Here is a 130,228-nt window from a genome sequence, read left to right as displayed (position 1 = left end):
GCAGGTTAGAATAATCCAATGAGCTGGTAAAATTTATGCTGAGGTCCTACCACCAGCCAATGAAGTCCAAATGCCATGAGTTGACATCACTATAGAACAAGTTAAGCTAATAAATTCAAATGGACTGAGATGGAAAAAAGCATGGGGTGGGTGGGGAACTATCATTGCATTGAAAATGTCATGTTAAATTCATGGCTGGGGGTTTGTGAATTAGAGATACAAGGAGATAGTACTACAGTCAGCTTTTAGCATCAATGAGTGGGAGGTTAAGTGGAGGGAGTAATGGATAATGAAACAAATGTAGGGTCACTGGTTTTCTATTTCCTAAGAAGATGGTTATAAAACCCTGAGCCCCGCCCAGCTGGTGTGGCTCAGTGGTTGAACATTGGCCTATGAACCAGGAGGTCACTGTTTGATTCTAGTCAGGGTACATGCCAGGGTTGTGGGCTCGATCCCCAACAGGGGGCATGCAGGAGCAGCCGATCAATGATTCTCTCTCATCATTGAGGTTTCTGTCTCTCCCTCTCCCTTCCTCTCTGAAATCAATAAAAAAATATATTTTTTGAAAAATCCTGAGCCCCAAATTCAAGATAAAAATACTGAGATGTATTTCAAAATAATAATTCTCAAAATTAATCCCACTGAGCACAGATAGTTTGCAAAAATAAGAACACAAAACTAATAGAATTAGAAAAAGAGTATCATAAAGATGGACGCAGGCATCACCATTTTTTAAAGGCTTCCCAAGAGATCCCAATGGGAGGACAGGATTGAGATTTATTGCCTCATCTCTTTCCTTTTAATCCAGTCTTACTTCCCTGCACACCCCCACTTCACTATTTGGCGTCTGACACATAGAACGTGCCTGTGATTTATGTTATTTCCAGACAAGAAAATGACACTTAGCTCTACAGAAGGGATGCTGTGTTCGAGCCAGTTTGACATGGTTTCTGTAGAGGATGCTGTTTGGAGAAGCAGAAGCTGAGAATACTGCCTCTAAGTCCCACCATTTCATTCAGCTCAGTTCCCTGAGCAGACAAACCAGTTTAGTCATACAGACAAAGCTTAATTTAGCTTACTTTGCAAGATTAACTTGATGTGGGTAATTTCTTGTTATGCCTCTGGAAATATATGCATAACTTGAACTGTTTCCCAGGGTTAATATGAAGTAACAATCTGAAAATTCTAGTATCATAACCAATCACTGTGAAGAATAAACAGTCACAGCTTTCTCACTAGATAAGCTGCTTTATAAGAATATACCCCTGAGTCTCATTCCATGATTTGGTTTGAGTGCTCAGTGCTCCCGGTTTGCACTGTCTTTTGGTGTGTGCAGAATAAACTTTTACTAGTTATTACTTCGGTGATTCATTGGTTTTACTTCTATTATTTCTGAACTTTTGAATACATATTATATGTTATGTTATATATTATACATTATACATTATACATTATACGCTATACGCTATACACTATACGCTATATACTATATACTATATGCTATATGCTATATGCTATATACTATATACTATATACTATATACTATATACTATGTATTATGTATTATATATTACTCGAGGCCCAGTGCATGGATTCATACACCAGTGGGGTCCCTTGGCCAGGCCTGTGGGGATTGGGCAGAAACCAGCTCTCCAACATCCCCTGAGGGGTCCTGGATTGGGAGAGGGCACAGGCCAGGCCGAGGGACCCCACCAGTGCACTATTGGGCCGGGGAGGGACTGCAGGAGGGCTCTGGGGCATGTCTGGCCAGTCTCCCCCAGTCCTGATCGACGGACCCCAGCAGCAAGCTAACCTACTGGTCACCCCCTGGTAGTCAGTGCGCATCATAGCGACTGGTCTAATGGTCGAACTAATGGTAGGACACTTAGCATATTATGCTTTTATTATATAGGATATGATATATGATACATGTTGTAATATCTATAATAATTAAAGCATAATATGCTAATTAGACCGGGCATCCTTCTGGACAACCTTTAGGTTGAAGCTGGGGATGTGAGGGAAGCCCAGGTCCTGGGTGCCGAAGGGAAGCCAGTGCCGGCAGCAGGGGGAAGGAAGGCCTACTCTTGCATAAATTTCGTGCATCGGGCCTGTAGTATATAATATATACCAATAATATAAAGGATAATGCATGCAATTTTCTGCATATGAACTAAGGTGGAATACTTTCCATTCATGTAACTGAAATAAACATTAACAATGAATTTCAATACTTCCTTTTAACCCAAAGGGTAGGGCATGCTTTTGGATAATTTCAGCTGAGCTCGCACAATGCAGAATTGATCATGAAGCCATCGTTGTCATACTGTCATTCCTTCAAGGCCTGCTAACCAGCCCTCTCTCCCCTCCCAGGCCCCCAAAGGGAGATTCCCCACCCCTGGCTTGGCGTCTGGCTTTCTTGGGAGGTTTCCTCTCCCCGCCCTGGTGGAAGCTGACCTTGTTTTGTTGCAGTTGCCATAGGAGCAGCCCTTGTTGTATGGGTGGCTCCATCACTAAAACAAATACAAGCGAAGAGCTGAGAAGCAGATTTCAATATTTCAGACACCAAGGAATGAAAACAATCTGTGCTATTTAAATAGAATAAATCCCAATACTCCCAAGGAAAGTGGGCGTTTATTTTTAGGCTGTGAGCACCACCACTCAGGCTTACGGAATGACAGACTGAACCTCCTGAGCGGCGTGTGCGTGTGTCCGCTGCACTGCTGGCTTAGGGGCCTGAGCTGGGCCTGGGCAGCGTGAAAAGCAAATCAGCCCCATCGGGTGCGCCCGGGCCACCGGCTCCTGCACCCAGTAGGCAAGGTCGCCATTCGCACAGAAGGGCCATCCCGGTGCCCATGCACAGCGCACGGCGTGCTGGTAATAAGCGGGGCTGGCAGGCATGTGGAGCCGGAACTGTGGCGTGCGCGGGTGGGCGGGGTGTCCACGGTGATCACCCATCTCGTGGAAGATACACGCGTTAGGACGCTGGAACTGCCGCGGTGGCCCGCGCCCAGGTGGGAAGCAGAGGGATCCAGGCGGTCGGTGGAGGGCGCGCGAGGGGAGCGCTCGCCGAGGCCGCGCAGGCGGACGAGGGCGCCCCAGGTTCGCGCCAGCTCCGGGAGAGTGAGGGCCTGGATGGGTTCCAGGAAGGCTGTGCAAACCAGATAGCGAAGAGAACCTTCCTTGCGCCTAACCTTGTAAAACATGGCCTAGGAGCACCATAGTCCTGCTTGGTTTTGAAATGCTAGTTTGTAATCGTATGTCATTACTAGCCTTTTATTATTACATATAAATATTTTAAACCGGCATTAAGTCATTAAAAGTTAATAGACTTTTTAAAGGGCAGCTTTAGTTTTACCGAAAAATTAAGTAGAAAGTACAGAGAATTCCCATATGAATGTGCCACTTCTCCCCTCCCCACAGTTTCCCTATTAACATCTTGCTTTGGTCGTGCATTTGTTACAACTGATCAATCAGCACAGCTACGTTATCATTAACTGAGCCCATAGTTTTCCTTAAGGTTGACTCTTTGTACTGTACTCTGGGGCTTTTTTTTTTTTTTTTTTTTTAATGAAAGGGGGCACAGAAGGAAGACTTGAACTACAGATTCTCCCCCCTCCCCCATATGTTTTTATTATTATTGATTTTAGAGAGAGAGGAAAGGAGTGGGATAGAGAGAAACATCAATGAGAGAGAAATATCCATTAACTACCTCCTGCAACCCCCCACCCCCAACCCTCTACTGGGAATCAAGCCCGCAACCCCTGCATGTGCCCTGACCGGAAATCCAACTGGTGAGCTCTTGGTTCATGATTGATGTTCAACCACTGAGCCACACCAGCCAGACTGTTCTGTGGGTTTTGACAAATGCATGTCATGTATTGATCATTAGAGCATCTTACTACCCTAAAAATCCCCTGTGCTCCCGAAATTCATCCCTCCCTCCTTCACTCCTCCCCTCACCCCTGGCCAGCACTGATCTTTTTACTGACACTAGTTTTGCCCTCTCCAGAATGTCATTAAGTTGGAATCATACAATATGTAGTCTTTTCAGATTGGCTTCTTTCCCTTATACACTTAAGGTTCCTCCATGTCTTTTCATGGCCTGATAGGTCTTTTTGTTTTAATCACTAAATAATAAATATTGTATGGGTGTTCTATCCTTTGTTTATCCATTCTCCTATGGAAGGGTATCTTACTTCCAATTTTTGGCAGTTAGTTACTGGCCCTTTTGATGCATCTGTAAATAAGAGATTACAAATCAGAAATAATCTTGATACTAGTGTTTAGTAACCAAACATGGTTATTAAGACTTTCTGCATCCAACACACTGAGCACTTTGCAGTCACTCCCACATTGTCTAACCACTTCTGCATTCTCTCCATATGCAGATCAGGTCCAGGGCATAATGTTTTCACAAGTTTAATTATTATAAAAATGATACCCACTTCAGGTGAACATTTCTTCAAATATGGAATATATAAAATGAGAAGTAAAAATCACACCAGTCCCCAGCCCTATTCCCTCCCCAGAGGTAGCCACATTTGATATGTATCCTACTAGCTACTTCCTCTTCGTAAATGAGCCTATACGAATATTATCTTCTTTTAGTAACAAAAAAATATATACTTCTAGGTGGGACAAAAGTAGGTTTACAGTTGTGAGTACATGCAACAGTTTATTCTTGTGTTATTTATTAATGGTTGCATTATTTTCCATACAACTGTAAACCTACTTTTGCCCCACCCTGTATACATTCTGGAATATATGTGTGTAAATAATTTATTTTAAAAGGTGTCCAGCTTTTGTTTGTAAGAAAGTGCTTTTTGAAAACAAAGTCAAATGGAACACTTATTTTAAATTCTCCTTTTGGCATCTTGGATGAGAGAGAGCCTTTGGTTACTTTTCTCCCAAATGTCACCCAGTTCCACGGGCCCTGGAGCTACACTAAATGAGCAGCACTCCTGAGCAGTAGGGTGTTTGGAAGGGGGCTTAATTAATTTCACCTCCAGCTGTGAATTCTTAGATCAGCCATTACTTGTGTTCTCATTTTCACTATATTCTTGGTAATGTCACCTCTTCCCCAGAAAGTGACTTTTCTCTTCCCTGGTAACCAAAGTTCCACCCAGGGTTTCCCATAGAGCTCTAGCAGAACAAACTCTTTTTGGGGGAGTGGGGTACCCTTTAACATGTTTGTGTACTAATAGCATAAAGACTTTAGAAAAGCCTACGTGCTTCCCTCGGATATATGTCCTGCCAAGCACATCTGCAATTTTTTGGAAAACGGGAATAGGAAATAATACAAGTTCCTAAACTCCATTAGGGGAAATAATAGCCATAGTAGGGGTCCAAAGGGTAACCAATGTTCATCATTTCCTTCTAGAACATCCAGTCACAAAAAGCACTCCTTACACTCTGGCTGGGTTGGCTCGGTGGATAAAGCGTCGGCCTGCAGACTGAAGGGTCCCAGGTTTGATTACAGTCAAGGGTACATGCCCAGGTTGTAGGCTCGATCCTCAGTAGGGGGCCTCCAGGAGGCAGCTGATAAATGATTCTCATCATTGATGTTTCTATCTCTCTCTCCCTCTCCCTTCCTCTCTGAAATCAATAAAAATATATATATTTTTTTTAAAAAGCACTCCTTACAAACCACAGCTTTTGCAGTGATCATTTATAATTTAAAATATTTGTTTTTTCTCTTTTTTTCAATTGAAAATCTTTTTATAGGATGAACTATTAGTCTTTTTACATTGGTTCATTGAACCTCTAGGAGGAATTCTTTCTTTTGAAAGCCACCTTGATTACTCAAATAACCACTGTATTATTAGATTATTTGGGGAAGAGATCTACCCCCTTGGACTCCACCTTAGACTTCATGCTCCACAGAGGGCTGCCACTGACCAACAGCAAGAGCATCCTGGACCCCTGCCCACCTCAGTACAAATTCTCAATGGACTTCCTACCTTTGGCCTGGGACCCATTCAGCTTGATGCCCTGGTGGCATATCACCTGGGGGCTCTTTTCATCTGGGGAGTTCTGTGGTTTAGTGGGGCCTCTGATAGGACCAGGCTTCCCTGGACACTGCAGATTGAGAGCAAGATCCCGGGGAGGCCCAGGCCCTCAGCGTAGATGTGCCCCTGGCTGAGCTCCTCCAGGCTAAGAACAGGCACTGCGCCCCAGAGCGGGAGGTGGAGCCATTAGAACAGCAGGCACAGCAGTGGTGTAGGAGGCGGAAGATACATTGTTATGGGTTTAACTACACTTTTTTCTGTCATATATGCAGAATTGGAGATGTTTTAATGTCGACTGTCAGTATTTGTACAACAACAAAGTCCATAAAATAATCTGGTAATTTCCCTTTCAATTTGGCTAATAAAAATGCAGGAAGGGGTTAGATCTTTACAGAAAATACTTCAAGTAATTGGGAACAATTGGTGCTTTCACCCTTTCACACTTTGTCTTAACAGAGCAGGTAATAAAACCCTAAGTAATTACAGCCAAATAGCCTTCCTGCTGTGCCATTCTGCGCATATAAATCACGCGCTGTCAATATTTCATCAGTCACCTGGGCCAAATAGCAGTAATATATTTACAAAGTCTGTGTAAGTGTTAATAAAATATGAACAAGCAAATCTGAAAGGTTTCTCTCTGGAATAGGATGCATTTTTATAAAAGGCAATATGAATTCAACCGAGATTGAAGAGTTTATTTCTTGCCACCCCCTCTGGCAGTCAGCAGAGAGAGAGTCACCTTTTCTTCTGATTGGGTAGCATGACCCCCCCCCCCCCCCCCAGATGCTGCTGGGAAGTGTACTTCTTTATGGTTCAGAACCTGGTAGGTTCTTGGTAGATTCAGAACCTGTGTCTAGTCATCAGGGGACAGACAAGACATGGGGACAGTCACTATCGGACTAGGTGGCCTTAAGCAAGCTGTAGAGATTTCTTTTAGGAAATGAGGATGTAAATTTTCTCATTAAAAACACCAAACTCTATCCACTATTCTGGGACGATAGAAGCTTTTCTTTCTTTTGCTGATATTTTTGGTCTGCTTATTATTTCTAGAGCATGTCTCTACTCACATAAATTACTTATGCCTTTGTCCCAGCTAAAGTGGACGTATTCCTGGTCCCCTTTATCACATGAAATGTAAGGCAAAATTAATTCCTAGAGTCCTGCACTCCTTATGAAATTTTTGTTCATTTCTAATGTTCTTTGTTTTTCAGGTTCACAACAGCTAAATGCACTGCTCAAGCCGTTCAGATTGGCACTATTTTTCAAGTTTTAATTTTTAAACTTGGCTGTCATTGATCTGGGGAAAGAATGTTCATGAAACTTTCCCTCTAAAGTTAAAAGTGCATTGAAATAGCCCTGGCTGTGTTGCTCAGTTGGTTAGAGTATGGTCCTGATATGCCAAGGTTGTGTGTTTGATCCCCAATCAGGGCACATATAAGAAGCAACCAATGAATGCATAAATAAGTGGAATTGCACAAATCAGTATTTCTCTCTTTATCTCTTTCTTTCTAAAATCAATAAATAAAAAGTTGTGGGGTTTTTTGTTTGTTTGTTTTTAAGTGCATTGAAATCTAGAGCATATTCCTGAAACACCATCTTGTGTTCTGGCCAAACCTGTTCAGTGAGGTTTCCCTCTTCTCACTAAGATCCAGGCTGGGTGTTGACAGCCTAAGGAAGTGGGAGGGAGGAAGGAGATACTGAGGAAGGACGGGCTTCCAGGGCAGAAGAGTGGTGTTTTGTTCTCTCTCTCACCACTCCAGCGAAGGCAGCGTCAGAGTACAGATGACCATCTTTTAAACCAGCAGACCTGGAGACTGTACAGCTCAGAACAGCATACCAACTTAACAAATGTTTATTTAGGACTCACCATATTCCAGGCTGAGTTGTTATGTAAAGCACTACCCCCCTCCCCCCACCCCCCCACCCCCGCCCCAGTGAGAAGATCCAAGTATGGGAATAAAACTTAAATATCATTCAATGAGGGACAACCACAGAATTATTTTAAAAGATGAGCTAAATCATGTATTGACAGAGGAGGGTACCCAAGATATGTAGTTGAGGGGAAGAGTTTACAGAAGAGTATGTGTACTATGGTGCCGGTTTTGTTTGTTTTTAAGGTATAAAGAATGACCAGAATTGAATTTACTGTGGCACTAACAAAGTCTTAGAAACTCATTTGCGTAGGTCTCTTTCAAGACCCTGAACTTAATTTTGTATTTTTCTTAAAGAGGTTCTCCAAAACAGCATAAGAGTGAGATGCAAAACCTGAAGCATTCCCTGCTATTTATAAACACGACCAAACATTATGACCAACCTTGGTTATCTTGGACGGCTGGAATGCGAAGACTTTATACTTCTCCGTCATCCAGAAGAACTGTCTCCTGCTTCCTTTATGGTCTTCCCTTCCCTCACCCATAAGCCCTCACAACCCTCCCAGTGTTCCCATCTCTGAGTGAGTTAATTCATGGGCTTTGTAAACAGAAATCCATTATTCAAATTTAGTAATGAGCCATTCCGAGAAATGCAGCATTTGGCTATTACATCGTGTACAGACATAAAGTGCACTTACTCAAGCGTGGATGGCATAGCCAACTACTGTAATTGTATGTGCTATACATTTATACCACTGGCGGGGCATTAGGTTTGTTTACACCAGCATCACCAAAACACAAACACGTGAGTAATGTGCTGAGCCAGGATGTTATGATGTCACTAGACATTAGGAATTTCCAGCTTCATTATAATTATGTGGGACCACCCTTGTATAGGCGGCCTGTTGTTGACTGAAATGTCGTTATGCGGCAAATGACCACAGTGGGTGTTATCACTACCCTATGGCCCAGCCAGCACATAGAACACCCACTATCATCATTTTCCTCCAAGTTCTGCTTTTCCCAGTTTTCCTACTGACCAGTATCATGATCTTCCATTGTATTGCCTTTACCTTAGTCTCTGTCTCTCCCACTCTGGTTATTTAAAAATTTTTCATGTATGTGTTTCTAGAACAGAGACTTTCTTTCTGAAGAAGAAGAAAATTCTTCAGCACAATAAATGTGTTTAAAATCTACTTAAAACTTAAAACAGCTAGTAAATCGACAAAACCAATGGCAATGTTTCTATTTTAACTAGATTGTGGTGCTTCTTTTTTCTTTTCTTTTCTTCTTTTTTTTTTTTTTTTTCATTAAGGGGAAATCTTTGGTGACCCGAGGAGCTTAGAGCTATTTATTGCTGTCTAAAATTGGCTTTTGGATCAACTACACTCTCTGAAGCATCTTAACATTTTTTATTTTGTACTATAAATAAAAATGCTACATTCAGCCAGCAGTTCAGTACAATTAGGAGACTTTACACTATTTTATCATCATGGAATCGGTGTATTAATTATCTGTGATTAAACCTCATTCATATGAAAGGAGCATAATTTAACTATACCTTGTACCAGTCCAAATTAGGTCAGCTGCATATAAATGTTGGCCACTTTCTCTTGCAAACGGGTTTTATAAATAGGCAATTTGGGGGTTGGTGTGGCAAAGAGCCCAAAATTCATTAAGGGCTCAATCTCCTTCTGGCTGTCAACTCTATGATCTCTAACAGCCCTTGTACTCATCACCTAACGAGACAACTGGTGCTCCAGCCATCTCGGCCATGTTTCAGGCCCAGAGGAAGAATTAGCATCGAACACTTTCTTCATAAGGACACTTACTGCAGAAGTGCCACATGATGCTCTCACTCACATCTCTATGGCAAGCACTTAGTCATCTGACCAAGTCATCTGCACATGAAACTAGGGAATGTCCTCTGCTTACTGGACTGCAATGCACCAACCAAAAACTGGGGATCTGTTACTTAAAGAAACTGGGGAGATTAGATTGGAGGAGGAAATTTCTATTCTCTGCCACTGTCTTAACACAAACAATAGCATGACAATTTAGAGATATAACATTGTTGGGGAGCACACAAGACTTGGTTGGGAAGTTTGTAAGGAGGACATTCCGAGAAAAGGGAAGTGTGCAGAAGGCCGCCTGCCCTGTTTATCGGAACTCCGACTTAGTGGAGTACTGAAGGCAATGCCCTTAACTATTCCTTGACCTTTCCAAATAAGTCTGTGCACATGCAGACCCTCTGGTGTTTACTGGAATCCTTATACTTAATATTTTGATGTCCTTGCTTAATCTTTTGATGTCATTGCAAACACATGTGTCCTCCCAATATTACTTACTTTACTGATTGTAGCTAAAAGATAAACTTATGTCAAACTGCTATTACAATAAAAGCCTAATGAGGCAAGCAATCAAGGCTGTCTGGTTCCTTTAGCCAGGCAGTCCCTTAGCCCTCTCTTTCACAGCAAATGTTGTGTCAGAGTAATCATTAATTGGTCGCTCAGGGGTTGCTGGTCAGCCCCGGCATAATATCTCTTTTCATAATACTTTGAATTCTGTTAAAAGATAAAGCACATAAAGATATGATTCCATCAGTATAGTACATGGTTAGAATGTAAATAGGTCCATCATGTCAGCCATGCATGGATGTGCTACATTTGAACAGAGGTTGCTTGGAGGGATGCAGAATGTTCCAGGAGCCTCACCACCCATCTGAATGATTGCCCTTGTTGTGATCTTAAAAGTGCTTAATCAGCCTGTGAGTCTGACTACAGAATTGAGGCTGGAACACAGAAAGGAGCAGAAGGTTAGGTTCCTGTCCCAAAAGACATTTCCATTTGGGCTGGGAAATAAGTTAAATAAATCTTTCAATTTTTTGTGTATTCTCTCTACAAGAGCTCTTGGTATAATGATAGAAGACAATTCACAAGTCAGTGTGTGACATATATATATATATATATATATATATATATATATATATATATATATTCAAAGGTATAGACCATAAGTTCTAGCAATGAGGCAGTTACCTGAGCGAAACTAAAGAAAGAAAAGGTTTGGAAAAGAATGGGTTAGGAAATCCAGACTGCAGGTTGGGGATTAACATTCATCGAATGCTGCTCTGTGTCGGGCACTGTACTGGGTACTTTACATAATATATGGGATAAACATTGTTATCCCATCTTGAGGTGAGGAAGCTGGAGCTCAGATAAATAAGTTTCCATGGTTAAACAGCCAGCCAGGAAAGGGAGCAGAATTTGAATGCAGGCCAATTCCAAAATCTATACTCTTTCCACTACAGAATTCTACCCAGGTGGCTGCATGAATGCATTGTCATCCAAGCCTCAACAGCTAGGAGGTTCTGGATGAGGTCACATTTATACAATCAGATGTCACTAGCTCAACCTCCCTACCACACATTTGAGATTCTAATTTCACCCAGTGAATCAGTCTGCACTGCTCCCTGCACTGGCCACTTCCACCTGGGAGAATGTGCCACCGCAGACCTTGACTGCTTCCTACAGACCCTCCCTCCCCACCCCCAAGGAGACTGTCTCAGTCCTGAGGGTTTTGCAGTCTCGTTCACTGTCAGAAGATTGCTTCCCTTTCTGTATTACACTCAGTTGGTTTGTTGCCAGAAGTGGGGAGGTGATTCTGTGGCCAGGCAGGGTTGATTGGTACATGTGCTGCATGCACTCACTTACTTTTCAAGGGCCTCTGTGAGGGAGAGGTGAGCAAGAGCTCTGAACCTGGCTCTCCACAGGCAGCCTCTGGTTTAGGGAAAGGAGGCATCCAATAAGCCTGATCGTTGCCAAGTGTGGGAAATGCCATTAGAAGAATAAACATTGCACCTTGATAGGAATAATGACAGGCAACGTCAGAAAAGGTGATAGCGATGTTTGTATCTGAAGTGTTATCTAATCAGATAGATATTTCTTTTCATAAACACAGTGTTTTGAGTGTGTTTTTTAAACTCCTAAGAGCAATCACCCAGACCAGGGTGTCTGGGCAGATGCAGAATGGAGTAACAAGTACTCCCTGGGACCAATATTCTCTAATGCCCACACTTGGTTGCAGAATCCATGTCATCCTACCAACTGATCAGAATTGTTTGCCCTGGCCAGTTTTGCTAAGTGGTTAGAGCACCAGCCCGCGCACCGAAGGGTTGTGGGTTTGATTCTCAGTCAAGGGCAGGGACCTGGGTTGCAGGTTTGCTCCCCAGCCCAGGTCAGGGCACATGCTGGAGGCAACCAGTCAATGTGTCTCTCTCACATCAATGTTTCTCTCTTTCTCTCTTTTTCTCCTCCTCCCTCCCTTGCATTCTCTGTAAGAATCAATGGAAAAAATATCCTTGGGTGAAGATGCACACACACACACACACACACACACAGAATTGCTAACTTAGAATTGCTGGGAGATCTCTTAACTTTAGAGACTGGAGTTGGTTTGGGATGGGTCCCAGGATACTTTAAAGTTTCCAGGTGACAAAATTAATTTTCATTTGTAATGCTAACAGCAAGACACCCATGAAAAACACACATGGTGTCTAAATAAGACAAAGGAAAATCGTTTGGGCAAAAATAAAAAGGATCCCAAATCAATTATGTAGAAAAGATTCCTTTATTAACTTTTGGTCGAGAATATGTTTGTATATTTTCAGAAAACAACTCCAAGACCATGTGGATTCCTGCAACAGAGAGGAATTGACAGGTCTGCTCCAACCACGAAGACAAGAGGAGAAACAGTCCAGAGATGGAAGACACTGACGACGCCTTGCCACGCTAGCAGTCAGCAGCTGTGCGACGCAGCAGGTTGCCTAGGACCAAACCAGAGAGGGTCGGACCTGCATTGCCACCATGTGCCCACCATCCAGATATCATTGCTGACATGTACACATAAGGAACTGTTTGACATTGAAACAGGGACTCAGAACTGTTGGACATTGAAATTGGGACTCAAACATTTTTTGTTATTATATGTTTATTTCTAGTCTGCAGAGGCAAGATTTTTTAAAGGAAAGAAATGGGGAAAAAATAGATACAGAGGCAAAGAAGCATTGAACAGACTGTCAAACTACAGCGGGAAGGCAGGGGAGGTTGGGGAGGGGGGGCTGTAAGAGATCAACCGAAGGACTTGTACGCATACATATAAGCATAACCAATGGATACAAGACACTGCTGGTGGTGGGGGGGAGCAGGTAAAGGCATGTACTGGGGTGTAGGGGAGGCCGGGGGGCGGGGGGAGGTCAATGGGGAAAAAAAAAAAGGAGACATATGTACTACTATTTGTAATACTTCAAACAATAAAAAATAAAATAAAATAAAATAAAATAAAATAAAATAAAATAGGGGAAAAAAAAGTTTCCAGGTGATTCTGATACGCAGGCAAGCTACACATCACTGGCCCTAGGGCAGTGGGTCTCACACTGGAGCAGGCATCAGCACTGTCTACAGAAGTTGTCATTGCTCTGCCGTCTGGTCTCCATTGCCTTGTCCAAGGACATGGCCTGGTTGCCCCAGTAAACGCACTGTGGCTGCTGATTTTGTCATCTGTGGTTCTCACACTTAGGGCAGTGCTCCTCAACCTTTACTGGGCATAGGAACCACCTGGAGATCTTGTGAAAATGCAGGTTCTGGGTGGTTGCCAGAGGCTGGGAGGGAAGGGATTGTTTAGAAGGATGGTATAGAGTTTCCTTTTCACAAGATGAAAAGAGTTCTGGAGATTGGTTACACAACAATGTGAACGCACTTAAACATTACTACCCTGTACACTTAAAAACAGCTAAGATGGTAAACTTTGTGTTCTGCGTATTTTAGCATGATGGTTTAAAAATGCAGAGTCAGTGGGTATGGGATGGGGCTTGAGATTCTGCAGTTCTTATAAGCCTCTAAGTCAGTGGTCGGCAAACTCATTAGTCAACAGAGCCAAATATCAACAGTACAATGATTGAAATTTCTTTTGAGAGCCAAATTTTTAAAACTTAAACTTCTTCTAATGCTACTTCTTCAAAATAGACTTGCCCAGGCTGTGGTATTTTGTGGAAGAGCCACACTCAAGGGGCCAAAGAGCTGCATGTGGCTCGCAAGCCGCAGTTTGCCGACCACGGCTCTAAGTGAAGCTGAGCTGGCCCCGAGACCGCACTTGCAGAAGCAAGAGTGTGGTGCATCAGGATCACCTGGGGGACTTGGTTTACTATAGATTCTCCATCCCCATCTCAGAGATCTTGACTCACCACATGTGAGAGGGGGCTCAGATGTAGCTGCTCTGAATTCCCCCCCACTTTGAGAAATAATTGGTTATGGGTACTTCCAAAAGTGAGATTTATAGATGCATGTTTGAATATCTGAAATAAACGCTTCTGTATGCCTTCCCTGGGTTCAGAGGGCTGGGGATGGAAACGATCTTCAACTGAAAGAGGAAGTAGATGCCAGAATCTAATCAACCATCACCCCGTAGGCAGGATGTGCATTCTGATTGTGCCGGAGCTCCTGGAATACCACATCCCCCAGCAGATCAAACATCAGGGTTCCACAGCGACTATTCCCCAGGCCTCCTGTCTTATGACCAAACTGCACCCCGCCCCACCCCATCTCCAGTTCAGGGCAAGACCCAATAACCCACTGACCCAAACTTAGTCCTGGGAATCCAGGGAGCCCCAAAGCCGTGCAAAAATGCGACAATTGCCATTTATGTGTATTTGGTATGTGACAGGACCTTAGCGGCCCATATCTCATTTAATCTTCTCAACAACCTGAGGCATTTACTGTTATTACCACAATTTTACAGGGGAGAAAATAGAGGATCGCGTGGCTCAGTGGTTGAGCGTCGACCTATGAACCAGGAGGTCACGGTTCGAGTCCCAGTCAGGGCACATGCCCAGGTTGTGGGCTTGATCCCCAGTGTGGGGAATGCAGGAGGCAGCTGATCAATGATTTTTCTCTCATCATTGATGTTTTTCTCTCCCTCTCCTTTCCTTTCTGAAATCAATTACATACTGAAAATAAAATAAAATAGAGGATCTATTAAGTTAGGTAACTGACCCAAAATCATAGAGCCAGTAGGTGACAGAGCTGGGATGTGAAACTGGCTGGGTCTGGCAAGGATCCCTAGGCTCTTTACGGATTTTGGCTTTTCATGGGCCAGGAATTGAGGCCAAGAGTGGATTGCAGCTGAGGAGCACTAATGAGCATCAGAACTGTGACCTGTATGCCAGAAGAGTCCTCCATCCAAAGTCCGCTTGCCCAGTACTCACTGTCCCCAGCACCCATCTGTCCTGCTTTTCTTAGGAACTGCCACAACTTGTCATCATCTCCGTAAGAGGATTTCTACTTAAAGTCACTCCCACCAACTGATAAAGAAGGCCTTTCTATCCAATAACAAACAGATTAAAAGAGTAATATGTTAACCTAAATGGGTTCATGGTTGGTAGAAAATGTACAAGAAATTCACAGTGGGAAGTTTGGGGGATCCTGAGGGATTTTCCTCTTAGGTGAGATCTTTAAAACTAAAAGGGAGCCCTAGCCAGTTTGGCCCAGTGGATAGAGCGTAGGCCTGCGGACTGAAGGGTCCCAGGTTCGATTCTGGCCAAGGGCACATGCCTGGGTTGCAGGCTCGATCCCCAGTAGGGGGCGTGCAGGAGGCAGCCAATCTATGATTCTCTCTCATCATTGATGTTTCTTTCTCTTCCCTCTTCCTTCCTCTCTGAAATCAATAAAGAAATATATTAAAAAAAAACAAAACTAAAAGGGACTGTAGGTCAACTGGTCCCCCTTTTCATCTTTAAAGATGAGTTTCCATACAGCGCAGTGAAATACAAACAGGGTTTAATATGAGGTCCCTCATGTCAGGTTTTGTTTCCCATTTAAATCCCCCCACCTTGTTCTAAATGGGAATTGAAGATGAGAGTATTAGAATGTGAGTCTAAATATGTATTCGGCACTTATTTGACAGATTCTGTGCTAGAAACACAAAAATCAGAGTAAAGTGCCCTCAGAAACCTACCGTGTCCGGTGTGTGTATAGTTGTCCTGGCGCTGAGGCAGCTCCGAGGAGGAGGCTGTACAATTCCTGGGAGAGACACCTGAGCGGAGTCCTGAAGGATGGCAGGTGAACGAGTTTACTAGGCCAACAAGCAGTTTCCTAGAGTTACTGGAACCTACCAGGCAGAGCCAGGGAAGGGCACTTGGAAGCCCACAGCAGGATTATTTTCCCTGGAGCTCAGGGCCAGTGGGAAGAAGCAGCAACACGCAGAGCGGGGCCAGGAGGCAGCCAGAGAGGTTTCAGGGGCAATGAGAGTGTGGCTGTAGGAGGTACCGGCAGGGGTGTGCAGACTGCATGAGCCAGAGGCCTGGGCCTGCCAGGGCCGAGGGGGAAGGCGGCTGCTGGATGGAGAGGCAGGCCCAGGAGACAGGACCTGCTCTCACTCAGCTAGCACAACTGAACCATGTAGCTGCTGACCCGCCAAGGTGGACCTCAGAGTCAACGGAGATGCAGAAAAATACCAAAGGAAGATAGAAATAAACAGCTGCCAGAATCTGAACCTGAAAGGAATATTAGTGGCTTCACAGACTGATGAATTTCAGACGGAAAGTGGGAGTGGGTGGTGGGTGGGGAGAATTTTTTTTTGGGGGGGGGGGGGTTTCAGATGTGCCTTTTGTTTTTTACTAGGGGCCCAGGGTGCGAACTCGTGTACCTTGAAAGGAAATGTGGGCTGTGAGGCTGCGGTAGGCACAGGGGCAGGTCTCGGCCCATCCTCCCCGCCCCTTCCCAGCCCCTCCCGCCGTGGCCCCCTGTCTGCCATCAGCCCCACTCCCACTGCTCCCATGCCTTACGGTGCCAGCCCCGCTAGCACCCACTGAAGGCGTGGAGTGATTGGGGCCGGCGCCAGCAGCAGGTGTGAGCAGGGCTGGTGCTGTCAGCGGGTACAAGCGGTGGCTCCGGCACCGGCAAGTGGGGCTGGCACTGGCAGCAGGTGCAAGCACCGGGCGGGACCGCTGCACGCAGGAGCAAAGAATTTTCAGTAACCACTCAATGGCAGCGACCAGCACCCTGCCTTGGTCTGGCGCCCCCACTCATCTGCTCCATCATCCTGCCGCGGCCAATGCCCACCATGTTCTACGCACACCCCCTGGTGGTCAGCGCGCATAATAGCAACCGGTTGTTCGGTTGTTCCAGTTATTCCGCCGTTCAGTCTATTTGTATATTAGCCTTTTATTATATAGGATTTTTATTTTAAATATATATATATGTGTGTGTGTGTGTGTGTGTGTATATATATATATATATATATATATATATATATATTTGTTGATAGTATAACAGATGTCTCCCATTTTCTCTCCTTCAGCCCCCCTCCTCCCAGCCGTCTCCCCCACCCCCATTGCCTGTGTCCATGGGCTATGCATACAAGTATATAAGTTATTTGGTTTAACCAGTGAACTTATATGCATATATGTATAGCCCATGGACACAGACAATAATGTGGTGAAGGCCTGGGAGGGGCGGGTGGGGGTGGATGGGGGTCAATGGGGGGAAAAAAGGACATCTGCAATACTTTCAACAAAAAAGATAAATTTTAAAAAAGAATTAAAAAAGAAGTATTACAGTTTGTTTTTAAAGGGTATGAATGTGCCTAAAGTGAAGTTTGGGTAAGTTAAAGGTCATTTTCCCCCTCCCCAGACAAGGCTACTGACTATTGCTGAAAGTGCTAATAATGACAATAAGGCAGGTGTTATTCAGCTCTTCATACCTGCCTTGCCCTTGCCAAGCACCGTGTCCACCTCTTTCAGGCTTTCAGGCTTTAACTCTGTGCACAGCTCCTTCCAGCTTCCTCTGGGCTCTGCCAAACCCGCCCTCTTGGGTGTTGGATGGCCTCGCAGGCTTCCTGGCAGCCAGTCTCCGTGGGACCATGAGGTCAGGGTGGCCTGATTCCTGTTTGCCCAAACACAGGAGAGCACAGTGTTGCTTCAACCTGTTTTCAAACTGCTGATATTAGAGATGGACTCTCCAAACACACACACACACACACACACACACACACACACACACACACACACTGCAACCCAATAACTGGGAAAGACTTTTTTAAGTTATTTGGCCCTCAGAGGGTTACTGTCACGGGGAGGGCCTTTGCTCCATTTGAATCACAGTGTTTGATCTGGGACAGATCTTATATTCAAGATCTTTTTCTTCAGATGTGGTATGTATAAAAATGCAGTGGACTATTTGTAAGCAGTAAAAAACAATCAAATCTTGCCACTTTCAACAACATAGATGGACCTAGGTGGTATTATGCTTAGTGAAATAATTCAGGCAGAGAATAACAAATACCAGGATTTCACTTATATGTTGGGTCCAAAAACAAAACAAACAATCAAGCAAAACAGAAACTTATATATAAAGAGAACAAACAAAACAGAAACAGCCTCACAGATACAGGGAACAAACTGATGGTTGCCAGAGGTGACGCGGCTGAGGGGATGAGTGGATGAGGTGAACAGGAATAAGAGGTACAAACTACCGGTTATAAAATAGATAATTCACGGAGATGTAGTCAATACATCATAATAACTTTATATGGTGACAAATAGTGAATAGACTTACATGATGATCATATTGTAGGTATATAAATGTCAAATCACTATGCTGTACACTTGAAATTCATATAATATTGTACATCAACTATACTTTAATTTTAAAAAAAATTTTTTAAATACCTAAACAGGTTAAGTAACATAGATCTGGTCATAGAGCCAGTTAGTGGCAAAGCTAAAACCATAAGTCAAATCTCTTAGCCAGTGCTTTTCCATTGTACCTCCTCTTAACTCCCCCTCAAGCCATTTAAAAAAGAAGTACCCAGAGAAATAAAATGAGTGAAGTAGAGCAAATCATTAATAATCACACTGGTTCTTGATTAAGAATCTAAGTAAAATTCCCCTGAAACATATTATAGGGAAAGTTCCTATAGAACCATATAGTTTGGTCAGACATTTCTTCTTTGATTCCTGTAGCCATCCCTAAAGAAATGGCCCAGAAGAAGGCAAAATTTCAATCCAATAAGGAATCTTTTGGGCAGAGAGAACTCTTGCCAAAATGAGCATTTAAACCTCCATAATAGATGTGAAAAGCATCTACAGTTCAAGAGTCTAAGAATCTGCATATGCTTTATAAATATTAAGATAATATTTTCCGGAAACTGGAACCAAGTTATGAGAAACATATTTTTGTACTTTTATATATGCAGCACAAAATTCACTTTCCTGAATTTAACCTAAAAGCTGTGTAGCAAAACATTATTTACCCAAACCACTTTGCTCTGAATCTAAAGCAATTGAAGTAAAGATGTCTGGAGCCTCAGATGGGAAGAACTATATCCCCTAAAGCCCAGGACTCTTGTCAATAGATGACACTCACACTGGAAAAGACAGCTACCAAGTCAAGGTCTCTGTATCTCACATTCTATCGGCCACATTCAAAAGAGGATTTTTAGCCATTAGGAGACATGTTCTGGAATCAGAGAAAAGTTAACCTATTTGCCTTTTGAAAATTCTGATCATATCGTTTTTCCATGCCCTGACTTGCTACCACCACCAGGATTAGGTTAGTTTTTTAATCCATCTGGATTGGGATGCATCATAGTTAAAGTTTTTACCTTTTAGGGGGTGGGGGTTGTATTGAGAAGATGTACATCATCTACAGAAGAATGTCTGTCTCAGCTACTATTTGGATTCAGCCCCAGGAATTCATTCTAAAAAAAATATTTCACAAGGGGAAATATGCTAATCACATAGAGATGATTGCAATCAATTTTAAGATAGCAAAAGAGAAAGAATGAGCAACAATTGGACAGTGGTTAAATAAACTATGATAGCAATTCAGTTAGACTATGTAACCATTAAAAATGGAACATAGAAAAGCATATAAGAAGCAATCACATGTATTATACCTCGTAATTAGACACGTTAGAGTTTATAAGTTGTTTTTGCATCACATTATCTCATTGGTTCTTCACAACAACCCTATGAAACAGAAGTCGTTCTCACCATTTGCTGATAAGAAAACCAACCCGTGGAGAAGAAGTGGTTTGTCTGGGGTTACTCATGAAATATTCAACTCATTGACCACAATGATTTAAAAACCATAGGTACATAGATCAAGATTGGAAAGACCATAACAAGTTGCAAAAGTTGCTCTGTTAAAACAAAGTGTTTTTCTTAAAAAAAAAAAAAAAAGTGTTTTTCTCTAGGGGTATGTGTGTATGCGTTGTTGTTTTTTCTGTAAAGCTCCTTTAAACACTGAATATCTTTAAGGCTATGTATCTTAATCATTGCAGCTATGTTCTTCAGCTTCCTTAATTGACATCCAATCTTGAGATAACCTCTAACACAGGTTTTCTTTGTTTTCCCAGGTACACACAGGTCATCTGTGTGGTCTGCATTCCCATACCGACAGGAACACTCTCTGGGGTGGCCAAACAGGTAGCTTTTACAGCTGGCTACTGTGTCCCCTTTTCCAACACTGCTATGGCCACAAGGGAGCCAGCCCCACGCAATCCTGCTGGGGACACTCACTTACATACCCACTAAAGTGATTCCCCTTTGCAAAGCAAGTCCTTGAGTAGTTTGCGGTAGGAAGTTTCCAGAGCTGCTTTCAGAAGAGGTGTCCTGAAGTAGCAGAGTGAGTTAGTAGAGATGTAATAGAGCTTTCAGCCTGTTGTCGTTGTTTGCTTTTAAATGTATTTTTATTAATTTCAGAGATGATTTCAGAGATGAAGGGAGAGAGAAAGATAGAAACATCAATGATGAGAAAGAATCATTGACCGGCTGCCTCCTGCACATCTCACACTGGGGATCAAACCCACAACCCGGGCATGTGCCCTGACCAGGAATCGAATCGTGAGCTCCTGGTTCATAGGTCGATGCTCAAATACTGAGCCACACAGTGGTTTAATAGAACCAATCTTCCATTCCCATCGTCTGTTCCCTGTTTCCCTTTGTTCTCTCTGAGTCTCAGTGTCTTTTCTAGGACATAAGCCTTCTCCACTGGGAATGTTTAATCTAATTCAAAGGAACAGCGGAGCATAAAACAGGATGCCAATTCTCTTTGTCAACAAAGAAGTGGTGTTTGCTCTCATGGAGATCATCCCTTCTCTGGGACAGCATGAGCAATTTCTGCTCAGAGGCCATTTTTAAAGGATGACTTCCTGGCTGTAAGTTGATTGTAAACACAAATATAACCGGAGAAACTGAAATCCCGAGACAGTATTTAGTTATAAGTGGGCAGTCAGTGGATATGGTGTGTGTGTGTGTGTGTGTGTATGTGTGTGTGTATGTGTGTGTTAAAATTGTCACATTTTATGGACTGCGAATACTTTCAAAGATCCCAGTTTGAAAAACATTACATTCATAGCTTTTCGCTGCAGCCCCTTTACTTTCTTCCTTTCGAGAATCAAGTTTATTTATTTACATTTTAATATATTTTTATTGATTTTAGAGAGGAAGGCAGAGGGAGAGACAGAAACATCAATGATGAGAGAGAAATCATCAACCGGCTACTTCCTGAACACCCCTCACTGGGGATCAAGCCTGCAACTACCAGGAATTGAACCTCAACCGCTTGGTTCATAGGTTGATGCTCAACCACTGAACCACGCCGGCCGGATGAGAACCATGTTTCTTGAAAGAATTGCCCACACACAATACCTCCACTTCCTTCTCTGAAGATTCCTGCTTCAACTCCTGCCACTACACTAAGACTGTCCTCCCAGCAACTTCTTTGGAGAAACCAATGGGTACAGTTCAGCATCATCATGCAGCTTTTTGACTCGATCTTTCCCTGCTCTTCTCTGTCCTCATGACCCAATATGCAGTGTCCCCCTAAAGCCCTCTGTCCATACATGTTCATGTACACTATCCCCAACCCGTCCTCCGTCAATGACAGATACATACCCCAAGTCGTCAGACAGCTCCAAGCCGCAGATTCTCCACTGTTTCCAGGATCTCCCCCAAGAGATTAAGCTTCAGTTGCCCATAGGGTGACTTTCATGATAATACTCCCTTTTGTTTGTTTTCTTCTCTTCCCTGTTTCACGTCCACATTTCCCTACCACTGTGCTTGGGATCACCTCCAAAATAAACTACTTGCACTCAAATCCTTGTTTGAAGATCTGCTGTTGGAGGAACCCCACATAAGACACCGTATTTCCACTGGGCAGTAGCTACTTCTTTGGGATGCTGGAGATGTGGGGCTGCTAGTCTTTGCGTTGGCTGACCTCAGCCAGAAGACAGGAAACCCGGGTGACACCGTGTACAAGGTTGGCCTCTGAGAGGCTAGACCAGCACAGAGAAGGTTGGGGGGTTACAAGGAGGAAATGGGTGCAGTAAATGGGACACCATCAGCTCAGTGCAGTTAGACTTGCAGCCGTGGGCAAACTACGGCCCGCGGGCTGGATCCGGCCCGTTCGGCTGTTCTATCCGGCCCACGGAGCCGAAAGAGCGGAGGGTTCTCTTGCTCTCCCCTCCGCTCCTTTACTTTGAATTTATATTAGTTCACACAAACACTCCATCCATGCTTTTGTTCCGGCCCTCCAGTCCAGTTTAAGAACCCATTGTGGCCCTCGAGTCAAAAAGTTTGCCCACCCCTGAGTTAGAGCAACATGCTAGCCTACCAGGCTTCTGTGATAGAATTCTGTATGGCCATTGGGCTAGGTGGGCCCCTAGGACTTAGTAGGCCTACATATATTTCCTGATTTTTTTTAAATAATAGACACATTTTACTTTTGCAAGAACAAAAAAATAAAGAAAATATATGTCTAAAGTTAAAAATCATGCTTTTAAGTGAAGCGAGTCGCCTTTATTAAAATGACACATTTTATGTTTGTGACTCAGGAGATCCTAAAAGTCTAATTAGGTCTTCCTTTGGGGTCCATCGTGATTAACCCACGGCACTATAATTAAAATGGCAATATCTCTATGTAACAGCTACCATTGTGTCTCAGTATAGGGGCCAGCTGAGAAAACAAGTGAATCTAGCATTATAATTACACTGCTGAGCAGAATCCTATCTAAAAAGGCTAATATGTAAATCAACCTAACGGCAGAAAGACTGGTCACTATGATGCTATGACATGCACTGACCACCAGTGGGCAGACGCTCAAAGCAGGAGCTGCCCCCTGGTGGTCAGTGCGCTCCCAATGGGGGAGCAGCTTAGCCAGAAGCAGGGCTCACAGCTGGCAAGTGCAGCGGCAGTGGTGGGAGCCCCACCTTCTCGGCAGCGCTAAGGCTGTCCAACTGCCCACTGGGAGCCCTAGACTGCAAGAGGGCGCAGGCTGGGTTGAGGGACTTCCCCCCAGTGCACGAATCTGTTGCACCAGGCCTCTAGTCTATATATATATAAGCCTAAGCGACTGGCCAACTGGTAGCTATGACGTGCAATGACCACCAGGGAGCAGACGCTCAATGCACAGGCATGGAAACATGGAACAGACTGATAAATCTCAGAGGGAAGTGGGGAGGGTGGGAAGAGATTAACCAAAGATCTTATATGCATGCTAGAGGCCCAGGGCACAAATTCGTGCACCGACAGGGTCCCTTGGCCTGGCCTGCGGGGATCAGGCCGAAACCAGCTCTCCAACATCCCCTGAGGGGTCCCGAATTGCAAGAGTGCACAGGCCAGGCCGATGGACCCCACCAGTGCATGAATCCATGCACCAGACCCCTAGTCAATTATAAAAGCCAGTGCGGTTATGAAAGTTCTGCTCAGGGGAAGCAATAAGAACGTCTAACCTCAAGTCTAGCTCACTTTTAAATATATTTTCTTTAATTCTTTAGGGTACATAATTTAAGAGATGTCTAGCCATAGAAGGAAAAAGGCCAACGAAAACCAATACAATGAATATATTTGTTAGAATACATATTGGCAGCCCTTTCACCCCTTAGAAGAGTCAATCTTTCACTTTTTTTTTTTTTTTTTACAACTTTTGGTTTAACAGATGTCAGAATTCCTAGAAAGAATCTGGCAGGACTTTGATCTTTTGACAATGAGGTTTATTCTGTACATGGGTGCACATTACAACAATACCCACAGCACATTTTCATCTCCATGTAATTATCTCCCTTTAGAACCTTGAGCACTGTTATTTGGTCTGGACTAAATAAATGTACTTAATTTTTTTATTGTTGTAAAATACATATAACTGAAATTTACCATTTTAACCCTTTTGGGGTATACAGTTGATTGGCATTAACTACATTTATAATGTTGTGCAATCATCACCACTATCCATTTCTAGAAATTTTTCATCTTCTGCCACTGAAACAAGAATTACCCATTCCCCACCCCATTCCTGGCAATTGCCATTCTACTTTCTGTCTTTATGAATTTGCCTACTATCAGTACTTCATATAAGCAAAATCATACAATACTTGTCTTTTTGTGTCTGGGTCATTTCATTTAACACAATGTCCTCAAGTTCCATCCATGTGGAGCATATGTCAGAACTTAATTCCTTTTTAGGGCTGAATAATATTGTATTGTATGGAAATGTCCCATTTTGTTTATCCATTCACCTGTTGATGGACACTACTTGGATTATTTCACCTTTTAGTTCTTGTGAACAATGCTACTATGAACATTTGGTGTGCTAATATCAAAGTTCCTACAAATTTAATTTTTAACAAAAATCTCATGTCTTAATACACATCATGTGTGATGAGTATTTAAACCTTCTTGAGAGACTTTCCCTTTGACAGGTTAAATCTCCAAAGATGCCCGACCAGTAAGGTTCAGTGGTTGAGTGTCATGAACCAAAAGGTCATGGTTTGATTCCCAGTCAGGGCACATGCCTGGGTTGTGGGCTCGATCCCCAGTAGGGGGCGTGTAGGAGGCAGCTGATCAGTGTTCCTCTGTCATTGATGCTCCTAACTCTCTATCCCTCTCCATCTCTCTCTAAAATAAATAATAAAAAAGTATTTTAAAAATCTCCAAAGACTTTACAAAGAATTCATACAAATGAAATATTTTTACAATTGTGAAGTACAGATAGAAAATAGGTTTAAACCAGGAGAGAAGCTTAACACAGAGGAAATACAGGTGCAGCAGCTTGATGACCAGATATAAATATTAAATACCACAACCACCGTAATACACCCTGCATTTCTTCTTTTATAGATATTTGTCCTAGTTTCCAGGAACTGAACATAAACTTGGGAGGCTGGGTTAGTTAGAGTGCTCTTAGCGTGATACTTAACTTTAGTGAAAATTATTTTGTTTAATATTTATTTAAACTTCTCGAACTTATTCTGTAGGTCAAAATAAACTGTTCGTTTCTTACTTGAAAGTGGACTTTGCATTTTTAAATCTATTTATAAATTCACATAGCTGCTAGCCCTGGCACCTAGGAACTTTGAAAGAGATTTTGTTTTGCCTTCAAATACTTTCAGGGTTTTTTTTTTGTTGTTGTTGTTTTTGTTGTTTGTTTTTTGTTTTTTTTGTTTTTTTGTGTGTGTTTGTGTGTGTGTGTGTGTGTGTGTGTGTGTGTGTGTGTGTTTCCACAACCTGAGTGGTTTTCTATAAACACAGTGAGCACATTCACTCGGAAGGTGAGACAAGACAGATAAAACAGATGGTTAGTTGCGCATCAGCCCACACGACACCAAAAGGTGATTCTAATTTTGAGAACCATGCAGATGAGATGTCAGCGGAGCAAGTATGTAGCTCAAGCAAGCTTTTTAACTGTAAGCCCCTGGCACTACTCCTGGTAGCTATGGGCTGGAACTGTTGCTAGGTAACCATTTTGAAATGGACACCTAGTGGCTATTAACTGTCATCTTCCTTTTCTGTTCTATCATTCCATGAAGGGACTTGCAATTTATAAATTCAATTTAATATCAGAAGTCGGGGGGAGGGGAGGGGAGAGAGAGCAATATCTTAGACCAAGGGTCCTCAAACTTTTTAAACAAGGGGCCAGTTCACTATCCCTCAGACCATTGGAGGGGCGGACTATAGTTAAAAAAAACACACTATGAACAAATTCCTGTGTGCACTGTGGGCCCGGGATGAGTCGGCTGCTAAGCAGGACAGGCAGCGGCACCCTGCGGGCCAGATAAATGTCCTCGGTGGGCCGCATGTGGCCCGCGGGCTGTAGTTTGAGGACGCCTGTTAGACTATTGGTGCCTACTTATGGAAATACTTAAAAGAAAAGCAACATGCCTTCTAACATGCCACTCATGAATAACTACTTTCTTAACATTTCCATTGTTTTAGTTCAATGGAATTTACTTCACAAACCAACATGTTAGTGTTCTTATTTTGGGTTGGTTTACATTTTTAAAGATTATACTTTCTGGCATTTCTCCAAAAATTCAGTAAGTGTGTACTTTAGATATAAAGGAAATAAAAGCTAAATTTACACTGCTTAGCTCATTTAAATAACTCTTTTTGTGAGGATACAAATTATGCTATTGAACAATTATTACAATTCCATGGAAAGGCATAATCTTTTTAGGATCAAAAGTCCACTTTTCTTTTTCTTTTTTGGCATATCTCTCATTGGCTAGAATTAGGTGCTTAAGAAAGTTAAGCACTGCCCTAGCTGGTTTGGCTCAGTGGATAGAGCGTCGGCCTGCGGACTGAAGGGTCCCAGGTTTTGTTCTAGTCAAGGGCACATGCCCGGGTGGCGGGCTTGATCTCCAGTAGGGGGTGTGCAGGAGGCAGCCGATCAATGATTCTCTCTCATCATTGATGTTTCTATCTCTCCCCCTCTCCCTTCCTCTCTGAAATCAATAAAAATATATTTTAAAAAAAAGAAAGTTAAGCACCTAATTTGGGGGAGGTGGGGAATTGAAGAATTGGTGGAGGGGTAAAAGGGAATGAGGAAAATATACAAGTGAAATCTATATTAGTTGGGATTAGATTATTTCGTGACGGGAAAGTCAAAATAAGAGTGAGGCAAGCCCGGCCAGTGTTGCTCAGTGGTTGAACATTGACCTATGAACCAGGACGTCAAGGTTCAATTCCCAGTCAGGGCACATTTCTGGGTAGCAGGATTGATTCCTAGTAGGGGGCGTGCAGGAGGCAGCCAATTGATGATTCTCTCTTATCATAGATGTTTCTATCTCTCTCTTACTCTCTCTGAAATCAATAAAAACATTTTTTTTCAAATAAGAGTGGTTAAAGCAGTAGTTTCTTTTTCTTTTCATGCAAATTCAACTGGTGTAGTGGCTTCACAATCATAAGAAGACAGGCGGATGTCTTCTTTTTCTATCTTCTTCAACCCTTGTCTCCCACCTTGTCCAGGACGGGTGCCCCACCCACGCAGAGCGTCCTATCTACCCAGCAGGAAGGAGGAAAGTGAGAAGGCACACCCCTCCTGGAAGTGTCACGTCTCACTTCCAGCGACAGCAGTGTCTGTGCAGTTTCTTTTGCCTGCAGTCTGACAGACCCCACTCCGTTCCAGTTTAGGTCAACACTTTCCCCAGTGAGGCTGTTTCATGCATTTGAAATTCATATACTTTTGTCACATTCTGGGATCCCTCAACCTCCTAAATGATTTCTAAATTTGCACGTATTAGGCTCACTCTTTGTGCTACAGAATTCTATGGGTTTTGTCACATATTGTTTAAAACATCAATAAACTGTTATCATTGTGATATTGCTTTAATAAATTATGTATAATAATAAAAGTGTAATATGCTAATTAAACTGGAGAGCCGAACGACCTTCGGGACGTCATTCCGGAAGTCCTCCTGGACAAAGCTGCCACAGCGGGGGCAAAGGCAGAGGTGGTTCAGGGTGATAAGGCAGGCAAGCAAGTGGTTAGGGGCAATCAGGCATGCAGGCAGAGGTGGTTAGGGGCGATCAGGCAGGCAGGCCAGCAGTTAGGAGCCAGCATCCCGGATTGCGAGAGGGATGTTCAATGGCCGTTTTAGGCCTGATCATGGGATTGGGCCTAAACCAACAGTTGGACATCCCCTGAAGGGTCCTGGATTGCAAGAGGGTGCAGGCCGGTCTGAAGGACCCTCTTCACCCCCTGTGCACGAATTTTGTGCACTGGGCCTCTAGTACTTAATAATTTAGTATGTTAATATATATTTAATAGAAACAACAGCAAATAATTTGCTTAGGGTTGCAAGCTGTTAAATTGCAGAGCTAGGATTCAAGCCCAGATGAATGGATCTGCAAAGCCCTCTTTCCTTCTACCTCACTGTTTTCTTTTTTTAAGAATCTTAACCTCTGAGTCTTCTCACTTTATAGGAAGAACTTTAGATTTCCTGCGTAGGGTCACTTGCTTTTTCCCATGTATTGGCACAGCACTTCCTAGATATCAGGTCAAGCTTAAAGAGTGGCTCTGAAAGAGTTTGTTTTAGAATTGCCAACTCCATTGGATGAAAATAACACATTGACAACTGATTTGATAATCTTATATAATAAAAGGCTAATATGCAAATTGTCCCCTCGACTGGGAGTTCAACCAGGAGTTGGACCAGGTGGAGGGGCCAGCATGGGGGGAGGGGCTGCAGGCAGTTCGCTGGCTGGCCCCACCCCCGATCGTCCAGCCAACCATCCGTGGCCCCCCGGCCCCTGCTGGCCAGCCTGGCCCAATCGGCCCCAGTTGGAGCAGGCCAGCCAGACCCCACCAGTGCACGAATTCCTGCACTGGGCCTCTAGTCCTATCTAATAAAAGAGTGATATGCAAATTGACCATACCTCTGCTACACCCACAAGCCATGCCCACAAAGCCACACCCACCAGCCAATCAGGAGCGACTATGCAAATAAACCCAACCAAGATGGCTGCAGCCACAGAGAGCAGGAGGGAGGTGTGGGTTTCCCCAGCAATGGAGGAAGCCAAGCTTTCCGCCTGCCCTTGCCGGCCCAGGCCTCCACTCCAGGCTACAAAGTTTCAATTATAGAAGATAAATAAATCCCAACAGAAATGGTGGCAGCCATGGAGCTGGAGAGAGCAGGAGACTAGGGTTGCCCCCGGCGATGGAGGAAGCCAAGCTTTCTGCCTGCCCTGGCCAGCACAGGCCTCCATTCCAGGCTACAAAGTTTCAATTGTAGAAGGTAAATAAATCCCAACAGAAATGGCTGCAGCCATGGAGCGAGCAGAAGGCTTGGCTCTGCTCCAGGCTACAAAGTTTCAATTGTAGAAGATAAATAAACCCCAGATACCAGGGCCTCCGCTTGGGTCGCCGGGGGGCGTGGCTGACCTGCAAACCACCACAGGCCCCTCACCCAGGCCGCCCCACGCCCCAAGGGAACCCCCACCCTGATCCGGGACACCCTTCATGGCAAACCAGCTGGCCCCCACCCCTGCACCAGGCCTCTATCCTATCTAATAAAAGAGTAATATGCAGATTGACCATCACTCCGGGCCTCTAGTTGTGCACTGGGCCTCTAGTTGTAAAATAAATGACAGTAGAGAAATCTGACACTTATTGCCTCAGCCATGTGATCAAGGCTAGCATCAACAATGCTAAGTCATGTTGAGTGTATACATATATCACACTCCTTGACATGATGTGATGAAAATGGTGTTCTTCCTCTGTGGTCTTCCTCTCAAGAACACTTAACCCCAGTCTAATGACAAAAACATTAATCAAATCCAAATTAAGGGACTTTCTACAAAATACGTGATGAATGCTCCTCAAAACTGTCAAGTTCATTGAAATGAAATGAGAACCTGTCACAGTCCAGCAGACCCTTAGAAGACATGATAATTGTAATGGATCCAGGATGGGATCTTGGGATAGAAAAAGGACATTCAGTAAAAACTAAGGAAATATGAATGATATGGATATTAGTTAATAATAATAGATCAACATCAATACGTTATTGTGTCATTACATTGATTGTACCTAACATGCTAATATAAGATACTAATAATAATAGGGGAGACTGAGTATGGGATATATGGGAACTCTATTATCTTTATCATTTTTCTGTAAATCTAGAACGGCTCTAAAGTAAACCTTATTTTAAAACAATGCTGAATGAAAAGTATTTGGCACTTTGTAAATATTCAGTACATGTGTATTGGCCTGAACTAGTTGTACTATTGGTACACTTTCCCAAACTGAGAGAACAAAACGGCCTCCGTGCCCTGGGAATTCTGTATAGGAACTCCTATTATGGGAATTGTTCCAAATTCCTGTGGAGTTAGTTTCACTCCTGAGAGGGAGTATAGAACATGTTTTTAGAAAGAAAACAAACAGCCTTAAAAAAAAACATCTAGCATCTGGACAAATATAGACTTGCACATCAGAAAGTAGGGAGTGACACATGAGCACAAGCGAATGCTGAAACTGACTCACTTCATAGAAGATAACAGAGATGCCGTGAACTGACTGATTAGTCACACCACCCTGCTCTAATTGTGATTACAAAAGCCAAACTGTTTTTATGGGCAACACCCAGTGAGCCAGACTACACAGGAGGAATTAAGGGGGTTTTTAAGAGAAGTGCTAAATGATGACACTAGCCTCTTGCTTCAGAAAACCTACCCCAAAGCAAGCCCAACAGCCTGGAGCAAAGCAGGGAAAATAACTCTTTCCAAGAGCTTAAGTAATCAAGTGATTATAAACCCAAGCCCGGGAAGGGAGGGGGGACTCTGGGAGAACTGGGTTCTGGAAGCAACCAACAAGATGCCAAGGGCGAGACACTGAGAGAGGCAGGGTGTCTAGTCCTTGCTTTCCAAGAGCTGAGTTCACGTCTTTTTTCTTTCTGATTTTTTTTTTTTTAAAAAAGCATTTCCTTTTCTGTAATTATTTCCTCATTTGGATCTGTTTTTCTATGTTGCCTTAGTTACCATTCACTATTAAGTAAGCAAGCCAACCAAGGAAGTACTAAGTGTAAGAAGTTGATAGAAGACAAATGAAAACCATGCATGGGAGTAACTCTCATAATGGTTTTGTTCTGTAGGGATTGGAACTGTTAAATGTAATAACTAGGGTGATGCAACAGGGTTATTTTACTTTAAGCTGTAGGCATTAGAACTTTCAGGCATGAAAAACTAAATTCATTTTCCTGCGAGTGAAAGTGGTGGTGATGAAAGGACAACATCTCCAAAATAAAAAGTGACACATTTTGAGTAATTTGTTTTTTACAAAGAATTATTTTGCAGGCAGTTCATATCATACAAATGACCACTTTGGTCTTGTATGGCTTATGTAGCATGTCAAAATTTTGATTAATAATCATTGTATCTCACAGTTTTATAGCTTGTTACTTACATTTTAAGCCGTGTTTCACACACTTTATCCCAGTTGTCACCTTGACATCTTTTTCACCTTAGCCCAATTTGACTTAAATCTGAAATATGTAAAACTAGAGCCTTCTAAGAAATGACCTCAGGGTGAAGAATACCATAAGATATTAAAACTACAGTATTGAAATAGTTTTAAATATCTGGATTTAAAGAGAAATCTAGAAACCATTGTATCCACGGTCCTCTGGCTTGGCCTCCTTCCTGGATTCCATTCCCAGGTCATGTCAGAAGAGGCTCTTCCATCTTGGCTGGATTTTAGAAGCTTCTTCTAAAACTCACAAAACCCAGACTACACCCCAGATCAAATAAATCAGTATCTCAGGGGTGGAATCCAGGTATCAGTACTTGTAAAGTTTCCAGGTGATTCCAAAATTCAGCCAAATTGGAGAACCACTGTCCCAATATAAGAAGAGACTTTTCAATTAAAAAATGAGGTTGTGTGATCCTTCTGGCATAGTAGGTTTTGGGGTTATATCATTTCTAGTAATGTTTGAAGAAACATCTGTAAAATTAGACTTTTAAATTCTAATATCATAGACCCGACCTACAAGGTTTTCCCCTGTGTTTGCAATAGATTTGGGGTGGGTTAATCCATTTAAAAACTAAATGAGGGACAAGCATTAATGAAAATCATTGGTAAATTAGTTACATAACATATATTTCTGCTAAGAGAGCAACTTACTTTGTGAATTACCGGATACAGATTGAGGAACAAGTTCTTAAGTAAACATTTACAGTAACTGAGGCCTAAAGCCTCGGGGCCTGGGCAGGGGACCCCCAGCTCCCTCCGATCGCCCAGCTCCACCCCTGCCCAGGTCCCTCTGCTGTCACAACAACTGATTTCTTACCTGAGAGACTTCCAAATTCAGGAATTGTAAATACTTTTAAATGAGTTGTAACAAGCACAAGATATGGATAAATGACTTTGGGGAGACAGTCGTTCAAGACCAAATATTTAAAACTAGGGGCCTGGTGCACAAAATTCGTGCACTGGGAGGGGGGTCCCTCAGCCCAGCCTGTCCCCTCTCACATACTGAGAGCCCTCAGGGGATGTCCTACTGAGGCGACCGGGCTGATCAGGGGAAGTCACCAGCCCCATCACCCCACTGCTGCAGCCACTGCCAGTCACCACAGCCACCAAAGTGTTTTCATCAACACGGACTCCAGTCCCTTCACCATGAAAAAATGACAACTTTCTTTAGGCATTTTCAAGGTGTGTCTTTCATAGGATATGACATTTCTTTTTTTTTTTTTTTTTTTTTTATCCTCACCTGAGGATATGTTTCCATTGATTTTTAGAGAATGTGGAAGAGAAAGGGAAAGAGAGAGAGAAACATCAAAGTGAGAGGAATACTTTGATTGGTTGCCTCCTGCATGAGCCCTGACCTGAGCCCCAGCCAGGGAGGAGCCTGCCCTTGATCAGAATTGAACCAGACCCTGCGGTCGGTAAGCCTAGGCATTATCCACTGAGCCAAACTGGCTAGGGCAGGATATGACATTTCTTAGCCCTCCAGCAGCGGACCTTCCTTTTTTCTCCAGGAGTGTGGTGGAAAAACCCTAGATCACCTTTTTGGATTCTTATACCCAAGTTACTAAGAATATTACCAGTGGCAAACAGGGAGCTTAGCCAATGAGCGGTCAGAAAAGGTATTGCCTCTATAGCTCACACCAATCGCCTCTGATCTCTGGCTCCGCCCCTGCCAAGTCCTAAAGCCTCTGGGCCTGGGCAGGGGACCCCCAGCTCCCTCCAATCGCCCTGCTCCGCCCCTGCCCAGGTTCCAAGCCTCTGGCCCGGGCTTGGGGCCTGGGCAGGGGACCCCCAGCTCCCTCCTATCACCTGGCTCTGCCCCTGCCCAGGAGCCCCCTGGCTCAGGCCCTTCCCAGGGTACTCAGGACCCACCGGGGGCCTACCTTGGAGTGACCTGGGTGCTGAGAAAGTTCCCGGGACCCAGGCTGCTGGGCGCCTATGTATGCAAATTAACCTCCATCTTTGTTGGGTTAATTTGCATACTCACTCTGATTGGCTGTGAGCATAGCGGAGGTACAGTCAATTTACATGTTTGTCTATTATTAGGTATGATAGTCTCTCAATCTATCTCTGACATCATGCATTATTCTTTAAGGATTTAGATTTTTGGTGCTTTAGATTTCCCATCTAGAAAATGGACTATAGGCATCTGTTTCAAGGTGGTATTAAAATTTTATTTATAATGTACTTTTGAAATATACATGTAATTAAATTCCATGAAAGTTCCCATAGAGGTTGCTGACGATATGACTAAGTTCATTGTTCTAGCTAGAAGTTTAACTCTCTTTAGCCATTAGGTTCATTTTCAACTCTTTGAAACTCTATTCATTGATTCAACAAATATTCAATTGTGATCTGCCACGTGTCAATGTGCAGTGGTGAAAACAAATTCCTTGTCCTCATGAAGTTACAATCTTGTGTGGGAAACAGACAACATCAAACAGTTTGGATGAGAAAACTAAATTAAATTAGTGTTAAATTTGTGTTAGTATTTAGGCAGATTCTATGACAATGCTACATAATTTTTTTTAATCCAGCAAAGTTGCATAGTAAGAAATAAGTGACTCCTAAAAAATAATGACGCTGCATGAGACTCCAAAGGCATAGTTTATATTTTCTTTATGATCTCAAATAAGACACTAGATTCATTAAGCTGAAAGATCATCCAAAAGAACACGGTGAATGCTTTCTATAATTTTACATCTTACAAACTATTGTACTGAACAAGAAAACATTGAGATGTTTATAATCAAAATAATAAAAAAGGATTTAAAAATATTGAATATTTCAGGCAAACCAAAAACTATTAATAATAATATAATAGATAATGCATTTTGATTAAAAAAAACCCACAATCTATATTTTGATTTCATTTAACAGGTTAACAGCAATACATGCTTATAGCTTTGCTTTTTTTCTTTCTCTTTTTAGATTTAATCAACATACAGCCAAAATTGTTTAATCTATTCCCAACTGACAGATATATCATTTTGTTTATAACTACTCCATTATGTATCTCTAAAAAGATAAAGGTAGTCTTAAAATAAAGAATAATACTTCCTTTATCCAGTCAGTGTTCAAATTTCTCTATAGTTTCATAATTTTTTTAATAAAGCAGATTTTCAAAAATTGTGGTAAAAATATACATAACATAAAATTTACCATTTTAACCATTCTCAAGTGTGCAGTTCAGTGGCATTAGCACATTTACATTGTTGTACAATTATCACATCATTCACTTCCTGAATTTTTTCATCTTCCCAAACTGAAACTTCATACCCATTAACTCCTAATTCCTCCCCTTTTCCTTCAGAGTAAGTATGACAATCACCATTCGACGTTCTGTCTCTATGAATCTGGCTACTCCAGGTGCCTTATATAAACTGAATCATGTAATATCTCTCTTTTTGCGACTGGCTTATTTCCTTAGCATAATGTCTTCAAGGTTTATCCATGTTGTAGCATCTATCAGAACTTCATTTCTTTTTAAGGCCAAATAATATTTCATTGTATGTATATACCACGTGTTGTTTATCCAGTTGTCCCATACTTCTTTTTAACTGTTTTATTTCAGTCTTTGTTTGAAAATCCACTTAATTCTTTGGAGGCAAAGCTGCACATAAAATATGTGGTAGTGGTATTTGTCAAAATTCAAAGAGATGAGAAATCTAAGAATCAAATGACAAAATTTAAACCCCTTTTAAGACCTTTACAGAGCTCTAGCAATCCAAAGTTAAATACTTTAAAAATAAAAGCAAACTGTTCTTCACAGTTATGGGGCTGTTCTTGTGTAGTGGATGTGATGTCTGTCAAATGGTGAGATATCACTGTTGAGAGCCCAGGACCACGAGGTGGGTTCCAGGTGCCCAGCTTGACTGGTCGGGAAAGAGGACCATGTTCTGGCATGTTGATTCAGTGCCCCTGGCAGACACTGCTAGGGTTCATTCCCAGAAAGAATTTCCCAATACACCTGAAGTCAGCTTATGGAGCAAGAAGATGCTGTGTGTCATCATTAAGTCACTTCTAATGCAGTCTCTTGAAAGAGTAGGCAAATTTCAGAGACTGATGTGAACAAACAATTTGATTATGGATGTCAAGCAGGAAATGAAAATCTGAAGAATTTGAATTTATTACAGTTAATTATATTTTGACTAGAGACCTGGTGCACGAAATTTGCACAGGGGGCGGGGGCGGGGTCCCTCAGCAATCCAGACCTAGTAAATTGTTTCAAATTTCACATAAAGGCAAGATTTCCATCATTGACATCATATATCCTAGATCAGCGATTTTCAACCAGTGTGCGTGGCAGGCACACTGGTGTGCTACAAGAATTTTAAAACATGCAATTCGTGACTATTTAGTCAGGGGCACTGACCTCTTTTCCTTCAGATTGTCAAATTAAAAAAATGACAACAGTCAACATAACAATAGTCATCTGGTGTGAATGAATCAAAATTATACCTATGTTTTGTCATATGGACAAAAAATATATTTTTGGTGTGCCGCAGAATTTTAGTAATTAGTTTACATGTGCCATGAGATGGAAAAGGTTGAAAATTGCTGCACTAGGTGGTTAACTACTTTACTAAGTTTTCTGCACTTTGTAGCTCTTGTGCATCTTTACATACACAAATCCTTGCTGTAGCAAAACTCCTTGTAAATGAGAAAGGAAATCATAATATTTACTTCACCTGGGAGTCTGACCTCAACAACTTGAAGTTTGAGTAAACCTAACATGATATAAAATAAAGTCTTTTAATAAGGTAAAAAACACTATCCAAAATATGCATAAATGGAGAATCGAAGAATATTAATGTTGACTGATATTTAAACATTATATAATTCAGGGGGTCATCATTTCCTTGGATTTGTGAATTAAGAACCTGATGAAAGCTATGGATCTTCCCTCTACAATCCATATATATATGATCCATATAATTTTGCTTATAATTTCACATGTTCTTGAACCCTCTGATGCCCATTGCCGGACTCCAAATTAAGCATCAGATATAATTCATCCCCTTCCTTTTATGGTTGATGGAACTGAGAATCATGGTGGCTGTGCAACGTGCCCATAGCCACCATGTGAGGTATGGTAGAGAGGTCACTCTAATTACAAAGTGATTTTTACTACCCCTTGAAACTTCTAAATAAGAGCTCACCTAACTTAGATGACTAATGTGAGAGAGCACATTGGTCTCTCACAGTGCCTTCAATTCTCACACGTGAGGTCTTCTGGTAGCATACTTGTGCTAACGTGAACAAAACATTAAGCACCGGCCTCCATTCAAATGCCAGGAGAAGGCCAACTAGAGGATGATATGGGTCACTAGCCCAGATTCTTTCTCTGGGAATTCTCCTTTGGGACTCTGGGTCTCCTTACCTGCCGTTGACCTTGCTGCCTTCATGTATTTGCCTACTTTTCCCACATCAGCTCAGTGGAACAAGGAGGTGGGATTAGAGAGATCTGGTGTTACAAAAGGGGGATGGGGCAGAAAACTCCCCTTAGCAAGATTAAAGTTAAATAAAGGCAGCATTTTCAGAAATTCATCTGTTTCGAATATTTTTGCATCTAGAAGTCAGAGTTCTGGAAATGTTTTATATTGTAATACTAGGGAATCATATTCTCAACATTGTTGGAATGTATTTAGGAGTCTCCAGTTTTATGAGTCTCATGCAATTAACATGGATAAACTTGCACATGTTGGATAAGGGCTGTGTCTCAGGCCAAGAAGGAAGCTTAGACTGATATTCCAGGAAAGATGGGATTTCCTTTTGAACATCCTTGCCCTCAAACAAATCAGAAATTGAAATACAGAAATATAACATTAAATATAACAAGTGCTTTTTGTGATTGCTTGAACAAAAAGAGTACTTGTCTGCATGACTTTCTTTTGAAATATGATTTATTCTAATGATAAAGATGACACCTATTATAGAAAATCTGGAAAACAAGAAAAAGAATTGTAATTCCAGTAAGCAGTGATAAAAACTACTGACAATTTGATGCATGTATTTTCAGATTCTTTTCTATGAATGTACATTTAAATACACACATATACATACATATCCCAATGTATGTATCTATTTACATCAGAAGCTAAAGAAAATGATGGTGGAAGTCATTTTCCCTCACCAAATACCCTTCTGTATGGATCTCTATTTCTTTGGAACAATTACCAGGGTAAACATTTCTTTAGGATTTTCCTGCTTATTATTAAACTAGAGGCCCAGTGCACAAAATTCGTGCACGGAAGGGGAGGTGTCCCTCAGTCCGGCCTGCACCCTCTTGCAAACCGGCAGTCAGACATCCCTCTTGTAATCCGGGACCATTGGCTCCTAACCACTCGCCTGCCTGCCTGGTCACCCCTAACCACTCTGCCTGCCTGCCTGATAGTCCCTAACTGCTTGCCTGCCTGCCTGATCTCCCCTAACCACCTCTGCCTCAACCCCCACTGTGGCAGCTTCGATCGAAATGATGTCCAGAAGGTCGTTCAGCTATTCGGTCTAATTAGCATATTATGTTTTTATTATTATAGATGCTCTACACAGAGTTGTACCAATATATTCCTGCTGTAATACCTGGGAGTGCCCCTTTCCTTATTCTCCTATTAATATTCTATGTTTAATTTTTTTTTCTTTTCACTGTATCTATATTGGATGATGGATCCTAACTAAACTTTTTGCAATCATCATTTCACTATTTATATGTCAAACCATTACATTGGTCACCTGAAATTTAAATAGAGATGTATATCAATTATATTTCAATATAACTAGGAAAAATAAAGCTTAGTAGCTATATAAAGAAATCGATGCCACCTTGGTCAGCATGGCTCAGTTGGTTGAGCATCATCCCATTCACCAAAAGGTAATGGGTTTGATTCCCTGTCAGGGCACATATCCAGGTGTGGTTGGATCATGGGTCGCATATCACACCAATGTTTCTCTTTCTCTCTCTCTCTCCCTTCCTCTCTCTATAAATCACTTAAAAAAAAAAAAAAGAATGAAAGTTTTTTAAAAATCTACTCCCACTTGATGAGCTAAATATGGTATCCTATGTTAAGGTCATTACTTTGATTACTCTTGAAATGGACCTATTTTTAATATATTTATTATCTATCTCTATTTCTTCTACTATAAATTGTTTTCCATGCATGCTTTTTTAAAATTGTGGTACTTATCATTTGCAAGCTGATTTATAAAAATTCCTTATATAACTTAAGTATAAACCCTATGTTTTAGGAATTGGAAATATTTCCGCCATTGTTTTCTTTAGCTTCTGATGGCACTTTCCCCCCTTAATGTATCATGAAATGTTATTTGTGCCTCCCGTAGATCTGAGCTGAACTGCTTGAATGGGGCAGGCCTCATCACATTTATCTGGTGGGACAAATAGAGGGGACACCTATGGAGGGTTTGGGGTGTTAAAGCTGAAGTTCTAGAGTTGAAGTTCTTAGCACCTCTGGTTTCTCCAAGATATTCCCATTCTAATCGCCGAAATGATACATTTTCTCAATAAACACACCAATTTTCATTTCAAAAAAGGCTACAATACAGAATCTGGTTGTATTTATTTGTGTCTTTTTAGTTGCCTCTTGGACTAACTTTGAGCAGTCTCAGGTGGCTGGCTATAGAAAGAAAGGCTTCTGGAACATAACTATTTTTTTTTTAATCCTCACCTGAAGATACGTTATTATTGATTTTAGAGAGAGAGCAAGAAACATCAATGTGAGAAAGAAACATTGATACGTTGCCTCCTACACTGGGGGTTGAACCAGCAACTTAGGTATGTGCCCTGACCAGGAATGGAACCTGGTGTATGGGACAATGTTCCAACCAGCTGAGCCACCGGGCCAGGGCCATAATTGTATTCTTCCTCTCCTTTTCTGTCTGCTTTTGGCTGGGCAACCTTGGCCTGAAGCTTCTCTCTTTCTTGATCATATTGCATTTCCTTGAAAGGCTGCAAAAACATACTCTAACATATGTATGTTCTTTGTTTCCAGGACTACCCACTTCTCACCTCATCTGCCTTGACATAACCATTTTCTTTGATGATCTGTAACTTGCAAACTCACTTCCATATAATGTCTATGCTAAGATTCTTTTGGTTTCAAAGAAGAGAAACCAACTCAAAGGTGCTCTGGCAAAAGCAGAGGATTTATTATAAGTCTCTGGGGCAGAAAATGTAGCTAAGACTCAAGAATACTAGACAAGAAACCAAGATGTTGGAAATCCAAGAAACATGCTCTCACACTCTTATCTGCTATCATGTCATATCCGCCTTTTTCTTTCTTGGTGGACTGGATTTCCTCTGCTCCCAAGTCCCTGTGATAGTCTACAGCTGCTCATGGTCTCCAATTTAACGTAGAAAGACTGACTTTCCTACTCTCAGCCCTGAAGGGTAGCAGAACATGCCACCGCAGAATATGCCATGTTCGCATAGGATTATGTTGAGCCTGAAGGTAATTGAGAAGAAGCAGATATAAGAAAAGCACCCTGCCTTCCTCTTATTTGCCTAAAAAGAGACACACATTTTCAAAGATCTCCCTACTTCATTCTCTACCAGGAAAGACAAAATGTAATCCCTGGAGGCAACTTTAGACCCTTAACAAAGGCAGTAATTTATGTGCATAACTCTCCACCACTCCCCAAGACTGGCCTCCCCCACACTTCCTTATGGTGTCAGCTGAAATTGCCCTATAAGCCAGAGTTCTAATTACTCATTTTTCCCTGATTATCTCCATGTATACTTGAGGCATGCATGTTAATAAACTTCTGTTTATTATTCTCTTATAAACCTGTTTTTTATTATAGGAGTCTTAGCCAAGAAGTCAGAAGGTTAGAGGGAGATTTTTCTTTCCTTACAATCCTAAATCTAAAATTCTAAGATAGGAACTTTGGTCCAGTTTTAATGAAGTGCCTACCTTGGGGCTAATGAACTGAGAGTAGGAGTGTGAGGTCACCTTGTCCAAATGACTGTGGGAACCCTTCTCGGTAGATAGGGGGCAGCTAAAGGGACTGCTGTGAATTTACACAGATACAAAAAGTATGCATCACATTAACTGTATTTTTAAAAATCATCCCCTATAACTTCTAGCATAGATGTAATGTTACATGCCAGGAAATCTATACTAATAAAAGGGTAATATGCTAATTAAACCAGACATCTTTCGGACATCCATCCGGACGTCCTTCTGAAAAAGCCACAGTGGTAGGGGCCAAGGCAGAGGCTGTTAGGGGCAATCAGACTGGCAGGGGAGGGCACTTAGGGGTGACCAGGTCAGCAGGGGAGCAGTTAGGTGTCGATCAGGCTGGCAGGGGAGTGGTTAGGGGGTGTTCAGGCTGGCAGGCAGGCAAGCGGTTGGGAGCCAGCAGTCCCGGATTGTGAGGGTTCAGGTTGGGCTGAGGGATACTGCCCCACCCCTTGCACGAATTTCGTGCACCAGGCCTCTAGTTTAAAAATAAATGAAAACTATCAATTTTAGGAACATCATCTGCAAGAAAGTAACTACTGACATTTAAGAAAAAACCTGAGAGTCTGGTCCTAGTTAATTCCATTGTTTTGCAGAGACAAAGCCTCTGACACAACAATGACAAGTAGGAGGGGTAGGAGATTATGCACAGTGTCACGTGGAACCTGAAGAGTAGCTGAATGCCACCCAGAATACGACTGTAGGAGTTCAGGACGAGTCACTTCAAAATTTGCTGCTTGGACATATTGATTTCTCTGAACTGGAAGCACTTAAGAAACAGCAAATGCCAGGAGAGGCTTTCTCTAAGCTCCCTTATCTGCCTAACGATCTTCCAAAAGGAACTCGGTTGTCACAGATCCCTCCCCAGGAGTGTCATCAACTAGGAAGGCCTGACTCATGTCAAGAGAAGGGGCTAGAAATTGACATCACACCCAGACACACCTGCCACAAAAGATCATACCGCCCATCTGTTCTGCTAAGGGCCCATTCATCTCTCCTAAGAATCTTTACTCTCGCCGAAACCGGTTTGGCTCAGTGGATAGAGCATCGGCCTGCGGACTAAGGGGTCCCGGGTTCGATTCCGGTCAGGGCATGTACCTTGGTTGCGGGCACATCATCAGTAGGGGGTGTGCAGAAGGCAGCTGATCAATGTTTCTCTCTCATCGATGTTTCTAGCTCCCTGTCCCTCTCCCTTCCTCTCTGTAAAATATCAATAAAATATAGTAAAAAAAAAAAAAAAGAATCTTTACTCTCCCACAAGAGGCCTGTATCTCTCTCTGCTGCCCTAGTAGGATGTATTTCACCTGAATTCTAAGTCACCCTGGGGAGCTAGTCACTTATCCCTGGGTCTCTCCTACGTGTACATGAGTTATACATGTTAATAAACTTCTGTTTGTTTTTCTCTTGTTGATCTGCCTTTCATTACAGAAGTCTTAGCCAAGAATTCAGAAGGGTAGAGGGAAAATTATTTTTTTCTCTCCTACAAACCTAAAGTTCTAGTATAAGGCTCCTATAATTTTTCCAGTTTACTTTGGGAAATATTTTCACTTAATTTGTACATCATGTTAAACTTGTCTTTTGTTTTATTTTTTTTTAAAGTATTTTAAAACTCAAAGGAAGGGAAAGTAATACATTTAATATTCTGTACTTAGAACAAAACCCAAACTCCTAATATATAAACTTAATATTCTTAGCTTTGAAAATGTAAAGTACGTGTTAATATAATTGTGTATTCAAGAACAACCACACCCTCGGAACAATGTTACCTTACAGAGGAAGGGAAGGGCTTCCTCAAATTGTTTTTACACCTGAAGAGCCACTGTAGTTAGGGAACAAAGGAACAAAGCTGAGGAGTTGCTGGCGACTTGATCAGGACTTCTATTCAACCTGCTCTGACAATTTTGAACTAGACTTAGGAAAGGACCATAGCTTTTGAAGACTGCCTTAATATCAGATGAATGCTTTATTTTTACACCTTGATGATGAGAACAGAGATAGAAGCTTTCTCCAGTAGTCTTGTATTCAGGCACCCTGCACAGGCCTTCTATAAACATTAGATGAATTTATAATGAAGTTATGACCTACTGTGATCCTTACATAACAGCTCACCATAAACCCTTATTATCTCAAGCCATCTCGCTATTTTGTAGGATGTCGAGTAGGTAGGGAATCAAGTTTTATTGTTTTACTAGAGGCCCAGTGCATGAAAATTCATGCACTGGAGGGGGGGGGGGATCCCTCAGCCTGGCCTGCCCCCTCTCACAGTCCAGGAGCCCTCAGGGGCAGGAGGCGATCTGGCGATCAGGGTAAGGCTATGCCCCCATCACACCTCTGCTGCTGCCACTGCCAGCAGCGCAAGCCTTGGCCAGCCCTAGTTACTTGAGCCTCTGGCCGCCCTGGGCAGCTGGGGGCGCTGAGGGGACTGGGGGACTCCGGAGGCAGGCACATGGCAGGGCTGAGGGGACTGGGCGCTGCCACCTTGTGGCTGTGGGCACCGCCATCTTTGAGGGCGTGACAGTCAATTAGCATATTCCATCCTTATTGGCTGTGGGCGCCGCCCTCTTTGCAATGGTGTGAGGGTCAATTAGCATATCCCCTCTTTATTAGATAGGATTCTACAGAATTATAAGCAGAAAGTTTTCTTTTTTGGTACAAGAGTAATAAATATCGTGAATAACCTCCATGGTAACTTGGACTTTCCAATCTTTTAATAACTGCAATACTAGTCAAAATTATAGTTCTTTGGGAAGACATCACGTTTTTTATCTTATGCTGTGCTTCATGATATGTGTTATAGAACGCCACCAAAGACTTCGTTTTTATTTTACAAATGACTCAAGATTTTGTTTTTAATTTTGAAAGAAGGATACAATATCCCTGTGTAATTCATTTAAAAGCTAACAGTTGTGGACCAAAGGGGCCACAGGCTATAACCTGACAAGCTCAGGGAAAGCCTGCATGGCAGTCTTGCAAACTCAAAGACCTAGAGCCGTGGTCGGCAAACTGCGGCTCACGAGCCACATGCGGCTCTTTGGCCCCTTGAGTGTGGCTCTTCCACAAAATACCACGGCCTGGGCGAGTGTATTTTGAAGAAGTGGCGTTAGAAGAAGTTTAAGTTTAAAAAATTTGGCTCTCAAGGAAATTTCAATCGTTGTAGTGTTGGTATTTGGCTCTGTTGACTAATGAGTTTGCTGACCACTGACCTAGAGTAACCACAAAGGACTGTCTGAAATTAAACTTTAACTAAAAGCAGTTGTGGTGGGTAGTTACCTCCTAGGCCTGCAGCTTCCCTAACAAGGTCAACCTTTCCTTTCACTTACTGTCTTTTTGCTACGATAACAAAAAGTATCATTGAAATGTCAGGGTAACTTGAAACTTCCCTCTTTCCGGACCCCTCAGGGTACAACCAAATGCCCTGGGCTCCAGGACAGATACCACAAATTCCTTCATTGTTATTGTTGGTATGTTAAGTATTGACTGTTAACCATCCGGCACACACCTACTTATGTGTCTATCATTTTACTCTTTATCCAGTCCCAGAGGTTTCCCTGGTTTGCTTTTTCCCACTTCTCTATTCTATCACCAAATGGGTTTCATGTAACCCACCTACGTCCCCTCCTTTGATTGCAATGTATAAAAATAGATGAAAGCCGCCATTCTCTGGAGCATTATCCCAGTCCATTGATATTCTCCTCCCCGGCAATTGTCGACAGTTTAGCTAAAATAAACTCACAAAAATTCTTTATAGGTTTGAATGTTTTTACGTTAACACAGTTGCCTAAATTGGTTTTCAAAAATGGAAAATATTTTTCAAAACTGTGCAGGCAGAAGGAAGGTCTTAAACCATATGTCTCACTGTCACCAAATCTCATGAGCAAACCTTCAATGTCAGACGAGGGCCCCCTTGCACACTGCACATGCCACCCGTGGAGGGTGAGACCATCTGGGCGAGCTCACCATGCCATGGAGCGGCCAGGTGTGCCAGAGTGGCACCTGTCCTCTTTCACGAAGACACATACGGTGGCTCCCTGTGCATGGCTTATCCCCAGCATAAGGCACAAAGGGGAGGGAGGGCATCGTCTCGGCTCCCTATGCTCCCCCTTCCCTCCTGAACCTGCTCCGGCTCCGAGTGCCAAGCATGCTATAGTTAGCGTCATGTGTCATAACTATGTCACAGATGTTTTTCATTGATCTTTCACTGGAATGTTTTCCCTCTCTTTCTCAGGGGAAAAATGTTTGAAACAGGATTGGGGCTACGAATGGTGGAGGGTAAGGTGGGGGGCAAGGGGACAATGTTACAGACCCCCAGTGCACATTCTGGAATTCTAGGTGACATGGCGGCCAATCCTTGGGCCTTCAGTGAATGGCCTGGATCCTGCGTAGCTTCAGCTGCTAGTACTTCCAACGGATGCTAAAAATACACTGCAGTTTATTTTCCTCAGTAGGGAGCATATGTGTTCCCACTTGACCTGGAAACACAAAGAGAGCCAATGTTAAATCTAATGCTGCCCGGTCCAAGATAAATCTGTTTCTGTAGAGCAGGGGAAAGAAAAAACAACAGACATTGGCACAGCGTTGCCTTTGCTCTCAGGGGGAGTCAGTGTCTTGAACACATTTTTTAGGCTCCCTGTTGGTAGTTAAGTGACCACTCTCAGACTTCTTAGCCAGTGCTGATACGAACTGGCTCTCGTTCAAATCAGACGGTGAGTCCAAGGCAGATTTATTAAATTTGGGGAAAGAAGAATGAGGAAAGCTTTCTTTCCTCCTCCTTCTCCTCCTCCTCCCCCTCCTCCTCCTCTTCTTCTTCTATCTTCTTAAAAGACAGAATCTAAAATGTCCTCTAATTGAAGGATATATTTTTTATGGACACTTGTCTTTAGCCCTTTTTCCTTCAAATAAGCAAACAAAGAAGCAAATTAAACAATTTATCAACAAATGGCAGAGGAATTCTGTGGTTTTTTTTTAAATATATTTTATTGTTTTTTTACAGAGAGGAAGAGAGAGGGATAGAGAGTTAGAAACATCGATAAGAGAGAGACATCAATCAGCTGCCTCCTGCACGCCCCCTACTGGGGATGTGCCCGAAACCCAGGTACATGCCCTTGACCGGAATCGAACCTGGGACCCTTCAGTCCGCAGGCCGACGCTCTATCCACTGAGCCAAACCGGTTAGGGCGAGAAATTCTGTTTTAATAACAGATGTTAAACCTATTTCTTGTGTTTGGGGCTATTTAAATGTTTGAGTGGCCCAATATTCTTCATACATATGGTAAGAGCAGTGTTCACTCTAACTGTAGATGGGTGTCTTCCCGGCTCTCAGCTGGTACCACTTCCCTACAGCTTAAAATACTCAGTTGGCTGACAATGAACTTAGACCCATTCCTCTCCACCCCCTGCCACACCCCCAAGAAACAGCACAGTGATTAAAACAGGAGGTTTGGACTCTGCCTTGTGAGTCTGGCTTCTGCCACTTAGTAGCTCTGTCTTCATTTTTCTCCATTTGTAAAATGGGATAATAATGGGACCTGCTATTCAAGGCTGATGTGCAGGTTAAAAGAAACACTGCACGGTAAGCACACAGCACAGAGCCTGAGTGCACAGGAAACCTTCATGCACGTTAGCTGTTATTGCTGTTGATTATTCTGAGATAGCTCAGCCATCCCCAATATCAAGAGTTTAGAGGACATGACCTTGAAGATCCCTGTGGTTAACTGCCCTGTGTCAAATTTGGCTTTATTTTTATTTCTAATCCTCTTCTGTGGAACAGGCCTAAAACCTTTTAGAGGGACGTGCCTTTCTCATCCTCTTTCTATCTTTCCCTTGATCTCCTACACTTCCATCTAACAAAATCAAAACAAAAAAGGTTAAAATCAAGGAGGTGAGAAAGTTTCCAAGGGAAGTTACTTAACATTTTCAATGATGGGAGGTCAAGGAAGGAAGAAGTGTGAGTGAACCTTCTAGAGCAGTGGTTCTCAACCTTCCTAATGCCGCGACCCTTTAATACAGTTCCTCACGTTGTGGTGACCCCCAGCCATAAAATTATTTTCGTTGCTACTTCATAACTCTAATTTTGCTACTGTTATGAATAGTAATGTAAATATCTGTGTTTTCCTATGGTCTTAGGTGACCCCGCTAGCGGTTGAGCCTAAGACCATCGGAAAACACAGATATTTACATTACGATTCATAACAGTAGCAAAATTACAGTTATGAAGTAGCAACGAAAATAATTTTATGGTTGGGGGTCACCACCATGTAAGGGACTGTATTAAAGGGTCATGGCATTAGGAAGGTTGAGAACCACTGTTCTAGAGAGCAATGTGCTGGCTACTGGGGATAGAAGCCAGATTCCTGGGTCCAAGAAGGGAACCAGTGGAGACCATCAGACTGGCCCCAGAGCACTTATGTAAGATATTTGACAGAGAAAGGAAGTAAGGCAACGAGACAGTAGCTAGGAGGTTAGCAAGGTCAAGAAAAAAATCTGTCAAGATGGAAGAAAGTCAAGTATGTTGAAGGCAGAACAAAATAAATGAGGGATGAAAGCTTCCTTGTTGCTAGTCTACCAAGGGGTGACAGCAGAGTACCCGGGCTGCCTGGGCCATCCACACTGTTATCGACAGGTATTTGAATGGAAGACTAATGCCCACAATACACAGGGTCCTCCCCTATAGCTCAAGACCCAACCTCTTCTCACGCGTTCTCCCCTAGAAGACGTGTGCCCTAACAGCGGGCCTACACTCAGGGAGAAAGCCAATGTGCATGGGATATTACTGCAATCATAGGGCAGTGGCTAAAATAAAAACAGCCTCAGAGTAAGAAAAACAGGAGAAATGAAAAGATTTGGGAGCCTGGCTGGCATGGCTGCTCAGTGGTTGAGCATAGACCTATGAACCAGGAGGTTGCTGATCCATTCCTGGTCATACCTGGGTGGTGGGCTCGATCCTCAGTAGGGGGCGTGCAAGAGGCAGCTGATCAATGATTCTCATCATTGATATTTCTATCTCTCTCTCCCTCTTCCTTCTTCTCTGAAATAAATAAAAAATATATTGAAAAGATTTGGGAAAGTTTATAGATTAGGACCATGGCATCGGATAGATATCCGAGGCAAGAAAACGTCGAATAATCAGAATGCCTCTTCTCCAAACTGAGACGATCATTTTATGCTTTTAGGAAGATCCTGACATGTGCAGAGCCATGGGCCTGGGGCAAGACTACAAATGAAGGCCCATATACCGTATGTTTAAATGTGCTATATCAGGCTAGCAAATGTGGTCCGCCCATGCCTCCTCTCATCCTAACCTGGGCTCCATTCAGCACAATGAGGAGCCTGTGGGCACAGAGGGACAGTCAACTCCACCCACACCCCAGAGGCCTCCAATGGCCACTTACCTCCTGAATGGCTCTGAAAGACTGCCCCGCCTCCTACAAGCAGGCTTGCGGCTGTTTGCACAGGGATTTCAGTGTCCTTCACACCAAGCCTGAAGGCTGACGGGGCTTGCCCATCCTGCCCCTCAGCCCATCGGAAATTTTACCACAAGGGGTGGGATGTGGCAGGAGGAGGACCAGGTCGGGAGCCCAGGGCAGGGTCCTTCTTGACTGGGTTTAAGAGCCACAATGGACACATTGCATTCTCCTGATCTAACTTTCAAAGAACGAACTCTCAGACAAGACTTTTTACAACAAGGCTTCCCACAACTTTGATAGCAACAGCACACAGCAGGCCAAGGGGCTCAAAAAGAATACTGCTGCTGAGCAACCTCATTCACACCAGGCTTTGGAGCTTCAGCGAGGGCCAGGAGTGGCCCCACACAGGGTGTTGTCTGGGCCTAGCTAGCTCTCTTTATTAGATAAAGCACATTACACATTATCTCCTGACGGAGCAAGAGCACAATTTTCAGAGACACTTAAAATGTAAGTGTAATTTTCTGATGGCTTCTAAAGGGGAACAGCTTAGCACAGGTTATTTAGATCGAATCCAAACCACTCTAGGACTTCAATTTAGCCATTTAAGGCAGGAAGCCGATGCCTTCTCCAGCTCCTGCCGCAGGCTGAGGTTCAGATTGGAGTTAGAAGGAGCCAAAGGATGGAGAGTTGGGGGTCTGACCATAAAGGTGACGCCTTCAGGGGAATCATTCCACAAGGGGAGTTGACACACCTGACTACCCTTTACCTGGCTGGGAAGTTGCTTCATGTCTTGGGCCTGTTTTCTTCTATGAGGAAAAAAAAAAAAAAAGTCAGTCTAGATGATTTTAGAATATTTCTTGGGGTGGGAGGCTACGGATTATTCCAGCAATTTGATTCTCCAGGAAATCCTTCAGGTGCACACCGCTCAGCTACCCCTGGTAACGTACCCATAGTTGGGACCCACCTGTCCTAGGATGTCGAGCCAGGCTTGACAACCATCCCTGGGGCGGATTTCCAGCTGAGATGTTTAGCTGCTCTCTTTGAAGAGGCAAACTATAACTACTAAAATAACTGCAATAACTGCCCCAGTGATAACTGGAAAGGCAAGCTGAGTCGTCCCCCTGTCATGTCCCGAAGCTGAAGAATAAGATCTCGGAAGATTTAAGCAAATGCATGGAAAACTTGTTGCAAGCAGATTCAAACTGCCGGCACCAGGAGGGGGCCCAATAATGGGCTGCCAGTGAAGCTAATTGATCTAGGAGTCTATATGTGCTACAAGCTTGTGGCACCACCTGATAGATTCCCTCAACCGTTCTTGCCCAGCAACGGGCCTGAAATTTCCCTGTTTCTATGCTCAGTTCACCTCATTGTGGCAGTCCCTCCCTAGTTTCACATGCCTCTGGCTCTGAGTCTAAAAACAGTCTGTTATTCCTGCATGGTTGGTTTCTGTGATCAGGCTTGCTCAAACTGCCCTGTCTGCCTCCGCCTCTGTTCCACCTGCCTATGTTTTCCATTGGACCCCTGCCCTGCCTGCCTGTGTGTCCAGATAACTCCTCTCACCTGGATATGGGTCCTCAAAGGACAGCAATGTCATGCGAGGGGGATAGTCACAAGTGTTAAGTGGTGGGTTTAACCAATTAATTCAGTTTTGCATCTCCGAAAAGAATTTGCTTCATTATGAACTAAACTGGAGGCAGCGATGGGAGGTGATACCCAGAGACTCAATAAGTCTTAAGATTCTGGCAAATTCTGAAGAAATTATTTACTTAGCATAGATGTGACAAGGAAACTTCCTCAAAAAGGAAAATATCAACCTTAGGAGTGAGCATTGGGCTGTTCAGTTTGCCTGACATTTTCTTGAACCTACAACGTAAGTCCTGTGGTTTGGGGAGATGGTACTTACCTCCCAGGGTTGTAGTAATGATAAATGGGACCCCCCAGATAAAACACTGTTCTTCACCATGCACACCGTCCCCCCACCCCGCAACCCAACCCCCAATTAGGCCTGCGGAGAGCCTGCTCAAAGCCTGCCCCAGGGGCTCGGAGAACCTGTCTCAGCTGGTTTGGCACAAAATAGGGCCTCAATAAATATATATCAGATGAATGAATGGCTGTTTGCTTTTCTCCTTTTGTGTAGTTATTAGGTGCAACAATGAAACCCAGGCCCCTGAGTTCTGCCAGTTCCATTACCGTGTGGATGTAGGGTGAGTGGAAGGGAGAGGGCGGTCAAAAATGAGTAACGGGAGACAGCGAAGCCTACGCACCCGGAGAGAAAAGAAATCCTTGGAGACTTGGCGGCAACAAAGAGCCAGAGCAGACGAATCCAAACACGAGGGCCCGAGGCCTCGGGTGCGCAGCCAGGACCCACTCCCCGCATGCCCCCGCCAAGTGGCCCGCACCCAGCAAGGCGCCCCGTTCCCCGCACGGGGCGCCCGCCCCTGGGGCGGTGCCGGGAACACGCGGCGCCTCCGCCGGTCACGTGGGGGCCGATCCGCCGGGCGGCGCTGCTGCTTCCCGATCGCGCCCTCCCAGTGCCGGGGACGCGGCGCTCGCGCTCTCTCCCGGGCCCCGGGAAGCAGAGACCAGGAGGTGCCGCCGCCGCCCCCTCCTCCCGGCTGCACCCCGGGCCTGTGCTCGCAACATGCCCGCCGCCGAGCCAAGCGCCGCCCTCCTCCAGGAGCTCGCGGAGGCGACGGCGCTGCGGGCCGCGGGGCCGCGGCTGCGACGGTAGCGGAGCCGGAGCAGGCACGGAGGCACCGCGCGGCGGGCGGAGCGGAGGAGGAGCAGCAGGCATCCTCCGCGGCGCGCCCATGGCCCCGGAGGTAGGAGAATGCGAGCGGCACTCCCCGCCGGCCGCCGCCTCCCCCCGCTCCGCCGGCTCGGCGCCCCCCGGAGCTGCTCGCGTCGCCGCCGCCCCCCAGCTGCGGGCGCCCGGCCGCTGGCTGCACTAGGACCTACAGCCGCCGGTCTCCGAGGGCTGGTGGGGAGAGAGGAGCAAGAGGGACCGGGAGCCTGGCGCCCGCCCGGGCGCAGCGCGGCATGTAGCTGTGAGCTCCCGCGCCCGCGCGAGGGTGTCGGCCCGGGGCCCCGCCATGGCTGGGAAGGACAGTGGGAACCTGAAGACAGTGAGGCTGTGGCGGGACGCCGCCCTGCGCGCCAGGAAGCTGCGGAGCAACCTGCGCCAGCTTACCCTCAGCGCGGCCGGAGGCTGCTCGGGGTTCGGGGCCGACCAGATCGACTCCCCCGACGCCCCCCAGCTCGTGCTGCCGGCCAACATCGGGGACATTGAGGTGCTGAACCTGGGGAACAACGGCCTGGAGGAGGTGCCCGAGGGGCTGGGGTCGGCGCTGGGCAGCTTACGCGTCCTGGTCCTGCGGAGGAACAGCTTTGCCCGGCTGCCCCCGGCGGTGGCTGAGTTGGGCCACCACCTCACCGAGCTGGACATGAGCCACAACCGACTGACTACCCTGGGCGCGGAGGTGGTGAGCGCCCTGCACGAGCTGCGCAAGCTGAACCTCAGTCACAACCAGCTGCCCACCCTGCCCGCCCAGCTGGGCTCTCTAGCCCACCTGGAGGAGCTGGATGTCAGCTTTAACCGGCTGGCGCACCTGCCGGACTCCCTCTCCTGCCTCTGCCGGCTGCGCACCCTCGATGTGGACCACAATCAGCTCACTGCTTTTCCTGGGCAGCTGCTGCAGTTGGCTGCCCTGGAGGAGCTGGACGTGTCCAGTAACCGGCTCCGAGGCCTACCTGAGGATATCAGTGCCCTGCGTGCCCTTAAGATCCTCTGGCTGAGTGGGGCCGAGCTTGGCACCCTGCCTGAGGGCTTCTGTGAGCTGGCCAGCCTGGAGAGCCTCATGCTAGACAACAACAGGCTGCAAGCTCTGCCCGCCCAGTTCAGCCATTTGCAGAGACTCAAAATGCTCAACCTCTCCTCCAACCTCTTTGAGGAGTTCCCTACCGCGCTGCTGCCCCTGGCTGGTCTGGAGGAGCTCTACCTTAGTCGCAACCAGCTCACCTCAGTGCCATCCCTGATCTCAGGCCTGGGCCGGCTCCTCACCCTGTGGCTGGATAATAACCGGATCCGCTACCTGCCGGACTCCATTGTGGAGCTGACAGGCTTGGAGGAGCTAGTGCTGCAGGGCAACCAGATCGCTGTGCTGCCAGACAACTTTGGCCAGCTCTCCCGGGTGGGCCTGTGGAAGATCAAGGACAACCCACTGATCCAGCCCCCCTACGAGGTCTGTATGAAGGGGATCCCCTACATCGCAGCCTACCAGAAGGAGCTGGCCCATTCCCAGCCGGCAGTTCAGCCCCGCCTCAAGCTGCTCCTGATGGGCCATAAGGCTGCAGGGAAGACCTTGCTCCGACACTGCCTCACTGAGGACAGAGTGGAGGCAAATGAAGGAGGGGACAAGGAGAAGGGCTACTCACCTCCACCGCCTCCCGTGAGCAAGGGCATCGAGGTGACCAGCTGGACAGCCGATGCTTCCCGGGGCCTGCGGTTCATTGTGTATGACTTAGCTGGAGATGAAAGTTACGAGGTGATCCAGCCCTTCTTCCTCTCCCCAGGGGCCCTTTATGTGCTGGTGGTGAACTTGGCCACCTACGAGCCCCTGCGATTTCCTACCACCGTGGGCTCCTTCTTGCATCGGGTGGGGGCCCGTGTGCCTCATGCTGTGGTGTGCATTGTGGGCACGCACGCAGACCTGTGTGCGGAGAGGGAGCTGGAAGAAAAGTGTCTGGACATCCACCGCCAGATCGCCCTGCAAGAGAAGCGCGATGCTGAGGGGCTGAGCCGTCTGGCCCAGGTGGTGGACGAGGCGCTGGCCCGCGACTTCGAGCTGCGCTCAGCCAGCCCGCATGCCACTTACTATGGTGTTTCAGACAAGAACCTTCGGCGGCGCAAGGCCCACTTTCAGTACCTGCTCAACCACCGGCTGCAGATCCTCTCCCCTGTGTTGCCTGTGAGCTGCAGGGACCCCCGCCAGTTACAGCGCCTTCGGGACAAACTGCTCTCGGTAGCTGAGCACCGGGAAATCTTCCCCAACTTACACAGAGTCCTGCCTCGGTCCTGGCAGGTGCTGGAGGAACTGCATTTCCAGCCCCCTCAGGCACAGCGGCTTTGGCTGAGCTGGTGGGACTCGGCACGCCTGGGCCTGCAGGCAGGTCTGACCGAGGACCGGCTGCAGAGCGCCCTGTCCTACCTGCATGAGAGCGGCAAACTGCTCTACTTTGAGGACAGCCCAGCCCTCAAGGAACACGTCTTCCACAACCTCACCCGCCTCATTGACATCCTCAATGTCTTTTTCCAGAGGGATCCTTCCTTGTTGCTGCATAAGCTGCTCCTAGGGACCAATGGAGAGGGCGAGGGAGATGGGGAAAGCTCCCTCGTAATGGCACTGCCACCGCCGAGCCAGGACCTGCTCCGGGCCACCCAGCTCCATCATTATGTGGAGGGCTTTCTGCTTCACGGGCTCTTGCCGGCCCATGCCATTCGGTTGCTGCTTAAGCCTCACGTCCAGGCCCAGCAGGATTTGCAACTGCTGCTGGAGCTGCTGGAGAAGATGGGACTCTGCTACTGCCTCAATAAACCCAAGGGCAAGCCTCTGAATGGGTCCACGGCCTGGTACAAGTTCCCGTGCTATGTGCAGAACGAGGTGCCCCATGCAGAGGCCTGGATTAATGGGACCAACCTGGCCGGGCAGTCTTTTGTGGCTGAGCAGTTGCAGATTGAATATAGTTTTCCCTTTACCTTCCCACCTGGGTTGTTTGCACGCTACAGCGTCCAGATCAACAGCCATGTGGTGCAAAGGTCGGACGGGAAACTTCAGATCTTTGCATATAGAGGGAAAGTTCCTGTGGTGGTGAGCTACAAACCCGCCAAGGGGGTCCTGCAGCCAGATACTCTGTCCATTGCCAGCCATGCATCATTACCAAATATATGGACGGCATGGCAAGCCATAACCCCCTTGGTGGAAGAACTGAATGTCCTACTTCAAGAATGGCCTGGACTGCACTACACGGTGCACATTCTCTGTTCTAAGTGCCTTAAGAGAGGGTCGCCCAATCCACACGCTTTCCCAGGTAAGTGGAGAGAGGGATGTGGGTCTTCTGTGCTGTTTTGAGATGCATTTTTTTTAGAAGATTTTTGTTTCTCATTTGTAAGATGTTTAACCTCACAGGCTCCCCAGGAAAGCTTCTCAAGGTAAATACAAGGGGGTTTGGGGACAAGCTAAAGGCAGTAAATACAGGAGCACATATGACATACAGTCCCCAGTCTCATAGTCTCGTACAAGAAAGATTCAGACTTCCCGAGTGGGTTCTAGTCAAAACATGTGGATCTCCTTTATTCCCCTCTTCCCAATTTAGCCCGCCGTTCCTGGGAGGCAATGTCAGCTTGTTGGACAGAAGGTGGTGTCTGATGTTAGTCTCTGGCTGAGCCTGGGCTTCAATGCTAATTAGACACATCCGGAGGGTTTGCGATGCTCTGAGTTTGACATGTCTGTTGCCATTTTTTTTGTTTAAATTTAGAGAGCGTAGTCATAAAGTAAAAGGTATAGCTCACTTTTCCTAGGAAATTCCAGAGAAGAATGTTTCGTAATCGGGTTTGGATTAGTGAAGACAATGATACTGATATTAATGATGAATTAGTGAAAACAAAACTTGCAGTCTGTAATGCATGACTAACTCCTGGGATCACAGTTTCACTCACCACACTCGTGGGCAGGAACCGCAGCCTACTGAGATCTCTCAGGGGACTTTTCCTCGGGTATTTCCTGGCAATTTGGTGCTTTACAGATGTTTTAAGGTTGTTTTTTTTTTTTTTTGGTAAGTGTTAGAGAGTGGAGCTTTTTGAGAGTACTTTGTAAGAGATAGAAGAGACAAAATATTGCCCATAATATTTTTCTCTTCTGGGAAGTGTTTTCCAGCACACTTCCTTCTTTCCTTCATTCCTCCCTTCATTCCTCCCTTCATTCCTCCCTTCCTTCCTTTCTCCCCTTCCTTCCTTCCTTCCTTCCTTCCTTCCTTCCTTCCTTCCTTCCTTCCTTCCTTCCTTCCTTCTTCCCTCCCTCCCTCCCTCCCTCCCTCCCTCCCTCCCTCCCTCCCTTTTTACCTACCTACCTAAGTCATTGTAATGAATGGGAGAACACAGGACAAGTTGTCTGGAACTTCTGATTCTGGTTAATTGGCATCCTGAGCGTTGAGTTTGGACTATGTCCATTTCCCACATGTGAAGGCATTCTTTGGAGCAATTCTTTAAACAACTCAGATATTTGTGGAGCACAGGCTTGGCTAACAACATTCCAAGTGTCCTGAGGACAAACCTAATGATAGTATCATTGCCAGTTTCTCCCCTCGGTCCCCCACCCCCAGAGCACATTGAGAGGTGATGAAATAGAAGACTGTACCACTGTGATCTTTGTCCTGGGCTGATGGAGCTCGTCATAGTATCGGGAAGGAACCAGACACCAATATTTCCAAAGGTAACATCTTCCCCTTGCCCTAGATCTAGGCTGAGTTTAATTCTTCAACTTGAAAAAAAGCCATCGTATTCAGTTACCTGTCAACTGAGCTGTCCATTCTGTATGATTATCTGGTGTCTTCTCACAGTCCGAGACTTGGTAGATGCTTCAGTTCGTTTTATATTTGCCATTGTATTTTCTTCCCGAAAGCAGATACTTCTCTATTGTCTAACTAAATTGAATAAAGTGGTTGAGAGTTACATATTCACAGAGTAGCTGATTGAAGGAGCTAACTAAAGCCAATTCTTAATCCAGATGGAACATTCATACAGCTGAGGTTATTAGCAACAAAGGGAAAAGCATAGGTTATTGAACTAGTAAAGATCTGTGCAGAGGAATTCCAAGAACTTTGAGGAGTAAACAATGAGGCTGGAATTTTTTTTTCCTAACCTCAGCTGCTTATTTTTGGTAATAGTCAAAAATTCCACGAACAGGTCCATTCTCTTGTTACCATTTGGCCAATCTGCTAGTTAAAGGAGGCATACCTGGTTTGCAATCCAGGCTCTAAGGAAGAGATGATTTTTTTTTTCTCAACAAAGAAATGGTTGAAAATTGTAAATTATCTTATATATTAAATAGGAATAAATTACCAGGTGTTTTGATAATATAGACTGTCTTTCTATTTTATTTGTGGGCAGAAAAATAAGTTATCTTTGTTTTGTTTAGGCTTCTATTCTAAAAGTAGCAGAGGGCACAAAAGCTATAGAAAAAGGTGATTATAGTACATTCATTACATTAAGACAACAAGGAAAAAATATATTTCCTTCTTTCATATTTTTCTGTGATAGCCATCATCTGCTAGTATTTGCCACATTTCCAAAAGATTTGGGAATGTCCTAGCTGGCTAAGTGGTCGGCAGACTCATTAGTCAACAGAGCCAAATATCAACAGTACAACGATTGAAATTTCTTTTGAGAGCCAAAAACCGACTTCTGCGCATGGGCCACGAAGTTTCAATCACACTGTACGTGCACACCCACACGTGGTATTTTGTGGAAGAGCCACACTCAAGGGGCCAAAGAGCCACATGTGGCTCGTGAGCCGCAGTTTGCCAACCACTGACCTAGCCGGTTGCTCAGTGGTTAGAGCATCAGCCCGCAGTCTGAAGGGTTGTGGGTTCAATTCTGGTCAAGGGCAGATACCTCGGTTGCAGGCTTGATTCCCTGGTGGGGGGCATATGAGGGATGTGTCTCTCTCACATCCGTGTTTATCTCTGTCTCCCCCTCCCTTCCATTCTCTCTAGAAATCAGTGGAAAAAATGTCCTCAGGTGAGGCTTAAGAAAGTAAAAAAAATAAAGATTTGGGAAGAGTTAAAGTAATAAGAAATGAGAAGGTGATGTAGGAACAGAATTATGATGTTGGGTGTTCAATTGGTTAGGGCAGTGGTTGGCAAACTGCGGCTCTTTGGCCCCTTGAGTGTGGCTCTTCCACAAAATACCATGGCCTGGGCGAGTCTATTTTGAAGTGGCGTTAGAAGTTTAAGTTTAAAATATTTGGCTCTCAAAAGAAATTTCAATCGTTGTACTATTGATATTTGGCTCTGTTGACTAATGAGTTTGCTGACCACTGGGTTAGGGCATACATTTAAAATATGTTTATTCAGCCCCTAGATTATTAAAATACATTTTACCTGGGCAGAAACCTTTGACTCTATTGGTAGCTTTTTGTCTTTTTAAGAAGTCATTTTGCTTTTAGAAACATTGAAAAAGTTGGTTACTTAGTTTTACATTTTATTAGTGTCAAGTACCCCTGTAAACTGATAATTTTGATACAATGTAAAAAAAAATCTGGAATTTGAATTTTTTTTCAGTTTTGGGACATTTCGAGTAAAAAAACAATCTCCCTTGATTTTATACAGAAGAAATGTTGAATTAATAGTTTTAAACCTTATTTTGTGAAAAGTCTGTGTTGGTCCAGTCATTGTCAATAGGTCATTAAATCCAGCCTACACTGCACTAATGTAGTTGGCCTAGGCCAGTGGTCGGCAAACTCATTAGTCAACAGAGTGGCAAACCGCGGCTCACGAGCCGCATGTGGCTCGCGAGCCCCAGTTTGCCGACCACTGGCCTAGGCCCTACATGTGAAGGCCCTAGGGAAGTGCAGTATTTGTCTTTTTTTATTTTGACTAATGAAAGAAATGCCATGTTTTGGAAAACTCTCAGCTGACTACCTCTTGGTTTTAAAAGTTCTTAAAAAAAAAAAAAGATCTAATTATGTGGCCAGAGAGATTACTGATTTATCTCACTTAAGATAAATGGGTTGAGTGACAGGAAATGTGAATGAGGCCAGTAATGAGCCTAAAGGTCAGGTGTGGGAGCCTTCCCCTGCTTTCTGCAGGCACTGACCGGACTGCCAGCTTCCAACAGCCAGGCTTCCCTCCACCATGTCTGGGTGTTCTGGAGTAAGTTTCTTTTTGTGTGATATTTATTTGTTCTGTTCTTTTTAAAAAATACTTTTTATTTCAGAGAGGAAGGGAAAGGGAGAGAGAGAGGAACGTCAATGATGAGGAAGAATCATTGACTGGCTGCCTCCTGCACTCCCCCCACGAGGGACCAAGCCCACATACAACCCAGGCATGTGCCCTGACCAGGAATCGGAACTGTTGACCTCCTGGTTCACAGGTTGATGAGTGCCTTTTGTCTGAGTTCAAGTTCTTGCCCGCTGGGTAGCTCTCCGAGGCGCTCAGCGCGTTTTGCCCTGTTCTGCTGGTGTCTGTGTATGTGCCCTGATTGCCCTTCGATGAGGTTGTTCGCTTCTCTGAGCTGGAGACACGCCTGAGGCTTTGTGGCTTCTGTGAGTCTGTCACATGTTGGCTGAATGACTGTTTGGTCTTGTGTGAGAAATGTCTTTTTTTCTTGTATAGTCACATATCCTGTCAAACTCCTAGGTGGTACTGTAGTGATCCTCTTGCGTCGTCCCCTGTCCCAGCTTCCTTCCCCTGTGCCCCGATGCCCCAGTGCTCCCATTGTGGCTGCATTGCTGGTCTTTCCCTTGAATAGGCCCTTCATTTTGACCACTGAAGCAAAGCAAAGTTCTTGCCTTGTTATATCTCAGTTTTAGAGTGACTGGAATTAGAGCTGACCTAGTTGTTTGGATTGAATTAGTCATTGTTTTTAATTTCACAAAGGTTATTAAATATCTTCTGAGTTTAGCTTTATTAATGTTGATGCCTCTTGGCTTTTATTTTTGTGAAGTGTCCTCTTTGAGCTCTCCTGGGCTTTGTTTCATATAAAAGTTAAAACCTTCATCATGCAGTGGGAGAAACAAACGCTGTGCGTGGTAGAATTCAAAGGCTGGGAAGGCCTTCCAGAGTCCATTGCATCCAGTGGTGGCCATCTCTTCTTTAAATCGCAAGCCCATCCCTGCCCAAGATTCCCCAGAGAAAGTATTTTTTCTTTGTTAACAGAGGTTTTGTTACTCCTACTCTGCTACCTGCTAGTCTTACTCCCAGTAAGCCTCACGTAACTCTTAGTTCTCGCTCGTTTACTTCATTTTAACGCCCAAAACATTTACAGTGTGCTTCACAAGGTTGTTTTGGGGATTAGGTGAGAGAACGTGTTGAGAAATGGTTATTCTCTGTGTGTTTGTAAGGAAGTGAGGGGCTTCTGCTCCATAGTGTGGGTGGGGGTGGGGGCAGGAGTGGGGCTGATACTGGAGTGAACGTTTTTACATTTTTGGTTGCTGTTTCCATCCACCCGTGAACTCCCTTGTCATCATGGGAGCCTGTTAGGATTAAGGACCTGACTATCCCTCCATTAGGGCCCGATTTACTTATTTATTTATGATTTTAGAGAAGGGGGAGAGAGAGAGAGAAAGAAAGATATTGATGTCAGAAACATCCATGGGTTGCCTCCCGCATGTGCCCCAACCAGGGATTGAGCCATAACCTGGGTATGTGCCTGGACCGGGAATCAAACCCAAGGTGCTTTGGTGTACGGGACGATGCTCTAACCACCTGAGCAACACTGGCAGGACCCCCCAGCTCCCCCCCCCTTTTTTAAATACAGGGGGCAGGTGCCATCCTCTTCCCTTGCCCTCTCTTGTCTCTGCAGCCTTGGCACTCCTGTGCGCCGGGGTGGAGAGGAGAGCTAAGCTGCTTCGTGTTCTAGGCGCTGTGGAAAGCACACCAGGTGGGTCTGCTTGGGGGCAGGCCCGGCCAGGTCTGTGCTCCCTGCTTCAGCCGCTCTGATTGCAAAACCAGCTGCCAGTGGCGGTCAGGTTTCCCTTCCTTCGGGGGCTGCTTTCCTTCACTTCATCGGGAGGTGAGGAGGCCCCGTTTTGGCCTGCCTTCCCCAGTCCTGCGTTTGCATTAATGAAGCCGACCCTCTGAGCCCCATTTGGCTCCTCATGTCTGCAGCTTATAGAACCCAGAGTGATTGACAGGCATCTCAGATAGCCCCGGAACACACATGATGACATGTCTTTGTTGAACCACGAAGACTCTCTCCTCTGTAAGTATGGCAGTTCTCCCCTGCAGTTACATCCCCTCTCCTCTGAGGCCTGATGTTTCCTGTGCTGGCAGGTCACACTCCCTACAGTGCCTGGTGCAGGGCTGAGCAGGTAGGAAGGGGCTCAAAGCGGATTGGTTATTTTCAAAGAACTCAAGAAATCCTGGTGTTTCTTAATCGATTCCTGGCAAAGTGCTTTTTTTTAGGTTGTTTATGCTCTTTGTCTTAAAATGTGCACTTTACGGTAAGCATATATAATTTTCCCACGTGACTTTTCTGGTACATATATTCCTGTCCTCTGTATCCAACTCCTAATTCTTTCAGGAAAGGTGTGGTGGGGGCAAGAGTGGGCAAGGGGCAACTATCAGGATGCAAAGCCAATGAAGGAAAATGAGAAAATGTTTTCAAGCCTTCAGCGCCCAAATACAGAAAGCCTCCTACCACCTGACCTTGCCTTCTCTTTCCTTAGGCAGTGAGCACCCCCTCCCCCAAGCCTGCTGTTCCAAAGCTCTTTCCAGCTTACCCCACCCCAACCCTGACTTTGGCCTCTCAATGCGGGAAACTATAGACGGGGAGGAGGGTGAAGCTGGTGGTGCGGGAAGATGTTCCTCATGGTGTGTACCCGCTGTTTTCTCTTCTCCCACGTGCCGCTGCTTTCGAAGCTCCAGACGGAGTTAAGGTTGCTGGTTTGAGCTCATGGAAACCCCTGGAAAAGCTGCTGCCTGTAGTGAGTGCAGAGATGGTTCTATATGTGCTGTTTACTATGGATAACGACTCCCAGACACCATTGCCAGGAAGGCCGACTTGCGTGGAGAGGGAGAAGGGAACATTTGTAGTTACTTTTTATTTTTGGCACTGAGTGCTTGAAAACATTTTTTCATTTTCCTTCCTCAACATAATCTCTTAGCTGAAAATACGGATCGTTACTTAGAGAGTAAATTAGTAAAAACAAAACAAGACAAAACAAAAATCAAATGTTTATCTTTAGCGATAGGTTTACAGAAGGCAAAGGCTACGGAAGCAGAGAGAACGTTGGAGGGGGGAACTGGAGTAGGACAGAGGTCCCGGGGTCCTGGTGGGGGCCGGCGTGGATTCCCATGGGCACGGTGAGCCTGGAGGCTGTGTCACGGGCCTCAGGAAGGAACTCCGTGCTCTAGACTGGCAGCCCCAGGCACCCAGGCTGTTCCAGCTGCTTCCTTTGCTTTTGCAAATCTGTGCACAAGGGCACTTGCGAGAAGGGCAAGGAGGAAAGGAAAACTGGAGCTGTGTCAAGACTGCTCTTTGGTTGTGTGTGCCTTTCTGCTTCTGGGCGGAGTGGCTTACTGAGTCCAAGCTGCTGCCCCTTCCTCCTCTTCCTCCTCCTCTTATGGAAATTCACATCACATCCGAGTAACCATTTGTAAGGAAGCAGTTCCATGGCATTTAGTGCATTCAGTGTTGTACAACCACACCTTTAAGTCAAGTGCTTCTGGAGGCTAGGAGCAGATTCAGTTGCTGGCTTCCTGCCTGGGAGGTTGACTGGGAATTCTTTTGCAAAGTTTTGAGACACTAAGGCATGGCGGGAGGAGAGAAGGGCTTTTTAGGCCAGGCCTTGAGATGCCACGCTGTTGAACATCTTTAAACCTGGCTGCAACGGACATCCTCTTACTCAGTGTTGATGAGAGGACAGAAGGTCTGTCTGTGGCATTTGTGAGTTAATGGGGGACCAGAGAAGAACACATGTGAGTACTGTGCAATGCCTATCATCTGGATGTGCTTTTTTGCACTTAATTTTTGAAGAAAATATTTTTTCTGATTTCGGAGAGAACAGGAGAGAGAGAGAGAGAGTTAGAAATATCAACGATGAGAGAGAATCATCGATTGGCTGCCTCTTCCTTGCCCCCAACTGGGGATCGAACCAGCAACCCAGACATGTGCCCTTGACCAGAATCAAACCCAGGACCCTTCAGTCCACAGGCCGACGCTCTATCCACTGAGCCAAACCAGCTAGGGCTTTTGTGAGTTTCTTTGAGCCAGACTGTCGGCAATTGCCAGGAAGCAGAATCTCAATGGATTGGGATAATGCTCCAGAAAATGGAGGTTTTTTTTTTTTTTTAATATATTTTATTGATTTTTTTACAGAGAGGAAGGGAGAGGAATAGATAGTTAGAAACATCGATGAGAGAGAAACATCGATCAGCTGCCTCCTGCACACCCCCTACTGGGGATGTGCCCGCAACCAAGGTACATGCTCATGACTGGAATCGAACCCGGGACCTTTCAGTCTGCAGTCTGACGCTCTATCCACTGAGCCAAACCAGTCAGGGCGAAAATGGAGTTTTTTTTTTTTTTTTTGTTTTTTTTTTTAAATATATTTTATTGATTTTTTACAGAGAGGAAGGAAGAGTGATAGTCAGAAACATCGATGAGAGAGAAACATCGATCAGCTGCCTCCTGCACACCCCCCACTGGGGATGTGCCCGCAACCAAGTCACATGCCCTTGACCGGAATCGAACCCGGGACCCCCCAGTCCGCAGGCTGACGCTCTATCCACTGAGCCAAACCGGTTTTGGCAAAAAATGGAGTTTTTAAAATCTATTTTTGTACATTACAATCAGAGGAGGAGATGTAGGTGGGTTACATGAAATCCATTGGTGATAGATTAGAGAGGTGGGAGAAAGCAAAGGGGCAAACCTCTGGTATTGGATACAAAATAAAACGATAGACAAATACTTCTTTTACTTAGATGGGTACAGGATAGTTAACAGTCAACAATTAACGTGATAACACTAGCAATAAAGGAATTTGTGGTATCTGTTGTGGTATTGGTTGTGCCCTGAGGGGTCTGGAAAAAGATGTTACAAGTTACTCTGACTTTTCAATGATATGTTATCGTAGATGCAAAAAGATAATAAGCTCAGTTAAGGTAAAGATTGACCTTGTCAGGGAAGATAAGGGCCTAGGGCGTGACTACCCACCATAACTGCTTTTAGTTAAATTTTAATTTCAGACAGTCCTTTGTGGTTACTCTAGGTCAGTGGTCAGCAAACTGCGGCTCGCAAGCCACATGCAGCTCGCGAGCCGCAGGTTTGCCGCTCTGTTGACTAATGCGTTTGCCAACCGCTTCGTAAGGCATTACCCTTACCCAGAAGTTTTGACTTCAGGTTAAAGACGTTAGTACATTATTAAAATGTTTTTTAAGTGTTTTTCCCTAAGGCAGGGGTTGGCAAGCTCATTAGTCAACAAAGCGGCAAACTGCGGCTCGCGAGCCACATGCGGTTCGCGAGCCGCAGTTTGCCGACCACTGCTCTAGGTCTTTAAGTTTGCAAGACTGCCATGCAGGCCTTCCCTGAGCTTGGCAGGTTAGCATGTGGCCCCTTTTGTCCACAAATACATGGCATCGGCCATGGGGAACTGAGCAGGGACTTTGGTGATATAATTGTTGATTCTTGCATATATGGAATCTGACCACATACAGAGAAATTCACTTGCATGTTTGAGTAATTACTGAAAAAACTGGCTTTTGATTTTCTGGGGGAAAAATATGATCATACTGAGAAAGACTGGCTACAGCTTTGAATTTGCTTGACTTAGGTGAGTAGGTGGAAAGTAATACCCAGATCATTCTTTTCCATTGATTTTCAGTTCTGATCATTTGTTTTCAAGTCAAGAAATCTCAGGCAGATCTCAAAATAGGCAGGATGCTGAGATAGGAAAATGCATGGTATCTGAAGATTTCTAAAAACTTCCAAAACTAATCAGCTTTTTGAGGGAGGGGGGCGATGCTCCTCTTTCAGAAGGCGCTACATTTCTCAGAGTTATTTATGGATTTGCTTTTGTATCGAGAGGGATTGAAGTCATCAGTGATTCTGAACACCAAAGACTGCATGCACACTGACTCCAAAGGCAGTATAAATTAAATTGGATCCTGTCATCAGGAAAATATATGGCTGCTACTTACAGATTTCTTTGATGAAGGGACGCGTTGTTGAGGTGGTTTTTCATTCTTAACATATTAAATGTTGAGAGAATTAAAGAGTTAATTTTTCTTAGATCCTCCCCACTGCTAAAACGATGCATATAAATGAGATGCATATAAATGAGTGTAGTATTAATACATTGTTATGGTACTAGTGAATTTGGGTTAGTAGAGCAAGCCTCCTTCCCTTCCTTTCTGATTTTGAAAAGGGGAATTTAAAAAGAAAAAGAATGGAGAAGGAAGAGATAAAATCAGAAAAATGATATTTCTCCTAGGTACTGTTTGACTATTAACTTTATTATAGTTTCAATAAGATTCTTATTTTTCATGCCATAGGGTTATTATTGTATTAACTAGAGGCCCAGCGCACGAAATCGTGTGCAAGTAGGGTCCCTAGGCTTAGCCTGTGCTTGCGACCGCTGCCCCTTGACTGATCCTTGAGGCTCCCCACCCCTGCCACCCCGCCACTGCTGCAACGAAATTCCTCCCTCCCTGCGACTGCTCCACGAAACTCCCCCCACCCCACAACTGCTCCGCGAAACTCCCCCCAGCTGCCGCCCCTCAACAGTCTCCAGTCCCGTCCCACTGCCACCACCCCCTTATGGCGAGTGGCTCCAGTGGCTCAGGGGCCGGGGCAGGGGGGAGGAGGGACTGAGAGGTACTCCATGCACTCCTGGTGACCGGTTGTTTGGTCGTTACAGCGTTATGACCACTGGGATTTTATTATATAGGTTATCACATTTGTCTGTCTAAGAGTGGAGGCTTGGGGGAAAATATGGGAGTCAGTGACTGTTGATTCTCATCATGTTCTAGAGACAGCTAAGTGCTTCTTATGGGAGATCTCATTTAATCCTCCCAGCAACCCTAGGAGCTAGGGGTTATCATTGTCCTTCCATTGCAGGGGCCGAGGCAAGCCACCATGGCTGCGAGGGATGAACCCCTTGCACGAATTTCATGCATCAGGCCTCTAGTTTCTATATAAAAGCTCTTTCTTATTTGGCAGTAGTCCTCCATGCCCCACCCCCCCCATCCCGAAGTGGAGTCATTGAGTCAAAGGCAAAGCCTGTGTAGGTCCAGTCATGTTTACGTTGCCTTTCATGGGAGGACACAATTCTCACCCCCACCTGCGAGCATGCAGGATTGATTTCACTGTCCTTCCTCAGCGTTGGGCATCACCTTAAAAGTGCACTAACAGTGAATGGAAAACCACGTCTCACTGATGGGTCAGATTTCAGTTAGTGAACGTGAATGTTTTCCTCTGTGAATGTTGCCTGATTGTGCAGCTTCTTCTGTGAGTTGTCTGATCATGTCTTTTGACATTATCATCTTAGCTGTGTGTTTTTAACCACAATGATCTCTTCTAATCACAGAGTTCAGTTTATATGACCACTATGTATTAAAGATGATAACCTTTTGTTTATCAGATTTAAGGTGTTTATTTTCTAGCTTATTTGCCTTTAAAAATATGTTTTTATTGATTTTAGAGAAAGAAGAAGGGAGAGGGAGAGGAAGAGAGAAACATCAATGATAAGAGAGAAACATTGATTGGCTGCCTCCTGCACACCCCTAGTGGGGTCAAGCTCACAACCTGAGTATGTGCCCTGACCAGGAATCGAACCAGTGACCTCTTGGTTCATAGGTCAATGCTCAACCACTGAGCCACACCTGCCAAGCATTCTTGCTTATCTGCCTTTTTAATGTTTAAAAAACGTAAGTTTTGAAGTTTTAAATTTCATTGGGTGCAATTTATTGATAGCTTCCTTTATGATTAAATGAAGTATTGTTTTTCTAAATTCAAAAATGTAAGAGAAGGAATCACACAGTGTACCATAATCTCTCCATCCATATAAACTTGACTGACAATAAAAAGTAATATCTGTACTTGGATGGTATTCAGAAGCAAAAGCATATCTTTCTTAGTCCCTCCTTAGGTCTCTTTCTCCTCTGTGAAATGTTTCTTGTGAATTTCTTGTAAGAAAAAGAAAATATATTTGCATGTATTTAATCTGAAATAGGTCATACATAGTCATTGTTCTGCGCCTTGCTGTTGGTCACTTAAAATATATTTTCAAGATGCTTCCATATGAACAGTTACAAACCTATAGATAATCTATTATAATAAAAGCGTAGTATGCTAATTAGACCGGACAGCCGAACGACCTTCCAGATGTCATTCTGGACATCCTTCTGGATGAAGCCGCCTCGGCGGGGGCTGAGGCACAGGCTGTTAGGGGTGATCAGGCAGGCAGGCGAGCAGTAAGGGGTGATCAGGCAGGCAGGCAGAGAGGTTAGTGGCAATCAGGCAGGCAGGCAGAGTGGTTAGGGAGGATCAGGCAGGCAGGCAGGTGAGCGGTCCTGGATTGCAGGGATTGGGCCTAAACCAGCAGTCGGACATCCCCCAAGGGGTCCTGGATTGTGAGAGGGTGCAGGCCTGGCTGAGGGACCTCCGCCCCTGTGCACAAATTTTGTGCATTGGGCCTCTAGTGTGTGTGTGTGTGTGTGTATACACATTTTATATATATATGTGTGTGTGTGTATTTTACAAATGAATGTACTGCTTACTTAGTCCTATAGTGACAGGTCTTTGATTCTTTCAAGATTCTTTTACAGATTTTAAGCTGAGCAAGCTCTCCACTTTCCAGAATTTTGAGAAACAACCTTATTTCCTTCGTGGTTGATAATCCCTCCTTGTGCTCAGAACATTGATGTGGTGCAATTAGAAAAAGACAAATGACTGAGTCAAAATGGTGGGACTTAAAAAGGGGCGTGGGAGTTATAAAAAAGCTTACCTTTGTGATTTAAAAGAAGAGTAATCTTTGTAATTGGCTTTTGTGATGCATATTGGAGTACCACTGTTTTCAGCATAATTATGCATTTCACAGCCTAATTCATCCATTATAACGGGATGTAATGTGTACACACAGCAATAATTACAAATCTTACATGCCTGCAAACAAATGTACTGCTGATTACAAGACAGTGGCAGATAGACTACTACTGCGTGGAGGTGAGAAATTAGTGAAAAAGAATTGATAATGAGCTGGGTTTCACTGACTGGAAACCTTATTTCTGCCTTTGGCCCTGGGAAAACCTGCCTGAGCCAGTGGGGCAGCTTTTTCTCCTGCCTTACAACCAGCCTTCAGAGTCCACACCACTAAACTTCAGCTCGGGAATTAGCTCAGGAAATGTGCCTTGGGTGGATCGTGGTACCAGTAGAAGTTCAAAATTTAAGAGATCATCCGCACCATTTGCTCTTCAGTGAGTGTAATGAATAAAGCATGGGTCTAGCCCAGCTGACATGGCTCAGTGGTTGAGCGTCGACCTATGAACCAGGAGATCAGGAGATCACAGTTTGCTTCCCAGTCAGGGCATATACCTGGGTTGTGGGCTCGGTCCCCCAGTAGGGGGCGTATAGGAGGCAGCTGATCAGTGTTTCTTATCATTGATGTTTCTATCTCTCCCTCTCCTTTCCTCTCTGAAATCAATAAAAAAATATTTTTTAAAAAAAGGATGGGTCTAACCCAGCCCACTAAAATGTGTTTGACTTGCAAAAAAGGTAAACAATCAAATCCTGTTAGAGTGGCTTTGGTGTTTAAAATATGTTATTCAAAGCTAACAAAATCACCCATCAGGTTCTTGGAGAAAGAGAACTACACATAAAGCCTCCATCTCCTACTAAGTGTCCAGATCAATGCAGACGGTAAGGAGGAAAGAGCAAGCCACATTTTCCAAACATGTTAAGAATATGTATTTACTCTGGGCTTCTCTTGATTCACCTTGGCTACACTTCTGCATGGCATGGCTGCGGTGCCTTGGATTCAGGAGGCTCGTTGCTTATAAATTGCGTGAGAAAGAACTAAAGAGAGACATGTGAATTTTCCAGAACGCCGTGATGCCCAGAACAGCTCACTGGTCTGCCGAGAGCCGGGCCGTTTTGTGCCCAGAGTACAGTAACAAAAATGGGACGCACAGCCCCTGTGGGCTGCCTCTGTCCCCTTCACTGACACCGCCCGCTCCCAGATGGCTGGCCCTGGATGTGCCCCTCTAGGTTGGGGCAGGTGTTTCTTTTGAGTTTTCTCTTTCATTAAGCCTCTGTGACTGTGTGTGCCTTTTCTTCTCCCCAAGAAAAACACACACGGGCACACCCTCTGGTTCCGCTCCTGTCATGTGCATTCTTCCTGGTTGCTGTAGTATTTCCATCTCTTTTTTTTGGTGTGGGCAAAAGGAAAATGCACTTGTCTTCTGTTTGGTCGTTTTAGGAATTGGCATTTGAGACGGTTGGGCCCAGCTTTACTGCAGCCGGGCCCAGCTTTACTGCAGCCGGACCGAGCTTCTTAGGGCTGTGCCAGCCTCTTGGCCGCTTCTTGAGGACTGTTTCTGCCCCTCCGAGCCTTGTCTGTGTGACATGGGGCAGCGAGAGAGGACCCAGCTCCGCCTGTGTGGCTTGGTAGTTGAGCGTCGACCCATGAACCAGGAGGTCAGGGCACATGCTTGGGTTGCTGGGTTGCTGGCTTGATCCCCCTAGGGCTGTGGTCGGCAAACAACGGCTCACGAGCCACATGCGGCTCTTTGGCCCCTTGAGTGTGGCTCTTCCACAAAATACCAAGGCCTGGGCGAGTCTATTTTGAATAAGTGGCGTTAGAAGAAGTTTAAGTTTAAAAAATTGGGCTCTCAAAAGAAATTTCAATCGTTGTACTGTTGATATTTGGCTCTGTTGACTAATGAGTTTGCCGACCACTGACCTAGGGGGAATGCAGGAGGCAGCCCATAGTGGATTCTCTCTCATCAGTGATGTTTCTATATCTCTCCCTTCCTCTCTCTGAAATAAAAAAAAACATATTTTAAAAAAGAGGGAGAGAGAAGCTGATCCACATAGCAGGGATGGTTGCATCTGGTCGATTAGCAGGGCTGTTAAAATTCTGTGCCTGAGCCAAAAACACAGGTACTGTTTCCAGGAAGTGATAAAGTGCGGTGTGGCCGGCCCCAGGTGTTCACAGAAAGGTTGGAATACGCCCGCCGCTGTCCCTTTTTACAGCTCATAAATCTCCTGACTTATGGTGCCATTTGTGACTCAAGGCACATTAGTTAACTCATGGGGGCGGGGGAGGGGAGGATTTGCATTGAAGGCAGAGCCCCTGTAAAACCAGGAGGAAGCCTCACGTTGCTTTTTGTTAGAAAAGAATCCTGTGTATTTAGTTGCAGACAAATATTTGCTTTTGAAGGATCTGGTGGGGTGTTGGTGGCTTTGTTCTCAGCCGAGCACAGACACGCGCTGGCCTTCCAGGGACGAAGGCTCAGGAGTCACGCAGATAAGTGTATAATGCTTGGAATCCGAGTGTGTAACTTCCGATTGTCACATATGAGTATCTTCCCACTTCCTCCTCCTCCACCTTCACCCCAAGGAGTCCTCGTATTTTTCTGTGGAGGGGGACAGAGGACAGATGTCCTCTAGACCAGCAGTTGCCAACCGGTAGTCTGCGGGGTCCGAAAGGTTGGCGGCCGCTGCTGCAGACAGAGATGAACACTGCCGGGAAGCCTTCTGCAAGCTGCTTCACCAGCATCAGATAGAGCGGCCTTACATCTTTTATCTCTGAGATCAAGTGGATTAGGGAGTCGAGAAGCTTGGTCTCCGTTTCCTCATCTGTGAACAAGGGAATCATTCTAACAGCTCCTGCTGTCAGTCGCCTCAGGTGATGTGGGGATTAACTGAAGGAATGGATGCCGAGTGTCCTGAGTAGTTTTTGCCGTGTGTTTAATAAATGGTAGCTCTGATCGCCACGATCCCTGTTTACAGGTGAGGAACACTGAGGCTCAGGGGGGCTGAGTAACTTGGCCTGGGCACCACGGTACGTGGCAGGGCCCAGGCTACCCACTCTGGAACCTACACTCTCTGCCACCACCCTGTATATAATGCCTCTTGGGAATATGAGAGCTTTCCATCTGTCAAACATGGGTGGTCGGTTAAATGGAAAACAAAATAGTGTGTGTGCAAGGCACATGTTTAACTCTGTGTACACGTTAACTGGAAACCTGCAATGACGAGGCATTGGGAAGGCCATGGAGAGTTGGGGCGAACAGGCCCCGGTCCCCGGAAGCTGCAGTCGAGGGAGAGGAGCAAGCAGTAGACATAGAGTTGCGGGGCTGGGGAGTCAATGCTGAGATGAAAAGATCTTCAGGAGCCGAGAGAGGCCGAGGAAGGGAGCCCGCCGAGCCAGGTGGGTGGGGTTGGATGCATACGAGCAGGTCTCCAGCCAAGTGGAGGTGATGCTGGGGGCCTCTCTGCAAACCACCAGAGCCATTGAACTTCGGATGCAGTCGGGGTGGGGAGGAGGAGGGTCCTGCAAATTACTGGGAACCAGCCATTTCCCTTGTAGGTGCACATTCCTTGTAAGTATTTTTTAGCCTCTCTATCCTGTCAGCTAACTTTTTTTTTTTTTCTCACTAGAACAGAACTTTTGGCAGCTTGGTATAAAGCTAAAATATTTTTTTGATTTGATGATTTTTTTCCCTCTCGGGTGAGGGGGAACTATTGGAGGGTCAAGTGGCGAAATGTCAAATTTACAGTATTTACGAACACTCAGGACAACAGCATGGACCATTGCCTTCGATGGAATGTGAATGGAGTCAGGGGGACCAGCCTGGGCTAATTCAGACAACACTGCACAGGACACAGGCCCCTGGGCAGGCGGTGAGTCCTGGGCCTCTGTGCCTGGCTGTGAGATCTCAGACATGCCAGGTGACCTCTCTGGGTTCCAGAGTCCTCGTCGGTGAGGCGGAAAGCGTGTCTCTTTGATTTGAGTGTATGGGGGTGAATTTTAACCTCAGCGGGAAGAAAACGGGGGCTTTTATTTTAAAACAAAGCAGGAGTGATTTGATAAGATCAGTTCCAACAGGGCTGATATATATAGCCTGCTGACTTAATTGGTTTGTTAGGGTTGCTTAGCCACCATCCTATGATGGATACCAAGTGAATGCTAGCAGATTTATAGTGTCAGGTTTGTAAGTAATGTCATTTGCAGATAATAAAGTTCCCAATTTGTTCTTAAATTTGGAAGGGTCGTGCAGAAGAAAGAAGAGACTTTATGAATATCTAGTAACCTCTCACCACTTTAAAATATTGGAAGGATAACTGATGCTGATGGCAGCTTGCTTTGCATCATGAATTATGCATGCCGTGCGCCCTGGAGTTCTCCATGGCTGTGCATGTGGAGTCATCTTTTGTTCTCGCTTATTTTCGCTGGTGGTGCTTGTAAAAGAAGAGGTCACAGCAAATCTATTAAAGAAATCTGTTTGGTGTAAGACGATCTGTTGTTGCTGTTCCTTCTATTCAGTTAGTGGCTTTTGTTTGTGCTTTGTTTATTCATTATCAAATTGGTCCTCGGTAGGGCGGGATTGGGGGCTGGGGGAGGAGGCGTCCTGTGATGTTAACAGCTGAGGTTTGGTCTAATGACCCAGCAGAATGTGGGCACACCTCTCCCGGCTCCTTGCAGCTGTAAAGCAGTTCTGTTCTTGCCCCTTCCTCTTCCTTCCTGCTCCCTCTCCATCTCCAAGGCAGTGGCCCCCACGAAGATCTTCAGGCTCTGAGGAAAAGCAGTTTAAGCCTTCACTACTTTTTAACCTGGTAATGGGAAAGTAAAATGGAATAAGATACAAAGAGCACGCCCAGGATCTTTTCTCCCACCCCTTTCCTCTAGCCTCTAGCTGCAGTGAGAGGATTAAAAACTATGCCAGCAGCGGAGAATTAGTGTGTGCTCTTTGTCCCCTCTCCCGCCCCTAAAGATTCCTGTGGGAACTGCGTTAGGATATCAGAGGTATTATTTAAAGTTCATACATGAAGTCATGATGACTCTCAGTGGAAGCCGCTTGTAACGCTGCTTAGTTTAGTCCTTTAAAGCGGGGCTTCCGTCTCTGTGACAGCGACGACCTGCTTTGTGGGGAGGAGCCTCCCAGGCAGGTGTCCGCCTGGCTCATCTGGGTTAATTAGAACGGGCTCCCAGGGATCGCACTGTGGGCTGGTGAGCTGTCTCCCCTTCCTAGGAGGGCCCTTTGTGGGAGGGTCAGAGGTAGGGATCCCAGCAGCTGGGCGTGGCTCCGGAGGGAGGGGAATCCACCTCTGTTACAAGTCTACATCTACAGAGGGCAGCTTCCCACGTCAGAGTTCCAGCTCCCAGGCGTTGAAAAAGGTTGGGGCTGCCTTCTCAGGGGTTAGGATGGATTTAGCTCACACGAGATGTAAAGAATCTTCGCAAGAAACATCGTTTAACTTGGTTTGTCTCTATTATTAACTAAGAGCACTACACAGTGCTCGTGCAATACAGAGAATTAGAATAGCATTTAGGGTTAATGCACGGGAAGCCAGGAAGGGTATTTCTTTGCGAATCCTGTCTTTGTTCAGCAGGGGTTGGATCAAGCCTTCAGCACGGCACGGGCACCAGGGGAGGGTCAGCAGGAATCTCCCCCAGAGCGTGTCCTCGGGGACCTTGGTCCAGAAAGGGAGATGAGGCTTGTGCACAGCTGCAATACATTGTGAAATGAATCTAGCCAGCCTTGGGCAAACTACGGCCCGAGGGCCGGATCCCGCTGTTCTATCCGGTTCTCTTGCTCTCCCCTCCGCTCCTTTACTTTGAATTTATATTAGTTCACACAAACACTCCATCCATGCTTTTGTTCCGGCCCTCCAGTCCAGTTTAAGAACCCATTGTGGCCCTTGAGTCAAAAAGTTTGCCCACCCCTGATCTAGACAAACACCTCGCCAGTTCAGAGGAGAGAGACTCCTTCCAACTGAGTGGGTCTTGGAGGAACTAGAGTTCTGTTTATTATGGTGGGAAAGGCAGGCTGTGGATGAATGAAGTTACAAATGGCCTTTTCTTCTAGAGCCAACATCAAATCCCTGGGCTTTGGCCTGGCCGGAGTGGCTTAGGTCCCATGAACCAAGAGGTCTCAGGTTTGATTTCCAGTCAGGGCACATGCCCAGCTTGCAGGCTTGATCCCCAGTAGGGGGCGTGCAGGCCAATGGATGTTTCTCTCTCTAACCCCTCTCCTTTCCTCTCTCTCTAAAATCAATAAAAAACAGTAAATTTTTTTTTTTTTTTTTAAATCTCTGGGCTTTTAACTTGTTAACTAAAAAAGTGCAGTATAGTAGTTCACAGTTTTGAATTACCATTAGCCCATTAGGCACAGTGAGAGATGAACAATAATAGCTAATGATAAAATAGAACAATTACAACAACACATTGCAATAAAATTTATGTGTATGTGCTCTCCCCCCGCCCCTCTCTTAAAATATCATAATGTACTGTACTCACTTTTTCACTTAAAGGCTTATCCAGATTGCCAGCGTTACTACTGTTACACTTTTGGGCCGTTATTGAGTAAAACAAGAGTGACTTGAACACAAGCACTGTGATAGCGAGACCACCAGGAGTGTATATAGCATGGATACTCTGGACAAAGGGATGGTTCATGTCCCACGTGGGATGGAGCAGGATGTCCTGAGATTTCATCATGCTCCTCAGAGTGTTAGTACTTAAGAATTGTTCATGTCTGGAATTTTCCATTTACTATTTTCAGACCACGATTGGCTGCGATAGGTAAGTGAAACTATAGAAAGCGATACCGTGGATGTGGGAGGCTACTGTACACATATGCATGTTTTTATTTATACACTAGAGGCCCGATGCACGAAATTCATGCAAGAGGAGGCCTTCCTTTCCCCGGCTGCCGGCACCGGCTTCCCTCTGGCACCCGGGACCCGGGCTTCCCTCGCAGCCCGGGCTTCGTCCGGAAGGACGCCCGGTTTAATTAGCATATTACACTTTTATTATTATAGATTACTTACTATTTAATGTGGTTGAGATGACTGGATCGTTTGTGCTGGATAAAAGAAGGAAGTACCTAAGCCCAGAAAGTTCACATACAGAATTTATTTCAAGGCAGAAATAGTTGGCATATTTTGGCTTGGAAGGTATCTTGCTATAGAGTCAGAGCTCCAATAGGGATATTGAGTTAGAAGCAAACCTGTCCTATATTGGGTTGACTGTTTAATAGTTAAACCGTGGGGCCATATCTGGAATTTAGTTGTTAATCTTTTATGAACTTTCTGCCTAAACCTTTATTGTCTTGAATTGAAACAGTTTGTGTGTGTGTGTGTGTGTGTTTCTGCTTTAATGAACTGAGTTTATTTGGGATTTGTACAAATTATTTTATTTTATTTTTTTTAGAATTTGGCAATGCTTTCAAAATGTTTTCTTCTGCACTGCCTCTAAAACAAAATTATAGCCCTAACCAGTTTGGCTCAGTGGATAGAGCATCGGCCTGTGGACTGAAGGGTCCCAGGTTCGATTCCAGTCAAGGGCATGTACCTTGGTTGCAGGCACATCCCCAGTAGGGGGTGTGCAGGAGGCAGCTGATCGATGTTTCTCTCTCATCGATGTTTCTAACTCTCTATCCCTCTCCCTTCCTCTCTGTAAAAAAATCAATAAAATATATTAAAAAATATATATTAAAAAAATAAAAATAAAAATAAATTATAAACAAGTTGATGTTTCTTTGATATATTGAAGTTGTAAAAGTGTCTTCACTTTTCTGACTTGTAAAAGTATCTTATTTTGAGTAAGTTTTAATGTTGGGCCTTGAAAGATGAGAATTTGAGTATACTTGTTTCTCTTTATCACTTGGAGGTTCACCTTGGCTGTTAGGAAAAATGTATAAACAAAACCATGTGGCTGCCGTTTCCCAGGTGCAGTAATTAACTGACGAATGCCCATCGAGGGGATCTGGCTCACAGGATGGAAACGTCCTGGACACCATCCATTAACTTATCCATTTATCAGACACCGTGGGAGGTCTGCCAAGTGCCAGCATGGTACTCAATGTCGGGGATGCAGAGATGAATAGGCTAGGGATGGAAGACCAATTTTATTTTTTAATACTGGAAAATTGAGACCTTGTACGTAAAATCCCACTCAGCTAATTATCCCATTTTAAGTCTTCAAATGGTTGTCTTTGACACGAAATATGTCCTTGGTTTCTCACCGTGGGTCCCAAAGTCTTACCGAATGCACTTGGCAATATTGGGTCATGCCCTCTTTTCCGTGGTCTAAGGCAATCCTAGCAGAAAATAGGAACATACCACCTACTTCTTAGCTTCCTTGCTTTCCCCCCACATCCTGCCCTTCTTTTGCTTTGTCTCCTGTGATCTTGAAATCCTGGGGAAATGGAGCAGCTTTTCACAGGACGGTTCAGGTGATTTTTAGGCTGGAGCCACTTCAGTGCCAGGCTGAGCACATCACGCCTGCCCGAGGGCCACGGGGAGAGAATAACGCGAGCCTGGGGCAGGTCTCTCGGGCACTGTCCTTGCTTGACCCCACCTGACCAGTCTACTCCTTGCCCTGCTCCCTTAGCTGCTGGCTCAGAAAAGAGCTCCAGAGAGTTAGTTTTCCAAATATGGGCCCAAAAATTGTACTTTCGGAAGTGTGCTCATGAGTAGTACGTGGGAGTCCCTCATCTCAGCTGACATGGTGAGGATGGATCTGAAATAGGCCAACCCTCCGACCGTGCTCGCTCTCGGAGCATGTGAGTGATGGAGGTTCCATGGCAGTGTGTGCAGCTCCGTGTGCTTTCTCACCTGTCTTCTCACACTGTCCTGTGGCTGCTGTTCTCCAGCTCCTTTCAGGTGACCTTGACAGCCACTAGGTTCTGATGGAAACCATGGCGAAGGCACAGTGAATGCCGTTCACAGTTGTGCAGGCTTTGGGGTTGCACATGAAGATGGGGTGGCATTAGTGAAGTTCGGTTTTCTTACCCAGATGACCCTTACTGAGCGCCCACCCTGTGCAAACCACATGGCTCTCGGCTCTTACGTGGGTTCCTGTGAGGTTCCCGACGCAGCTCGGGGTTAAGGAGAGAGCTCCCTGAGCCCTGGATGTGCCAGAAAATGCTTTTGCTGTGGATATTACTCCTGAAGGGGGGTGATGTCCTGTCAGGGAGGAACATTTGGAACACTTAGCAAGGTCGTGAGTCAGGATGATAGAATCGGTAGGATACAGAGAATTCTAGAATGAGAAGTTCATAATGTTCATTGTCGTTGGGAAGGATAGGGATGTGAGGCGCTACGTTAGGATTTAATGGCTCCTTTGCCTGTGTTCCTGAAAGCACTTGGAAAACACCTGTCACCTCCATTGTAACCTGTACTGTACTTGTCCAGGTCTGGTTCTCACCGGACAGTGAACGCCGGGGAGTCAGCTGCGCGTCTTACTCACCTTTGTTCTCCCAGGTCCTGGAGCCGGGGTAGGGTTGCCAGATAAAACAGAGGATGCTCTATTGTTTGTGAAATCTGAACTTCAGATAAACATCAACTAAGTTTTATCCTCAATATATCCCGTGCCTATGTTTGTTAAATTTTAATTTTGGATAAGCAACAAATAACTTTTTCATATAAATGTATACCATCCAATCTTCAGATGTAATTGGTCATCCTGTGTTTTTACTTGCTAAATCAGGCAAACCTATAGAAAGTTCATTACTTAGAAACTAAAAAAACCCACCAAAATAGGTATCCTATATAATAAAAGCCCAATATGCAAATTATTTGACTGGGAGTTTGACCGCTCGCTATGGCATGCGCCGACCACCAAGGGGCGGCGCAGAACATGGTGGGTGTCGGCAACGCGATGTTGGCGGTGGGCGGCAGTGGAGGTGCTGCCGGCCCTGATGGGCCCTGAGAAGAGTGGGACTGTGGCGGGATGGTGGAACAGGTGAGTGGGTGGCGCCAGGCCAAGGTGGGTGTGAGCAGAGACCCGATCACCCCACAGGTGGTGGCGGTGGGCAGCAGGGCCGCTGTCCGGCTCCCAGGGGCTGAGGGAGCCAGGCGGGGGGCCCAGCCCTGACTAATCACCCCGCAGATGGTGACCAGCGGCTGGCAGGCCCTGATTGCCCAATTGGGGCCAGGCCCCAGACTGGGAAGGGGAGCTGGGGGTGGGTGGTGGCGACCAACCTCCCGTGGCACCTGTGCGGGGGGGCTGCGACCTCTCACCGGCTACCTGGGGGCGGGGGTGACGAGGACGGAGGTGCAGTGAGAATGCGGGGGGTCTGCCGAGCTTGCTCTCACTCCCCCTGCTGCCCTTCCCCGGACACCAGGGCTTGTGTGCTGGGGAAGCCCCCACACGCATGTGCCGGGGGCCCACGAGGAACCCACCTTGCACCCACGCAGCCTCTTCCGGGTGAGCCAGGCCGCAGCTGTCGAGCCTGCAGGGTCCGGTCAGGCTCCCCATGGGTTCACACAGGAGCCAGTCTGCGAGGCCGGCTGGGGGAGAGGGTGCTGCCTGCCCAGCTTCCATGTGGCGCCGCTGGGCCCAGAGGCCCTTGCTGCACTCCAGCCTGCGGCGTCGGGCTGCACTCACCGCATCTCCGCGTGGGGGCTCGGGCGCCGTGACTTAGGTGAAGCGGGTGCACGGGGTCCAGGGGCCCCAGGTGCTGCCCAGGGGTCACCTGGGATCTGCCCTTCCACTCCAGACGCTTGCACGTCGATCACCAGCCAGGCCTAGGGACCGCGCCCTAGGGACCGAATTTCGTGCACCAGGCCTCTAGTAATTCTGTATTGTGATCCACACCTAAGGCAAGTCAAGGTGGTCCCTGGGCGTGGTCTCCTCTATGAGATGTAGGGCGGGAATTGCAATTAGGAGTGGTTGCCCTCCTTCACCAACAGTGTTAGTGAAGATGGCTATTTCCCCCACAGCAGCTACAGCTTCCCCGGCAGACATCCTGCATTCTCACCGCACCTCGGTCCCGTCACCCCCGCCCCCAGGTAGCCGGGGCTTCCCCGGCGCACGAGCCCTGGTGTCCCAGGGAAGGGTAGCAGGGGGAGTGAGAGCGAGCTCGGCTGACACCCCGCATTCTCACCGCACCTCCGTCCCCGTCAACCCTGTCCCCAGGTAGCTGGCAAGAGGTCGCAGCCCCCCGTCCAGTCAGTGCAGCCAGACGCCGCAGGCCAGGGTGCAGCGTGGGCCTCTGGGCCTTGCCACTAGGATGCGCAGGAGGACCTGACGGGTGGGTTTGCGGGTGCTTCCGGCCACTGGGAGCCAGGCCGCCTAACCCAGGTTTTCCATGTTTGTGACCAGCCACCCTGTGAGACTGTGCATGGTACCTACGTAGTAGAGTAGCTGTCTGGTTATGGAACTGTGGTTTCTGTTTCTCCCTGTGCAGCTCTCCCATGCTCTCCACCCTTGCTGGAAGGTGGGCAGGGGCAGGCAGGATGGGGCTGTCGTCTGTTGAGCCGGGGGAGATAGCTTCAGAGTGGGCTGTGGCAGCATGGGGTACTGTAATGTAAGTCTCTGTGTGTGTGTGTCAGTGTAACTATACACTGAGTGGCCAGATTATTATGATCTCTGAATGCATAATAATCTGTCCACTCAGTGTGTGTGTGTGTGTGTGTGTGTATATATATATATATATTAGAGGCCCGGTGCATGAATTCATGCATGGGTGGGGTCCGGCCAGCCTGGCCAGGGGGAGGGGACATGGGCGGTTGGCCAGCCTGCCTGCTGGTCGAACTCCTGGTCAAGGGGACAATTTGCATATTAGCCTTTTATTATATAGGATATACACTGAGTGGCCAGGTTATTATGCGTTCAGAGATCATAATAATCTGGCCACTCAGTGTATAATGTAACCAAGTGTGAGTGGATGGTAGTACCGCCATGTTTATCGTAGGAAAAAGGGGGCAGGAAGGGGTGAGGTCAGAGGCTGAGAGCAGACACGGGCTGAGGCAGGCAGTTGCTGCTGAGAGCAGACCAGGAACTCCCCTCCTTTGGGTTACATTGGTGTTTTTAGGTCATCTTCCTGCCCACAAAGTAAGTATTTGGAAGTGGAACCCATGCCCTTTCCCCAGAATGTAAATCTGACTAATTGGGGCTAAAAACAATTATGGCCTGATGCAAGAGACCACTGAGCAGCCTTCGTTCTGTGTCAGCCAAATTAGAGCTTTGCACGGTGGGTGCGCCCTGTGGGCTGAACCCCATGAGGGTAAACAAAAATAGAAAGCTTTTTCTCTAGACTTGAGAACCAAATCGATGTCTGGTTATTAAGAGCATTGGTGGCAATGGCCACAGAAGTTGGAATCCCAGCCTTAATGAAGGGTGATGGTGTCCTGAGAACACAGAATTTAAAAGAAACAAAACGCCCCTGGCTGGTTTGCTCAGGGTTTAGAGCGTTGGCCCTCAGACCGAAGGGTCTTGGGTTTGATTCCTGGTCAAGGGCATGTACCTCAGTTGCATGTTCAATCCCCAACCCTAGTTGGGGCCCACGCGGGAGGCAACCAGTCCATGTGTGTCTCTCACATCGATGTTTCTCCCTCCCTCCCTCCCTCCCTCCCTCCCTCCCTCCCTCCTTCCCTCCCTCCTTTCGGTCTCTCTAAAAATCAAAGGAAAAAGAATCCTCAGGTGAAGATTTAAAAAAAGAAAAGAAACAATGTTCCCATCTGTTTTGAAGCCATTGAAACCAGCAGATGCTAGATACAAAACCTTGTGTGGTGTGTTTTAAGGAGTCACACTAATGATGCATAATGTGCCCGGCAGTTCTGAAACCTCAGCTCCCTGGAGGGGAGGGTTGGGTATGGGGGTCTGCATGGTGTGGCTCTCCTTGAGAGGAAGCTGGCACCACCCCCTCCCTATGCCTCTAAAGCTGGGCTCTGCAGAGGTGTTCGGAGGAGCTCTCAGTCCTTTGGAGGGATGTGCTGGGAGAAATGGGCAGGAATAGAATATTAAACAACAGTTTTGCTTCCATTGGTTTTGAAATAATAGATAAGTCCTGTAAATTTTGTGTTTTCTGGTGCTTTAACAACACATTAAAACTCCATTTTGGCCCGGCTGGTGTGGCTCAGTGGTTGAGTGTCGACCTATGAACCAGGAGGTCATGGTTCGATTCCCCGGCAGGGCATATGCCTCGGTTGTGAGCTCGATCCCCAGTGTGGGGTGTGCATGAGGCAGCCGACCAGGGATTCTCTCTCATCATTGATGTTTCAATCTCTCTCGCCCTCTCCCTTATACCCTGAAATCAATAAAAAATATCTCTATATATCAAAGCCCAGCGACCAAAACAGCGGAATGATGGGTCGTTATGACGCGCACTGCAGCGGCCTACCAGCTCGATCAGGGCCCCGATCGGCCCCCCTCAACCTCCTGCAGCCCTGGCCAGGCTGGCCGGAACCCACCCATGCACGAACCGGCCAACCTCCCACCGCCTCCCCCACTACCCTGGCCGGCCCTGCCCCCAATCGGCCCCCTCACCCCTACAGGGGCAGGGCCGGCCAGTCAACCTCCGGTGGCCCCTTCCCCCACGGGCCCCATCGGCTCCCATCAGGGTGGGCCAGCTGGACCCCACCCATGCATGAATTCGTGCACCTGGCCTCTAGTCCTAATATATAAAAACCCTGGGTCTGTAATGACCAGTAACGACCGCAGGCTCAACCGGATGCCAGGCTAGGGAACTGAGGGAGCTGGAGCTGTGGGCCCCTGGCCACCCACAGCAGCGGCAGCAGCGGCAGCGGCTGGGAGGAGGGAGTTGTGGGCCCAAATGACCAAAGGACCGGTCCGGCTCTCATGGTGTGGCAGGGCAGGGCTGTGGAGGCTGAGGAGCCTCGCGGGGTGGGGGCAGCGAGCATGGAGCATCGGGGGCGGCAGAGGTGAGGTGGAGGAGTGGGGCGGGAGCTGTGAGCATGGAGCTTTGAGAGGCTGCTAAGGCAGAGGAGCGGCAGAGGCAAGGCGGAGGAGCGGGGTGGGGGCTGTTAGTGTGGAGGTTCACGGGGCAGGGACCTCGGAGGTGGAGGTGTGACATTGGGCAGCAGACATGGCCCTGATTGCAGCTAGGCCTAGGGAACCCGCACGATTTAATCGTGCGCAGGGCTACTAGTATATGTATAAAACCACAGAACACTATTTTGTGGTACTACGTGATGTGGTACATTTGATTAAACTGCCAAGCGAATCAGCCTTCTTGTGTAGAGAGCGACTCCAGATGTGGAGTTTGCAGAGGCTGCTTTGGGGACTCCAGACCTCACTCTGGAGCGGGTTCTCCTGCACTGACTCACCCATCCGTGGAGCAGCTGCTTGCTGGCATCACGTGTCCCTGAGAGAGTCAGGGTTCTCCTCTTGCCAGTGTACTTCTCATTTAAATGACAAACTGCCAGTTGTAAGCTCCGGAAGAATACTAAATACCAACATCTGGGATCAGACGACTAAACCTAGCTCCCAATAACCAGACACCCACCTCTAAACCATTGCACAGATGGAAAGCGCAGACTCCTGTTGGCAGCGTTGGGCATCCTGAAAACAACCCAAGCTTAATACAACGGGAGAGCAAACTTGGTACTTTTAATTTTCGGTAATTCATCTAGTTGTGGAATTTTCCCCTCAGCCCTTGAGGGAAACATACATACCTAACTTAGGTAAGATCTTCTGCATTATGAAGAGGAGGTTTACTCTAAGGAAAAGCTGATTGGCTACAGGTGATTGGTTCTCAGGGCGGTACAACCGTGGATGGAGCTGTTGTGTTGGGATGTGCTGTATATGGAACTCGCTGGAAGAGGCAGTGGTGAGTTTGGAGATGGATGAGAGAAAAGAGTTCTGCTGCAATTACGTGAGTGGTGAAGCGTTGTGTGGATTGGTGTGTAGTGCGATGGCCTGGGAATTCAGGGTCTTTCGATATTATTTCTACTAATAAACTCTGTGACTTTGGACATTTCAACTCTCTGGTCCTGTCTCCTAATCTTTAAAAGGAGGGGTTGGATTAAGTGATCTCTAAAGTCTCCTTCAGTTAAAAAATTCTGCTATCATTTGCACACACACTAGGAAAATACCAGCAGCACCACAGGCCACCTCCCTGATGTGGGAAGTATTTTTTGGTTGGGTATTAGCGAGAGTTACTCTTGCTATTAACACTTACAAAAAGCGGGAGATTATTAGTGTGCACTGTCACACCCATGCTAAACCATTTGCATTCCAGTTCTTGAAAGAGAACCTTAAGTGACTGTGAACATTTACCAAGGGGTGTAGCTGAGAGTTAATAGTGTCTAAGCGCTAACTAGTTTAATAGCTGGTAGTTGCCGCTGGATGCAAACGTTTACAATCTGATTTTTAGTGTGTGTTTCCTCAAAACCTAGTCAGGCAGAGGTGGTGCATAAAACATTATCTTCACGAGAGCAGGCATGGTATTAGCTATCAGGGTTACTCATAAGGATTTCAAACTCTGTTAGATTTAAGTACCTTAACTTCCATTGCTTTTCTAGAAGCGTCTGCCATCCTGAGAAAGTCCCCGGCTTCTTCAGAGACCGGCTGCTGTGTGTCTCGCAGTGCTTGAGGAAAGCACATTCTGTCAAAGGGGAGTTTTCCTGGGTCATGCCAGGCAATCGGGCTTTGAGCTGTGAACCCTCTCGGGGTTTGGTTCCCTTTGAGGGAAAGGGAAAGGAGATAACGCTTGCTTTTGCTAGAAAGTAAAGCTTATCTCCCCCTACCTGTTTGCACTTTAAAGAAAGGGATCGTTTATTTATTCAAAAGCTTGGTTTCCTTGACCACAATGCAGCAGCCAGTTCGCTGCTCCTTTCGTGTCCCGGAGACGTGTTTGGGAGGCTCTGGGTGCCAGAGGTGGGCTGGATTCTGAGGGAACCATGAAGGTACAAATGTGCACCTGGATAAATGCCTTTATAATAAACCCACATTCTTCTTCCTGACAGACAAAAATATATAATCTCACTATTTAGCAATGTGCAATGCTGAATATATTTCTATATGTTACTTTACTATATCATTATAGTAATAAACATTGCTGACAATATGTATTCAATATACACACACATACGTATATGTGTATATATGTGTGTGTATATACACACACACACATGTCTGTATGTTTACACACATATATACGTGGGTGGATGAAGAGCTAAAAGCCCATGAATTCTTAACTTTCAGAGTTGTTTCAGAGAGCTGGGTTACATTTAGCTATCTTCACTGTGATATTTGGGGGGAAGTGATAAATTCAATCAGTTAGCGACTAAGAGGGAAGTAAGTGTAAGGGTGGTTTGAAATCAGAAGTAAACCTCTCATCGTTAGAAACAAAAGAGGTTGTTTGATTTAACCACTTTTCTCCAAACCAGTTTTGTGTGGAAGCCGACATTGTGATGTATTTGATGAAAGTATTTCTGTGGACATTCAGTTCTAAGTTAATACTTAACGTAGCCTGTGGGCTGCTGGCTTGCTACAGTAGTCTGCATTTTTTCATTTGTTTGCTTTTTTAAAAAGTCCCAATGTAAGTACGAAAAGCTTTTTTAGTTCTCTCTGTTGAATATTTCACTATTGTTTCAGAATGATAATCCCGCTTTCTTACTAAAGGGCCTCCTTCATCTCATGAATATTTTAATATTTCAGTTTCAGACTTAATGACGGGGAGCTTTTGAGTCCCCCTGAGTTCTATTTGCTGTTATTTTTGTGTCTCCTTATATTAATGGCTTTCACTTTTATTCCTTTGCTGGAGATGGTGGAGGGAATGAGACTGGATGACTTCTTCATTTCTAAGCCTGACTGGCTCTTTATAAAATGAAGAGTAGAGCCACTCCCTCAGAATGGCTCACGTGCTCAGCTGTGTGTAAATTGGGGTCATAATCCTTTCTTTGAAGAATTGGAGGAGTGCTGTTGTGAGAAATGTGCTGGGAATGATTAAAGAGGAGAGTACAGCAGGACACAGTGGCCGTTTCAAGCCCTGTGGTGTCAGGTGGGGCATCCTCTGGGTCCAGCCCCAGGAGACTGGGAAGCGAGGGATTAGCCGAATGTCCGTCAGTAGGTGGCCCGGGTGGATTCCCCAGCATTTGGCTAAGTCCGCGTCTGGGTTGTGCTTTGTCCTTCCTCACCTTTGCCGTGATGGGGACATATCCCCACAGAGGGAGGGATGTGTGTACACTGCTTTATATCTCGCTTGTTTGTGCCATACCAAATATCTGCAGCATTTTTCTTATGCATGAATGTGGTGGGAAGTTGGGGTTATTCAGCTCTGTGGCTACAGCGAATATTACTCCACTCAGTATGCTTAGTATATACTAAGCCGCATGTGCCCTGATTGGACTTAGGCACCTGCTGTTTGAAGTCGTTGGAAACGGAAATATTCCCTTCATTGATGGTAAGACAGAATTTTAGTCAGTTTTCCGAAGGTCTAGGGTGTGCAAGGAATTGATTGCAAAATTAGTTGTACATGTAGGATGAGGTGTCTTCATTTTAGTTCATATAGGACAATTTAAAATAGAGGTTGTTTTTTATTTCTTAGTGAATAACCACTAGTTGTCAATAATGAATTCCTATCCCAGCCCATATTTTCTTTCTACGATTTAAATACATTCTATCCACTTCCAAGAATCTTGTTCTCTCATGACATTTCTAACGAGTTTATTGGAAACAAAAACCAAAAACCCTGTCGATGTTCCCTTCAGGGACAATAAAATATGTTAATTACAATGCATAAAACTAGAAAGGAGAAAGTAAGTCACTTGTAATCTCACCAACTCTATGTAAGAGTTGGAGAGCCAATGGGGGTTTCTGGGCTAAGAAAAATTTAAATTAAATATTTTTCAAAGACCCTGGAGGGTGTGTGGTGAGTAGACGGGGGAAGTAGGGAGGGGAGGTAGGACTGGCGCAGTAGTCCAGGCAGACACGTGGCCCCTTGGACGGCATACGAGCAGTGGAGCCAGTGAAGCGCTCACATTCTAGATCTGGTGGAAGGTAGAGCTAAAGGGTTTGTTGACAGAATGGCTCTGGGTTATGAGAGAAAGAAGTAAAGGAAGACGTAAGGGTTTTGGCCTGAGCAACCAGAACGATGGAATTGCCATTTATTGAGCTGGGAAAGACAGCTGGGATTTTGAGAGAGAAGTCAAAAGTTGAGTGTGGAACCTGCTTAGTTTTTTCATTATGCTTGTTATTAAAACCTATTATTGTCTTATTTAATCCTCCCAGTGCTTTCCCAAAGGCATCAGTGTGCTTTTATTAATACATCTCAGGGCAACACTAACTTTAGATATGGAAACATTAAGTGATGGAAAGGAAAATTCAAGGTGAAGACCAGAAAAGGCACCTCCCAGGAGTATGATTTGGGCCCGGCCTGAGGGTCTTTTACAAGGCAATTTAATTAAACTGTAGGTTTCTAATTGAGACCTCTTTGCAGAGAGCCTCACAGATGTCTTTTACAATCTTTTTTTGTTCCTGTGTCTGGCTCTGGCTGGGTGTGCACCCAGCTTTGGACGTGGCTACCTGACATGCTGTGTGTTGGGGCTAATATTACTAAAAATGAATATGATTCTTTGGTGCCTCATGAATCTGTTGTGATCTTGCCAGTATTGGCAATCACTGAGAAAGAAGCTTTTTTATTCTTTTTTTTTTTTTATAGAACTGTTTCTGACTCTCTACAGACTAACTCTAGAAAACTTCATTATTTGTTCAGCTTACTCAGCCTGAGAAAGAATTGCAGTTGAAACAGAAAGTGGAAGAAGAAAAATCCACTGTACCACTTTCTTTTGTTTGCCTGTGGATGAAAGCAGCCAGCTTAAAGCCCTGTCCCTAGCTTTAAGGAAAAAACAACACATCTGCATATAAGATACAGAGGGAAGTTATAGCTTAGTCTGTTTTGTTCTCAGAGTCCTCCTTGACTTCTTCTCTTTTCTCTTTTCATCTTTACCTTTTGTAGTGGTGGTTGTTTTTAATTTTACCCAAGTTTTGCTCTTTTATGCTGATAGTATTGGGGCCTTCTTACGTGACCAGTGTTGGAACTTAAATTTGCTTATTTAGCAGTGTTTGTGCAGCATCTCTGTGGGCCAGACACCCTTTGAGAAGCTGGGAATGCAGGCTTGACAGGACTGAGAGAGGGATGGTCATTGCGTAGGAGGATCTGAGAAGGAGGCATCTGAGGCTGAGATCTGACCTTCCCCAGCCTCCTGGGTTGTGACAGAGAAGGTGGAGGGAAGCCAGCCTTGTCTCTGCAGAACCACAGCATCTCAATGGTGTACTTTTAGATCTTTCCGGGTGAGAAGCTGGTGCAAAGGCATGCTAATTTTAAACATTGACAGGAGTGATGTAGGTGCCCGTGCATAGTTTATTTGTATTTTTGTAAAGAAACCTGGTTAAGTGTGAATAGAGTCGTATTTTGAAGAGGGCTGTTCTGTTTCCCACACTGAACAAATAACACATTTGAAGCCTGCACCTGGTGAGAACATGTGTGGATTATTTTCCCCATTTTTAAGAGACAGAGTAATATTGGAACAATCGGTATATGCTTTAGAATCATGTTTTTTAAGGGATGGAATGGAGGGACCTTTGGAAATCATCGGGCCTGATTTCTCCCATTTCTTTGAATGACTAAGCTGAGCCTGACAATCTGAGCCCAAGGTCACCCTACCGGTGAGCAGAAGGGCTGGCACTGCAGCCCAGGCTTCTCTGAATTCAGGGCTCTTTTCCCCTCCATCCATCCCACTTTTCCAAACGATTAGCATCTGTGTCTCATGTCTTTCAGCATGACATCCATGCCATCAGAGTCCCAGAGAAGAGTAGATTTTTATATTAAACTAGAGGCTCGATGCACGAAAATCATGTAAGAGTAAGCCTTCCTTCTCCTGGCTGCCGGCACTGTCTTCCCTCTGGCACCCAGGACCCCGGTGGTTTCCCTCCGGCCCCGGCTTCGTCTGAAAGGACGTCCAGAATGACGCCCAGAAGGACATCCGGTCTAATTAGCATATTACCCTTTTATTATTATAGACTAGAGGCCTGGTGCACGAAATTTGTGCACTGGTGGTGGGCAGGGGGGCGGGGACCCTCAGCCTGGCCTGCATCCTCTCACAGTCCGGGAGCCCTCGAGGGATGTTCGATGGACGGGTTAGGCCCGCTCTGTGGGGGCAGCTCCTGTGTTGAGCGTCTGCCTCCTGGTGGTCAGTGCGCGTCATAGCGACTGGTTGTTCCGCCATTCGGTCGATTTGCATATTAGCCTTTTATTATATAGGATTATCCTACAATCATTTAAAAATAGATTTCTGCTATTTAATTTAATCCTGCCCCAGATAATGATAAAACAGAGAGATAAGTCTTTAGTTTCTACCTTTCCATTTTTTGGTTCATCATCAGTGTAAAAGCTAAATTCAAGAGGAATGCTAGTGTTTTATTTTTAGTCTATAAAATATGGGATGAATTTGTTAGTGTTTATGGAAAGGGAGGGGGCACAAGGTGAAGTCCAGGGGGTGGGGAATGACCATTCCTCTACCATCCTTTCTCCTCTGTTTCTTCTCTGCCTTGCCCTATCTACCCTGCATCTACCCACCTTTCACTCTTTTCCTTTCTCTCTCACACCGACCCCTTCTTTCTCTCCCACATTCCTACATGCAAAGCAGACATCTACTTCCTTGTTTTTATGTTGGTTAAAACCATCCTCCTAATCTGTAAATCAAAATTTGCAAAATATAAGAGAGAAAGTTGAGAGGTAATATGGAATGTCACAAATCTGTATGTCCTGAAGCACCATTTGGGAATAAATACGAGGCAGCATCCATGGATTTCTTTTGAGAAAAGCAAGTGGTTTCCAGAATTAAGTAGGTGCTCCTCCAACATTTGTGTGCACATGAATCACCTGGGCTTCTTTTCCCAGTAGATGCTCTGCATTCCTAACATGCTCTCAGGTGCTGTGTGCTGCTGGTGCTGACCACACTTGTTAGCAGGGCTGCAGGAGGCAGGCTTCTAGGAGGATCTACATGTGTCTCCCACGTCAATTTGAAGTTGCATGCTTTTCTGTAGACTGAGGAAGTGCTGGTCTCTAATACTTGGTATCTGAGATTATAGTCTCAGAAAGTGTGGAGGTGGGCAGTGCTTTCTCTGGGGCAGCCCTTATCTATTATAATAAAAGGCTAATATGCAAATCGGCTGAACAGCCAGTCTCTATGACACACACTGACGGCCAGGGGCAGACACTCAGTGTAGGAGCTGTCTCCTGGTGGTCAATGCACTCCTACAGGGGGAGCGCCGCTCAGCCAGAAGTCCTGAGCTGGGCTCACGGCTGCTGAGCACAGCGGTGGTGGCTGGAGCCTCTCCCGCCTCTGTGGCAGCGCTAAGGATGTCCGACTGAGGACTTAGGGGAGCGGGCCTAAGACGTCAGTCGGACATCCCCCGAGGGCTCCCAAACTGCGAGAGGGTACAGGCCGGGCTGAGGGACTCCCTTGAGTACACAAATTTTTGCACCAGGCCTCTAGTTAAAAAAGAAAAGCCAACAAACAAAACCATTGAGTGAAAACTTTAAAAATAGAAATAAATTGGATATTTTTGTTTTTACAAATTTAAGCTATCGTTCTTCCGACTCCAGGAAAGCCTCACTCCTGATCAGGCACATAAGTATTTCTAGATCTTTTAAATCGAATTTCATACTTTAAAATCCTTAATTTAGAGATTTCCTTCCATGTCAAGCATGCCAAACTCGCAGCCGGTGGGCCACATGCCGAGAGTGTGACATGCTTGTTCTGTGTAAATGAAATCTTTGTTCATACAAGAATAATTAAGAAGAGAAAAGCCTATTTACACTCACCTTTCACATGGCTTTGCTCTTCATTTCCTCCTTTCAGTGTAGAGCCAGGCTTTGATGATTTTTTTTTATTTTTTAAAAAATATATTGTTATTGATTTCAGAGAGGAAGGGAGAGGGAGAGACAGAAACATCAATGATGAGAGCTAATTATTGATCAGCTGCCTCTTGCATGCCCCCCACTGAGGATTGAGCCCACAACCCGGGCATGTGCCCTTGACTGGAATCGAACCCCGGGACTCCTCATTCTGCAGACTGATGCTCTACCCACTGAGCCAAATGGGCTAGGGTCAGGCTTTGATGATTTTTAACTGCACACCTTGCTGAGACCCAGGAGGGCTTTTATTTCCAGGACCCATACGGAACACATTCCCTTCTGTCTTTAAATTCAGAAAGTCTTACGTAGAGTCGCCAAATAGGACGGTATGTTTCCTCAAATTATGGAGCAGCATGAGGGGTGATATGTTCTAGGACTAGAGGAGTAGGATCAAGGCTTTTGTACTGTTCACGCAGAGAATACAAAGTGATGTGGGGTGGTTGGGGTCAGGGAGACTTGGGGGAACTGAGACCATCGGGACCAGGGGACTTCTTATCCCTGTTCTGTCCCGGCAGCCTGCAGTGAACACCTTAAACCCTTTGGGCCTGAGTGTGACCATTTCCCAATAAGGGTTCTCAGCTTGGCCGTCCGACAAGGTCATTGCCAGCTCACACTGCCTCTTGCAGTGTTACTTGAGGGGAGTGAGTTAGTGTTTCGTATGTGGTAGGTTCATTTCCAGAAAACGACAAGAAGTATCTTCGTGCAGTTGCCACCAGTACCTTTAGCAAGTATCTCTTTTTTTGTAGTTTTTTTTAAAATAAATCTTTATTGTTCAGATTATTACAGGTGTTCCTCTTCCTGCCCGCCCCACCCCCCCTCCTTAGCTCCCCTCCATTTAGCAAGTATCTTTAAGGAGATGTTACATATTTAGGTCGCGGATCTTTATCGGGGAGTTTTGCTTGGTGTAATTGTCCTTTGTTTTTATTATTATTGTTATTATTCAGGGTTAACTTAAGACATTTAAAATATTACCTACAATTAAAACTTTTTAATAACTCTGTTTGGATATACTATTCCAGTTTCTGTGCCTTGCTTAAAACAAGCCCAATAGGAAGATAGGTGTTTGTATAAGCAGTGGATCAGGTGACACTTCCTAGGTGCCAGCAGGCTGCAGCACCTCGTGTGGATGGCCCAGGCCGGGAACCAGGGAGGTAGCAGGGGTGGCTGGGGAGAGCCCAGACGTGTTTGTTTGGCCTCTTTAAGAGATTGCTCTACATCATGCTGAATTTGTGAGGAGTTTAACTTGAGAAGCCTAGAAAATTCAGTAGAAAATACATTTTCACAGTATGTTAAGCCGGAACAGACTATTTTGAGCTAAACAGACCCTGGAGACAAACCAGTTTAGCTTCTTCCTTTTGCAGCTGTAGGACTGGAAAAGCACTAGAGGAGTGAGGGTGTGTCAGGACCTCGCAGGGAGTTAGGGCAGCCGGGACTAGAACCCAGGATCCAGAGCGTGCTCCTTGCCCTTTCCCTCCCTGCAGGAATGCTCACCCAGCCTCTGCAAAGCATTTCCCTGAATGCAGAGGAATACGCTGTTACTCTTAAAACCAAGGTTTTAAAAGTTGTTTTTATAACATCTGGCTGGTGTGGGTCAGTGGTTGAGCATTGACCCATGAATTAGGAGGTCACGGTTTGATTCCCAGTGAGGGCACATGCCTGGGTTGTGGGCTCGATCCCCAGTAGGGAGCAGGCAGGAGGCAGCCGATCGATGATTCTCTCTCATCATTGATATTTCTCTCTCTCTCTCCATCTCCCTTCCTCTATGAAACCAATAAAAAACATTTAAAAGGATGTTTTTTTAAAAAAGCTGTTTTTATAATAATTCATTAGAGCAACATAATTAGTTGCAAGTAATAATTTATAGTTAATGAAAGAAATGGATATGCTCAATAAAAGCCATGTATTGTATTAAATCCTAGTCAGAACTCTTGAGCTAATTTAAGGGGGAAAAAGCAGGATTTGTCAGGAGTAGAGCGAACCCCGGAGTCCAAGGAAAGGAAACAAAGTAGAGGCTTTTTTCCTGATGGGAATTGGAACTTGGGACTGATCTGTGTCTCTGTCCCTCTGTCCCAGCTTCTCTCTGTGTCCCCTGCCCCAGATCTCCTGTGTGATGGTACCCCCCCTCTTGTCCTGTTTGTCATTCTACTTGTCAGTCACCCTGACTTGGTCCCGGTCCCCTGACTTGGTCCCTGGTCCTCTGTCTCTTGGTCCCCTGTGCCTACCTCAGTCCCCTGTCCCCTTCCCAGCTTCTGTCCTTCCACCTCAGGTGTGGTCACCTCTCAGTGCCATCTCTTTCTGTCCCTAACGACTCGCCCTGCTTTTCATTCTCCCCTCAGACCAGCCTCTCTGCTTCCGTCACTCCCACAGACTAATTCTGTCTTTCACCCCATTTCCCGTGCCCTGGGGAGCCTCCTGATCCACCTACTTCAGCTCTTCTCACCAGGCTGGGTTCCTGCCACACTCAGGCATGGGCTGCCTGTGGCCGGGTGGCCAGTCCTGCTCGAGGTGGGAGCGGGGTCCCGGGGGCCGCAGGAGTGCTGAGGAAGGCAGCCGCCTTGTGTGAAATATTGTGTGTGATCTCACTCAGTCCTCATGACAACCTTAGGGGTGTGGACACTCAGGCCTCGCCCCCTTAAAGCCATTATCTCAGGGTTCCACGGCCAGGAGGTGGTTGAGCTGGGAGCCAGCATTGGGGTTAGCACTGCACTGACCTCCTGGGGCTCGGCTTTTCTGCAGTGGGTCAGTTACTCCTAATGAGTCACAGTGTCCTCATGCTGGGAGACCCCACTGTCTTGTGCACCTACTGTATGTGGAAGTTACTATGAAGGCACCTGAGCTGTCAGTATAGGCTCCATATCAATAGGATTCTGTGAAAACCTTGTTTGAAACCCTGCATGGTACCTAGGAACAGCTTCACGTGCTTCGAGCCCAAGGAGGATTTCTTTCTTTTTTTAATACTATATTTTTATTGATTTCAGAGAAGAAGGGAGAGGGAGAGAGATAGAAACATCAATGATGAGAATCCTTGATCGGCACACCCCCTACTGGGGATCGAGCACACAACCCAGGCAGTGCCCTTGACCGGAATTGAACCTGGGACCCTTCAGTTCACAGGCCAGTGCTCTATGCACGGAGCTAGGGCATGAAGAGGATTTCTTGGATGTAGGTCAAGGCCTTGTAGAAACACCCAGTACGGTTTAAACATTTAAACATCGCTAGCTGGTTTTGAAAACCCTCCCCCCCCCACACCCCTTTTAAAGAATATCTGAAGCTCTGGCATAAATCAAATTTTGATTAATCAGGGGTAATAAACCTATATTTTCATAACCCTGACATCTGTAAAGGTTTTATATGGACATAAGAATTGGAGGTATACTTGGGAGGGAGGTGATCATTTCTCCACTATCTTCCTTGCAAACAAAGATTTTAAGTACTTTTTACATCCCGTGAAATTTGCCGTGATGAAATCTAAGACCCAAGAAATACAGGGTGGAAATGGGCTTAGTGGTCAGAGAGCTTTCACTTCCACTCTCCGGCTCTCCTGCGCTGACCTCCTGCCGTGGCCCTGACATCCCGGGAGCTTTGCACAGAAGCCACTAATCTCCCAGCAGTTCATTCTGGCTCTCTCCACAGCTGCTCCCTGTCACAGCCAAGGCCGGGCAGGGAGTGGCCTGGGACCCCAGTGGGCGGCCAGACCCAGATGCTGTCCAGATCTGCCTCTGTCATCTCGGTTGGCTTTAAAGGAAGAGGGTAGGGCAGGAAGCTGAAACGAGCTGCCTTTACTTGCTGGAGAGCTTTTCTCTGTCCCTGTACTACTATTTCCTAATCAGATATGTGATGTTGGTCTGGGAAAGGCTGCCTGTGGCCTCTCCCTTTAGATTCTTTAATTCTGCAATGCAAGTGGCATCTGGGCTTGAGTCTGGAATCACACTTCCCATGTGGCCAGAGCCCAGCTTCCCTGACTGGCCATTTGCCCAGGGCATCCTTGACTCTCAGCCACCCTCAGAGGAGGAGGCCGCCCCAGCACAGAACCCCTGGAGGCCCAACAGGTCAGGTGGGATGTGGGCACCAGACTCACCTGCCAGGGGGCGTGAGGTTGTTTAGAGAGTCAGGGTGGTGGTGGTAAAAATCAGACAGATGAAAGGACCCCATTAAAAAAATTCATGTGTGACATGAGTCCATTTATATAAAACTAGAGGCCTGGTGCACGAATTCGTGCACAAGTGGGGTCCCTCTGGGTGGCTTGCAGGGATTGGGCTGAAACCCGCAGTCCAACACCGCCTGCAGCTCCTACCTGCCGCTCCTGTTCATCCTGGCCCCACTGTGCCTGCCGTGGGCTCGCACCCCATCAGTCCCTATTAGGAGAGGCTCTCGCTGCTGCAGCAGCGCTCGCCAGCCATGGGCCCTGCGTCTGGCGCCCTTCCAAGGGGAGTGGCCTGCAGGATCGGGCTGAAACCGGCTCTCCAACATCCCCTGAGTGGTCCTGGATTTGTGAGAGGGCCCAGGCCAGGCTGAGGGACCCCAGCAGTGCACGATCAGGCCAGGGAGGGACCACAGGAGGGCTCCAGGGCATGTCCGGCCCATGTCACTCAGTCCCGATTGGCCAGACCCCAGCAGCAAGCTAACCTACTGGTTGGAGCATCTGCCCCCTGGTGGTCAGTGCACATCATAGCGAGCAGTTGAGCAGCCTTAGCATATCATTAGCATATTACGCTTTGATTGGTTGTTCAGTTTTTCTGCCATTTGGTTGATTTGCATATTAGCCTTTTATTATATAGGACTAGAGGCCTGTTGCATGACATTTGTGCATGGGCAGGGTCCCTAGGCCTAGCCAGTGATCAGGGCCAATTGGGGCCTTCTGGCTGCTGACTGGGGCCTTCCTTCCCTGGCTGCCGGCTGCCAGCTGGGGCCTTCCTTTGTTCCGCGCCGCCCCCTGGTGGTCAGCGCGCGTCATAGCGAGCGATTGAACTCCCAATTGAACTCGGGATTGAGGGGACACTTTGCATATATATAGATTGTTTATATCTGTGTGGGCAGAGGAGGGGCAAGGAAGAGGAGGACATTGAGATCAGATGAATAAAGGAATTGGGGACAAATACAGTTCTCACATGGCTGTCAGAGAACATCCTGTCAGGTGAAAGAAAGGAATGTTGCATTTATGCTTACCTTGTGATTCTGCTGCCTGGAGAAAGGAAATCAGCAAAAACCTGGTCCGTGTCTGGGCTTTTTCAGTACATGAGAGTGGGAGAAAGGGACGGAGGGATGCACTCAGCTCAGCCCAGCCCTGGATCCTTGCCGAGGGGTGAAGGGGGAAGTGATTTTACCCTCTTCTTTACACATTTCCTGTTAATTTACTTATTAAAATGAGTACATACTGACTTTTGCAATTAAAAAATAAATAGATTTAAGGTAAGATTTAAAAAACCAGAAAGCCATTTTAGGGAGAAAAATACTGAAATTTGCACTGGAGTAGATCATTTTAAGTTTTACGTTTAAGATGTGGTCTATGTAAATGGCACAAAATTCAGAAGGTACAAATGGCACTGCGGGGAAAAGGAGGACGTCCGGTTCCCCCCCCCCCCCACGTCCGGTTCCCCCCCCCGCCCCCCAAGGCCAGTTTTGCCAGATTCTTGGGTGTCGTTGCAGGATGCTCTATGTTTTTACAAATATGTACATACTTTTATGTATGAATGGAGAAGAGAGAGCCCCCCTCTCCCAAAGAAAAACATTGTTTTGTATCTTTTTTAAAAATTGAAAATATATACTAGTACTGGTCACATGGATATGTATCGAACTGTCTGATTCTTTTTTTATTGTTGTATGTTATTCTGTGGCATAAGCTGGTTTTATTTAACCAGCTTTCTATTGAGCATTTGAGTTGGTTTTTGTTTTTTTACTTTAGAAACAGCACTGAAGTAAATACTTATGACTGTATCTTTTGACATGTACGAGTATGTCCATCGAGTAAATACCTAGAAGTGGGATGGTCAGATTTCTCTCCAGGGAGGAGGTGAAATGCATACTTCCTTCAGAAGTGAATGGAAGTATTCTTTAGGGAATAGGTGCTGCCTTGGAGCAGCAGGGACTTCAGGGAAGGCAGTGGGAATGTCAGGGCCTTTCTGCCGCTCCTCTCATAGGCTCTTTTCTTTGGAGAAGTTGTTTTTGCTCAAACCTTAGTTTTTATGTTTCAGATTAACAAGGGTATGAGTGCCGGGGGTCTTAATCCAGCATCTTGAAGGGTTCAGGAATCTGGAGAAGGTGCTGTGTGTAAATGAATAAAGAGTCCAGAGACGAAACATAATTCTGGAAGGCATTTTGGAGAGCCAGAGAAGACTTAGCTAAAGAAACCAAGTTCTCTGTCTGTCTGGACCCCTTGCTTGTTATTAACACAAATTGTCCTAAGGCAAAGTAGATATACATCAAAGGCAAGGTTTAGTATACAGAATCCATTGTCAGATTGGGGGAACTGCCTACAGCTGTTCAGGTGTTTGGCCAGTAGGAGGCAATAACATGTAGATTAAAATGCCCTCAGCTGTCTGGCAGCAAGCAATCATCTATGCAAATCTTTAGGTGTGGGGAAATGCCCTTAGCCATTTGCAGCAGGCAATCCTCAAGGTTCCATCAGCCTTTTCATGAAACTTCTTGCATTTATGACATGCTGGAATTAGCTTCCCTCATATGAGGAAGAAATAAACATTTACTGAGATGCTATTATGTGACAGGCATAGACTTAGGTCAGTTGCACGTATCATCACTTAATTCTTGTCGCACCCCTGTGAACTATCCACAGTTCACTGATGAAAAATAAGGCTCAGAGAGGCTAGGTAACTTGCCCAGGGTCACACAGTGGATACATGGAGACTCAGATTTCAGACTTTGGCAAAGAACTTGTGATCTTTGTGGTTCTCATTGACCCCCCCCCCCACCAGCAAAAAAAAAAAAAAAAGAAAAAAAGAAATAGAAATCTCTGTAGCTCTTGCATTGCAGAAAATCTGGAGATGCATTGTGCATGAACTAGGTATAGAAGGTGGATGTCACCTATGATTGACCTAAAATGTGTGACATTGCTTGTACCTCAGAAGTCCCTTTCAATACATCTGTTTCAAGTTTGCCATTGGGTTATAAGGATTGTCCTTAACCTACGAAGGGCTGTGTTCCCCCCCCCCAAAAAAGTTATTATTATTATTTTTTGTCTACTAACTCTAACGGAGAAGATAGACCTAAAGCAGCGATGCTCTGAATGCTGGTTCTCCTCCAGGCTGAACCACAAATGCCCACATAACCTACAGCGTTCTGAGAGTGTGGTGGCCATAATTCCTTGGTGTGTTCAGTGCATCGTGGGGAGGATGCATGGATAGATAAAGGCTAGAGCCACAGCAAGGAGGAAAATAGGAGAGGCGAGAAACCTCACATACTAACGGGTAAATCCCTAGGAGTAAATAGCTGGATTACATGGGGCCTGACTGCAGTGAGTCTGCCGGCTGGGACCAGGGATACGGGACAATAGAGGCTTACTTAGGTGCTACAACATCACTGCGTAAGGAATGGGGCCACTTGTTAGTTTTGAAAGTTAGATGTTTGTAGGTTGGCAACTGTGCCTCTGCTTTTTGTTCCACATGACTTTATTAAGCTAATAACCTCTGATACAAACGGGCTTCAGTTAAAGAACTTGGGTATAATTTGGTGTAATTTTTCAGCTCAAGAGACGAGCTTTTTTCCTCCCATCCAAGCCAGGATACATTTCCTCATGGGTGATAGGGATTATTATGGTAGTTTTTCATTTTTTCTACTCGTTTTATCAAAAGTGGTATAGGTTCTAGTCTAGCTGGAGAGAAGATGGTGTTCTTCTGAGCTAATGGTGAGTTGGCCAGTAGATGACCTTTTGCTTCCAGACTGAAGGGAGCCAGTGTCTTTATCTCTTCTCACCCTTAGCCGTGTCTTCTGGATGTTCGGTGGGATAGTGTTGGATGAACTAAAACTTACGTTTCACTTCTAAGATATACACGCTTAACCTTGTGGTAGGCAGGGAGTAATTTCCTGAGGTGGAAGAAGAAGGAGAGGAGGAAGAAGCCAAGCTTAGTTGTCTCTCGTTGATTAGAGGTGCTGGGAGTATGTTCACCGTGACCTATCCTACCATAACATGTTCATGTTATTGCTGCTCCTTGACAGTTGACAGCCACCAATTATCTTTGCCTACTCGGACCTACTAATTTAATAGCCATTAGCAGGTAGTGTCACCTACCCATTATTATTAGATATTAGATAGTATGTTTCTAGTATTATTCATATTGGAATTTTCTACACGGTTGAGTATAGCTTCAGCTTGAATTTCATCTACTAGAATATGTATTTCCCCTTTTATTTATAACTATCACAGTGAGACGTAAATGAAATAATCGTAAGTATAAGCTGAAAAAAGAATCTCAGCAAAAGACACATGCTTTCATGGCATTTCTGCCTTCTGTGGATTGATCTATGAGAGTCCCTGATTTTTTTTTTAGCTTGAAACTTATTGGATATGGTAAATGAAATGTGTCCTTCCTGACATCTGTCAAGCCTTCCCTTTTCTTGGGAAGGGTGGTCATGCTGAAACCCCAGTTGGTGTTTCTAGTTCAGGTTGTTGCTTAACTCTAGGGCTTTGTTGTTGTTTTTTAAATATATTTTATTAATTTTTTACAGAGAGGAAGGGAGAGGGAGAGAGAGTTAGAAATATCGATGATAGAGAAACATCAATCAGCTGCCTCCTGTACACCCCCTACTGGGGATGTGCCCACAACCAAGGTACATGCCCTTCACTGGAATCGAACCTGGGACTTTTGAGTCTGCAGGCCGACACTCTATCCACTGAGCCAAACCAGTTAGGGCTAGGGCTTTGTTTTTAATTGAGACACAGATGAGATATAATTGGCATAGAGTAGAATGCGCAGTTTGAAAGTGTACAGTCTGATAAGTTTTGACATATGTCTAGACCCATGAAACCATCACCATGATCAAGATGATGAACAAATGCATCTCCCTCAGGAGTTTTCTCTTGCTCACACTCTACTTTCCTGTCCCCTCTGTCCCCATCCCTACCCCAGGCAACCACAGATCCTCTTTCTGTCACGATAGATTAGTTTGCATCTTCTAGAGTTTTATACAGTGGAATCATACAACACGGACTCACCTCTGGTCTGGCTTCATTTACTCAGCACAGTACTTTTCAGATTCATCTATGTTCTACATATCCATGCTTCATCTTTTTTTTTAAATTGCTGAGTAGTATTTCATTGCATGGATGTACCACAGTTTGTTACCTGCTCACCTTGAATGGTCATTTAGGTTGCTTTTAGTGTTTGGCCACTTCAAATGAAGCTGCTATGAACATTCATGTGTAAGTCTTAGTATGGATTTATACTCCTTTGTTTTGGGTAAATATCTAGGAGTGAATAGCTGTATCACAGAGTAGGTGTATGTTTCATCTTTTCAAGAAATGCCACCAGCAGTGCATGAGAGTTCTGGTTCCCCCACAGACTCACTAACCCTGGGTGTGGCCAGCCTTTTCCATTTAGACAACTTAAGTGTGAAGTGGTATCTCATTGTGGTTTTGTTTGCATTTCCCTAACAATTAATGATGCAGAGTATCTTATCATGTGCTTATTCACTATTAGTATACTTTCTTTGGTGAAATGTCTTTTCAAACTTTTGCCCAATTTTTTTTTAATTGGGCTGCTTATTTTTTTTCTTAATGATTCTTGAGAGTTCTTTATATATTCCGGGTTCAAACCCTTTGTCAAATATATGCTTTACAAATATTCCCTCCCAGTGTCTTGTCTTTTCACTCAGTGTCTTTGGAAGAGTATAGGATTTTCACTTCGATGATGTGCTTGCCATACAGAAAGATACTATTTTATTCACAGGATCAAAAATACTCCGAGACCTATAGCCACACTTCCACTTTCAGCTCAGATAGAGTAACAGAGCCTGTCTTTACTCTCACACTCAGAAAAAACCACCAAACAAGTAAAATATATCCTTATAATAAAAGCATAATATGCAATTCGACAGAATGGCAGAATGACCAGTCAACAGGGGATGGGGCCACGAGCAGGTGGCACCAAGCCAGCCAAGGCGCATGCCAGCAGGTAGAGAGAGGAAACGGCAATGGGGGGTGGGGCGGCAACCAGCAGCGGCAGAGGGGCGATTGTGGGGGCTGGCACCATCCCCTAATTGGCCTGTCCAGTTGCCTCCCGCAGAGGGAGGCTGGGCAGCAATGGCGGGGGTGATGGGGGTGGCGCTGGCCCCTGATCAGCAGGCCTGTCGCCTCCCGCAGAGGGAGGCCAGACTGCGGTTAAGCCATCAGCCATCAGTATGACATCCCCTGAGGACTCCCTGTGAGAGGGCGCAGGCTGAGCTAAGGGACTTCCCCCCCACCCCCCGCCAGTGCACGAAGTTTTGTGCACTGGGCCTCTAGTAAAATAATAATCTTCAAGACCCTGAGCATCAGGCAACAAAGGACAGTATCCTGAGATAGAGAAATGGGACAAGTCCCAGAATTGCCTCAGCTAGGGCCTCGAAAGTGTCCAGGCTGTGGTGCAGAGACGGGGAGCTGAGGCAGCACCCAGAAGGTCCCCTGTATTAAGGAGACCATGGTGTGGACTCGTGAGCTGCTAAGTCGTCAGGTGCTGGATGGTTTGAAGGCAGAGCAACAGGACTTGCTGATGTGTTCATTGTGTGTGAGAGAGAAAGGGGGAGGCAAAGATGACTCCACATTTTTTGTCTGAAGTTACTGCGAGAACGGAGTGGACATTTTTTTATATGGGGGAGTCTGGGGGAGGAGTAACTTTGGGAGATGGGGCCAGTGGGCATTAAGAGTTTGACTTTGAACACATCAGTATCCAAGTGGCAATGTTGTATATAGTATATATGCATGTGTGTGTGTGTGTGTGTGTGTGTGTGTATTTTTTAAAATTTTTTTTCATTTTTTAAAATTCTCACCCGAGGATATTTATTTTTCCATTGATATTTAGAGAGTGGAAGTGAGGGAGGAGGGGGAGAGAGGGAGAGAGAAACATCCATGTGAGCGAGACACACTCTGACACAGGCCTGGGGTGGAGCCTGCAACTGAGGTACGTGCCCTTGGCCGAAAATCGAACCTGAGACCCTTAGGTCCAAGGGCCAACACTCTAACCACTGAGCAAAACCGTCCAGGGCTTTAGTGGATATTTTGATCTCAGTCTGATATTCAGGCGAGAGTTCAGGACTGAAGGTAAACTGAGACCTTGGCCAGGCCAGTGGCCTAGTTAAGTGGTGGTTCCCCTGTGTGCTGAGCTGGCACCGCCCTTGCCCCTGGTGAAGCTGGTCCTGTGTGGTGATCCCGCACTTTGTAACTGGCTGTGGCTGCCCTCATTGTGTCCTCCTGGTCTGTCTGCCTTTGGGCTTCAGTCTGGAAGCCAGCTGCCTCAGCTTTGCAGGTGGAGCGGAGTGGACACATAAAGAGCCTTTCTTGTCCATAATTACAGCCTTCAGGAGGCTGCAGGGGCTGAGGAGTGCTCAGTTTCGATTGTTCGTGCAATTTACTGCTTTTCAGGTCATCAGAGATGCTTTTTGTTTGGTTAAAGTGGCCTCAAGTCCGGGCTGGATCCACTGGGAATGAACTTGGGTAGGGGAGTAGATACAAAAAAGCTCGTGTTGGGAGAGGCCCCAGCTGGCCCACATCCCTGCACTGCTGGTTATGCATGTGGGAGATCTTGTTCATGTGCAAAAGAAGGTCAACCATCTCGAGATTCCTTCCAGCCGTAAGGCGCCGAGGTCCTGTCCAACTTTCACTTCCGTGGATTTTCTGTCTCCCAGGCCCTGCAGAGGCTCCCGGGCTCCCCCTGCCCAGCCCGACATTCACTCCTCCACCTTCCCTTCCTCCAAGGAAATGAATTGGCAGAAACTCTTGTCATCTTGCTTATTAGGAGACGGGAAGAAAAGGTGTGGTTTCTGATCATGGCTAAGGAGTTCAAAGGGCTCCCAGAGTATTTCAGAGTCAGGTCGATTTGGATAAGACCTCTGGGCCAGCGTTTCAAATTTCAGTTCGGGTCATAAAAGTTCCTCCCATTTTTGGTTGGAAAGAAGACTAATGATGGAGGGAGATGGTTTTAGTCTGAACGCTTTGATGCCGTCGGCGTTCATTTCTCTGAGCCTGGAACCACTTCCAGGAAGAAGTAGGTGACAGGCCTTCCCAATCAAGAGGAGCCTCTGCAAGCACTTCATCCCGGCAGCGGCAGGGAGGGCTTTTCTCCAACCTCACTGCATTTGGTGAAAGGGAAGGCCAGACCTGCAGGGTCTCGGCTCTGATCCTCCCGCCCTCCCTTCTTCCCCCCGCCACTCCCTTTGATCTGTGAAGCATGTCTAATCCTCAGCCAAGTCTGCTGGAACTTTATCCAGAGCAGGAAAAGGGGAAATATTTTTCCTTTCTTGGATGGATTTGTATTTATATAAACCCTTAGCAATGAAAATGGATCCAAGTGGCAGGCACACACGTCCACCGGGAGGCGAGGTGGAATGAATGAACGAATGAATGGCGGGAAGAGGCAGCTTCGATGTGGGTCAGATGGTGGCAGACCTTTTAAGGGTCAGCGAAGAGAGGGTAGTATGAGACTTCACATGCATTTTCTGAAGGACGTGCCTATATGTGGACCATGAAAGCACAGCTTAGGCTGAAGCAGCAGCCAGTCAATTAACCCCTGACCATGACGTCAGTGAGCTATATGTGCAGGGTGGGGCAAAAGGAGGTTAACAATAGTGAGTACGTGAAACACAGCGTTTATTCTTGTGTTAGTATTTATTTATTATATTTATACAAACAGCTGTAAACGTACTTTTGCCCCACCCTGTATGTATATGAATTATCCAGTCACTTCATTTCTTTGTTGTTACTAAGAGAAGAGTGATGTGGAAGCCTTCGTTTTCTCTGACTCAGCCTCAGCAGGAAGCTTTACCGTCTCACAGCGTCCCACTGTAGATTGACACACATGGATTTGTCTCTACCTTTTTGGGCCAACCCTTGCTCTCCTTCTCATGGGTAGTGTGATTTGACAGTATGCTTACCATCGATACGAATGCTTCCTTGTCATGAAACCACTCCATTTAAGCTTCATGTGGTTTCCTTGTGGTTCTGCGTTTCTGGGATGCAGGGTGATTCATTTTCAGACCTCCTAGAAAAATCTCACACAGAATCTAAAGACAGGATCTCTTGTTACTGTGTTACTGCGGTTTGTATATTATCTGGCCTAATGTGAAACCGATGAAGATGCTGAGAACCGCAAGTAGAAGGAACTTTGATATCAAACAATCTTTTATTTGCTATTGTTCACTTTTTTAGAACCAAAAGCAAAGCCCTTCCTGGTAGGCGCCTTAGCTTCCTGCAGCTTCCCTGGAGTCATTTCTCCTACATATTAATAAATGCCACAAGGAGCCAAGTTCACCTGCTGTCCCGGATGTTTGTTCTGGCCCCAGGGATATTCATTTTGTGTCATTGAAGCCTCACTTTCAAGTGGAATCTTCCAGAAGTTTCTACCTGGCATGTCGTCTTAGGAAACTTCTCAGGAACTCTGAAGATTTGGAGACCCCGAGGCTGATTGAGCAGATGGAGAGGGTCTAGGCAGAACAGCCGGGAGGAGGTGGGATGAGGCTTTTGTTCCACTGCAGGTGATGGGATTGGGGCGGGGCGGAGAGGATGTAGGGGAGAGAATTTCAAATAGCCAGACATGAGGTAGCCGGTAGGAAAGCAGGTCGGATGTGTGCAAAACAAACAGACAAAAAGAGACATTAGCAAAGGGAAGTGTTAGCTTGTACTATGAGGGATGGGACTGAACTCAGGCAGACATTTGAAAACAAATTTTGTCAACAGATTTTTCTCCCCTTGGGTTGAACTTTAGTCAAATGCTCAGGAAGTGCTGTGATCTGAGGTCACAGCTCCTGACCCAGAAGAGACCCCAGTGATGACCCATCAGGGAAGGGGCCCCACGGACCAAATGCCACTCTTCTCGGCGTAGACACCTGAGCTACTTAGTCATCTTCTGTCCCTCAAACACACAAACAGAAACGCTTTCTGTAATTATAAGCAGACATTACTATTAGGACAGTCACCTTCTGTCAGGAACTGGGCTAAACAAGAAGCATTTGTGCTCAGCGTGGGGCCCGCCTGGGGCTTCAGTTGCATTATTCATCAGGAGAGGGAGGATGTCGCAAGTTGGGATCATTGTGCACGTCATGGAAGTGCTCAGGAGTGTGCTTTTGTTGTTCCTTCTGCCAGTAACTGTCACCACTGCCACCACTTCGGAGAATGTTGGGAAGAAGCTGAAGTGAAGTGCTGAGATTTAGTTTGTTTCCTGCAGCCTGATGACCAGGCCACACAAACTCACAGAAGATAGGCACCGAGTTGTGCCCCTAGTTCAAGAGCATCTTTAAGAACCCCACTAGCCTGCTTCTGTTTGCCTTATAGATTGTACTCTCTTACTGATAAGATAATACAAAATTGTCCTCAAAGTTCAAGGCATAGAGGTGCATTTCTGAGTGTTTTTTTAAAAAGAAGTCCCAGCATTCAGAATCAAAACTGGACTTGAGAATTCAACCAATGGCTGGACCTCGTCCAGTTGCCTAGAACTCACTGGGAGAAGAATGCCACATCCCTATGGTTTGGGAGACCTCTCTGAATCCCAGAACTCCCTAAGAGTATATGTGACCAAGTGCTGGACAATATTTCTGGCCACCCAGCTGACTTCCCAGTGGCCCAGTAAGAAGATTCCTACTGAATCTACGGGTACCCTATCCAGCTTCCCCGGGAATTTGGTTGGCACTCAGAGGACAGATCCCTGCTAGCTTTGTTCAGCTGACTGTGAGCAAGTCTGACCCGAGGCAACACAGCCCACCTCTCCACTATCTAGGAGGCTGTGCCATACCCCAGTGGTCAGCATACTGCGGGTGGCTCGCGAGCCGCAGTTTGCTGCTCTGTTGACTAATGAGTTTGCCGACCACTGCCATACCCTATACAACCAGGTCTGGGGAGGGCTCTCCCCACATCCAACCAAGGTTTTCTTCCTTAGATAATCTCCCTCAGTCTCAAGGTGGTCTTTAGAAGTCTCTTTCCTCTTGATAATAAATTCCCTGTAAAAAGTCTCTGATTGTTTATATTAAGCCCCACTCTGTGGACACGTGACTAGATCCTGGCTGATCCATGCAGCCATCAGTCTTAGTCGGGCTGGGAAGTAAGGCTGTCTGACTGCAGATTCGACTATATCTGGTTATTTCTCAAGGACCAGTAATTTCCAATACGTTAAGTTGATTAGTGTGATTAAGGCGTTTTAGTCTGCTTTTACATTTTTGATAAAAATCTATTTTAAACAGCACATAGTTGTTATTTCATGGTCATCATTTTTAAGAACGGAGACGTGTACCACGCCGATGGCTTCCTTCTCACGGAAGCCATCCAGAACAGGAGCAGACGTCCTTGTTTATCTTTTCCAAATAGCAATCCAGTGCCTTCCCCTCCAGGGCTCCTTTCTCTTCTTGGTCTCCTAAGCCCTGGGATCTTTATTCCTTTTGGTAGTTCAGACACGGAGCCTCGGAGGAAACCAGGAGGAATGAGTCCATTTTTCTAGTGTTTTTTTTTCAGATGTGGTTTGTCCAGCTCATAGATTATACGTGATGTGTACAACATAATTGACCACTTCTGGTTGTGGTCTCCACTTCACTTCCCAAACCTACTTCGACAAACCCTCTTCATGCACACCTCCACCCCACCTTTCTGCTGAAAGCCCCCAGGGATCTCCGGACCCTGGGTCCCTTTTCTGTTGTTATTTGGCTTGTCCTCAGCAGAATTTGGCCCAATCAGTTCCTTTTGTTGAGGAGATTGTTTTCTTTTGTGAGGCCACATTCTGGTTTTCCTTCTGCCTTCTGGCAGCTCCTGGCTGCTCTCTTTTCTTCTGCCCAGCCTCTAAGTTTTCAGCCCCCCAGGAGTTTGTCTGTGGTTCCTTTCTCCTCTTTATCTTCTCACTTTTCTCGGTGATGTCATCTACTTTTATGCCTTTAAATATCATCTATTGGCCAATCACTCCCAAATCCCTCCCTCCAGCCTTAACCTTTTCCTGCAAATCAGAATTGTTTATGTAATTATACACTTAATACCTAGTCCCATGTTTGTCTAACAGTCAAATCTAACTTGGCCCGAACAAAACTCTTCATTTCTCCCCTTCCTACAAGCCACCTTTTTCTCTTAGTCTTGAAAATAGTACCACCACCATCTGCCAGTTTCTCAAACCAAAGATTTGGAATTATCCTTGGTTCTTCTCTGCCTCTGACCTGCACATCCAATTCATTGGCAAGTCCTGTTGACTGTCTACAAAACACACCCCAGTGTCCCCATCTCCACCAGCACCTCTCCAAACCAGGCCTCCACCATCTCTTCTCTGGGCAGGAATATGAGCCTCTTAATAGTGTCCCTGCCCTCATCAGAGTGACCTTCTTAAAACAGATCGGATGTCGTTACTCCGTTTAAAATCTTGCACGTGGCTCCCTACCACTTAGAATGAAAACCAAGCCCCCATGGTCTGGCCCTCACTGCCTCGCTTCCTCCCCTTGTCCGCTTTCTCCTTCACCCATGATATCACCACCAAGGCTCTTCTCTGGGCATCCACACATCATCCTGTTTCAGGTCTTTACATTAGAGATTCCCGCTGCCTGGAATGTTCTTCCTGTAGCTCATGTCTCCTTACTGTTTAGATTTTAGCTTGATGGTACCTCCTCAGAGAGGCATGCTGTCCTGGACGTGCCAGGGGAAGCAGACACCCAGTCACGCTCCAATTCATTAGCCTGTTTTAATTACCTGGGTAACAATTTTTTTTTGTTTTAAATATATATATATATATATTGATTGATTTCAGAGAGGAAGGGATAGGTAGAGAGAGAGAGAGAGAGAGAGAGAGAGAGAGAGAGAGAGAGAGAGAGAAACATCAGTAATGAGAGAGAATCATTGATCGGCTGCCTCCTGCACGCCTCACACTGGGGATTAATCCTGCAACCTGGTCATGTGCCCTGACTGGGAATCGAACCAGGACCTCCTAGTTCATAGGTTGGCGCTCAGCCGCTGAGCCATGCCGGCCAGGCTGGATAACAAGCTTTTTACCAGTTATGCAGTTTGTTTTTTACTAGTGTTCTTTGTAGACTATCAGCTCCATGAAACCAGGGATCGTTGTGTGCTTATTCCCCGCTCTGCTCTCATTCTGCAGTGGTGCCTGCCTCACCGCGTCAGGGGCTGCTTTGCAGCTGTTGCATGAATGAGTGAATCCAGTGGCAGAGCCAGGCCTGGGACATAGGATTTTCTTCTTTCATTTCTCCTTTAATTTATACCAGGATGTCTTTCACCAGTGGAGTACTTTCTGGCTCCAAGTTATTGATATCTGCTGTTTACTTAAAGGTTATGGTAAAATTTCTTAAAACGCTTCCAAAGTTATATTACCTTAATTCATTTGCATTTAAAATTTTCTTTTAAACTTCACCTTAGTTTAAGGATGATAGAAAATACCTTTACATGGCATTTCATGACCTGCATCTTTTTGGATTTTAATTTTTAAAAAAATTTTACAAATTATGCATAGTTTTTACTTCTGACTGTCAGAGATGGGCACAGCCCTGGGCTCGGCGACAAAGGCCCAGACCTGCTTCTGCTCTTTACACAGACTTGCTCTGCTCCTTCCTGCCGTCACTTTCTCTTCCAAAAAAAGTTATCGTTCATCATCAAGGGCTGAGACCAAAGTCACTTCACACAATGGAATACTTTTTTTTAAACCAAGACTACGCCAAAGTACAACCTGGCCTATTTATTTGATTTATTTAGCCGTGGTCCTGAGGGAGGCACCGTGGTGGTGCGATGAGGTGCGGGCACTGGGACCTGCCTTGGAGCGCATTGGGCAGCCACCTCTGTAGGTGGTTGGCTACGTCGGAACCAACAGATGCAGTGGCACGGTTTTAAATCGAACGTGTTAACGTTCCGTATTTACTCCTCCCTTGTATATGCTTTCTGGGCTTTATTTTGTCTTAAGACAAAATAAAGGTGTCCTTTTATCTCTGGCTTTCCTGTTCCACATAATAGGGACCAAGGGGTTCTCCAGTGCTTGAGGCCCCCGATGATGCTGGGCTCTCCAAGTGGGGAACCTGCCTGCTCACTGGTTGCAGCGGATACTGCCTTTGCCCCGTGGAGACGTGGGAAACATGCATCTGTGTATCTCATTATAGCTACATCCAGAGTCTCACTTAATTAAATTAATTAAAAGACAGGAGTGGGCCTTGGGGCTGGAGGGTATGAATTCTACAGTATTGGAGCTGAAAGAGGACTTGAAGACATCTAGATTATGCCTTATTTACTAGAACCTCTATACTTGTTTAATTTCAAGACTCCTTTTGCTGTTTGGAGGGATGTTCATAACCTACATCATTATCCTGGATCACGAAGTAGGTTTTATTTGCACTAAAAAGCAAGGTTTGGGGCTTTTAATATTGTGGTTTGGGTTGTCAGTATGACACATTTTTAGTATTTTCATCATGTGCCTAATATTTGAGAGTTTTGATGAGGGACAGAAAAAGCTGAGCTCATTTTACTGACCTTCTGTTGATTTTACTTTGAAAAACCATAATAAAACGTGGTGTTCTGCTCTTTCACAGGGGGCAACACAGTTGATACGCGTTTGCTCACATTTTAATGCCAGAAATCTTGAGCGAGAGCAATTAAGAATAGTTTTTCATAACTTTAATGGGCACAAGGAGACAGGTTAGTGGCCTAACACAGCTTCAGCTAATGTAGGGGTCTGTTTATCAGGCCAAATGTCTGCATCTCCAGGAAGACTGATTGCATTCATTGTAGGTTGCACATGACTAGACAATTTCCCGCAGAGGAGAAAGCGTTGGCCCTTAACACTGGCCTCTCCAGTGTGAGGCAGACTCTGTTCTCTTCTTCTTATTGGCTCACACGTAAAAATAAACAAGCAAGTAACCCCAGGGCCTCTTAATCTTGAATGACCCATTTCGCTCTAAGTTCATGTGTGTGCTTTGTCAATTTATGTTTCTAATTAGAATGTACTTTCAAGTTTACATTTCCACATTGAAATGTCAGTCTCAGTTTTTAGTGACCACAGACAATTCTATCTGATTAATAGGTCATAGTTTATCATGTCCCCGTTGTTGGACATTTGAGAGGGTTATCAAGTTTTCACTGTTGTGAATAGTGTTGCTATGAGTAATCATTGTATAATTTTTTTAATACATTTTATTGATTTTTTACAGAGAGGAAGGGAGAGGGATAGAGAGTTAGAAACATCAATGAGAGAGAAACATTGATCAGCTGCCTCCTGCACACCGCCTACTGGGGACGTGCCCTCAACCAAGGTACATGCCCTTGCCTGGAATCGAACCTGGGACCTTTCAGTCTGCAGGCTGACGCTCTATCCACTGAGCAAACCGGTTTCGGCTCATTGTATAATTTTTTGTCAGAAAGCAAGGCCTACTTTTTTACTGAATTTATTGGGGTAACATTGGTTAATAAAATTATATAGGTTTCAGGTGCACAGCTCTATAATACGTCATCTGTATGTTGTATTGTGTATTCACCAACCCACGTCAAGTCTCCTTCAGTCACCATTTCCCCTCCCTATACCCTCTTCTACCTCCTCCTAGCTCCCTTCCACCTCCCCCCAACCCCCTTCCCCTCTGGTAACCACCCTGCTTTTGTCTGTGTCTATGAGTGTTTATGCTTTTTTCCTCAATCCCTTCACCTTTTTCACCCAGCCCCACAACCCCCCTCCCCTCTGACAGCTGTCAGTCTGTTCTCTATCTATGAGTCTGTTTCTATTTCGTTAGTTTATTTTGTTCATCAGATTCCACCTATGTGAAATCGTAGGGTACCTGTCTTTCTCTGACTGGCCTATTTCACTGAGCATAATGCGCTCCAGGTCCATCCATGTTGTCACAAAGGGTGAGATCCCCTTCTTTTGTTACAGCCGATAGCAGTGTTCCATTGTGTCAATGTGCCGCAGCTTTGGATCCACTGAGGGCACTTGGGCTGCTTGCACCCATCGTGCAGGACTGTCCTTTTGCTAAGCTGACTTTGTCGGATGCTGAGACCCTCCACGCGGGAGACCCTGCCTTAGACGCCTGTATCTCCTGCATCTTCTGCAGCTTCTCACACACAACACGGCCTCTCTATTTAAATATTCAGGGAGTGGCTGTACTTTGCTTTAAAATCAAATTTGTGTTAAAGACATTTGAGACGATGAGCTTCTATTTTAGTAGATAGCTCATGTTATGAACCACGCTTTGCACTCGTGATTAAGATAGGTTTTTGGGGGATGAAAAAGCTGTTTCTGTTATTTTCTTAATTTAGCAATTCGGCACATTTCTTAAATCCTAAGAATACTGTCACCATGCCTTTTGGAGTGTACGGTTGTACTGAGTGAGAGCACTGTGCTGGCCATGGCAACAGAGAAAGTGCTGCTGGATGGGGGGTGGGGAGGGCGGGTGGGGGGGAGAGTCTAAGGAGCGGCCTTCATCCTGCTCTTAGGGATTTAATGATCCCGTTGGAGAGAAATTGTATCCAGGGCGTGCTGGGGACACAGGTTTCCTTTGGGTATTGTGGGAATCCATTATGTTAATTATCTGTGTTTCCTAGACCCCATTCCTAATAAGATAGTATTGTGTTGGTCTTTTCAAATCCGCACACAGACCTACCCAGGAAATCCTCATGCCAGTGCGAGGCTGGGCTGTTCACCTTGATAACGCCTTTGGTGGCTGCATTTCCAGGTCATTTGTGTGGGGCTTTGTTGAAAGGCTGCTCCCTCTGCCCGCATCCCATCTGCCCCGTCCTCATGGTGTACAGCTCCTTGGCAGGGCCCGCTTCTCTGGGCTCTGGGGAGCCTGGCTCAGTTGCCTGACGTGTAGATAAAGATGCCTGGAGTCAGTCTGTGAAAAGGAAGGTGAGGAGACTAGTGGCAGATGCTGTCTTTGTCTGGAGCGATGGCCTTCCTGCCACAACCCTCAGCACGTTCTACGTGGTGATGCAGATGAGAATTTCGGCAGTGCAGGTGGGCGCAGAGCCAAGGCTGCTGTTCTCCTCGCATATTTGTTTCGGGGGCCCATCGGCTGTGGACCCTGCGCTTCCCCACTACCTGCCCTCTCCTTGCTTCCTTCGTCCCCAGCTCTGTTCCTCTGTCAGATGGTCCCATTGTTAAGGCAATTCTCATTCATGCGTTTTTCTCTCTCCTCCTGCAGGGGAGCTGCTGAGTCAGCCCAGACCTGAAGGAGTGGCGGAGATCATTTGCCCCAAGAACGGCAGTGAGCGAGTGAATGTTGCCTTGGTTTACCCACCTACACCGACTGTGATCAGCCCCTGTTCCAAGTGAGTTCTGAACGTGGTAGCCCCTGCCCCTCACTCCTGATCCTGCCTCAGTAGTTGTGATGACAAAAAGCCAAGTTCAAGTATATCTCAACAGACCTTATAAAGTGTCCTCCCCACCCCCCAGAACAGACCAAGTTATCTAGGTGACATCAACACTGTGGCTTATGTAGCAAACTAGGAGCTTTTATTTTTTTTCTTATTTGTGATTTTTTTTTTAACTTTTGCTGAAAAAAGAAAAAAGGCAGAGCATTTTTAACAGCTTTATTGAGATTTCATTTATATGCCATACAGTTCACTTGTCAAAAGTGTATAATTCATTTTTGCAGCTAAATGCAATAAAAAAAAAAGCATTGTTTTCATGGGTAGTCTTAATTCTGTCATTGCAGAAGTAAGTGGGCCCTCGCTTCAAGGAACAGTGAGGGCCCATTAAATAAGCAGAGCTGTGGAAAAGCCATAGTAGGTTACTTTTCCTCTGGGCCTTTGGTTCTGTATCAGTCCTTGGTACTCAGAGGCTGTGTTGTCTGTTCTCATCTTCCCCCAAAGGGACTTAAAGACAGAGAATGCACTCCACTGATTTTTAGAGAGAGTGGGGGAGAGAGGGAAAGACAGAGAGAAATATCGATGTGAGAGAAACACATCCATTGGTTGCCTCCTGACCAGGGCCCGGGTCAGGGAGGAACCTGCAACCAAACTGAGGTACGTGCCCCTGATCAGAATCGAACCCTTTGGTCCGCAGGCCGACTCTCTATCCACTGAGCCAACCCGGCTAGGGCTGAATTAACTTTTGGATACAATGTTAGCTTAGTGTTATGGATAAAACTCATCCTTTTTTCTTTTTTTTTTTTTTTTTGGTAGTATTAAGAACTAAACAGTGAAACCACTTTTCAACTAAGATGAAATGCATTCTTATCACAAAACTTGTCTCCTTGGAGCAGATCTGGTATCTTGGGTGCTGTCATTTCAGCAAAGTATTCATGCCGGAAACCTGCATTTTTCCTCCTAGTTGACCACATAGATTTTTTTTTTCCATATATAAGCTTTTTACAGGGAGGTTGGGAAGTTCAAATTTGAGGGTGGTCATCTCCTCTGGAGAAGCTTGCTATCAGGCTGTGTTGGGAGAGTTGTGTCCCTGAGGTGTTGGCTCTCCTGCCTTTGTGGGGGCTCTCTACGGAGGGAGGGGCCTTCAATGACATGCTCATTTGGCTCATTAGAACATCTCCAACCCCCCTTTCCTGGGAAATAGGAACACTCAAAGAAACGTGTATCTAAAGCATTATATTCAGAATGCTGTTTTAGCTAATACGAATAGAGAGAGTGTAATGCCTCGCTAATATGCCCCTAAGACATTGTCAGACCTTGAAGTGCTTCTTCAATATTAAGTAGAATTACACAGTAACTTCATATTAACCAGAAAATCTCCAGTCCTGAACCCATCAAACTACAGAAATTTTCCTGGTCTTTGAATTGGTCCCGTTCTTTCAGACACAGTGGGGTAAGGACAAGGGGACAGTACAGAAACAGCAGGGTGTGGGAGGGGGAGAAACCATTGTTTAATACACTTTGCATTGGTATAGACTTCCCTGAGCCAGGAGAGGTGTTAACCTATTGTGTTGCCCCAGCCACGTGGCATTTTAATAGTCAGGAGAGAGCTAGGACTTACATATCCATTTGCAGGAGAAACCACAGTGGCCTGGAGCCAGCTTTATCGGTGTTTTCCCAGGGGCTTCTTGTTGTACTGCCACAGAAAGACACTCACACCAACCTGAAAAAATGCTATCAGCCCCATCTCTCACACAGTTTATTATACCTAAGTGAACAGGTCTTTAAAGTCCCGAGTAATCAGAGCTGCCTCGCCTCAGACATCTAGATGCTGGAGGGAATGCCTTGAGGACTGAACGGCTGTTGGCCTCGCTCTGTGAATGGTTTTATTTTGAAATGGATTTTTTTTAAGGCCTTATACAGTGGATGGCAGGTTTGGAGTGTAGGTCTCTATTCTAAATGAAGGAAATCTGTGAAAACAAAACACATCCAGGCCAGGCCCAGTGGGAGGTCTAATTTACAAGTAGATGACAATATATTGGAAGCCGGAGATTTAGGAGACAGTGAGGAAAGCTGTCACAGGAGATGGCCATTACATCCACACAGCTGTGGGCTGAGCCTGAGAGTTAGACTTGGGGCCCAAACGGGCAGGAGAAACGGGGAGATGCGGGGGCGGGGTGGGGCGCCTCTTGCACTGGCCTTGCAGCTCCAGCCAAGTTAACTTAAGCAGCAGGTCACGCAGGGGTCCTCAAACTACGGCCCGTCCAGGACATTTATCCGGCCCTCCGGGTGCCGCTGCCTGTCCTGCTTAGCAGCCGACTCATCCCGGGCCCGCAGTGCGCATAGGAATTTGTTCATAGTTTTTTTTTTTAACTATAGTCCAGCCCTCCAACGGTCTGAGGGACAGTGAACTGGCCCCCTGTTTAAAAAGTTTGAGGACCCCTGCGTAGAATGATCTTTGACTTCTGTCATCCCATACAATGCCGGTGGATGGATGGCTCTAAGGGCAGAACGGAGCCATGCTGCCTGGACGAGCACACCCATTCCACCTCCAATTCACCTTTAGAGCTGAACGTAATTTATTGTTCAAATCAGGGAAGGATTGAGAGTGGCAGGAGGGCTATTCCTAATTATTATACCAGGATGCCAGGCGTCGACCAGAGCTGTCCCAGGCAGACCAGAGTAATCACCCTGCTCTCGGGTCACTGGTCTAGACTGTAGGTGGTTTTTAAAAGGACATTCCAAGCTCTTCTTTGACCAGTTTACTCCTCCCCTTTATTGGCCAAGTCAGAGACTGGTCACGCAGCTGTCTGCCTTTGACCATATATGTGTACAGTGGTGGTGCTCAGTGAGCTTTATGAAGAAAATCCACTGAGGACTGTTATCGGATATTCCTTATGAATTCTCAGCTTTTCTGTTGCTCATTTACAAACGTTCTAGGTGTTTCATTCCTGAGTCGGGAGAGACAGAGAACAAAGAATAGGGACTGATTTACTCTCCTGGCTCATCTCAGTGGTTGGTGGCTGAGGTCTGGACAGACATTGCCCTGGGGAGAGGTTACCTGTCCTGAAGGGAATGAAGTGCCTCTGTTTCTGCACCTCGGCCTCCAGGGAGACGCCTCCAGGGGGACACCGAGGAGGTGATTATCAGCTAGAGATACAAGTCATTTCCATACTTTGCCCTTTGGAGCTGATTTTTCAAAGATTTGCATTTGAGATGAGATGAAAATTTATCCAGCAGCAAGTTGGCTGGGTTGCTCTAAAAAATTCTGACCTTCTTAAGGGTACATTTCTTAAAGCTCCATTGAGGTAGACTTTCATACCGTAAAACTGGCCCCTTCAGAGATTATGAAGATATTTGCAACTGACCACATAGTCTAATTTTAGAACATTTTCAACACTCCAAAGAGAAACTTCCGGCCCATTTGTGATCACTTGTGTTTGATATAACACCTAGCTCCCTGCAGTCAGTACACATTTCAGTCGCACTTTTAGGAATGGCTTTGCTGCCTGTTGTGATGGTATTAAACAGATTTGCAGTTTTAACAAAATTCTTACAAACACGTTATCCCTGGTCCCATTCAGTCTAAAGGCAGTGAGCTGACTGTCCCCCCGCCTCCCCGACCCCAACACACACACCAGTTTACTGGACAAAGAGGGGAATTAGAGCTTCTTGGAGGGAGATCAGCCTCCTTCAGAAGTTGTTTTTGTCTTTTTTTTAGTATAGGTAGCAATTTCAAACATAGATTTTATTTTTTAGAGCCATTTAGGTTCATAACAAAACTGAGCAGAAGGTACAGAGAGATCCCATATGCCCTTTGCCTCTACACATGCACAGCCTCCCCACCACCCTCACCCCCACAGAGGGCGCATTTGTTACTGTTGATGAACCTTCGTTGACACGTAATCATCAAGTCCACAGTTTATATTGGAGTTCACTCGGTGTTGTGCATTCTGTGGGTTTGGACAAGTGTATAATGACATATATCATACATGTTACAGTATCGTACACAAGATTTTTTTGCCCTAAAACTTCTCTGTGCCCCGCCCCCTTAACCCTTGGCAGACACTGATCTTTGTCTTTTTAGCTTTATTGAGGTGTGATTGACACATAAAGTTGTAAGGTATTTAGAGTATGCATCCTGGTGATTGAACATGTGCACATTGTGAAAGGGTGGCCAGCACCTAGTGAAGGAACACTCCTATCCCCTCATACGTTTACCCTTCAGGCTCCTGAATGGCAGCCAGCCGACCCCCAGGCTTTAAAGGGATGCTGAGCCTTGGATGTTAGGAATCATAAGGGACAAAAATATACTTTCAGTCAGAAAAGAAAGGAGAAAGTAGATGGGTAATTGTTAAATTTTATTGAAAAAGTGTTTATTTGTGAATTCCCGTCTCCATCCTGTTGCTATGCACGTTGAGCCTCTTAAAATTCCAATTCTGAAGGGAAGGTGCAAACTTTGAGCAAAGAGCAGCCGGTGCCTTTCATTTTTAGGTTCCCTGTAGAATATTTCTCTTTCTCATTTCCAAAGAAATGTAGGACAACCCCCACCCCCACCCCAGCCAGAAACCCCAGTGTATCGCCTGATTTTCATGTAAAAGGTGGAATTCAACAGGTTAGCATAAGAAAATGCTTTACCTTCCGTACTGGAGTGCAGCCCACATTCTTCCCTGTGGTTTGTTAATGGACTGATCCTTGAATGTACCAGGAAATGGGCATCTATCATTTTTATTTCCCGACAGTGGCCATCTCTCTTGCGTTGGTACTTGTCTGTCTGGGCTCTGTCATTTGTGGGGTGGTAGCACTGAAAAAGGACCTTCATTCTGGTTTTGGCAGGTCGTGTGTTACAGAGTGAGAAAAAAATGGGCCGGTTTGAAAATGGATGGGCTGAGCTTCCTTCTTTTCCAGAAAGTACTACTAATAATAGGAGGCAAGGTTGAGGTACCGCATTTCAAAACTGCCTTTTAAACATGGGCTGTTGCGTATATACTGTCGTGTTCCATTCAAGCAAGATCCCAGGAAAATTCCAGTTATGCACTGTTGTAAGTATTCTCAAAAATAGAGTGATTACTTTGCCTAGGAATGTTGGCAGTTATATTGTTATGACATAAGGATATTTAAGACCACTTGAAATAGCCTTTTATAAAAAGTAGGATGAAGACCCTGTGGTCTGTATCTCACCAAATAAACAGGCAAAGTATGTTTAATCGCACTCAGATTTGTTAATATGAACTTGATTAAAAAAATCCTCGTAAACAAGGGAATGAGACAGACTTGGCTTTATCACAGCGGAGACTTTTTCACTGATCACAGAATGTTTAAATGCGGAGGGCGGGGAAGGCTGCACGCCGAGTTTTTCACTGATCACAGAATGTTTGAATGCGGAGGGCGGGGAAGGCTGCGCGCCGAGTTTGCCCGGGCTGTGGAGCAGGTTGATTTGCATTGATGAGTCCTGTTCTTTGCCAAAGGTGAGGCAGCTCCTTGCCTTGCAGCTTTCACAGGTGAGGAGCAGTCGTGTTTCTTTGATGACGTAGTCTCCCGTCAGCTACATTGATACTGGCATTTGTTCCCTCTCTGCTTAGGTATCTCCATACTTTCTTGGAAAATTAAATGGAAAAGATAGTGCTTCTTTCCCCTATGCCACCATTTTTACTGTGCCCACTCTGACTTTAGGAGCACCAGTGTTTAAGGGTAAGTCTCTGGGAAGCAGAGAGGGTTTCTGAATGACCGACTCAGAGAGTTTAGGGGAAAAGCGGGGGTTGGGTTTGGGATGAAAAGATTGTATAGAGCAGGACAGATGACAGATCTTTTACTTATCCAGAATCAAGACCCATCTGGGAATTAAGGATAAGGAAAGTGCTTGATTCTTTCACCCAATTCACTGTAATACCACATATATCAGTCATCAGATCCTTATTGGAAAAAAAGAAGTCTTCTAAAAAAATCTCTCCAGTATTAGGCAAGATGATAACATCAGGAAAAGCTCAGTTGATCAGCACAGCCGATAGCTTTCTTTTTAAAAAAAAAAAAAAAATATTTTTTTAATTGATACTTTACAGAGAGGAAGGGAGAGGGATAGAGAGCTAGAAACATCGATGATGAGAGAAACATCGATCAGCTGCCTCCTGCACACCTCCCACTGGGGATGTGCCCGCAACCAAGGTACATGCCCTTGACCGGAATCGAACCCGGGACCCTTCAGTCCTCAGGCCAACACTCTATCCACTGAGCCACACCGGTTTTGGCCCGATAGCTTTCTAAGAGCAGTGTTTGTATTTATTTTCTCAGGGCACTTTGATGGGTTCTGGAATTAACTTCCTGAGTTGGAATCTTCCCGACTTGACTTGTGCAGCTGTGAGGTAGCATCTGTCAGACGCAGATTACGGAAGCGCTGATCTCCTGGGTTACTGGGAGCATCAAGAGAGACTATCACAGGGAAAGCATTTAGCATTGTTCCTTGCACTGAGTAAACAATGCTCAGTAAATTCAGTTGCTCTTATTTCTACTCAGAATTATTAGTGGTGTGCACTGGGGCTGGCACATACAGGTAATAATGAAAAAATTTCAAAATACACATAGAGATACTTGAGTAAAATCTACCCTCTGACTTACTAGCAGCGTTTAGCTTATTAATGGAGGTGCCTGCTCAAGGAAGGTACACCTGAGTGCGGGATAGGGAGGTGAGGGTGTTGGCTTCCCTTCCCTTCCTTGCCCATGAAGGGGCCCAGGTAGAATGCACGAGGATCTGTTGGTAAGGCCGCCTGCAGTTACCAGTGAGCATCAATACCCAGCCCAGGCTTCAGGAGCTAAAGAGATGAGCGGTAGCATTTCTTTCGTGTTGTAGTCACACATGCCTACTGTGACTGGATAATCCTCAGAGGGGACCCCAACTCCTTCGCTCCTCCCAACAGCCCTGTAAGTTCCATAGGGCCGGAGCACTGAGCCCACAACACAGTTACTGAGTGCACCGCTGGGCTGAAATCCGCATCGTGACTCCCAGTCAGTGCTGTTTTCACAGCAAGCTCTTCCTTCCACATTTGTTTCAAAATATACTAGTAGTGTATTAATAGGACATTAGGGATACAGTAAGGCCAACAGATCAGGAAACGGCTGCCATTGAAAAGATAGTTGATTACTCACATTTCCTTAGAGGACAGACATGCCGTGGGGGGTCGGGGCGGGGAGCTACATGGGGAATCACCGGGTCGGTCACAAGGCAGAGAGAGAGGGAGGAACTGGGCAAGGGCCTGTATTGTGGTTTCTGTGGGAAGGCAGAGGGACAGGCTTAGCCCTGGCCAGTTTGGATAGTTCAGGGGGCTCTGGGGCATATACTGTCCCTGGTTGTCTGGGGCCCTTGCAGTGTTTGGGGCAGGTGGATGGTGGCCCAGAGCATGAGGAGGTTGTGGGTTCTGGTTTGCATTTGAGAAGTACACTCACATTTGAGTTGTTTACCATCTCTGGCAACTGGCTCACATTGGGAGGGCAGCCCCTCCAGGGGCAGCAGGATCCCGATGTCAAAACATCAGAATACAGGAAGTCAAAGGCATGGTTATTACGTCATGGTGTGGCTTCAGTTTTGGGCCTTCAATACCTTCAGTAACACATATCCCAGGAATGCGTGTTCAGTAACCCGAAAGGATGCTGGGTCTGAGACCCCCAAGTTGGTCTCCCCCTTCTTCTTCAGGCCTCTGTTTCCAACTTCCCACCTGGCAACCTCTTTGGATGTAGGCTTCATGGGTATGAATTACTGTCTTTCTCCCCCAGAGCCCTTCATCAGCCTGTGCTTTGCACCCATCTGTGAGGCAAGGAATCTGTCAGCCTCAGCGCTGTCCCTCTTCTCCAGGTGCAGACCTTCTACGGTCATATCCGCGTGTCTCAACAGGAGTGAATCCCGCCGTGTAACTTTCTCTTTGACCCACGCTATTCTCTAGATCAGTGGTTCTCAACCTTTTTAATGCCACGACCCTTTAATACAGTTCCTCATGTTGTGGTGACCCCCAACCATAAAATTATTTTCACTGCTACTTCATAACTGTAATTTTGCTATTGTTAATGAATCGTAATGTAAATATCTGTGTTTTCCGATGGTTCTCAACCCGATGGTCTTAGGCGACCCTGCTAGTGGTTCTCAACCTGTGGTCGGGACCCACAGGTTGAGAACCGCTGCTGTAGAGCCTAAGACCATCGGAAAACACAGATATTTACATTACGATTCATTAACAGTAGCAAAATTACAGTTATGAGTAGCAACGAAAATAATTTTATGGTTGGGGGTCACCACAACATGAGGACTGTATTAAGGGGTCGCGACATTAAAAAGGTTGAGAACCACTGCTCTAGATCCACCTGTCTTTGCCAAGATTTCTATGATTAAGTCTCAACTCAAGTGTGAGACCCTGTTACTTCTCTCCCTGTTAAAAAGCCTTAAATAGCTTCCTAGTGATTATAGTCTCAGGTTCAAATCCTGGGCATGACTCACAATCAGACATGTGTGATACCCTCTTACTGTGGGAGGGGTCAGCCATACGGCATCCCTGGCTGGGTCTCAGGCCTCAGCTGGCTGCCACCCCTCCCCTCCCACCCAGTGAAGGCCCATTATTCCTAAGGCCAAGGCCATGTGTCACCTCTGAGAAGCCATCAGCCCTTCTGATGAGCTCACAGTAGCTTGGCTATTTTTTACCTGTGACTTTTTCATCACATCTTATTAATCATTCATTCAGCAGATCTTTGTTGAGTGTTTAACCTCTGCTAGGCATTGTGCCAGGTGTTGATGCAGAAATAACTGAGTTAGACTCTGCCCTCGAGAATCTAATAGCCTCCTTGGGGAGAATGAGAACCAGAGCTACAAACAGGCAGTCTTGTGAGTAATTACAACTAAAATGTGATACCTGCTGACGGGTGTATCAGCAAAGTCCTGTAGGCAAGACACCACCAGCCAGAGCTGGGAGAAGTTCTAGGAACTTGAGTGGGTCTTGATTGATGGGTGAGGACAAGCTAACGGAGATGGGGAAGCAGTGACTCGATGGATTTTTTTCCTCTAAGATCCCGAACATGAAGAGTGGTATTCATGTAGGGAAATGTTCACACCGCTTTTACCTTCACTCCCTTTCTCACTGGAGTATTCCCTGTAGGTGCCCCTGATTAGGGATTGTGTTTTTCTTTTTTAAAAAAATATATTTTATTGATTTTTTACAGAGAGGAAGGGAGAGGGATAGAGAGTTAGAAACATCAATGAGAGAGAAACATTGATCAGCCGCCTCCTGCACACCCCCCACTGGGGATGTGCCCGCAACCAAGGTACATGCCCTTGACCAGAATCGAACCTGGGACCCTTGAGTCCGCAGGCCGATGCTCTATCTGCTGAGCCAAATCAGCCAGGGCACTTTTTTTTTTTTAAAAAAATATTTTTATTGATTTCAGAGAGGAAAGGAGAGGAAGAGAGAGATAGAAACATCAATGATGAGAGAGAATCATTGATTGGCTGCCTCCTGCATGTCCCCCACTGGGGATCGAGCCCGCAACCCAGGCATGTGCCCTTGACCAGAATCGAACCTGGGACCCTTCAGTCCGCAGGCCAACGCTCTATCCACTGAGCCAAACCAGCCAGGGCGGATTCTTGTGTTTTTCAATCTCACGTGTGGCTCAGGGGAGCTGATAGCTAGACACAGCTGTCGGCATTTCCACAGGTTCTTGGATTCTGTGAACAAAACATTTACGTAGCACTTGTCTCGCACCAGCCCACGTCGTCCAGCGCCCATGTTACCTGCTTGGCTGAAACGTGTGTTTTCACGAGACCATCCTCTTTGCAGTTAGATGTATTATTACTGGAATTTCAGGCGGTCTTCAAATCTTTCTTGACTGCGAAGTGACCGTATTAACAGGCCTTCAGAGGGTCCTCGTGGCTGAGTGCCATAGAAACCGGCGTAGACTGTCCTCGGGCCCTGAATGTTCTAACCCGTCCAGCACGGGTTGGGGTCAGGTAACTCCTTTGAAGGCCTGGCTCTGCCGCTCTCTGGTGTGGACCCTCAGGGAAGTTATTTAACCACTTGGAGCCTTGGTTTGCTTCTTGGTAAAATGCAGGGGAAACTGGTGCTTACCTGGTAGGATGAGCTGAGCTGATGATTCCTGAAATAATGCTCTCCAGTGACCAGTGCTATTCCCGGCGGGTAGTGTGTTGTTAGTAAATGGAAGGTGTCTATTTTTGGTGACATTATTATTAATATTATGTTCAGCAGATTCTTGTATGGGCTGGAGAGATGTCTTAGGTAGATACTGAATTATCAGTTTCCTTAAAATCAAGTAGTCTTAGGAGAGATGGAGGGTAAGGGAAGGGGGGTCCTAACCCCTGTATGTATGTGTATGTTTTTTTAAACGTTGCGAAAGCAGTTCTTAAAACATCACAGCTTGCCTTTGTAGGAAAGCTGAAATAAGGGATGGGGACATTTGCCATTTTTTCCTCTTTTGTCTGAATTGAAGGTCACTTCATTTAACTGAAGACACAGCAGTTTCTTCATTTTATATTCACCCAACTCCTGAGTGTAGTTCAACAGCCTTGTTTACAACACTTTAAGTAAAATCCTTCTTACTCTTTAGTATATATCCCTACTCCTGGAGGGTTATTTAGCATGTGTCCGTGTGAGTTCCTGGTCAGGGGGCAGTGATGTGTTCAGAGTTCGGGGTTCTTAATCACAAATCCAGGGAACTGTGCGATTGCAGTGGAGTAAGTGCTTCTATGTAATTGGTCTCTAGTCTCTGTGTCTGAGCCTCATTTCATAGAAGTGTTCGACAGGTGTCTCGTGAAAGGACTTTGCTTGGTAGGAACATTATTAGGTAACTATAAGGTGCTCTAGAAATAGAAATGAAAATCTGTGCAAAATAGATTTAGAGTCTCGCTTCCTGTGCTTATAGTTGAGAACACCATTGCCTTTTGTCATTTCTGTGCTTTCTTCTCATCCACCCCCGTAGGAAGAACGTTGGTGAAAAGCACAGAAACCAGTGACCTTTATGGCTGTGGAATTTCCGTGAAGAGACTCACCTGGACCATGTTTCGTACCTGGTAACCCTCCGCGCTCCCAGTGTGTCATGAACTTGAGTGCATGGCTCAGGGTGCTCTCAGAGGAGGGAGCACGCCTGGCCTGCCGACAGGCTGGGGAGGGGCGGGAGGAGGTCGGGAGAGAGAATATGGAGCAAGTGTTTTACAACCTGAACCTCAGAACTGTGATCCTCCAAGGAGAGCGCTACTTGAAGAAAAGAAAAGACAAAAAAAAGTCGAATGGCTTCTCAGGGATTTTGTTTTCTGTGCACATATAAGCCATAGTTCCAGCGCAGGTGGCAGTATTTAGAGCACTCAGATTTCAGTTCTGTTCAATGTGAACGAGGGCGCGCCTGACCATTCATTGCTGTTCCGTATCTAGTGTAAAATATGTACATGTTTATCTTTATTTTTATAATATGCAAATACATTTAAATTTATACAGTTGGAAGCTTCTAGCGTTAGTTAACACTGGGTGCAATATTCGCATGAGAACTGTGCCAAGATGGGGCTGACTTCTTATTTTAGCATAAGACCTTTCTGTTCATTCTTTATTCTGTAATCCTTGCAGATTAAAAAAAAAAAAAAAAAAGGATACCTGTCTGCCATGGGTTAGGGTTGGTTCGTAGAGATTGCCAATAGTCTGCAAGGTGCACGCAGGCACTGACTCCTCTTCTGACAAAAGGTCCTGCCTGTGAGCCGCCACGTGTCACTACTGCCGAGCACAGTGTTCCTCGCTGACCATATGTGGTCACGGGTGATTCGCCGATGGAGGTCTGGGATTAGCGTTCTTTAGCAGAGGAGGCCGAAGCGTTAGCGAGTCCATTGGAAACCTGAGTCTTTCTTTAAAAATTTTTTTAAAAAATTTATTTTATTGATTTCAGAGAGGAAGGGGGGAGAGAGAGAAACATGAATGATGCAACAGAATCATTGATCTGCTGCCTCCTGCATGCCCCCTACTAGGGATGAGGCCCACAACCCGGGCATGTGCCCTGCTTGGGAATAGACCCATGACCTCCTGGTTCATGGGTTGACGCTCAACCACTGAGCCACACTGGCAGGGCCTGAGTCTTTCAATAGCTTAAGATAATCAAGAGTCAGTTCGGAAACACGCAGAGAACTCTCAGAATGAGTGCTCTTTTTTCTAGAACAGAGTCTGTGAAATTGAGCAGAGCACTTGGCAAGCCTCCACATCTGGCTGTCAGGCCTTCAGAGAGTCAATGGCCTAATAGGAGAGCATAATCCCCCATTGGTTATTTATAAATACGGAGCCTCTCATTGGTCGGTCTTCTGCCAAGAACTAGTAGAACTTGTTTTAAAATCTCCAGGAAGCAAAACTTAAAAAAGCAAACCAAACAAATTGCTTTCCCTTCGATTCCTAAATAGAGCCAAGCAGCATCTGCGTCAGTAGTAACACCTTCTAGTCAGAGTCAGAGGGATGTGAGGGACCACTGACATCTGCCTCCTCTGCATGTTGATCGAAAATGTGTAAGACTGTTCTCACCAGTGTGAGGCAGGAAAAGTGAGTCAGCTGGTCGTATTCTTTCATAAAGTATTAACTCTTGGAATGCCATAGTCCACAAAGTCTCAACAAGCAAGTGGCTGCATCACAAAAAAATCACAAATCAATTTTTGTAGACTATTTTGTGCCCCAGGAGTTAACTTTACCAATTCCAGAATCTCCAGTTAAACAAGGGTGATTTCTTATGATCAGAAAACCACGTGGAATCAGACTGTTTCTCCGTTTTTAAATACTTGAATATGACACCTAAAAATTGAGATTTTGCTCTCTTTAGAACAGTCACAAAATTAGTCTGGTTGAGCCTTTTGTCACAGTTCTCGTGTGTGTGCATGGGCGTGTGTGCGTGTGTAAGTGTCAACTGAATGCTAATGTTGAATTGCTTTATGGACCATTGAATCGTAAAAGTTTTTAATTGGCACGAGACAGTCCTTAAACTGTTAAATTGATGGATTTTGACCCGTCTTTTGTAAAGACTCTTAAGTGTGTGACTTTGAGCTAATTCTCCCGGGGACCATATTAAATGAAAAAAAAAAAAAAAATGCCCCTTTGGGTGACATACCCTGCAAAGTGTGTGCTGTTATTATGAACATAAATGCCCACGTTCTTAATATCCATTTTTCAACAAGTGATGTTTTGTGCTGTCATCCGAACCCTAGAGAAGCAGAGTAAGAAGAAATCTTGGGGTCACATGTGTTTAAGTAAAAAGACCATGCAATCGAGGGTCATGTGACCGAAAGCAGCTCCAGAAAAGCTTGAGACCTTGCCTCAGGGTGGGGGAGGGGTGAAGATGCAGAGAACACTCTGCTCTCCGGGAACTGTCACCATCTGTGCAGGAAGCCCTTTCCTCTGTCAGCACCTGGGAAGACTCCGCCAGCTGAGGCGACAGGCAGGTCACTAAGCACACGGGGAGTCTTCCCGCCGAGTAGTCCCTGGCCCCCCAAAGAAACACCCTCCACGTTGGTTATGGTTTCTATCCCTGCAGCTCGCGGTATCAGAACCACTTCCTGGAATTGTAACGTGCTGCCAGGATTAATGTTCTTCCCCTTCCAAGAAAAAAAGGACAGTGCCCGTACTTGACACGTGTGTGATGGACTCCTATGACTGAAAAACATGGAAAGGGCTTGGTGTCATTCCTGATGGGTGATGGGATGTGTGTTATTTTTCATGCCACAGTTTGTGAATTGTAATTGCGGTTTCCTATTTAATTGTCGTAACCGGACAGAAATTTAAAAAAAATTCAATAAAAATACAAATGTTTAAGCAACTATATTTCCAGAGTTTAGTTATTTCGATGGGTGTTTTATTTTTTATTTGTTTTTAGTTTTGATTTTATCACTTAAGGAATAACTTCTATATTTTTAGGTAAGTCACTTTTGAGCTATGGGAGATGGGCGGTGGCAGCTCTGTTTGGCTGAGTCCCAAAGAAGAAGACAGTTTACCAGGGTCCTCAGACTTTTTAAACAGGGGGCCAGTTCACTGTCCCTCAGACCATTGGAGGGCCGGACTATAGTTTAAAAAAAAACAACCTGTGAACAAATTCCTATGTGCACTGCGGGCTCGGGACGAGTCGGCTGCTAAGGACAGGCAGCGGCAGCCGGCGGGCCAGATAAATGTCCTCGGCGGGCCGCATGTGGCCTGCGGGCCGTAGTTTGAGGACCCCTGGTTTAAACTCTACCCTCTGGCCAGGCCAGTGTGGCGCAGTGGTTGAGCACCGACCCAGGAACCAAGAGAGGTCTCTGGTTTGATCCAGGTCGGGGCATGTGCTCAGGCACAATCTACAGTGGGGGGTGTGCTGGAGGCAGCTGATTGATGATGTTTCTATTGCTCTCTCTCTCTCCCTTCCTCTCTCTAAAGATCAATAAAAAATATATTTAAAGCAACAACAACAAAAAAACCCACTCTGCCCTCTGCTTTTAGGCTGGAGATTCAACTCTTGAATATCAGCTCTGGTCTCTTAAATCAGATCCTTTTCCAGTGATCTGCTGTACTCCTGAATCAGAGCTTATGAATGTGGGGTAAGCTTGCATGCAGTTCCCTCTCACTGGGCTCTTAGCAGCCTGCCACCACCTTGTAACTATCAGGGAGGGAGGGTGTATATTTCAGGCTGGGACCAGGACCAGAGGCCCTATTCTCCCTGTTTGTTTGAAAGGACAGTTGAGAAGCTAAGGAAAGAAAAAGAATGAGGCTGCTTCCTGTAGAAGCCACAGCCTCTAGAGAAGGACCAAGGCACGAAAGCCCCAACCTGTGGGCACCGGGAAGAAGGGGCCCCCTCAGCCAGGCGGCTTCACATGAGACTCCCGAGAAGGTAGGTGGAGCCACCGGGAGCCCTGAATCCAAATGTACCTCTGCCAACGGAAAAGGTGAAACCATGAGGCTGGCAGAATTTTCAAGAGAGCAGCATGGACGGTTTTGCTCTGACAAGCTGGTCCAGGTGCGTAAGGCCCCGTGCTCAGCCCTCTGTCCCTCCTGGTGAACAGGGCAGGAGAGACGTCATCGCTGTGGGCATGGTTTTTCTTGGCCAAGGACCTCGAGTTCTTCAAACGTGGTCAGCAGGTGTCCGTGGTGACAGTAAGAAGTTCCTGATTTATCACATTGATCACTTCCTCCCAAGTCTATTTCTTCTACTTAATTGTGAATTTTTTTAAATAGATTCCAGATTTGCTTTGAGTACCACAGGTGGTTGCTCAGGTGCTGAATTCAAAAGCCCAGGTTTGCCTTTGATTGTGTCTGCTTGTGTCACCACTAGTCCTGGGCACCAGAAGGGACATCTCCTGGTAGAACCTGCTGCTGCTGCAGGGAGGGGACCTGGAAGAGGTTCTAGAAAGCAGGTGACCCTTTGAAGTTACCTGGGTTTGATGACATGAGAAAATTCACCTGGTAACACTCTGTTTGAATCTTTATGCACAAGAAATACCTTCTTCATCTTGATATACAAGAAAGATTTTTGAATGCAATTAATTTCATTCTAAACACTGTGTTTCCCCAACTGCTCCATGAAACATCTGTGTCTCCTAAGATATTTGTTCTTCTGCAAAAGAGTTCTGAGATCAAGTAAATTTGAGAAATGCTGCATTAAACAAAGCTTAGGAGTTATTGCTGCAAGACTCAGAACCTTTTAGATGCCGATTTAAATGGTGAGTGTCCAAAGGGGATAGAATGCAGCATTTTCACGTGTATCTGTGGAAGGAAGCCTTTCCCAAGAGTTGTCTGTGGACATCCTCTGAGACCAGCGTTCCCAAATTGCAACCCGAGAGGTCTGCACTAACAACATCACAAATAACATTAAATGTGAATGGCTTAAACAGCTCAATTAAAAGACAGAGATTTTTGTGATTGGACTAAAAATTTATGCTTCCTACTGGACACATTTTTTAATTTAAAAATATAGGTTGGGCAAAGATATGCCAGGCCAATAAAAACACAAAAACAAAATAAAACAAAAAACAAATGCCATAATGGAGTTGGACTGACTGCACTAATATTAGATAAAAATAGACATTAAAATAAAAAAATGAGGGGTAAAGAGGGATATTTCATTATGAAAAGAGGTCAATCGGTCAGGAAGAAAAGGAAACTTAGGACATGCACAGAAATACAAAGATTCAACAGTACAGTGCTAAATCACCAATGGGTCAAAGAAGAAACCAAAAGGGTGATTAGAAAATATGAGGGAAATACAAATAAAGACTTCAGTAAGATACCACTTCACAACTACTGTGATGGCGATCATAACAAAGATAGACAATATAAGTTTTGACTAGGATGTGGAGAAATTGAGACGCTTATACATTGCTGCTAAAATGATCAAGATACTTTGGCAAACAGTTTGACAGTTCTTCAAAATGTTAAACATGCTATTCCTCCACTTTCAGTCTATACCCAAGAGAAATAAAGGCATGTGTCTATCCAAAAAAATCGTGTCAATAAATGTTTGTGGCAGTACAATTTGTAATGGCCAAAAAATGGAAACAACCCAAATATGTATCTACTGATGAAGGGAGAACTAAAATGTTGGTATGTTCATACAATGGAATACTATCTGGCAATAAAAAGAAATGAAGTAGTGATACATGCTACCACTTGGAGAAACCTTAAAAGCATTATTCTAGGTCCGTGGTTGGCAAACTGCGGCTCACGAGCCACATGCAGTTCTTTGGCCCCTTGAGTGTGGCTCTTCCACAAAATACCACGGCCTGGGTGAGTCTATTTTGAAGAAGTGGTGTTAGAAGAAGTTTAAGTTTAAAAATTTGGCTCTCAAAAGAAATTTCAATTGTTGTACTGTTGATATTTGGCTCTGTTGACTAAAGAGTTTGCCGACCCTGTTCTAGGTAAAAGAAACCAGTCACAGAAGATCACATAGTGTATGATTTCATTTCTATAAAATATCCAGAATAGGCAAATATATAGTGGTTGCTCTGGAGGGGGAGGGGTTGGCAATGACTGCTAAGGGGTGCAGGGCTCCTTTTAGGGGAGTGTATTAGGATTCTCCAGAGAGCGAACCAATAGCATACATTGGGAACAGATTTATTGTAGGAAATTGGCTTATTGATTAGGGAGCCTAGCAAGTCCAGTATCTGCAGAGCTGATGTCCTGTTTGGCAGGAGAATTCTGACTTTCTGAGGGAAGGTCAGCCTTTTGTTCTGTTCATGCCTTCAACTGGTTGGTTGAGGCCACTCATCTGATGGAGGTCAGTCTGTAGTTATGAAAGCTGAGGGCACATGCTTCTCTGAGAAAGCCTCAGAGGACAAAGATAGAGCCAAGTTGAGAATGGAATGATGAGTCTTTCAAATGAAGACACAAAATTGAAATAAAGGAAAATATTTGGAGGCAATGAGTTATTAGGCTGCTTGCCCATGGCATGGTAGAGTCTGAGACCATGAAAGGATATAGAGCCAGTGGCCTATCCCAGATAAAAGCCTTTCACAACATGTGCCTCCTGCATATAGGTCAATTCCTTGGCCAATTGGCATAAATCTAAACTCCATTCCCTCTAGAGGTGTACGTGAGAGTATCAGTGCAACCACACCCAAGTGTAATGGTAACACCTTGCCCACAGCTCCCAATGCCCCTCTGCCAGTTCTACAATGCTGGCTAAAGTAGGCATGGGCATCTGGTGGCCTGGTATGCAAAAACTGTCCAGACAAATAGGTTTCCCACTCCTAGAATAGAAACCAACCAACAGCAGAAGTAGAAAGAATGCCGTGATATGGAGAGAGGGGTCAGAGTGGCCATTAGGGCCACTTCCAGACCAAAGTAAAGATGGAGTAGAGACCTGGCTGAAGCTGAGGAAGCTGGCAGAAGAGAATAGAACTCAACAATGAGGCCAAAGGCCACACCCCTGTGAGTGGGTCTGGAGACAATCCGGGGTCCCTAGAGTTGCCTCCATTGCCTCACCCAGACCAAATGGCACTTCCGCCATTCTGGCTCAGAGTTGAAGTTATTTATATCTTATCTTCAGGAGCTTGAACTCTGGGAACACCTTCCATGTTCCATCCTTTAGTGTGCATTGGTTCTACTGAACTACATTCAACCTCTGAGGAGCCAGGGAGGGAGAAATGAGGACATTCACCCTTTCCCCTAATTCCCAGCTTCCGCATCTAAGCATATGGGCATGAGCCCCTCATTATCACACCCTGGCTCCTAGAGCAAAATTGAAATGATGGCATATATCTAAAGACTTTGTTTGGTCCAGCTGCCTTCTTACAAATCCAAAACATCACTAGTCGATGGACAAGCTAGTTATTTTTTCAGACTTGGCATATGTCATTGTCATCCAGCTAGGAAGAAGGCATCATGAAATACTTCCACGTGCTTTGAACTGGCAAAACTGTGTTTATGCCATTACATGGAAACCAGCTAGTGGCATGCTTTTGATGAGGTCTAATGATGCTGAGGTCAGGAAATTACAGCTCTCTGGTTACATGTTTCACTGCAGACTGGTTTGCATGTCATCAGGAAAGAATCTTGATTTGGAGCTATTCCTTGGTGCATAAGGAAGGAGCTTGCTATAAATAATGGGCTGGAATTCTTACATGAATTTTATTTCTTCCTAAGAGATGCAAATGAAGACAAGTGGATGGCTGTCAGTGGCCGGGCTGCATCAGAAAATTCCACTGCTTATGTGCAGCTGACAGCAACATAATAAAAAGGGATGTCTTCTCACGTACCCAGGCTTCTCTCTCAACCAGTTCTGCCAAGCACCATTGGCCTTGCCAAGTCCCCATGGACATGGCCGAAGATACAGCTGATGCAGGACCAGAAGGAGCACTGAGCATGGATAAAGACCCAGATAGCCTCTAACTAGCCATGGGATCTTGTACATGTGATGGGACTTCTTTAGGCCACAGATTGTTCATCTGTATTCCTAGTGCTTGCTTACAGTCCCCTCCACAGTTTGAACAGAATCTATGTCAGTTCATAAGGCTGTTGTCCCACAGCTACCAAATTACTGCCGCTGACCTGTCAACATTTGGTCATTTTTCTAATGGCACGGATCCACACACATGTTCTGACCCGGTTCTTCTTGTGGCTAACCCTGCGCCTGTCATGCAGTGGCCTTGAATAGTTGGATCTGGCTAGTGCTGGGGCACTTTTACTCTCGGGAACAGCCTCTAGGACTGCAGTCTCCTTAGCTGCAGAGACCAACAGATAGTTAATGAAGCGGTTCATGTGATCACTGGCCTTCAAGGATTTGGTCACAGTGTTCTTTTCAAACGCAAGTGAAAAGAACTCGGTGTTCAAGTTCTGAAGTGGACAGGTTGGAGGAGTGGTATTTCTATGCAAGGGTGCTCCCTTGTAAAAATGAGGAGGACATTCAACACAGCTTAAGGAAAACAGTGAATCTGTTTCCACCCTGGGGCACATCTGGAACGCTGTTCTTGGAACCCACGTTTTTAAAACATGGACTGACCGGACTATAATGTGAGGCATTTCTGAGGCCAAACTCCCCAGATGGAATCCCTAACGGAATTGTGCTCCATTATTAGGACTGTAAAGTGAAGATACTGAGAGGGATCGTGCCAGTAAACCACCTTATTTTTGTCACCTTGTGCCATCTGCCACTAGGACTTTCCCAAATAAGGTGCCTTTTGATGTCCCCTCGTTGGCACTCAGGGCCTGAGGCATGACAGAAGAGTGGGACTCTTGGGGGAGCAGGAATAGCTATCAAAAGCTGTCAATGTGCCCAAATTTAACCCCACTCTCAGGACTCTATCCCAACATCATAGAGATATGGTCAAAGGTATATGGATGTTTCTCATAAACATATAAAGCAACAATGGGAACGTGATGAAGTATGTGATGGGAAATGTCATTAGAATGATGCTTCTGAAGAATGGTTTACAATAATATACAAAAGGCTTTGCTACAATTTTATGTGAAAGAATAAGGTTATAAGTTTCATATACAATGTATTTTCTTATTCATTTATTTTAAAAAATCTATTTTATTGATTTCAGAGAGGAAGGCAGAAGAAGAGAGAGATAGAAACATCAATGATGAGAGAGAACCATTGGTCGGTTGCCTCCTGCACACCCTACACAGGGGACCGAGCCTGCAACCCAGGCATGTGCCCTGAATGGCAATCTAACTGTGACCTGGTTCATAGGTTGATGCTCAACCATTGAGCCACACCGGCTGGGCTATATCTAATGTATTTTCAACACATATAAGGATGAATGCACGAATGAGAGTGCCACCGAAGGCCCCTCCCCCTCCGAGGAGAGCCCACCAAATGCAGGAGAGCTGACACCTCAGGGACAGACTGGGCTCCTGTCACACAGCTCTCTCCAAGGCCTCCTGACAGCAAATCTCTCCAGAGGACATGACAGGTCACCATCCTCAAATGCGAACTTCCCACCTCCCTTAAAAAGCTTATATATGAAAAAAAATTCTATGTGGCCAATTAGGAGGAGAAATGAAGGATTCCCGCATGGATACTTTGCTGATATGACAGCACCCAGATACCGGCTCTGCTCCAAGAAGACCCGTGGCTGCGACTTCTCAAGATTTGCGGTAAGAAGGCATCTCAATTTAAAAGTGGTTTCCCT

At 45.5% G+C, this 130,228-nt stretch overlaps 1 protein-coding gene across 2 annotated transcripts; it reads left to right on the top strand.

The window, feature by feature from the left end:
- Positions 1 to 50,505: 50,505 nt before the first annotated feature.
- On the top strand, positions 50,506 to 123,449 carry MFHAS1 (multifunctional ROCO family signaling regulator 1). 2 transcript variants are annotated; one of them, XR_013960278.1, is made up of 4 exons: positions 50,506 to 53,648; positions 109,461 to 109,587; positions 115,209 to 115,317; positions 120,592 to 123,449. XR_013960278.1 is itself a non-coding variant. In XM_080662501.1 (3 exons), the coding sequence occupies exons 1-3, from the start codon at positions 50,654 to 50,656 to the stop codon at positions 120,623 to 120,625; spliced, it is 3,156 nt and encodes a 1,051-aa protein (XP_080518627.1). In that variant the 5' UTR covers positions 50,506 to 50,653; the 3' UTR covers positions 120,626 to 123,449. The 2 variants fall into 2 exon arrangements, 1 of the variants encoding a protein (XP_080518627.1); XM_080662501.1 differs by lacking the exon at positions 115,209 to 115,317.
- The last annotated feature ends 6,779 nt before the right edge of the window (positions 123,450 to 130,228 follow it).

The sequence above is a fragment of the Plecotus auritus genome, assembly GCF_963455305.1.
Source record: "Plecotus auritus genome assembly, chromosome: 3".
NCBI classification, from domain to species: domain Eukaryota; kingdom Metazoa; phylum Chordata; class Mammalia; order Chiroptera; family Vespertilionidae; genus Plecotus; species Plecotus auritus.
Note: the sequence above shows the minus strand (reverse complement) of the source record. Positions and strands in the feature narration are given on the sequence as shown.

What these genes read in the sequence shown, in the direction of transcription:
- MFHAS1 (XM_080662501.1), top strand. Translation starts at nt 50,654, where the DNA reads ATGGCTGGGAAGGACAGTGGGAACCTGAAGACAGTGAGGCTGTGGCGG. An exon ending in CAATCCACACGCTTTCCCAG is followed by an intron (nt 53,649 to 109,460) that starts GTAAGTGGAGAG and finishes CTCCTCCTGCAG; the next exon opens with GGGAGCTGCTGAGTCAGCCC. An exon ending in GTGATCAGCCCCTGTTCCAA is followed by an intron (nt 109,588 to 120,591) that starts GTGAGTTCTGAA and finishes CCACCCCCGTAG; the next exon opens with GAAGAACGTTGGTGAAAAGC.